The sequence below is a fragment of the Bos indicus x Bos taurus genome, chromosome 10 (assembly GCF_003369695.1).
Source record: "Bos indicus x Bos taurus breed Angus x Brahman F1 hybrid chromosome 10, Bos_hybrid_MaternalHap_v2.0, whole genome shotgun sequence".
Taxonomy (NCBI): Eukaryota; Metazoa; Chordata; class Mammalia; order Artiodactyla; family Bovidae; genus Bos; species Bos indicus x Bos taurus.
Window position 1 is genome coordinate 98576241 of NC_040085.1, and position 116382 is coordinate 98692622.

At 43.9% G+C, this 116382-nt stretch overlaps 1 protein-coding gene across 2 annotated transcripts; it reads right to left on the reverse strand.

Moving 5' to 3' along the window:
- Positions 1–15298: 15298 nt before the first annotated feature.
- Positions 15299–77717, reverse strand: SFXN1 (sideroflexin 1). Of its 2 annotated transcripts, XM_027552657.1 has the most exons (12): positions 77445–77717; positions 60923–61095; positions 36757–36927; positions 35747–35845; positions 34211–34286; positions 33560–33645; positions 32210–32337; positions 29040–29089; positions 22479–22500; positions 21512–21561; positions 21058–21105; positions 15299–17697 (listed from the first exon to the last, which is right to left on the reverse strand). In XM_027552657.1, exons 2-12 carry the CDS (start codon positions 61084–61086, stop codon positions 17635–17637), a joined length of 957 nt encoding a protein of 318 aa, XP_027408458.1. In that variant the 5' UTR covers positions 61087–61095; positions 77445–77717; the 3' UTR covers positions 15299–17634. The 2 variants fall into 2 exon arrangements, with proteins under 2 accessions (XP_027408458.1, XP_027408457.1); XM_027552656.1 differs by lacking the exon at positions 22479–22500 and having other exon boundaries at positions 77445–77701.
- Between the last annotated feature and the right edge of the window lie 38665 nt (positions 77718–116382).

Below are 116382 nucleotides of genomic sequence, written 5' to 3' on the forward strand. Positions count from 1 at the left end.
CTAAGATCATGATATCCAGTCCCACACTTCAAGGCAGACAAAAGGGGAAAAAGTGGAAACAGTGACAGATTTTATTTTCTTGGGCTCCAAAATCATGTGGATGGTGAATGCAGCTATGAAATTAAAAGACTCTTGCTCTTTGGTAGGAAAGCTATGACCAGCCTAGACAGTGTATTAAAAAGCACCACTTTTTAATCACTTTGCTGGAAAAGGTCCATATAGTCAAGGCTATGGTTCTTCCAGTAGTCATGTATGGATATGAGAGTTGGACCATAAAGAAGACTGAGCACCAAAGAACTGATGCTTTTGAATTGTGGTGTTGGAGAAGACACTTGAAAATACCTTTAACAGCAAGGAAAGGAAATCCTAAAGAAAATCAACCCTGAATTGGAAGGACTGATGCTGAAGTTGAAACTCCAATACTTTGAGCCCCCTGATTTGAAGAGCTGACTCATTGGAAAAGACCCTGATGCTGGGAAAGGTTGAAGGAGAGAGAAGGGGGCGACAGAGGGTGAGATGGTTGGATGACATCATCAACTCAAGGGACATGAGTTTGAACAAACTCAGGAAGATGGTGAAGGAGGGGGAAGCCTGCTGTGCTGTAGTCCCTGGGGTTACAGAGTAGAAGACAACTGAGTGACTGAACAACAGCAATAATATAGCATCCTAACCAATCACCTAATGCCACCACTTCAGTAGGAATTTTCTCTCTCTTGAGGCTATGAAAATTGGCTGCTGCTGCTGCTAAGTTGCTTCAGTCATGTCCGACTCTGTGCGACCCCATAGACGGCAGCCCACCAGGCTCCCCTGTCCCTGGGATTCTCCAGGCAAGAACACTGGAGTGGGTTGCCATTTCCTTCTCCAATGCATGAAAGTGAGAAGTGAAAGTGAAGTCGCTCAGCGGTGTCCGACTCTTCAAGACCCCATGGGCTGCAGCCCACCAGGCTCCGCCGTCCATGGGGTTCTCCAGGCGAGAGTGCTGGAGTGGGGTGCCATTGTTACTGCCTGCAAAAGGGTCAGGTCTCCTTTCAGCCAGCCCACTAACAGTGTCTCCCACTCTAAGAAACCTTATTCTCCTCTCATTCATTCTCATGCCTGGAAATTCTTTTCCAATGGGAACATGGACCACGACAAGAAGTTATTCCTCTCTCTCTTTGTTCGTGCGTTATTTTGGGGGTGTGGAGTGGGAGGGAGGTATCTGTTTCTGTCTTTCTCTGTATTGCCAACAGAGGATGAGTTGATTGGATGGCATTACCGAAGCGATGGACATGAGTTTGAGTAGGTTCCGGGAGTTGGTGATGGACAGGGAAGCCTGGCGTGCTGCAATCCATGGGGTTGCAAAGAGTCAGACATGACTGAGCGACCGAACAGAACCGATATTGCTTTCATTGCAGAAAAAAGAATGAGAGCCAATCCCTTCCTCAAGCACTTTACTTAGACTTTCTTGAACTGTCTAAACCTCAATTTCCTCATCTGTGAAATGGGAGTAATATAAACACATCAAAAGACTTTGAGAAGATTAAGGATATGGTCTGTCCTTAAGTAGTGCCTTTCAGTCTCTCCAGCTGGTCCTAAAAGTGAAACTCAAGTACATTTTTCAGTGTTTTGTTTGTGTTTATGGAATAGTTTTACTTCTTTTTTTTTTTTTTTTAAAACAAAACAGATGTGCATTCAAAATGTTTTAAAATTCCACTTTGAAGAAATACCCCTCCTCCACCCCTACCCTTGCTGGGTAGGGTGGGGAAGAAGGAAAGGAAAAAGAAACCAGGAAATCAGTTGCTTTTCCTTCTGCCGGCAGTCACTCTCTCCCCTTCTGGGTCAGGGCCCCTCGCAGGGAAAAAAAGAGAGAGAAAGAAAAAAAGGCTTTCTACCCACGATTCAAATTAACCCCTTTTATGACCATATTTTCTTTCCTTCTGAATTGATATCTCCCCCTGCCACATGCTTTAGCCTTTGAAAAAACTGCCAGAAACGATTAGAACAGAGAACAAAAGGACTGCAGCCTCTGAAAGGTAGAGACTGCACACGTTTAAATTCAATCACCTCTTTTATTATGCAAATACCCTCCCCCTTGGATTCCGTCTTCCCTGTGTGATTAAATGGAGACTCTCTTAGGATAAATTGAGCACAGATGCAGAAATAAAGGACCCACATTTCTCAAGTCCCATTCCCTCAGAAGCCAAATAACTCTCCTCTCCACAGTCCCTCTTGTTTTCTTTGGAAAGTGGTCCATATTCCCCAGGGGAAAATAAATTTTTGAATCACTGTTCCCAGCCACGCGCTAAAACCAAAAAAACCCCCCAATTTTCTGGCTTCCTAGAGACTCTATCATCCAGGTTCAGATCTGGGTGGTGTTTCCTACCTGATAGAGAAAAGAATGGTTCACGTTTTTTTCTGAGCACTTTCTGTGTGCCCGGCACAGTGCCAAGCTCGCTCTCTGACCATTATCTCCTTTCATCCTCTCAACAGCTGTATGAGGTAGGCACTTGCTTGGATTATCTAATTCTGCAGATAGACTCTCCCAGGTGAAGTCACTCAGCTTGTTAGCCCCCAAACCAGGATTGAAACCCACAGGCAGGTTCACAGAGTTGACACCATGTGCCGTGCACAGAATCGCATGGGCTTTGGGGTGAGGTGCAAGACTGGGTTTTGTGCCCTGGACTCTAAGCTTCTGGGAAGCAGAGTCGAACATGAGGAGTGGCTTCATGTGCTCATAAGAAAAAGAATGAATGCATGGATGGATGGATTCCAATCTAAGAGCAATGCAGGATGGCAAGGCAAAAAGGACATGGGTTTTGGGGTTGGGCATCTGGGATCCAGTCTCAGCCATACTGGGGGCTTGTTGTGTGGCCTCATGCAAATTATCTTGCCTCTCTGGGTCTCTCCTTAAATTCATTCAGTAAGTGGAGCCAGAAACAGCTCCCTCTCAAGATCGTTCAGTTCAGTTCAGTTCAGTCGCTCAGTCGTGTCCAACTCTTTGTGACCCCATGGACTGAAGCATGCCAGGCCTCCCTGTCCATCACCAACTCATGTCCATTGAGCCAGTGATGCCATCCAACCATCTCATCCTCTGTTGTCCCCTTCTCCTTCCGCCTTCAATCTTTCCCAGCATCAGGGTTTTTCTCAGTGAGTCAGTTCTTCCTATCAGGTGGCCAAAGTACTAGAATTTCAGTTTCAGCATCAGTCCTTCCAATGAATACTCAGGACTCTTTTCCTTTAGGATGGATTGGTTGCAGTCCAAGGGACTCTCAAGAGTCTTCTCCAACACCACAGTTCATAAACATCAATTCTTCAGTGCTCAGCTTTCTTTATAGTCCAACTCTCAAGATTGTGGGGAGCATTAAGTAAACTAAACCATGGTAAGCTCTTTAAACTTAATATCATTTGTGTGTGTGTGTGTGCTGAGTCACTTCAGTTGTATCCAACTCTTTATGACCCCATGGACTGTAGCCCACCAGGCTCCTCTGTCCATGGGATTCTTCAGGCAAGGATACTCGGGTAGGTAGCCATTCCCTTCAAGTGATCTTCCCAACCCAGGGATGGAACATGGTCTCCCACATTGCAGGCAGATTCTTTACCATCTGAGCCACAGTTTTGTAGAGGGAGACAGCTCAGTGTCCAAACCAAGATGACTGAGAACAGAAGAGAGTGCTGTTATCAATGATGCCCAGTCAACTGGAATGCAGGACCATTCTCCATCTCAGCGTTCAGTTTATCAGCTGGCTTTCCTGAGAGCAGAAGAGAAACCCTTCAGGAGGAGGACCTGTGGGAAGTGATTTAAGGTCATTAACTCAGCCCTTTAGGCTTCTGACTTTGAGTACTTTGCTCTGTCCTCCCCACTCACCAGATATCTGGACTCCTTCAAAGAGTAGAGCCCTTTTCATCCCATTCCAGCAGTAGTTGGGATGACTGATGCCGGGATTTTAAATTTAATGTATTTGGATCTCTTTCCGGCTGTGTGATCCGGGACAAGATGCATTACCTCTCCAGGCCTGTTTTGTTCCCTACAAAACAGTGTGATGAATTCCCAAGGGCTTGAGCTGTATGAGGATGGGGTGCTTAGCATGGCTGCTGGCACACAGAACCCCTCCATAAGTGGCCATTTCCCTTCTTACCTTTTCCCGAACCAGGGAGACTGTTTGAGTATTTACTGAAATCCAAGCGTCATGTGCATACGTGCTAAGTCGCTTCAGTCGTGTGTGACTCATTGTGACCCTATGGCCCATAGCCCTCCAGGCTTCTCTGTTGCTGGACTTCTCAGGCGAGAACACTGAAGTCAGTTGCTATGCCCTCCTCCAGTGGATCTTCCTGACTCAGGGACTAAGCCTGCACCTCCTGCATTGGTAGGCGGGTTCTTTACCATGAGCGCCACCTGGGAAGCCATCAAGCATCACAGAGAAGAATAAAAATTAGATCAAGTTGGTCATGTGCATGCGTGCTGAGGTGGTCAAAGCACTCTGTTACATTTAAGTGGGTAGTGAACAGAAAAATACCTCTTTACGCATTCTTGTTGTTTCTGGTGATAATGGAAAGTGGAGCCCTGAGGTAAGCAATGCTCCTGAGCCTCCAGGGTGGGCCTGAAGCTGAGCACCACCCTTCTCCAGCTTCTGCATCCCTCTTCTCTGCCCTTGTCTCTTTACCCAGCTGTGCCCAGACGTTCAGTGGGGCTGGCAACCACCACACCTCTCAAGGCAACGCTTACATCTTGGGGCTCAGAGTCCGCCCCCACCTCCCTCCCGTTGTGCGGGGTGATGGCACTGATGTGATTCCACACTTCCTCAGTGGCCTGAGCCCCCAGGTGCCTGCACAGGAGCCTGCTCAAACCACAGCCCGCTGGCTTGCTCCCGCCACTCCCCGCTGTCCCCCATCCTGTTCCCTGGTATCACCTCGTTAAAAGCATAGGATCTCAAGTCCTACTCTCTGAGGACCAGGCGCTGCGGATGGAATGCTAATGGCTGCAGGTGGAACATTTGTGTCCCCAACCCCTGAAACTCACATTTGAAACCAATCCCCAACATGATGCTGTTAGGGAGGTGGGGCTTGTGTGGGGTGATTAGGCCATGTGAGCAGAACCCTTAGCGTTGGGATAAGGTCCCTTACCAAAGAGAGAGCCAGCCCTCCCTTTCAACCTGGGAGGTTGTGAGGTTATAGTGAGGAGATGGCCCTCAGTGAGGAAGCGGGTCCCCACTAGATACGGAATCGCCAGGGCCATGATTTCCACTCTCAGCCTCCAGAAGTCTGAGAACTGAATTTCCATCGTTTATAAGGCACCCGGTTGGTCTGCAATATTTCTGTTAGAGCAGCCCCAGCGGACTGAGACAGGACCTACCACTTAGGTGCTGGTGTGTCTGCCCGAGGCTGTGTTGCTGCCTCCTCCCAGAGCATCGCCGCACGAGCTCCTTGTACAAACCCCATCAGGCAGCTCCTATTACTGCCTCATTGTACAAACAAGAAAGCCAGAGCTCAAAGAGGCACACAGCAACTGAGACATCGTCCAGGGCAGAGTCCCTGGGACTCTGGATGCCCCAGGGCGTCTGCCCTGACTGATTCTGTTCTGGGTCTGTTTCACTGATTTGATGTGAAGAGCCTCATTCAGCAGGGATTTCAAAGACCCCCTCTGCAGGGGTGGGGCTGAAGGTGAGGGGAGAACAGCTAGACTCTAGAGATCTATGGGTCATGAGAGATTGATGAAAGTGGGGGTCTGAGCCAGAGAAGAGCTCAGTCACGCCCCGTGGAAAGGCCATCAGTGTTTTCATTATTACTAGAGGCATAAAGAGGGGCTTCTCTGGTGGCTCAGGTGGTAAAGAATCTGCCTGCAGTGCAGGAGACCCAGGTTTAGTCCCTGGGTGGGGAACATCCCCTGGAGAAGGGTATGGCTACCCACTCCAGTGTTCTTGCCTGGAGAATCCCATGGACAGAGGAGCCTGGTGGGCTACGGAGTCGGACACGACTGAAAACTAACACTTTCACTTCACTACTTTTAGAGTCATAAAGGAGTGAGTTCTCTCAGCCATCCTCTGTCTGCTTGACTGCTGGTGGGCCTCCTAGAACAAGAGGGGCGGGTAAAGTGTCCTGTCTACGGTGGGGCAGCCACCATGCTTTGAACCACCCATGTCATTCTTTCTTTCCTTCCTTCTCTTTCTCTCTCTCTTTCGTTCTAGTCTTCTTCATTTTTTTTATATTCACTAGTTGTATTTTTTAGATTCCATATATAAGTGAGATCTTACAGTATTTGCCTTTCTCTGTCTTATTCACTTAGCATAATACCCTCCAAATCCATCCACGTTGTTGCAAATGGCAAAATTTCATTCTGTTTTATGGCTGAGGAGAAGGCAATGGCACCCCACTCCAGTACTCTTGCCTGGAAAATCCTATGGACGGAGGAGCCTGGTGGGCTGCAGTCCATGGGGTCGTGAAGAGTCGGACACGACTGCGCGACTTCACTTTGACTTCTCACTTTCATGCATTGGAGAAGGAAATGGCAGCCCACTCCAGTGTTCTTGCCTGGAGAATCCCAGGGACGGAGGAGCCTGGTGGGCTGCCGTCTGTGGGGTTGCACACAGTCGGACACGACTGAAGCGACTTAGCAGCAGCAGTATGTACACCACATCTTTATCCATTCATCTGTTGATGGACAGTTGCTTCCATATCTTGGCAACTGTAAATAATGCTGCTATGAACATTGGGAAGCATGTATCTATTCAAATTAGAGTTCTTTTTTTTTTCCCCCTGATATATGCCTAGGAGTGAAAGTGCTGGATCATATGATAACTCTATTTTTAGTTTTTTGAGAAACCTCCATGCTGTTTTTCACACTGGCTGTACCAATTTACATTGCCACCAACAGTGTAGGTTGGAGGTGCATTTCTGATGCAAGGGGTCAGCCAACCTGGCTCTTTCTCTAAACTGTAGCATCTCCAGAACTGAGGTCTCTGGTCTTTGTGGCTGCAGATCTTGGGGAGACCTAGGCAGTCCCCCGGCTCTGTGCACATGGGGCTCTCTCCTTTCCACCATCTGGTTCACATCTCCAAGATGGAACTTCTGGTGGGACTTCACCAAGGACAAGCCTTTCACTGCAGCTTTTGCTAAGGAATTTAGGACCAGATTACCAGGAAGCATCATTTCCCAACTGGACAGATTCCAAGATGGAAAGTGTGTTTTTAAAACTCGGGAGGTAATGAGAGCCTGGAAGTGTTCAGGAGAGAGGACGGAGCAGTGCAAACGATGGCAAGCTGCTCTGCACCGTGTCTGTGGGAGGGGTGCAGACACTGTCTCCAAGTCCATGCCTCGCTCCTGCTCCCATTGACCTTGACCCCCAGGGGAGTCACATGACCTTTCTGCTCCTCAGTTTCCTCATCTATGAAAGGAGGATGATCGGTTCGTATCGCATAGGTTTGATGTGGGGACTGAACAGCAGTGTACCCAGAGCATCGGCGCCTAAGGGCTGTGTAGACAGTAGCAGAGCAAAGGGACCAACAGGCATCAGGCCCATGAAAGGTCAAAGGGGGAGGAAGCAGGGATAGGAACAAAATAAAGTTTTTTAAAAGTTACCTTTAGATTTTTAGTTCTTAAATAGACAATTATATTCTGTGTTGGGGAAGGTGTGGGCCTTTACTGCTAGAGTGAAATACCCTTTTGGAGGATAATCCATATGATCTTTGTGGGATTTGGGGCAAGGGGGTCAGCCGTTCTAGGTCTCAATTTATTGTGTGAAAAATGAGGCTAATAATAGAATTTATCTTATAGAGTTGATAAGAGGCTAAAATGGGATAATGAATAAACTGTGCTTATCATGCACATCAAAATAAATGCTAAATACAGCTGGCTTTGATCATCACCACCAAAAATTTAAATGCTCCTAGGACCTAACTCATCTCACTTATAGGAACCTCTATCAGAGAAACAACGGCATAACAATATAAATCTTTGCACAAGCGTATTCAGGACAGAAGTTTTTATTTTTTCAGTAGTAGCAAAAATGTGGAAATAACAGAAATGTCTATCAACAGAGAAATGATTAATAAATTATAGGAATTACTGCTTCAGACTTCTATGAGGCTCTTAGCAAGAATGAGGAAGAGCTATAAATATTACCTAAAAAATAAGAAAATTTTAAGGGGAAAAACGAAGTTGTAGGGGAATATGTGTATTTCATTTGTACAAAGTCAAACAAAATATACTTATGTGCTAAGTCGCTTCATTTGTGTTTCAGTCTTTGCAACCTTATGGCCCACAGCCCATCAAACTCCTCTGTCCATAGGGTTCTCCAGGCAAGAACACTGGAGTGGGTTGTTATGCCCACCTCCAGGGGATCTTTCCAACCCAGGGATAGAATGTGCATCTCTTAAGTCTCCTGCATTGGCAGGCAGATTCCACACTAGTGCCAACTGGGGAGCCTGAACACAATTACAGTCAATGGCATACTATGTAAAGTCCAGATGAAAGTGAAGGTCAATCAGTGGTGTCCAGCTCTTTGCGACCCCATGGAATTCTAGTCCCATGGAATACAGTCCATGGAATTCTCTAGGCCAGAATACTGGAATGGGTAGCCTTTCCCTTCTCCAGGGGATCTGCTGCAATATTCCAGCAGATTCTTCACCCGCTGAGCCATACAAGGGAAGCCCAAGAATACTGGAGTGGGAGCCTATCCCTTCTTCAGCGGATCTTCCCCACCCAGGAACCTAACTGCAGTCCCCTGCATTGCAGGCTGATTCTTCACCAACTAACGTCAGGGAAGCCCCGGATGAGTACAGATCAATACAAGGCAGTTACCCCAATCCCCGAAGAAGGCAGGGCTGGGGCTGGGATTAAAAAGAAGGAAGCGATCACTGTACACACTTCTGTGACATCTTAGTTTGTCCTTATGAACATGTACTATTTTGGTAGTGAAAAGAAAGAGCTTCTGAGGTCAGAGAGGTTGAGGCAGAAAAGACGGCTGAAGGAGGAGGCGTGCCGGGGGAACCTGCCGGAGCGGGGATGCGGGTGGGAAAGGCTGGAGGAGGCAGCTGCGTGCCCGGAATAGAGCTCCCTGCGGGGCTCCAGGAGCCTCATCACTCCACTCACGCTGCAAGCTCTGCAGACCCACGTTCTCCAGAACTCCCGCGCTGCTGCGCTCCTGCGGACGTCTGCTGTGGGCGTCCAGCGACGGTCCGGGTCCCCTTGTACCCCGGGGTCAGAAGGCGGGCTCGTCCCCTCGCCGCGAAGGCCGGCGGGCTGAGCGGCGGGTCTGGGGCCGGGAGCGCCCTGCCTCCCTTCGCCCTGCCGGTCCCTGGTCCCTGGCAAGGGCCTGAAAGGCTGCCGTTTCACCGGTGACGTGGTGGCCACTAGAGTCACAGTTCACTGACAGGGTGCTGTGAGAGTGAACGAGGTGGTGATAGGGGAAAACGACTGCTCAGCGACTGTGAGCCCCCCTGTCTGTCACAGCGGCTCCTGGGGGGTCGAGTGCATTTAAATGATGGCACGCCCTCACGCCTAGCTCCCTGCTGAACCCCAAGTCACTGCTGGGCATCAACCTCGTCCCCGTCCCCTCGCCCCCCATCCCCCCAACTCCCGTACCTCCAAAGCCATGGAAACACTTCCGTGTACTCCTCAATCCTGAGAACAACCGTTCTCAGTCCCGGCCGCACTCAGAACCCAAGGCCTGGGAAGCCTAAAATGCCGATTCCCAGGCCACCTCTGAATGTTGGGATGTGATCGGCTTGGATGGGCCTAAGCAGTGGGACTTGTGAGAGGCTCTTCAGATGATGCTGCAGTGAAGGAAAGGGGAGAGACCCTGTCCTCCCCCCAGACTGGGGTGTGCTCTCAATGTGTAGTTTCAAGGATGGGAGCTCCGCATGTGCTGTCCCTTGGCACCCTCTCCCCGCAAACCCGCCCCCAACCCCCACCCCGCCCAGCTTTCAACTCTCAGACTTGAAAGCTACTGCCCACAGCTGGTCCAGGCAGCTTTCTGTCCAGACTTACCCTCTTCCTCCCTCCATTTTTATTGTCAGGCTCTACTTAGCCTGGGGTTTCTTTGTTTTGTTTTCCCCGTTGTCCAGATTTTGTCTTACAGAGGAGCTCCGGGAAGCTGAAGCAAAATTCCGTTTCAGCTTCTTTTTCAGTAACAGCACCCTCTTCCTCCTCCTCAGGTCATCATCACTGGATTTACAGATGTGAGTCACCCTGCTGGTGAGAAGGCTGTTGGAAGAAAACTTTTTCTTTCTTTCTCATTTCAGCCATCTGCACCCACGCCGCCCAGCCAGAAAGCTGCACAGCCCTTCTCTTGCTGCACCTGAAGTGGTTCCACGGCGGGGAAAGGGTTCCCAGCAGTGCCCCCTCCTACCTTCTGGACCGAAATCATTATTCAGAGTTTGGCATCCTTTGGAATTTCAATAGAATCGACATCTTCATCTCTATTTTTAGCTTTTTCTTATCAAAAGCACTGTTCTCTCCTGCTACCATCTTTCTTGGAGACTGCACATGATTAAAATACATTTTCATTATAAACGGGAATAAGACGAAAGAACTTGTTCTTGATTGCAATCACACAGGATGAAATGATTTCCTGGTCCCTAGAAACTAGCTGGGACGACTCCCCTGGCCTAGTCATGCTCGCCGAGCTGTCACTGTGACACTGTAAATTAGGGCTTGCTGGTCTGCCTTTTCTATTTGCTTTACTGCAGAGAGATGAAAGGGCAGGGGAAGGAAAGTCATGACTTCAGGCTCTCCATTTATCCATTTTAAGCTTCACAGCAAGACCGTGATGTAGGTTTTATTGTCTCCATTTTACAGATGAGAGCACTGAGGCTCAGAGAGGGGATCTGGCTGATGCCACACAGACAAGCAGTAAGTGGCCGAGTGAGGGTGTGGCTGCTGCTCCTCCCCTGGACAAACACTTGCAGAGGGACTGACTGCTCTCAGGATGAAGCCGGCACTCCGTCACTGGGTACTGAAGGGCCCTCATAATCCTGAGATACTGGCGGCATTTTCCCCAAATTCCCCTCCCTTGCACACACCACTCAGCCACACTTTCCCGGGCTTCCAGGTCTTTTCATGGTAAGGTGAAGCCTTTCCTGTAGGAGAAGCCGGCGTCTTCTCCCCGCCCCTTTTCTCCGCCCAGTGAAAAATCTGTACTCCTCTTCCCAGTATCAGCTGAGATACCATTCCTTAAAGCCCTCCCGCGTCCCAGCTCCCCTCTCCAAGCTGGCTTCAGGGCTCCTCGTCCAGGGCCAGGTGCGATGGCCCGAGGGCAGGGACAGACTCCAGCCCCCAGTGGTTCTGGGCTCAGCTCTGACTCCTCCCGTTGGGAATCAGGCGCTGGGCACAATAAACCCCAGGGGATGACTCCATTCCTGCTTGTCTCCTCATTTTCCCAGCTTCCGAGGCAGCACGTCCTTCTCGAAGCTTCCTGCATCATCCTCCCGACCTAGCCTCCGAAATCCAGAGATGCACGTTCCCAGGCCGCAGTTTGTGGCCTTGCGTCCTCTGCCGGCCGTTCTGGGGATCGGCGGGTTCCAACCGCGCGATCTTGCAGGCTATGCTGCCCCCTGGCGGCGTCTCTAGGCGCTGCGGCTCTCTCTGGTCTGGAGCGCTGAAACCACAGGTCCAGGTTAGTCTCAGAAGGCAGATTCTGTTTCCTTTATTTCTAGCCGGGAGCTGGAATCCAGGGGAGGGTCGATGACTGGCTCGGTAATCCCAGGGCTTGGGAGCTGAGAGGCACCCTCTTCCGAGTCTGAGCTGAGGCCACTGACGGCCCGAATTTTCTGATTTTATCAATAGAACCAATGTAGGAGCATTCCAGAAAATCGGAGAAACAGAAAATTGCAAAGAAAATAAAGTTTCCCTGTAAATCCATAGACACCAACTTTTAACCATTGTGGTATATATCTTTCTGTACGTATCAATGCATTTTTTATTACAAAACTGGGTCTATAATCTATAGTTATCGTTCTTGTTTTTTAAAGTATTGAACATGTTGAGTTCAGAAGCAGAAGAAAAAACGGAAAACTAGAAAGGCATAAAGGAGAAAAATTTTACATTACTTAAAATCGCACTATCCAGAGAGAGCATTTCTTTCCAAATTACTTTATATTTTTGATAATCAATTATTATTTCTCTTGCAAAAATCCAATTCAGAAATTAAAAGAATTTTTCCCCAGGGAAAATTTACTCTTATACTTTGGATTACCTGATAATGACATACACTTTTTTTTTCTTCCTGGCAGTTTCTGAAAACATTCTCCAACCTCCCCTTTCCTTCACCTTCCTCGACCATTGCATTCATAAGGCTCCCAGGAGTAGCCAGGCCTCCTGTGAATCTGAGTGTATTCACCTGGGGGATTAATTTTTAGAAGTGAAATTGCTTTAAGGAGGGTGTGTGTTTTTATAAGCTTTGATAAATACTGCCAAGCTATCTTAGAGGAAAATTTGGACACCCACCAGCGGTCCTGAGGATCACCAACAGCGCTGTCAGACTCCCGGCCCTGGGGATCATATAAATTCAGCTACAATGTGCTGAGTGTGCTCTGTGCCAGACACCAGGCTAAGTGCTGTCCATTGATTTTATTTTTGATCTCCTGTCTGTGCTGCAAGGCGTGTGGGATCTTAGTCCCCTGGCTAGGGATCAAACCCACACCCCTGCATTGGAAGCACAGTCTTAACCAGAGAGGTCCCAGGGTTGTCGGTTAGTTAATTCTCATTGAATCCTCCCAATCCGTCAATGAGGGAAGCAGTATTAACTTCACTTTACAGATTAGGAAACAGGGTCAGAGCACTTTACGCTTCCTCGGTTCCTAGAATGGAGCTGAGCCCAACTCTAGCATCCATCCCAACATCCGCCTGATGGTGCTCAAGTTTGAGAGGGCTGTGTCATGGCACTCAGAGGGCTCATTGGCAGTCCCCTTAGTGTCTGACTCAGCACAACAGAAAGGGCCCGAGAACATGCAGGTCTGGCGACGCTGACGCTGCTGGCCCGGGCACCATCCTTTGAGAATCACTGCTCGCGTTACTCTAATACGGAATCCCATCTGGAAATGACCTGTGGGCCTGCCTTTCACCTTGGCTCGGAGCTTATTTGAATTTGTATACTCTACAAACCTTGTTTGTGGGGGTTTATGTGGGAACGTGAGTACATCTTTTACAGTCCTGTGAATTTACCATGTTTGGTTTGTGGTAAGTGATTTCACCTCTTCAAGACAGTTTCCCCATCTTTTTAATGGAGACGATGCTCACAGGAACCTCTTGGGGGTATTACAAGGAGTAATGTATGCAGGAAAAAAAACATGCTGAAGATTGTGATTTACTATACCAAAGCTAGTTCTCATTATGCCTGTTGATGGAAAAGCTGGGAAGCACAGTGGCAGACATTCGGGTTTGACAGGCCTGGACTGAGGTGGCAGTTTGGCTCCCACGTGACGTTAGACGAATCAGGCCTCTTCTCTGAGCCTCGTTCCTTCTCTTGAAGACTGGGCATATCACGGGCTCCCCAAGGGTTCAACAAGCCCTCTGTGGATTGTCTTGAGTGCTCCTTCTGCGCCAGAAGCTCCAGGGGCAGCGGGGTCCTCAGTGACAGCTGGGTTGGCTCAGGAACAATGGCTACAACCTGGATGGTCCCAGCCATCTTGCCTCTCGATTCCCAGTGGTAACGTCCACTTCCAGCTCTGTTCCTAGAAACCTTCAGATTCCTTGTTCTTTCCACATCCTGGGGATGACCTCTCAGTGACACCAGGTGGATTCTTCTCCACAACTGGAAATTGGACATGTGAGGACCCTTCTTCAGATTCCTGGAAAGAACCCGAATTCTAGGATGAGCCGGATAATCACAGGTTGGCTGGGGTCACGCGTTTCAGGGGACGGCGCTGTGGCCGTGGACAAAGCAGAAAGTGCAAGCGTGTTGATCGTGTCCCTAAGACTGTCAGCGTTGAGGCTGCAAGCTTCCTTGGAGTCTGGTGAGGGGTGGATACACACATTCAGAGTATCTGAAGTCGACCTGAAACTGACCGAGGGAAACTTGGGTCTTTGGGAGCAGCGGGGATGTGGCACGGCAGACCTTCTCCAGCTGTGACGTGTGCAGGAATCTTGGGGCTTCTGTTTCTGCAGACGCTGAGGCCCAAGAACTTGCGTTTCTAACAAACCTGGATGTTGCTGGGACCACACTTTGAATATCTAGAGTTTAAGCGATCCTTGTATCATTGCTACCAAACATAACCTTTTCTTTGGCTTTCAGTGAAATTCTGAATGCATGAGAATACACGAATTCTGAAAAACTAATTTTATTAGAGCATTCTGATTGTAGCTTTGGATGTCAGACCTTGGCTGCCACTATTGTTTTCAAGCGACTGGGACCAGTCTTGAGCTTGTACTATCGAAACCCCGGCTTTCTCATCTGTGTGCAGAAACTTTCCCTACCTCTGTCTCATTTAGGCAAAGCTGTGTTAGGGACTTTAAAAGCATGGATTCAAGTGTCTCCCTGTGACCATTTTAATCTGCTATTTTTAGTGAGGTTGTGGGTTGTCTCTGGGGAAGTTGCTGGGATTCTGAAATCTTACCAGTATATTGATACACTGGCATTTTGAATGCACATCCAGTGTTTTTAAACAAATATATGATGAACAATCCATTGAGCGTGCCGGGCAATAAGTGAAGCTCTGTACTGGAGTTATCCTGTTTACAACAGCTTTATGAGGCAGATCCAATTATTCTGTCCAAACGATCCAAATCAATAAAACTGAAGGTCACAAAGAATGTCAGCAGCCCGAATACATGTATTTTAACAGTAGGTACAATCAAGATTGTACTGGCTGTATCTGACTCCTAAACTATATCTCGAATATATCTCCATGATTTAAGTGACGAACAGAGTTCCAGCAGTAAAACAGGTGCAGAGATGTGACCAAGGAGGGTAAAACGCTCAGTTCTTTATCACGTCTGTTAAAAGGCACTCCCCAGATCCTGGGTTAGATGTATATTTTCTCTGTGAACTATGGCAAACGCGAGTTCCATGTTAGGATCTGACGAACAATACAAAAGCCAAGTGACCTCAGCATCACGTGCAAGGGTGTTAGTCACCAAGGCCAAAGGCAGAATCTCATCCCCCTGTGTCATAATGCATGTTCCTGGAATTTACACTGTGGGGCTCATGGCGGGTGCTGGGTGCCTCTGTGGGGTTCAAGAAAGTGGAAAACTGGTAGCCAAAACTAGAAATGTATTACCTGATTAATAAGGAGTTACTGGCAGTACCCAGTATGAAGTCTGAATGAAAGGTACCGTTGACTATAACATAAAAACTGCTTCGTCCTTTACATACAAATAAAAGAGAGGGTTTATTTTCATTCTGAGTTTATTTAACATTTCATCTGGTTGAAATGAAATAATACACGGACTCCAACACTGGCTAGACACTGTGCTAATACTGAAATAAAAGCTGCCAGTCAGCTCATACTTATAATTCGTTATGTTACCCAAAATATTAATAACTATTTACCTTTACAAGCTTATTGCACTTCATGTGAACTTTTCTCCAGAAAAGGTATTCCTAAGAGATCAGCAAAGACTGCCAACCTTGGTTCATTTTGTTCCTTTTGATAAACCATGATTCAACTCTACAGTTAGTATTTCTCTATAAAAGCATCAAAAATCAGCAGATAACACTTTAAAAGACACATCTCCAGGCTCATGGTCCCTTCTGTCATGAGGCTCTGGCCGTCTCATCCTGGTGTGCATTAAACGTTTGGTTAGTTTGCCAATCTTCCAACCAGTCATTCAATTTCCAGTGAAGGTTAAGACTAACGTGGAGCTGCCAGTTATCCAAGGCTAAGAATTGTGAGGTTAGTGGGGGCGGGGGGTGGGGGGTGGAGGCTTCAGGGCCTTGAATGTGAAAGTGTTAGTCACTCAGTCGTGTCTGATTCTGTGCAACTCCATGCACTGCAGCCCGCCAGGCTCCTCTGTCCATGGGATTCTCCAGGCAAGAGTACTGGAGTGGGTTGCCATTGCCTTCTCCAGGGGATCTTCCTGACCCAGGGATCAAGCCCAAGCCTCCTGCATTGCAGGCAGACTCTTTGCCATCTAAGCCGCTGGGGAAGCCCTTCGAGCTGCCTCAGTTTCTTGTTAAAAGTGCCCTGTAAGCACCTCGTGGAGCTTGGGCTCAAATTTCTAGCTTTTACCAATTTTTAAAGCGAAGCAAAAATGGCAACAAAAGATGTCCAAGGTCAGAATGTCACGGGGCAGCTGTTTTGCTTCAAATGGCTTAAGACAGAAAACCTCCGTGAGAGGGTTCTGGCAGCACACAGGAGGGCCCAGAGTAGCCCAGCCTCAGGCCCACTCAACGTTTCAGAGAAAAGAGAAGCACAGACACGAGGCGCACCGTTCTGCTTTTATAAGGAAATTCAGTCTGCTCACATCGCCAGCAAAAACCTGCCCAAACTAGTTTCTACGTGTGTTTCCACTTACAGGTCTCTATTACACATCGTACTGAGTGGTCTACACTTACTGAAATAACCACCTCCCATATGCCTCTGAACCTCTATAAATTACAGCATAATCTCAGTTACATTGAATATGTTACTTGTGAAACCAAGACAGGTGATGTAAACAGTGGTCCCTGGGCTGGTTATTTTCCAACAGGGTGGAATGTAATATACAAACATTCAAGTAAAATCCATTGAGTCAATGATTCACATACACATCATTTCTGTAGCTTTCTGAAAGCCAAAGAAATCTTATAGGACAAGAAAAGAGATGTAGGTAGATGAGACCATTCTCTTAATTCTAAAAAAAAAGCCAGATTCAACCCAGTCATATAGTGCTGGTTTTGAATATACTCCCCAAATTTGACATTTGTGCATTTCAGTTACTTAATTAGTTGATTTAAATGACTGAATATAAAGTCAACAAGTGCAAGGTAAGATTAACATCTTCATAAGAATACAAAACAGAGTAAATTTAAAATTCAATCAAAGAAAGCCACCAGCAATAGGAAAGCTTACAGATATTGACAGCAGCCTCCATGCATCACACTTGTCTATTACTTTGACTTTCAGGAGGTTTATGAAGGAGCTTTTATCCTACAAATCCAAAACATTCATCTTCTACTTCAGTTGCCTCCTGCCCAACGTGGGCAGAAAAGCAAACTGTCCTTAATATTTACGAGTCTTTTTTTTTTTTTTTTGTTACAGTTTAGCCTCAGGGCTTTTGTGTTTTCTCAACTCACTACTCAGCTCTCCTTGATTTGAAACAAGGGTGGGATAAAATTTCAGTATGATTTCCTTTTCACTGACTGACAATCAATATACTGAACATCTAACTCTATGCCTAGCAGTACTCTGGAAAACTCTGGGTGTGAGTCAGGACATTGTCTTTGAAAAAACAGTGACTATAAAAGCTACAGGAAGGGTGTCTGTAAATCATAGCATGATTCAAATGTAAGGGGCGGGGGCTGGCAGGTGAGGCACCTGGACCACCCCCAGGGGCTGTGGCGTAAGTAGCAGCTGGACTCTAAAGGCTTCTATGGGTCTTTAAAAGGTTTCTTCACTGAGAGAACCCAGCCGCCCAGGTTATTCCTCTCCAACTTGGGTACACCAGGCTCGCGGCAGGCAGGCTCCTCTGAAGATGCTTCTTAACCTGCTTTATAACCCCTTGTTAAAGTACACACGCCGTAATTCAGGGTAGGTCTCTCGGATCCTGGCTTGCAGCTCGGCCTCCAAGCTTGTCACAGACATGGAACTGGGAGAAGGGAGAAAATGACAGGGTCATCCCACAGATGGTGGAAATTCGAACCTGAGGAGAGGAAAGCAAGGACCCCCGTTCACCCCGACTGGTGTAAGAGCCCTGTCTGAAAAATGCTTCGTGTCCCAGGAAACTATCACTAAATAAGAAAGAAAGGGACCATCAGATCCCTTTTGATCTCTCATCTTACTGAAAGCTTTAAAAACCACTTATCGCTGGCAAGGAGGTATGGTAATCACACTCTCAGACCCTGAAGTATCGGAAAGTAATCTGTGGTCAGGACACTTCCTAAGAGAAATAACATAAATGTTCACAATTCATGAGAAAAAGACACATGCATTCAGTGGAATTTTTAGCACTAAAAATTCACTTGCATTAATGTGCTTCTGTCCACTGTATAATGATATATATTCTGAACTTTTAGAAAATATGAAAATATATGAGAAAAAACATCTCTTGTAGTCACACTACTGAGAAGGACCACTGTAAGTCTTTGCTTTGTGCATGTAAAAAATGTACCTGAATGTTTTAAGTTGCTCAGTCGTGTCCGACTCTTTGCCTACCGACTACTGTAGCCTACCAGGCTCCTCTGTCCATGGGATTTTCCAGGCAATAGTACTGGAGTGGATTGCCATTTCCTTCTCCAGGGGATCTTCCTGACCCAGGAATCGAACCCGGGTCTCCCACATTGTAGACAGACGCTTGACCGTCTGAGCCACCAGGGAAGTCCATGTATTAAAGCTTATTTTTTCATTATGAATGCATACTTAATATATAAGAGGATGAAGAAAAACTGGCCAGCAAAACTGCTGACTTTCTGTTATGGAAAGCTCATTTGCCCCTTTCCTATTTGCCCATTTCTGTTCCCCTCTAATCTTAATAGTAATGAGATCACCAGGCAATTTAACCTAACTCCTGACTTATGCTGTCCTGAATAACCTGTTCTTTTCCTAGATAGAAAGAAGAATGAAGAATTAAGCAGTTAAAAAAAAATGACGAGCTCTCTATCCCCAACACCCACCCCCTACTCTGCCCCCTGCCAAGCAATCTGCAGGCAGATCATTCGGGCAAGACAACATCTGAAGACACAGTAGGTGGTTCGTTGAGATTCTTTCCCCTCCCCTTTTTTTTCCTTTAAAAACTGTCATGATTGACAGAGAAGGAGAAATATCGTATGACATCCCTTATATGTGGAATCTAAAAAGAAACGATACAAATGAATTTGCTTAAAAAACAGGAGCAGACTCACAGACTTAGAGAAAAAACCTACGGTTGCTGGGGGGAAGGATGGGGAGAAGGGATAGTTAAGAGAGTTTGGGATGGACACGTACACTCCGCTATATTTAAAATGGATAACCAACAAGGTCTTACTGTATAGCATAGGGAACTCTGCTCAACGTTATATGGCAGCCTGGATGGGAGGGGAGTTTGGGAGAGAATGGATACATGTATGTGTATGGCTGAGTCCCTTTGCTCTTCACCTGAAACTCTCAACTTTGCTAACTGGCTACACTCCAATACAAAAATTAAAAGTTGTTTTTTTTTTTTTTTTTTTAAATAAAAGGTATTACATGAAACAAACAAAAAAAAGTGTCACAACTGAGCAAAATCTTTGGAGTTGGTCTCTGGACATGAGTTCACCTTCTCCCTGATTAAAGCATCTTTCCTTTCTACTGACACCTGTGTCTTGAATTACTGGCTTCTGAGCTGCAAGCTGCTGAACTTGGGTTTGGTAACACTAGGAATTAGTTTCTTAAGAATTATTCTTTACTTGAGTGGGCTTCCCTGGTGGCTCAGTCAGTAAAGAATCCATCTGCAATGGAGATCCCTGGGTCAGGAAGATCCCCTGGAGAAGGAAATGGCAACACGCTCCAGTGTTGCCCGGCGAATTCCATGGACAGAGGAGCCTGGCAGACTACAGTCCATGCGGTAGCAAGATTTAAACAGGACTTAGTGAGTAAACCACCACCACCATGGTTGAGATGTGGTAAACTAAGAGGTAAAAAGATAGGATATAGATTTATAGACATAATGCAAAAAAAAGAAAAATTATGAATATAGAAAAAAACAGTGGCTGTTTTTTTTCTTCTATATAGGGAGACCTTGGGTAATTTTAAAATAATGTTGCTAATGGCAATGATAATGGCTATGACTTAGTGCTTAATTTTTGGGTCAGACATTATGCATTTTTAACCCTTATAAAACCTTGGAAAGTTAAGTATTATCTTAATTTTACAGATAAGGAAACCAGAGGTGCAGCTGAGATTTGAAGTTAGATCCTTCTTGACCCAAACGCCATGCTCCTAAGTCACAGAGTGTAAGGCCAAGTGCTGAACACTGATATTCCAGTACCGCAGACTAAGGAAACAAACCTTCCTTACCCGAAGCCCTGAGATTCTGGGGTTCGCCCAATTAAACAGTGCTCCTCTTCAGCAAATTCATCTGTATTGGGCTTCCCAACAGGTTCTGAAGCTCCTGCCCTCTCCAAGCGGGGCTTAACTATGGGCGTCAAGGTGATAAAGGTTCCCTCTCCTTGAAATTTAAGTCCCCAGCTAACAACAGTGGGGGTCAGAGACAAGCAAAAGACCAGATAAAAGACGGATGTCTCATCAGATGGGGAACCTGATGAAGTCAGTTCTAGAAGAGACTGCCGCGTCCCAAAGCCACTGGAAAGCCTCGGGTGTTAAAGGCCATCTGTGCGGGGCCTGTCGGCCCATGAAGGACAAGACAAAGGCAGGACTGGAAGCAGAATCCCAGCAACGAAGCACAGCGCTGCCCCTCTGCACCTGGGCATTAGACAGAAAAAGGCTGAAGCCTCAGATCTATGCCTATTTAATGCCGGTTAATCCTGTTCTTACATCAAAGGCAGGATTCAAGGGCAACTTGTGATGAAAGATATATGCACAATAAGGCTTTTAAGGAAAAAAGGAAAAAAAACTCAAGTAGGAAGAAGGAAAGCCAATATACCAACCAAAGTTAAGTACATACAGTTGCTCTCCCTGGGGCTGGAACTTAAATTCTAATATTTCTGCCTTATAGATGCCTTTGCCAATGGACTGGACATCAGTGGATCATATTTAAACTTTTACAAGAGCAAACTGGCACCAGAGTTAACCTGGGTCTTACACAAGAATAAAGCATTTTCAAATGTAATCATAGCAAGTAGCAAAGAGCTGGGCAAAGAGAGTTTTGATATTAAATAGATGTGCATTTAATTTCTGCCTCTCTCTTCCTTTTAGAGACTCTGCTTCCTTATCTTTTTGAGACTCAACTTTCCTCCTAGTGAAATGAACCTGTGTCTGCAACTTGTTTTTAGGTTAAAATGCATGATCATTCTGAAGAGTAACAAATACATACCTTTTCTGCGGAAACAGAGCACAGCACAGAGGCGTAGCAAACACCAAGCTTAAAGAAAAATGAAAAAGACACATCAGAGCACTTTTAAAAATGGTCTACTTTTCAGACTTTTTCTATTCTACTTTGATAACAATCCCCTTTCTTTCTTTTTGGTATTATACTGCCAACTCAAAAATATGTCTTGTTTGTGTAATTGTACTACTAAGGGCTGCCAAAATAATTTTAAAAAGGGAAAAAATCAAACAGATAAAAGGAGTTTTAAAAAGAATCACACAAGTAGCTCCAAATGTTGCAGGTTTCTCTAAAGGCAGTTTCTTTCTAGCTAATGACTGGGACCAGATGTTCTGAGATGGTCTCATTTTTCAAAATGCATGTCCCATATTAGCCCTCACTTTCATATGCTGTATATTAATCTTAAAAAAGGAAAGAATGACATTGAAGTAATTCTACTCACCAAAAGCCAACTATTCCAACTTGAACAGGTGCACTCATCCATGGGAACCTCTGGGTAAAGAAATAAACTATTTTGAATACTTTTTATACAGGCTCTCAGAGACAGTTTTCTCTGCTGGTTAATTGGAAGGAGCATGGCCACGTTACAAGATGCAGCTGGGATGCGATTAGTGAGGTGTGGGGGTACCACTGCAACGGCTCGTTAGTCCTGACTTCCTGCAGCCCTCGGAGATCTGGCCACAATGCACATGCAAGGGTCAGGCGGCTTCTCATATTCCTCCCTTGCACTTAGAATCAGAGAGATGCCTGCTCGTAAATGGGAACTAGAGAAAGTGTTATCGCTTGACTATCATTTGTCTCCTGGCTGGGGAGGAGTGTGGTTCCAAAGCCAGAAAACTAACAAACCTGTATTCAAATCTCTGTCCTTCCAGTTCACCCCCACTGTGGGCAAAGGGAGGCAGAGTCCACCCAGCCCAAGCTCTGGTTCCTTTTCTGCAGAATGTAGATCCCAACAGGTTCCTAAAAACATGTGCATGAAGATACGCCAGATAACATTTATCAAGCACCTAGCGCTGTGCCTGGAATGTTCAGAAACCCAAAGGCATCGCTGCCCTGCTCCTGCCCCCAACCCTGCACCTCTCCTGCCTTGGTTTTAGTTGCTGTCAGTATGGTTAGAATAATTGCTAGCATAACAAATTCTTGACTGCCACTTTTTCGTTAATGGAAATGAATGAGTTGGTTGGTCTTTTGGAGGGTATGTGCTATTAGATTTTTAGCTTTCAAAAGGGAATTTTTATAAGCACATAATATGCAATATAAAGAGCAACGAGATATATAGATTATGTAAGTAAGGCCACTGAAAGAGCTGCCACCAAGTTGCCAACTAGTTGTAATGAAATCAGCCAGAGTCAACACAAGTGGTTAATTAAAAGATCAGGATCCCAAGGGGGCTTGTGTGAGAGGCGTACCCTGGTCTCTGAGAAGGCTCCTCTGGCGAAAAGGTACATCCCGGGGGTTAAGGGAGAGAAAGGGAGAGATGTCAGCAAGCAGAGACAGGCCCACAGAGCTCGCGTAGATGGGCCCCGCCCCTCAAGGGATGGCAGGAGAAGGAAATACTGCATCAGGGGCAGCTGGCTCCGAATGATGCTGCATGATTTTCATAAGGAGATGGTAAATCGTCTTCCTTCTTTCCCAGTCATGTATCATCAGTCTGGGAGCACAGACTTGACGATGGGAAGGCAAGCTAAGAACTGAATAACATCTTGCTGGAAGATTGACCCACAAGAGCCCATGAGAGCAGCCTCTTCTTCTCAAGTGGACTCTTGAATAGGCGTGTGTAATCTCAACAATGGGTGTGCACAAACCAAAGGCTGATGGAGGCTCGTGCAGAGGGTTTTGTTGGAAGGGTTCTCAGTAACCGCAAGGATTCCGGCCAATTCTGATCTCTCTCATGAAGCTCAACCTGTATGTCATCCCCGTTCCCAACTCCTTTCCAGCACCCCCTCCCGCCTCATTCACCCCTACTTCAAACAGAACTTGGTCTGAGATTTTAAAAGTGAGCTGAGGATGTTTGGGTTTTCCCCTAAATAATCACAGAACTTGAGGGAGAGACATAGCATAGAATTGTGGAAACAGGATATTTTAAATGAATTACAGACGGTAATCATGTTTAAAAAGATACATATCTAATGAAGTAAAAGCTCAAAAAGTTAGTATGAGTAAATTCTTTCTGTTTCCAATGATCTTTACTCTTTACTTCATACTGTATATGAAATACAAATTGTACATACTCACCATGCAGAAGTTTTGACACAAGTATTCAGCTGTGAGGCCATTGTCACAATCAAGGTCATTAAATATTAGTAGTTATCATCCTTGTTTTGTTTCTTATGCCCTTGGCCATCCCACCATCTTTCCTAAACCCTACTATACCCATTCCCTGGCCACCTCTGATCTACTTTCTGTCATTGTATACTAGTTTATGATTTCTAGGATTTTATATACAGTATCTATTCTTTCGTATAATTATTTTGAGATTTACTCATGCTGTTGCATATATGCGTGGTTCGGGGCTTTTTATTGCTGGGTTAGGTACTCCATTGTGTGAATGGAATTTGATAATCCATTTTCCTGTTTATGAACATTTGGACTGTTTCCAGTTTGGGGCTATTGCAAATAAAGCTGCTTTAAATACCTGCCTTTTATGGACATACATTTTCATTTCTTCTAGGTAAATACTTAGGAGTGTAATGGCTGGATTGCAGGGTAAGGATATGTTTAACTTAAACTGCCAAACTATTCTCCAAAGACTCTTCAGAGTCCCTTGGATTCCAAGGAGATCAAACCAGTCAATCTTATCAGAAATCAACCTTGAATATTCATTGGACTGATGCTGAAGCTGAAGTTCCAATAATTTGGCCACCTGATGAGAAGAGCCGACTCACTGGAAAAGACTCTGATGCTAGGAAAGATTGAGAGCAGGAGGAGAAGAGGGAGGCAGAGGATGAGATGCTTGGATGGCACCACTGACTCAATGGACATGAGTTTAAGCAAGCTCCAGGAGAGAGTGAAGGATAGGGAAGCTTGGTGTGCTGCAATCCCTGGAGCTGTGAAGGGCTGGACGTAACTTAGAGAATGAACAACAAGAACCACAAAGTCTTTGTCTCATTTTCCATTCCTACCGGTAGGGACTGAGAGTTTCAGGTCCGCTAGCTACATCCTTACTATGGCCCAACGCTTATTATGTCAGTCTTGTCAATTGTAGCCATTCCAATAGGTGTTTAAAGGTAGCTAATGTGGTTTTTAAACTGAATTTCCCCAATGACTAAAGATACTGAGCATCTTTATATGTGATATTATTTGATTTCTATGTATACTTGGTGAAATATCTGTTCAAACCTTTCGCCCTTTAAAAAAAACACTGAGTTGTTTTCCTGAATAAGTGTATCTTTTGGATACAAGTCTTTTATCAGACACATACTTTGCATAAATTTTCTCCAGTCTGTTCCCTGTCTTTTCATTCTCTTTATAGTGTTCAAAACACAGAATTTTAACATTTTGAGGAAGCCCAATTTGTCCATTTTTTTCTTTTATGGACTGTGCTTTTGGTGTTAAGTCTAAGAAATCTTTGCTTAACTCCAGATCTCAAAGATGTTCTATTTTCTCCTAGAAGCGTGACAATTGTAGACTTTTACACTTAGATTCTATGAACCACTGGGGGTTGATATGTGTATGTGTGTATGCCACCAATTCCCTACACATGGCCCACATCCCAGGCAACCTGACCATACACAGGCCTCCCACCTCTGTGCCCTTTCTGTGCTTCTGCAGTGCCTGTGCCCCAGGCCAGCCATCTTCAGGGGTCTCCGCTCACCTGCGGCAGCTGGGGGAGAACTCCCCTATGCTCCCACCATGCCCCACACTCTTACTCACCATGCACTGGACCATGTCCTGTGCCCTCCCCGCCACCACCCCATGTGGTTCTGAGAGCACGGCCCAAGCCCTATTTCTAAGATAATGGCACCCAGCACACTGCTTGGCGTGCAGTAGGCGTTCACCAAAGGGCTGCTGCATCCAACGAGTGAACAAATAAATGCTGTCGTCACACTCCATCAGCAGACAATCCTTAAAGTCTACTGAGTAGACAGAGCCGTCCACCTTTCTTAAAGAAAATATAAATGAACAAGAACTTCAGGAATGAGGAGCTCTTATCTGACCCAATTCATGTCAACTTTGTTCTCAATGAAAAGTGCCAGCCAGGTAAAGAGGCCACAGGAGCGATTCTTCAAGAACACTGTTGGGTGAAGCACCAGCTTTTAAGCAGTGAACTTCCGGTTTACTGCAAAGATTTCAGTGAGTCACCTGCCCACAGCTGATGCTTTTTGCTAGCACTCCGTTTGGAAAAAGACAGGGCGTGGGGGGAAGGATGAGTCATGCCAAATGCTCCCCAAGCTCACGGGTTAAAAAAGCCAAGAACATTCAATTCCTTTCATGTTTGCAGAGGAGTTTGGTCACATCCAAGGTGAAAGCCCCGAGAAGCACATCCTTGCAGGGAGGCACATCTGGCTGCTGGAGCTGTGGGAACAGAGGGCCGACCGACCCAGGCAGACGTGGCCGCCCACACAGACCTGATGCACAGCTGAAGAAATGATCTCTGGGCCTTTGTAAACAGGGCTCAGAAAAGCCTCCCTTTCAAAATAGTGTGTGAACGTGCTTTGCAGATGGAAATGTATGGATACAAATATAAACTGCCTCCACCTCCGCTTTCACAATGGCCATACTATCGGTGAAGTCCTACAGTCCTTGCCACGTGGGCAAAAATGCAATATTCTGATGTAACAACAACCCTGAATGTAGGGGTGGGATGTACGTCTGAGGAGCTCAACATTTAACCATAGCTTTTTCAAAACATCATCCTCCAAGGAGGTCTGAATCAGTTTAGCAGCAGCCAGACCCTTGACAGCTAGTGAGGCCCTTGGACGGATCCATGAGCTGCTCTGACCGCCTCCCCGCCCTGCCACCTGGCTTCTGATGCCAGCAGCCTCCTCCGGCCCTGTGTGAGGCCCTTCAGGGGGGAAGTGGGGCAGGCAGAGGGGAAGCAAGGTGGCACACCTCCAAATTATTGTTGAAGGGTGCAGTTCCAAGCAAAGCCGAAAACCACAAACCAGGGAGGAAGGACAAGGGACGAAAACACAATAGTTATTCATTTTTCGTGTGAAAAACCCTAGGGCCATGTGGGAGTAGTGGCTAACTGGTTAACCAGCAACAATTTGCTGGTTGCTTCATGGAAGAAAACACCAGGCTGTATCTGAAGCAGTTTCTGTCCGTCCCAGCAGGAAAATGATGCAATATGCCCAACTCTGTCTCCTGGCCAGTGTCTGTTGCTGAGATATTAGAGTAACGGCAGCAACTTTCCCAATGACACCGAGACCCCAGGAGTTCAAGGCCATGACAGTTAGCAGAAGAAAAGGCCAAGTTCACATCACTGCTTTCTCTGGTGACCTAACTTCAGCATGAACATAGGTCTGCATGCAGACTCTCTCAGAGAATTTCTGGAATCCCAGGCCCACATTAGCACCCAGGTGTGCTCAATACCCACAGCCAGGAGTGAGACGCCCAGGGAGTAATGTCCCAGCAGCAGTGGCAGATGGCCAGATTCGGAGCCTCGCTGCGGAGTTGGGCTGCTGACACCCCTCTGCTAACTGGGTGCTGGGTGGTGTTGGGGAGGCCGAGAGAAAGGACTGGGAAAGCTTTGATGGTGGGGATACTGCCACTGAAGGTGGTCTCCCCACTGCATTCACAGGTGCTGATTCACGACAATCATATACTATTGGTGGAATGACTCACACTTAGTATTCCTTTCCTGCAGAAGTTTACTTTTATGTCAGACAACAGGATGAGGTGACTGTCTCCAAGCCTTGTATCCACTCGGAAATCTGATCTTGCTTTAAAAGTCTGATTTTGCTTCAAGTCGGCAGGAGGGGGAGGTTGGATTTATTATTATTATTTTTTTATTCTCTGTTGCCCCTGAAGTTGGCATGCCAATACCTTAAGAAATTAACAATCAGGAAAATCCAAAGGTTGCCTGGGTCAACGTATGCCCTTGCAGAAGGACTATAATCCTAATGTCTTATCAGATCAAGAGCTAGCAGTGAAGAACACAGTGAATCAATTCCATATCTGTAAAGTCAAGGAGCCACTGGATGTTCCACTTCCTCCCAGCATCCTGGAGGATAAGGCTGATGGCCCCTCTCTAAGTTCATTTGACAGGTTCTCTCCTTCAGAGCCTAAACCACTTCCCATAAGGAAAGCAGGGATAGATAGAGAAAGGAACATCAATTTTTTTTTTTATTTAGATTATCCGAAAATAAATGAGACATCAAAGTTGGTGAGTTTTAGATGTTTACATAATTTAGTAGTTTCCAGATCTAGTCAGCGTTCTAGTACATACACCAATTCCTTGGCAGCTTTAAAGAGTTCATCTGTTTACATAATATGGTAGCTTCAAGATCTAGTCCCTGTTCCAGCACACACACTAATCCCTGAGCAGCTTTAAAGAATTCATCGTTTCTAAATTCTGCAGAGGAAAGAGACTTCAGCAAAGCCTTTTCATGAATCCTCAAGTAAGAGTTTATCAAAGTAGGTAAGATGTCAAATGAGGTCACCTTTACATTTTGGTCTTCACTAATAGCTTTACTGGTTAAATCAATGAAACTGTTTTATATTTTTGTTTAATCTTACACTTAAGACTGTAGAAATCCACCAGGAGATGGATAGAGACTCAGCAGGCATGTGAGAATGCTGCCTCCTGGGGGTGGTCCAGGGCTCTGTGGACCGCCCGGGATGCTCGGAGGAGAAGAGCTCGATCACTACAGAGACACTGCAACACGCCATCCCACTATTCACATCGACGTGCGAGACTGCTAGAGGAAGAAGCTCCGAGAATATAATTTGCTCACGTACCCGAAGCTCCCAGGAGAGAACGAGCGGGCTGCGGAGGAGAGGGCCCTCTTTTTGACTCTCACACGTGACTGGTACATCCAACATGCCAGTCAAATGAGGCACTCAATACTATTGACTTTTCAAAGCATACTTTCTTGGCTTATCGTCTGAGAATGTAATTGTATTGAAAGTATTTGGTGTTGGCCTTAATTTTCCCCTCTGGAGCCCATAGGGTGAATAGACGTTAATGAACATTGACCTGTCGGACATTTAGAATTTTCCTAATCACAGAAATCATTCAGAAAGCGTCAGGCCTATGAACCATGTCCTTCTTTCAAAGTCTGGTAGTGTTCCCTCACTGTGACGGTTCACCCTGAGACAGCTGCAGTGTTTACAACACGCCTGCTCCCCCAGCCAGGAGCTGGAGCCCTTCCTCCCGAAGAAGCAACGGTGTCAGATTCCAAGCACAGCAGGAACCAGAGGAGCTACCCCATCCATCTCTTCCCTACCTGTTACAGGAAACTGGAAAGCTAAGGTGAAGCATAAATACAACTGCTTTTGAATCCTGGAAACCACAAGAATGCAGACAATGCAAGGAGGTTTCTCAGTTACAGTTTCATCCTGGAATATCTTCAGACCCTGAGGGGAGGTGGCTGATAGATTAATGGATTATTAGAGATGATTACCACAGAAAAATCCATCTAGGCACTAATTCAGTATTCTGTGAAGCTGCTACTCCCAATTATTCTTTCCTTTCAGACAGTATGTACACAGACTTACAAACAAATCATTCCAAATTCATACCCTCCCTTCATTATTACTTAGCTAGGGATCTGACTGATAACTAAGATAAGCCTGTACTTGGGTTATGGCCGCTCAAGAGGAGTGGGCAGCATTCAACAAATGAAAGATTTATGAGAGCTTTTTCAAATATTTCTCATTAGAAATAAAATATTTCATCAAGTGTCCAATTGCCACTGGCCTTCAAATTCTTTACTCCCTATCCACGTGGGAAATAGTCTGTATAGCTTGAAGTCTGAAGACAAATTGTAAGGATCGAGACAAGGATAAACAGAACTGGGACTTACCTTGAGAAAGGCTTTCTTTTCCAGAGTATTCATGATAAATGGAGGGATGGCTGGAAGTAAAGATAGACCCGCTTAAATCTTGGATAATGTCTATTTTCAGCTCACTTTTTTTTTCTCAACAATTTCACGAAAGGCTTATATTACTTGCAGACTAGTTTCACACTGGCAGAGTAAAAGCCATTGCAATATTCTTTAAAATATCTTAGCATTAAAAAAACTCCCACTGTTTCTATTTGTTAAAGTTTTGAAAAATAACACAATGCTCTATGCCCGCTAGAAAATTTTATGATTTTGATGAGAACTTTAACATTAAATATGCAACAATGCAAGCATCAGGAACTTTTCCCTTCTGTACCAATGATACAAATGCAGGCTTCCCCGGGTGTCCATCCCTGTGGAGTACAGTATAAAAATTCCTGCCTTGAGTCACACAGACCACTTGTTAGCTGGGTGATCCAGAAAATGTTACCTCCCTGCTCTGAGCCTTGGTTTTCTGTTTTCCTCATCTATATAATGGGATAACTGTACCAAACTAGCCCGGACGATAAGCTGCAATGATGCACGTAACCATCAGAGAGCACAGTTCATTTACTCATGATTCAGACTCAACTATCCATCAGACTAAACTGTCACAGCTATTCCAATATGTCAATTACCTTTAGAGATGTTGCTGGGATAGGAAGACTGTCTCTTCTCCCGGGACTAAATACTGTTTCAGATAACCAAGCCACTGGAAACAAAGCTGTTGGGATGCCTAAACTCCAAAGAGGAGCTTTGTATTTCAAAACGGGAGAGAGCAAAACCAAAAGCCTACCCAGGGTAGAAGCTGCAGTGGCCAGCTTGGTCTCATAAAATCTGGAGACCTGGGCTGAGCAGGCATACCAGGGCAGCCTCCCCAGCTCCCCACAGGTCAGTGACAACGTGCTGGTTCCTGACTCAGGGGACTCTCGGCCTGCATTTCATGACTGTGGTTTCCTCAGTTCACCCACCCCTACAGTGCATGCACACTGCTGTCGCACGAGGATGTCTTTGTTAAATCACTTAACGGTGGTTAATCAGTTCAGTTCAGTTCAGTTCAGTCTTTCAGTCGTGTCCAACTCTACGACCCCAATGGACTGCAGCACGCCAGGCTTCCCTGTACTTCATTCTATCCCGGAGCTTGCTCAAACTCATGTCCATTGAGTCAGTGATGCCATCCAACCATCTCATCCTCCATTGTCCCCTTCTCCTCCTGCCCTCAATCTTTCCCAGAATCAGAGTCTTTTCCAATGAGTCAGCTCTTCACATCAGATGACCAAAGTATTGGAGTTTCAGCTTCAGCATCAGTTCTTCCAATGAATATTCGGGACTGATTTCCTTTAGGATGGACTGGTTGGATCTCCTTGCCGTCCAAGGGACTCTCAAGAGTCTTTTCCACATCACAGTTCAAAAGCATCAATTCTTTAGTGCTCAGCTTTCTTTATGGTCCAACTCTCACATCGATAAATGACTACTGGAAAAACCATAGCTTTGACTAGATGGACCTCTGTCCGCAAAGTAACGTCTCTGCTTTTTAATCAGATAACCAATTAGCTGGAGTGCCAGTAGTTGGAAAGGAAGAAAGTTTTCTTTGTTTAACTTGTTTGTTCACTCCTACTTGTGAGGAATGCTGATGAGCGTTCTCAGTGACAAAAGGAATTCAAACAAAAACACATCACTGGGAAAACCTAACAGCACTCAAGTAAGTGTGCTTCCTTTGAGAGCTTAGTAAATAGCCAAGGGCTGTTTGCACTCAATTTAGACAAGGAAATCGAAGATACTCATTTCTGTTTTCTTTTTTCTTTAAAGAGTACCGTACTCTCGGGCCCTCTGGTTTCTGAGAACCTTCTTAAGAGTCCTGGTCTGAGTGTAGCTGAAGAAGCTTTAGGAGTAGATGAGAGATTCTCAGAGGAGCTAAGTTACAACAGAGATTCTCTGCATTTCATCATGCTGAGTCCAAGTCTAACGGACAAAACTGAGTCCATACTGGCAGCCATTTTATTCACAGTTGTTGGAATTAACCCAACTTGGTTTGTGTTCCAATGGTTTCCAATTGATACAAATAAATCCTCAGTATAAGTTATTCTTATTCACGAACTGTTAGAAGTTTCTTGTCAAGATTGACTAAGACCAAATTCTTTCTCTTCCAATCCTCATCACCCGTACTGTGAACTGCCCTGGTCCAACCACCATCCTGACCAGTCTCCAATCACCAGTCTTGGTTCCTCTTCAGCTGACTCTCAACATGGCACCCAGAGTCATGCAGTTAAAGCCCGAATTGGGTTATTATTACTACTGCCCTGCTCAAAACCCTGCATGGCCTCCCACCCCTTGGACTACAGCCAGGGCTCCAAATGCCTGCAGAGCCATCCGCACTCTGCCCACGTCAGCCCGGCTCCCCTGTCCACTGTTCCTGCCCCCTTCTCTCTCCCCACGCAGCCCTGTGATGCTTCCAAGCCACCAGGCATTCCTCAGCCATCTCTCGCTGTTCCATCTGCCCCAGAAGATGCATGCCTGGAACCACCCTCCCCCTTATCTGCCTCATCTACTCCTGTCACCAAGCAGGACCTCTGGGGTCTTCCTGGGACAGACCCCGTCCCCCACATCCTCTGCTGCAGCTCCCCTCTGAAGCACCCAGATAACAGTATCTCAGGACGATCATGAGCACACAGCCCCAGACTGTCCGGTGCCCAAGGACTTGTGCTGTTAAGCTCCTTGTTACCTTACCATCAACCAATCAGAGAACTGTGCATGAGCCAATCATCCCACGGCACCCCCTCCCCATCGTGTGGCCTTTAAGAATGCTTTGTTTTTAAATGCTTTGGGGTTTTTTGGGGGGGCATGAGCCACGTTGCCCTTGCACAGCCCTGCAATAGATCTTCCTCTTCTCCAAACTCTGTCGTTTGGCCTCACTGCACACACGGACTTGTGTTTGATAAAACTTCTACTCCAAGATCCCCACACTCTGTATCCCCTGAGCCCTTATAACCATCCCACAGATTACATATCTGACTTATTTGGTCAATTTTCTGCCTCCACCACCAGAGGCCGCCTCAGGGAGGGATCCTTCATGGTTGGTGCTCACTGGCACACCAACGCTTGTTCAAGCGAGACCTGCCAAGTACATGAACAGGTGCCAAGGTTCTCCTCACCCATGCCAGGGGCTGCCATCAGGATCCTGGAGACAACCACTTGCGTGATGGCTTGTTTGGCAGCGTTTGCCGACTCGCCCAGGCGGTTCCCGTTCTCATCTGTGACAGGAATGCCAACTTTGAGTTCCCTGGAGAGCAAGACACATGCAAAGTTCATACACAGACGGTTCATGGAACAGCTGGAAACAGTACTTACGCTGTGAAAGATCAAGTCCCTACTTAATCCAAAAATGCACTCCAGGGTCATTTTTGGCCCTAATAAGCCTTATTTTTAAATGCCATGAACAAGCTTAATCCTTGTGGGATAGACACAAAAAGGAAACAACACTAGCAAACTTTGTAAAAAAATAAGAAAAAGGTAGCATTTTGAATAACAATAGAACTCAAAGGATGAACAGGTAACTTAAAGAAATTCAGGCAAGGCTTAACTGGGGCTCCTGCTGCAGCAGTGGAGAGCGAAAACAAGTAACAGCTTCCTTTTCTAGCTTGCTGGCTGGCTGGGGGCTTGCTTGCTCCCTCGGTTGGGGGCCAGCTTGTTCCTTATAGTGGTGAGGGCAGGGGTGTGTCCAGGCGTCCAGCAGGACGGCGGCTGAGGCATTTTGCCCAGTCCTTAGGTTGCGCGCAGGGGCCTGCCCCAGCCCCCTGCTTTTGCTCCAGGCTCTTCAAAAGTGGGAGCTGCCTTTTTTGGTCTCTTTATGTCTTTTCTCCAGAATATGCCCTAACAATGAAGCCTTGCCTGAATTTCTAAAAAAAGGAAAATAGAGAGATACAATTCACAGCATCATTAAGTAAGCTAACAATACTGATAAAGCAGCCACAAGAACAGGCACTACTGAATATTTAACTACGGTCACTAATGCTATATTTATCGCTCCTCTGTTACCCTGTTTTTCGTTATCCATTCCAAAATGCTTTTTTTTTTTTCATTCTTCCTTCTCCTTTAATTTTTGCCAGTACTAAAAAATACTTCCAAAGATATAGATTAATCTTATCTTAAACCCTAAAAGAAAATCTGGGTGGGGGAAGAACCTATTTTATAGAATAAGCTTTCCAGGCACAGACATAAGTCTGAGATCTATTTTTTTAAACTCTGTATCATACAGAAGTAGAAAGACTAGTCCAAATCCCATATGCTCATCAGTCCACTTTAATAATCAGCAACTCAGAGCTGACCCTGTTTCATCAATGGACCTATCCTCACCCTGTTACCAGATTATATGAAAGCAAATCTCACATAATTTCATCTGCAAATATTAAAACAAAAGTTGTTAAAGTTTCAACAAAGCAATTTATTAGAAGAGATCCTACTGTCAAGCAAAAGTCCTCTCTAGGAGGGCATGTTAACCTTACCTTTGTCTCATCAACGGAATATTAATGCAATTAGCCGCAGCTACCGCAGCGAAGGGAACAAAACGTCCTATGAGCGGAGAGACATGCTGCAGAAAAGATAATTTCGAAAGATCTTATTTTTTCTACAGTACTGAATGCAAATACTTATTTCTTCTCAAAAACCACTACCAACACAGAGTCCTACTTGTATAGAAACGCAGGCCAAAAGTGTGCTCAAAACTTGTTTCCTAGAGGTTATTTTTATATTGCCAGCCTGGGCATCCTAGGACCAGGTGGACATCCATATTTTGATGGCTGCATGTGGATGATGGAGCAGGGGTTTTGAAGTCCCAAAGTCTTGGGTTTAGATGCTGACTCCTCCACTCTTCAGAGGTGTGCCCCAAGGCACCCTGCCCAGCGCCCAGCCTTGGTGGGCCGTGTGGGTGGTAGGGAAGCATTTAGCACTTAATACGCAGTGTCAGGTACAAACTAGTGTCTTGGCAAATGTTATTAGTGATGATATAATCTTTTTAAAAAAACAAAATACAGTTGAAGATGATGACTACAGTATTCATCAGACTTGAACTATTTAGAGAAATAACAGAGAGACTTCGAGCCAGGTAGGTGAGAACAAATTAAGACGCTTTACTACGGAGACAATAATCTGAATACCTTGGTTAATGCGTTGAGTCCTAGAGCTGTTGCTACAGCACCTGTTGTTGCAGAAACGTAAGCTGTTCCCAGTTCACTGAAAAGAAGGAAAATAGTACAAAAACAATGAGTGTATGTCAGAAAACTCAAGTCTGACATTTTGGGAAGAAATGAAGAAGATTAAGAATAGAGATTCCATAAAATATAACACAAATGAACTCATTGAAGAGACAGGAACACGCTCAGGAGAAGAGCCTCGTGGCTGCCAGGCCGGAAGAGGGGAGGGAGCAACACAGTGGGGGGCTGGGTTTAGCGGATGCAAGCCGTTGTATATAGAATGGATAAACAGCAATGTCCTCCTGAACAGCACAGGGAACTCCAGTCGACACCCTGTGACAGACTACAGTGGAAGCGAATGTGAAAAAGAGTGTGCATTTTAACTGAATCACTTTGTTGCATAGTAGAAACTAAAACACTGTAAATCAACCATACTTCAATAAAATAAATTTAAAAAAAGATTCATCAATGATATATTCAGCTCTGCCAGCAGAGCTACTCATACAAAAAGGAAGCAGACCCATATAAAAATGGCATTCTTCACATATAACCTAAATACCACGCCAAACAAGTAGACATGGAGAATATGTATGTCTCGGGGAGGGGAAGAAAGGAAGCTGTGACTGGGCAGGAAGCTACAGATGTGGGGAAATTCATATTAACTTAAATGTTTGTAGCATATGGACTTATATAAAAAATACTTCTCAAAATATCGCTATATATACTGAAAGTAAAAATGCAGTGCAGCCATTCTTAAAATGACATCTTACTGTATAAAAATACTAAAAATCTTATCCTCAAAATACAAGTAAGCCCAAGCAGTTCTCTATTATTTTTAAATAAATTTTTATTCAAGAATTGGATGAAATGAAGGTGTGATCAGCACTGCTGGGTTGCAGATTTCAGTATTCTTTGTTCCCTAGGATGATAATAGAAGAATACAGATGATCAAACTCAATTTAAGAGTTAAAACAAAACCAAAAATTCTTTGAAGTGTTATATCAGTTAGGCTCAAAGTTTTGGTTAACTAATCACTTTAGCTTGCCTGAACATTTTTTCACAGGAGGCAAAATTTTAAATCCATTCACTTTCTTTCAGGCTCCAGAGACGTCCTATTTTAAAGACAAATCAGATATAAAATCCCCTGCATTTCTGCAGAGACCCCCACTGCTGATGCTGCTATCTGTGTAACCCACAAGGCCTGCCCCGAGCTGCCTGCTGTGTGATCCGTGGGGGTGAAGGGGATGTGCTCCCGGTGCGGGAGCCCTGCCTTCCTACCAGCGTCACTAACAGCACAGATGATGTCTGAGAAGGCAGGCTGTGGAAACTGGTGTTTAGGCAGAAAGGGAGGAAAAGACACACTACTGAGATACAGGCTCCCTAAGATTCCGAACCATATAAACGATCTGTACAAATATACTTTTTCACCAGGAGGGCATCACCACTGGATCAAATGAACACCAGAGGAATGCAGAGGCTGGTTAACGCTTCCAGTCTTACTTGACAGTGAGGGGAGCATCTCCACTTCTGTTGGTGTAGTTGACCACGGCATTGAAGGACTGGTTGATCCACTGCCAGAAAAGCACTGCTGGAGTGGTCCTGAAATAGAGAGATCCGTCACACACCCACCGCCGCCTGGGATCTAGCCTTCTGACGACGTGAGCGCCGGGAACCAGACGGGAGACGGACTGGAGCAGGGAGAGCGCTGGGCCCAGGACTGGATGCTCTGCGTCAGAGGCTGAGGACCAGTGGAGCTGGGCAGGGTTTTATCCTCTCTGATTCTCAGTTTGCTCATTCATGAACTATGGATAGCAACAAGCTTAAGAGGGCTAGGGCAGTGGTCCTTAACCTTTATGGTACCAGGGACGGTTTCATGGAAGGCAATTTTTCTACGGACTGCAGTGGGGGATGGTTTTGGGATGATTCAGGCTCATTACATTTATTGCACACGTTGTTTCTATTATTATTACATTAATTCCACCTCAGATCATCAGGCATTAGATCCTGGAGGATGGGATCGCTGGGTTAAGGTGAAGATGGAGTTAAATCTTGTCTTAAACTTGTAAGGGAGCCCAGCAAAGAGCAGGCACTCAATTGCTGTGATTAACGTCAGGTCCCTTCTCTTACAGAAAGAAGCTATCTGCAGGCTAAGTATTTCTCATCCCCCCTCATTCCACATATAAGCCTAGGTGTTTACACCTACATACATACTTATACCTATATTATACGAATCGATTACAAAGAGACTCTGCTTAGAGGCTTTCTAAACGTTCTTTCTCATTTTCTTTTGAGTCTAAGATTTAGGGAGAAATTCAACCTCTTTTTGGGCAACAAGGAGAGTTCTATTCAACAGAAGGAAAAGGTAAAACAACCTCCCAGGATTGTAACTTTTATACAAAATGAAACTCCACATGAAATGACATTTATTTCAATACAACCATTCAAGTACAAAAATGTGCTTTAAGCTCCTGGAATATAAAACAAAGTGTTGTGACACTGCCGGAACTCACCTATAAAATGTCATCATGCAGCCGGTGATGGTCATGTTCATTGGGACTTGAGCTGACATTCTTCCGATTAAAATCATCTTTTCACCAGTGTCAGGATGAAACGCTGAATCATAGATGTACTTTGCTCTCCATAATTCATTTTCTGTGAGACCTGAAGGAATGATTCCTTGCCTAGGAAAACAGCAAAAGCAACACAGCAATTGTTCATTCCAAGTCTCTCACCAGTGCTACCTAGAACATCTCTGTCTGGGTAGAGTGAAAAATCGAACTGTCATAAAGTCAGGGAAATTCCAATAATACAATGGACAGTATACACTTAAAATGAGCATTTTAAACCCACAAATCTCAACTTATCTATAATTTGGAAAAACAAAAATTTGTGTATAATAGGGAACTATTCAACTTTGAAATATTCTTTGTTTTAAATGACATTTTAAAATGTACTTTGAACTCTGTAAACTCTAAGATATTTTTACCTCATTAGACAAAGGCTGTGGCAATCAAGAACATGAAGTCATTCTTAAACCTGTATTTTGAAAACCTAGACTAGAAAGGTTCATTATATTTCCTTATCAAAGAAATACATATTCCTTGCAAGAAATTTAGAAAACACAGAAATTCATTAGCATAACTAAAACCATTCGAGCTTTCCCTGATTCACAGCCACTGGTAATGCTTACTGAATACCCTTTCAGGTTTTTCTAGATGGATGTATATGATGCATTTATCACCTTTTTAATCAATGCTATTTTGTAAACCTTTCTCTGTATCTTCATATATTCTATATCATCTATACTGGGTTGAATACTTTTCCCCCCAAAATTCACACTCACATGGAACTTCAGAATATGACCTTATTTGTAAACAGGGCTGTTAATTATGTAGTTAAGATGATGTCATGCTGGATTGCGGGGAAGGGGGTGCAAGTTCAATGACTGATGTCTTTGTAAGACCAAGCGCAGCCACATAAAGAAGGGTATGTGATGAGGGAGACAGAGATTTGAGAGGCATGGCTACAAGCCTAGGGCTTCCAGACGCTGGAAGAGATAAAGAAGGATCTGCCCTAGGGCTGTCAGAGGGAGCCCCGCAAACACCTTGATTTCAGACCATACATTTCCATTATTTTAAGTCACTCAGTTTGTGGTCATGTGTTAAGGCAGCCATAGAAATCCTAATCCCTGCTGTAGGACACTGCAACTGCATTTAACATTTTCCACTGGTAAAGGATGAGGAAGTAAACATCCTTATAAATAAAACTTTCCCCACATCCAAGATTACTTAGAAATGAGTATATTCTCTGAGATAAAAACTATGTAAAACATTAAAACTAAATATTTTATCCTTTTTCTCGACTTGAGTATGTCCCTTTTCTTAACCTCTGCAGCGGTCCCATCGTCATTATCTAAGTAGCCTGTTGTACTCTTTATACAATGTGGATAATTTTGTTCAGTTAGGTTATCTGCTGTCATGAAAATTTTTATTATTATGCATTCAGGTCACGGGGTTGCAAAGAGCTGGACATGACCCAGCACAGCACAGGAAGAAAATAAGGCTCTGCCCAGAAAGGTGTGACCCGTTGTAGGGTTATAGGTATGTTTACAGACACTTCTTGCATTTTCTTAATAGTCTTTTTGTTTGTTTTGTCACTTAAAGTTTTTAATAGATTTGGAATTTACCTTAAGATACAAATACGAGAAATTGCTTAACTTCTGTTTCCAGTTGGCTGGTCTTCCATTCCAATATGAAGATTTCAATGTTATCTTTATCACCAGTCGAGCTTTTACGAACGTTAGGCTTGCTTTCCGGCCGTTCCACAGTAATCCCCTCATCTTGTGGTGTCGAAGCCACTATTGCAATCGATGGTTTATTTTTTTAATTACTTTTTTAATGGAATATAGTTGATTTATGACGTGTTAGCTGCCACTGTATGACAGTCCACTTCATGTCTCGTGCAGCAGTGATCCTTCACCCCATTCCTCTTCCGCTTTTTCAAACCTGCCTTAGCTATTATTTTGTTAATTTTATAGGTGATCACAATTGTATTTTGACCAGAACTGTATTAATCTGGAGAGAACTGAAACCTCTGTAACATATCCAGGCCTACCACATATTCTTCCAGTTATTCAAAGGACTTCTTTTAAAGACGACGCCCAGCGTCTTGCGCTTGCCTCACACTGATCAATTCTCTTTTTGGCCATTCTTGTAGGCATAAAGTGGTATTTGTCGTTTTTGTTTTTTACTTTAGACTTTCTAGTATATACTCTCTTTTTTCTTCCAGTTTTGTTGAGATATAGTTCACATACAGCACTATGTAAGTTTAAGATGTTCAAAATAATGACTTGACTTACATACATCGTGAAATGATCAGCGTAATAGTTGTTTAGCGAACATTCATATATACAGATACAAAATTAAAGAAATAGAAAAAGATTCTTGTGATCAGAACTCAGAATGTACTCTTTAAACAATTTTTATATATAATGTATAGAAGTGTTAATTTTATTTATCATGTTGTATATCATATCTCAAGTACTTATCTTGTAACTGGAAGTTTGTAACTTTTGACTGCTTTTATCCACTTCCTCTCCTTTACCCACTGCCTCTGGTAACCACAAATCTGAGCTCTTTTCCATGAGTTTGTTTTTGCAGGATAGCTGACCTACAACTCTGTGTGAGCTTCTGGTACACACCATAGTAATTCAGTACTTCTATACATTTCAAAATTATAAGTCTAGCTGCCATTTGCCACCTTACAAAGATATTCAAATTATAATTCTTGACATATCCCCACAATGTACATTTCATACCTGTGACTCATTTCTTTTGAAATTAGAAAAGACCCTGATGCTGTGAAAGACTGAGGACAGGAGGAGGAGAAGGCAACAGAGGATGAGACGGTTGGATGGCCTCCCCAGCTCAATGGACATGAGTTTGATCAAGCTCTGGGAGATGGTGAAGGACAGGGAAGACCAGCATGCTGCAGCCCTTGGGGTCACAAAGAGTTGGACGTGACTAAGTGACTGAACAACGATGACAATTCAGTAAGTGGGAGTTTGTACCAGTTGGGAGTTAATCCCCTTCACTTATCCCTCTCCTCTCCACAACCTCCTCTCTAACAACCACCTGTCTGTTCTCTGTACCTGTGAGTTTGTGTTCGTTTTGTTTGTTCATTTGTTTCATTTTTTAGATTCCAAAAAATTGTTGTTTTGAAGCGTCGTCTTCTCTTATTCTACACAAGTAAAATCATACAGTATTTGTCTTTCTCTGTCTGACTTGTTTCATTTAGCATAACACACCCAAGTCCAGCTGTGTTCTCAGAAATGACAAGATTTCATTCTTTTTTTTTTTATGGCTGAGTAATATAGTTTTTACATATCTATATTTATCACAACTTCTTAACCATTCATCTATTGATTGGTACTTAGATTGCTTCCATATCTTGGCTATTGTAAACAATGCTGCAATAAACATAGGTGTACATATATCTTTTTTTGAAAACCCAGGAGTAGAACTGATATATGTATGTATTGGGTTGGTGCAAAAGTAATTATGGTTTTGCGCTGATGAATTTTGCCATTTGATACTGGAATACATACTTAAATAAATGTGGTTATGTTATACATCATTTTAATGTGCATTCCTTGCTTTATCGTTTTTTGCTAATGACTTATTTAGTTCAGTTCAGTAGCTCAGTCGTGTCTGACTCTTTGTGATCCCATGGACTGCAGCACGCCAGGCTTTCCTGTCCATCACCAACTCCTGGAGCTTACTCACACTCATGTCCATCGAGTCAGTGATGCCATACAACCAACTCATCCTCCTGACTTCAACCTTTCCCAGCAACAGGGTCTTTTCAAATGAGTCAGTTCTTCACATCAGGTAGCCAAAGTATTGAAGCTTCAGCTTCAACATCAGTCCTTCCAATGAATATTCAGGACTGATTTCCTTTAGGATTGACTAGTTGGATCTCCTTGTAGTCCAAGTGACTCTCAAGAGTCTTCTCCAACACCACAGTTCAAAAGCATCAATTCTTCACCACTCAGCTTTCTTTATGGTCCAACTCTCACATCCATACATGACTATTAGAAAAATCATAGCTTTGACTAGGCAGACTTTTGTTGGCAAAGTAATGTCTCTGCTTTTTAACATGCTGTCTAGGTTGGTCATAACTTTTCTTCCAAGGAGCAAGTGTCTTTTAATTTCATGGCTGCAGTCACCATCTGCAGTGATTTTGGAGCCCAAGAAAATAAAGTCTCTCACAATTTCCATTGTTTCCCCATCCATTTGCCACGAAGTGATGGGACCGGATGCCATGATCTTAGTTTTCTGTATGTTGAGTTTTAAGCCAACTTTTTCACTGTCCTCTTTCACTTTCATCAAGAAGCTCTTTAGTTCTTCTTTGGTTTCTGCCATAAGGGTGGTGTCATCTGCACATCTGAGGTTATTGATATTTCTCCCAGCAATCTTGATTCCAGCTTGTGCTTCATCCAGCCTGGCATTTTGCATGGCGTACTCTGCATATACGTTAAATAAGCAGGGTGACAATATACAGCTTTGACGTCCTCCTGTCCGGATCTGGAAGCAGTCTGTTGTTCCATGTTCAGTTCTAACTGTTGCTTCTTGATCTGCATACAGATTTCTCAGGAGGCAGGTCAGGTGGTGTGGTATTTCCATCTCTTTAAGAATTTTCCACAGTTTGTTGTGAAATGTCTTATTACTTGCTGCTGCTGCTGCTGCTACGTCACATCAGTTGTGTCCAACTCTGTGCAACCCCATAGATGGCAGCCCACCAGGCTCCCCCATCCGTGGGATTCTCCAGGCAAGAATACTGGAGTGGGTTGCCATTGCCTTCTCCAATGCATGAAAGTGAAAAGTGAAAGTGAAGTCGCTCAGTCATGTCCGACTCTTAGCGACCCCATGGACTGCAGCCTACCAGGCTCCTCCATCCATGGGATTTTCCAGGCAAGAGTACTGGAGTGGGGCGCCATTGCCTTCTCCATATTACTTGCTATATATTTCATATTTTTTTAAGACTATGGAAATGACGTTAAACAAAAGGCAAATCTGAGTGATTTTCAAGTTCAAAATGGGTTGTAAAGCAGCAGAGGCAATTCGCAACATCAAGAACTCATTTGGCCCAGGAACTGCTAATGAACATGCAGTGCAGCGGTGCTTCAAGAAATTTTGCCAAGGAGACGAGATCTTTGAAGATGAGGAGCCCATCGGCCGGCCATCAGAAGTTGACAAGGACCACTGAGGGCAACCATCGAAACTGATCCTCTTAAAACTACATGAGAAGTTGCTGAAGAACTCCACATCGACCTTTCTGTGGTCGTTTGGCATTTGAAACAAACTGGAAAGGTGAAAAAGCTCGGTAAGTGGGTGTCTCACAAGCTGACCATAGATCAAAAAATTGTTGCTTTGAAACGTCGTCTTCTCTTATTCTACACAATAACAGTGAACCATTTCTCAACCGGATTGTGATGTGTGACAAGTGGATTTTATATGACATCCAGCAATGACCTGCTCAGTGGCTGGACTGAGAAGAGGCTCCGAAGCACTTCCCAAAGCCCAACTTGCACCCAAAATAAGGGTCATGGTCACTGTTTGGTGGTCTGCTCCTGGTCTGATCCACCAGAGCTTTCTGAATCCCAGTGAAACCACCACATCTGAGAAGCGTGCTCAGCAGATTGATGAGATGCATGAAAACTGTGGCACCTGCAGCCCACACTGGTCGACAGAACGGCCCCCGGTCTTCTCGTGACAACGCCGGACCACACTTTGCACACCGAACACATCAAAAGGTGAACGAGTTGGGCTACGAAGTTTTGCCTCCTCCACCACATTCACTTGACCTCTCACCAACCGGCTACCACTCCTTCAAGCATCTTGATCCCTTTTTGCAGGGAAAATGCTTCCACAACCAGCAGGGGGCTTGGAAAACGCTTTCCCAGAGTTCATCGGATCCCCAAGCACGGATTTTTATGCTACAGGAATAAACAAACTTATTTCTCGTTGGCAAAAATGTGTTGATTGTGATGGTTCCTATTTTGATTAATAAAGATGTGTTTGAGCCTAGTTATGATTTAAAAGTCACGATCTGAAACCGCAATTATGTTTGCACCACCTAATGGTTTTAATTTTTAAAGGAATCTCCATTCTATACATTCCCACCAACAGGACATGAGGGTTCCCTTTTCTCTACATCCTCACGGAAAGTTGTTATTTGTTGTCTTTTTGATTCTGACAGGTGTGAGATGATACTTCACTGTGGTTTTAATTTGCATCTCCCTGACAACTAATTATGCTCAGCACCTTTCTGTGTGCTTGCTTGATATTCTATATTTTCTTTGGTTGAGTGTCAGCAGGCTACTCAAATCTTTGGGCCATTTTAAAAAATTGGGTTTAAAAGAATTCTTTATCTCTTCTTTGTTTATTTATTTATTTTTTTAATTTTATTTTATTTTTAAACTTTACATAATTGTATTAGTTTTGCCAAATATCAAAATGAATCCGCCACAGGTATACATTCTTGATGTAAGTCCCTTATGAGCTGTAAGTTTTGCAAATGTTTTCTTCCAGTTTGTGAACTGCGTTGTTGCAGTGTCTTCTGCAGTGTTGAGACGTAACTTTTCCCTTATTCTTTATGCTTACAGCCTAAGGAATCTTTGCCTATCCCAAAGTCATACAGCTTTTATCTTGCTTCCTTCTAGAAGCTTTATAGTTTAGCTTGTATATTTAGGTTTATCATTCAAGTTATGTTTATGGTTTTAAGGATTAATACTTTTTTTAATATGAAAATCCATTTTTCCAGACCCACTCATCTAACAGAATATTCTTTCTCTACTGAATTATCCTGAGAATCCTATTTTGGGATCCTCTATTCTGTTCCAGTGATGTATATACCTATCTTTATGCCAATGCTATACTGTTTTGATTACTTGAGCTTGATAGTAAATCTTGAAATCAGGCATTTAATATTTTTGTTGCTACTGAAAATACTATTTGTAAAATTTCAATTTCCAGTTATTAACTGTTACTAAATAGAAACTCACGGAGAAGGCAATGGCACCCCACTCCAGTACTCTTGCCTGGAGAATCCCATGGATGGAGAAGCCTGGTAGGCTGCAGTCCATGGGGTCGCTAAGAGTCGGACACGACTGAGCGACTTCACTTTCACTTTTCACTTTGATGCACTGGAGAAGGAAATGGCAACCCACTCCAGTGTTCTTGCCTGGAGAATTCCAGGGATGGGGGAGCCTGGTGGGCTGCCGTCTATGGGGTCGCACAGAGTTGGACACAACTGATGTGACTTAGCAGCAGCAGCAGCAGCAGCAAATAGAAACTCAACTAATTTCTCTATATTGATCTTATATCTTGTGATTGGGCTAAACACACTCTTTGCATTTTTGGTTGATTTTTCCTACACAGATGATCATGCTTTCTGTGAATGAAGACAGTTTTAGTTCCTTTCCTGTCTATACATCTTTTATGTTGCTATTTTTTCTTACTGGACTACTAGCCACTCAGCACAATGCTAAATGAAAGTAGTGACTGTTGAACTCTTGGCTTTGTTCTTGATCTCAGGGGAAAAGTTTTCATTCTTTCATCATTAAATTTGGTGTCTGTTGTAGGGTTTTCTTAGATGTACTTTATTCCTTCTATTCCTAGTTTGCTGAGAATTTTATCATGAATTGATGTTGGATTCTTCTGTCTGCTTTTTCTGCATCTGTTGAGATGACCATATGTTTTTCTGTCATAGTCTACTAATACAGTAATTTCCAAATGTTAAAATGAAATTGCATTGTTGTAATAAACCACATTTGGGTTCTGCTTATTTTGGGTATTATCCATTTTTTATGTGGCTAGCTTTAAGCTGTTAATTTTATTGAGGATTTTTATGTCTATGTTAATGAGGGATATTGGTCTGTAATTTTCTTGCAATCCCTTTGGCTTTGCTGTCAGTAGTGTCATAAAATGGATGAGGAAGACTTTCCCCCTCTTCTCTTTTCTGGGAAAGTTTGTGATGGAATTGGTGTTGTTTCTTCCAATGAAGAAATGATTTCTTTCACCTGTGATGCTAACTGGTCTGAGAGATTTTAGTGGGAAAGTTTTATATTTATTTATTTATTCCATCTTTCTCTTTATTTTTTATTCATCTCATTTCTTCCTTATTCCTTTTTTCTCTTTCCTTGCCTTCTTTTGCATTGAGTCAATTTTGGTAATTTGTATATTCATAGAGCGATAGAATGAGAAGGCAATGGCACCCCACTCCAGTATTCTTGGAATATTCCTGGAAATGTCCTGGAAAATCCCATGGACAGAGGAGCCTGGTGGGCTGCAATCCATGGGGTCGCTGAGTTGGACATGACTGAGCGACTTCACTTTCACTTTTCACTTTCATGCATTGGAGAAGGAAATGGCAACCCACTCCAGTATTCTTGCCTGGAGAATCCCAGGGACGGCGGAGCCTGGTGGGCTGCCGTCTATGGGGTCACACAGAGTCAGACATGACTGAAGTGACTTAACAGCAGCAGCAGCAGAGATATTTTACTAAGATTTCTGAAATTTTTAGCAAAGAGCTAAATAGTAGGCTTTATTTTTATATTTCTATTTCCCATAGGAAACTTTCTTATCCTCTTGCTATATAGTTTGAATTTTATGTATTTATTTTGTATTGATTAGATGTGCTACAGGCTTATCTTTCTCTAGGTTTATCAAAGAACTCGTTTTTACATTTATTTTTCTATTAATTTCTGACTTTAAACAAATACGAACTTCCCTCTGTTTTCCTTGAAAAGCAGTCTGTGGAGTGGTTAACAACATGTACTCTGGAGTCAGACTGTCTGGTTCCTATGCTGGCTCTGTCCCTTAACAGCGGCAGGACTCGGAGCCAGCTAAACTTTCCTGCCTTGGTTCTTTCATCTGAAAAATGGGCACACGAATAGCATTTACTTTTGCTGTGACGCTTAAATGAACGCATGTAAAGTGCTGCAGGCAGTATCAGCCCACGGCATGTGCCATGTGGTATTGCTATTTTCTGTTTATTATTTTGTGCTGCTCTTTAATTTCTTTAAGCTGAAGTCTCAGTTCATTTGTCATCAGCCTTTAATGTTTAATCAGAGGGACATGTAAAACTATAAACTTCCCTTCACAGTACAATTTTGGCACAATCCCCTAAGTTTTGATATTAATTTTCTCATTATTTTTACTTTGTGATTTTATTCTTGGTTTTTCTTTTCATACAGTTAAAGGAAAGGATTGAACAACTCTGATGTGATTAGATGACTGTGTTTAATCAAGTTCTGTCTGTATTTCTAACGGTCTTTTCTTTGTGTATTTGATGCAACATTAACCACTGTTTCATGAATACTGACCACGTTCATTTTCTCAATATCAATTTTCTTCTGATCTATTTGCCCTGAATTGAATTTTGTCTGATTTTCATACAACTTCCTTTTTATTTGCAGTTACTTTTGTCCTGCTTTGTAATGTTAGCCATTTTTATTACCTTCGGTTGGGTTTACATTAAAGTGGCATTGTTGGAATCTCACGAAGACTACAGATTATTGGTATTCATACTTCCTGAAGCTACACTATACATGATTCTTCTTTGATGCTAACTAACCCTTTGAGATATCCTCCTCCGAAAGGTCACAGATAGTTTGTCTTTTGGTAGAAGAAGGAGAACTCTGGGGTATTTCTTAGTCATTAATTCAACAATTAGTTTTACAAATGAATATATATGTCTTATCATAATAAACTGTGGAAAATTCTGAAAGAGATGGGAATACCAGACCACCTGACCTGCCTCTTGAGAAATTTTTATGCAGGTCAGGAAGCAACAGTTAGACCTGGACATGGAACAACAGACTGGTTCCAAATAGGAAAAAGAGTATGTCAAGGCTGTATATTGTCACCCTGCTTACTTAACTTCCATGCAGAGTACATCATGAGAAACGCTGGACTGGAGGAAGCACAAGCTGGACTCAAGACTGCCGGGAGAAATACCAATAACCTCAGCTATGCAGATGACACCACCCTTATGGCAGAAAGTGAAGAGAAACTAAAAAGCCTCTTGATGAAACTGAAAGTGGAGAGTGAAAAAGTTGGCTTAAAGCTCAACATTCAGAAAACGAAGATCATGGCATCCGGTCCCATCACTTCATGGGAAATAGATGGGGAAACAGTGGAAACAGTGTCAGACTTTATTTTTCTGGGCTCCAAAATCACTACAGATGGTGACTGCAGCCATGAGATTAAAAGACGCTTACTCCTTGGAAGGAAAGTTATGACCAACCTAGACAGCATGTTCAAAAGCAGAGACATTACTTTGCCAACAAAGGTCTGGCTTGTCAAGGCTATGGTTTTTCCAGTGGTCATGTATGGATGTGAGCATTGGACTGTGAAGAAGGCTGAGCGCCGAAGAATTGATGCTTTTGAAGTGTGGTGTTGGAGAAGACTCTTGAGAGTCCCTTGGACTGCAAGGACATCCAACCAGTCCATTCTGAAGGAGATCAGCCCTGGGATTTCTTTGGAAAGAATGATGCTAAAGCTGAAACTGCAGTACTTTGGCCACCTCATGCGAAGAGTTGACTCATTGGAAAAGACTCTGATGCTGGGAGGGATTGGGGGCAAGAGGAGAAGGGGACGACAGAGGATGAGATGGTTGGATGGCATCACCAACTCAATGGACATGAGTTTGCGTAAACTCTGGGAGTTAGTGATGGACAGGGAGGCCTGGCGTGCTGCGATTCATGGGATCACAAAGAGTGGGACACGACTGAGCGACTGAACTGAACTGAGCATGTGTTAGGATTCCCTTTGTTCTCAAGGCCAAATAGTACTCTATTGTGTGAATATACTATGTTTTATTTTTTCATTCATCCTTCCATGGACACTTGCATTGCTTCTAGCTTTGGCTGCTGTGGGTAACGCTGCTATAAACACCAGGATGCAAATATCTGTTTAAGACCCTGCTGCCTCTTCCTTTGGGTATGTGCCCAGAAGCAGAATGGCTAGATATATGGCAATTCCATTTTGAATTGTTTGCAGAATCACTACATACTACAGATTTCTTATTTTTGAACTCAATTTTGCTTCATTTCTTGACCTCATAAGAAGGACTGATGAAGAGCTATTTTTTAAATTTTTTTAAGACTCTTTTTTTTTTTGATGTGAACCATTTTTTAAAGCGTTTATCAAATTTGTTACAATATTGATTCAGTTTTATCTTCTGGCTTTTTGGCTGTGAGTTCCCAGACCAGGGATCGAACAGGCACCTCTTGCATTGGAAGATGAATTCTTAATCACTGAAGGGCCAGGGAAGTCCCCAGGAGTTCATTTTTGATGTATATTTTTCTGTTGCCTCTCTAAACAGACTCTCTGGTATAACGTTCCTCAGTTACATGCTTTCTCCAGGAAACCCAGCACATTTTTGCTGTCCTCACGTACTCAGTGCACAGATGAAGAGGTTGACTTCTCTGTCATTTGTTCTTTTTTAAAATAACTTTTTTCCTGTTTTGGCTGCTTATAACATTTTTTAAAGTTTCTTTGTAGAAAAAGAAAAGGAAAAAAATTTCCATTTTGTGGGGGTCTCTGCCTGCAACAGAGTGAGTTTAATTTCTAGATATTTCACCAGAGGAAAATTCTTTATTTACTTAATATTGCTTTGTCCGCATTTTTCTAATTTCTCCTTGAGAAGCATCAGTGAATTACGTCTTCACGCGCCACCCTCTATTCTCCTGAAATACAATCCTTTGCACACTCTCACTTTTTCACCTGGGTCAGAAGTTGACAAATCATGTCCTATTTTTAAATGGCTGGGAAGCTAACAATGGTTTTTCCATTTTTAAAGGGTGGTGAACACGCAAAACAACACAAAAGAATAAGACTGTAGGGCTTGAAAAGTGAAAATATTTACATCTGGCCCTTCGCATAGGAAGTCTGCCGACCCTGGATTCTCACCCTTGGAGAGCGGCTCAGGTTCACCCCCAGCGTCTCTGTGTCTGCTGCTCCTCGGTACCACTGACATCCTGAGTTCTCCACCACTGGCTCCAGTGAAGGTTTTACTTTTGCTCTTACAGGTTTAGGGGCTTTGCAATCTCCTTTATGGCTTCGTTTCAACTCCCCTAGCTGTCTTTACCTCTCTACCTCTCTTCTTTTCTTGGCTTTTGTTCCAGAATCACAGAACATTTTATTTGTCAGAATTCCCAGAATAACATTTCTGCTCTCTTCCACTGCCTGTTTTCTCAGGACTTGCTCACAGGGCTCCAAGATGTTCTCTGCCCAGGGAGCCCTCCTTCTGCACGGCTGCGCATGCCAGGACCTGGCCAGCTCAGTGCTCGGCAACAGTTTGTAGACTGCCCTTGGCTTCCCTGACTACCCACGTGACAGCCAGGTATGTACCCTGCATGCATTATTTACGGCACGTTTAGGCTTCTAGCTCACACTAATCCAATTCTCAGCTTCTAACTTTCCCTGAGAGCAGGAGTCAGAAAATTACTGTCTGTGGCCTATATGGCTAGCTAGCTAAGAGTGGTTTTTCTATTGTTTTTTTTAAAGGACTGTAAAACAACCAACCAACCAAAAAGCAAACAGCCAAGAAATTAGCAAGAACAGACAGAACATGCAGAATAAGACAGAAACCCTTTGTGTCCACGAAGCTTCAAAGATTAATATTTCTTATATGGTCATTTCGGAGAAGGCAATGGCGCCCCACTCCAGTACCCTTGCCTGGAAAATCCCATGGATGGAGGAGCCTCATAGGCTGCCTTCCATGGGGTCGCTAAGAGTCGGACACGACTGAGCGACTTCACTTTATTTTTTCACTTTCATGCATTGGAGAAGGAAATGGCAACCCACTTCAGTGTTGTTGCCTGGAGAATCCCAGGGACGGGGGAGCCTGGTGGGCTGGCGTCTATGGGGTCACACAGAGTCAGACATGATTGAAGCGACTTAGCAGCAGCAGCAGCAGCAGCAGCACGGTCATTTATCAAGAAAGCTGCATATCCATCAACAGACGAGTGGATAAAGAAGATGTGGTGTATATACATACATACATATATATATATATATATATATATATAGATATATATATATATATAGTTGACTCATTGGAAAAGACCTTGATGCTGGGAGGGATGGGAACAGGAGGAGAAGGGGACGACAGAGGATGAGATGGCTGGATGGCATCACTGACTCGATGGACATGAGTTTGAGTAAACTCCGGGAGTTGGTGATGGACAGGGAGGCCTGGCGTACTGTGATTCATGGGGTTGCAAAGAGTTGGACACGACTGAGCGACTGAACTGAGCTAAACTGATTGATATACATATAGAGAGAGAGAGAGAGAGAGAGAGAGAGAGAGAATGCTACTCATCATAAAAAAGAATGAAATTTTGCGATTTGCAGCAACGTGGATGGAATTGGAGGGCATTATGCCACAGCCTTGTCTAACTCAATGAAACTAAGCCATGCCCGTGGGGCAACCCAAGACGGGCGGGTCATGGTGGAGAGATGTGACAGAATGTGGTCCACTGGAGAAGGGAATGGCAAACCACTTCAGCATTCTTGCCTTGAGAACCCCATGAACAGTATGAAAAGGCAAAATGAAAAGATACTGAAAGAGGAACTCCCCAGGTCAGTAGGTGCCCAATATGCTACTGGAGATCAGTGGAGAAATAACTCCAGAAAGAATGAAGGGATGGAGCCAAAGCAAAAACAATACCCAGCTGTGGATGTGACTGGTGATAGAAGCAAGGTCCGATGCTGTAAAGAGCAATATTGCAAATGAACCTGGAATGTCAGGTCCATGAATCAAGGCAAATTGTGAGAGAGTCATTTCCTAGGCAGGTTGATAAGGAGTCTAGGGGTCCCCAAAGAGAGAGGGGTCTGGAATTCTCAAGGAGGAAAAAAGGACAAACTTTTTTTCTTTCTCCACATTCCTTAGGATTATATACCAATGATGTATCCTGCCTAAGGACAGTCTTTGGATTCAACCTTCTGTTATCTTAAAATGTTAATTATGGGAGTAGACCTGGTCTTTACAAGGATGTATCTTGCCTGAGGACAGTGTTATCTTAAAATGTAAATTATGGGAGTAGGTCTGATGAGGTCTTTACAACCTCCAGACATTCTTTGGATTCACTGGAGAGTATATAACTTCATTGTTAACACTAGCAAGCGGGTACTCTTTCTGCCCCCTTCTGATGCCTATGTCAGAAGCTTTCTCTCTCTCCTTTATACTTTAATAAACCTTTATTACACAAAAGCTCTGAGCGATCAAGCCTCGTCTCTGGCCCCGGATTGAATTCTTCTCCGCCGGGGGCCAAGAATCCCGGTGTATTCGCGTTGATTCAACAACAACCTTTCATCTTGGGGGCTCGTCCGGGATCCTTCAGGACAAGGTAAGGATGCTTGGAGCTTTAGTTCTTTGTTCTCTTAGCGAACACGTTTTCTGCTGTGCTTTACTAACTCAACCGTGTGCTTGTGTGAATGAATGGCATGCCCTGCGTGAAACAAGTAAGGAGCTCTGCTCTGCGGTTCCACGGTGATCTCATACGGCTTATGGCAGAAACCTGTCGGGGCGTTATACCGACCTGCCAATGCCAAGAGGCACTCAATGTCTCCTTCGGGAACCGACCAGAAATGGGCAAAGCGTGTGGACTGAACTCTCCTTTCTCGGTCAAACTTTTCAGTCTCGTTGACCATTTCATAACTCCTTGGGAATTAGAAGTACTAACCTAATCTATCGGATCATAGACTTTCAAGGGACTTGTGATCTATACTGTTATTGTGTACTGTGGCTTAGGTCCCAAACTTGGATTGGTAGTCAAGAAAGTGTCTAGCCTCGCTAGGAATCGAAAGTTCGTAAGCTAGATGGAGCTCTAGCTCCCAGAACATCTCTGAGGTTAAAGGTTACTCAGATTGGGACTGCGATGGGTTTTTTTTTCTTTGGTAACGCCGGCTCTTAGTGGATCAGAGGAAGCTGTTATACTGGTGTGGTGATGCTTGGAAAGAACATCTCAGTTTTATGTTCGCGTTGGTCTTATTGTGGTCAGGAAATACTCAGGGTCGTGCACAGGCACTCAGGTGACGAATGTTTCCCCTAGCGGTCTTAGCTTGGGTGGCGTTCCAGAACGTTACTCTGATTCACCCCGGGTGACATCAGAGGCAAGCAAGGTTAAGGGTGAAGAGCTGGACGTCAAGTAGGGATGCTATCAAGTCTACCCCTGGTACATCCCCACCCCATCCCGGTGGTAGAACCGGGAGGGACGAGTACGGCCCCTGCGTCGGTAAGGGACAGACTAAGTCCGACCAGGAAGGAAAAGTTTTGGTGTAACGTCTGTCTACACCCCCATCTAGAGCAGGGAGGGACGCCTCCGGTAGAAAAATGGCCTTGGTCGCTTTTTTTCTCTCTTAGAGATGGGAGCTAACAATTCCAGCCTCACTCCTTTGAACTGTATCCTGAAAAACTGGGATAGATTTGATCCCCAGGGCTTAAAGAAGACACACCTGGTCTTCCTATGTGATACTGCATGGCCACGGTATCCACTGGAGGACGGCGAACGGTGGCCAGTTGGAGGGTCTCTTAAGTATAATACTGTTCTACAGTATTATAGACCGGTTCTGTAAGGAACAAGGGAAATGGGTAGAAGTAGCATATGTGTTGCCCTTTTTCTCTCAGCTAAATATGCCAGACTTATGTCCTAAGGGTATAGATTTGGGCGTGAAACCTTCAGCTCCCTCCTGTCCTCTTACTTTGCCCCCGTACCGGCGACTCCAAACTGGGATTCAAACTGCCCACGTGGAGGTCCAAACAACTCCTGTCTCAGTACGACCTCAGACTACTCTGGTTTCAGTAGAAACTCAGACCATCGAAGTAAGAGATGAGATGGAGGACAGGAGACAAAGAGAAGAAGAAAAACAGGTTTCTCCAATCTATCCCTGGGATCATATGCGCAGAGCAGCCAGAGAGACTGAAGAACAGCCACACAAGCTGTTGCCTCTTTATGAAACACCCACCGGGAGAAATAATCAGTCTGTGAGAGTTAATAAGCCTTTTTCTTATCAAGAAATACAAAGAATCAAGGAGAATCTGGGAGACTATTTAGAGGATCCAGAAAAATATATTAGAGCCTTTAAAGGTGTTACTCTGCTTTATGACCTCACTTGGAAGGATGTGATGTATATCTTGGGACAAACGCTGACTCCTGAGTCAAAGACTCGAGTTTTGGGGAAAGCGGTTGCTTATGGAGATGAATGGCTTGGTAATGAATCAGTAGGGAAGAGGGAGAACGAGATAGCGGCCCTCCCCACTGGGAATCAGGCGGTCCCAACTATAGAACCAGACTGGGACTACAACACAGCTAAAGGAAGATGGGCTCAGAGTCATTTTGTTAGATGTATTCTTGAGGGACTTAGGCAGGCGCGTTCTAAGCCTTTAAACTATGGCAAATTGGCAGACATAGAACAGGAGGAGAAAGAAGCTCCTGGTAAATTCCTAGATAGACTGAGAGAAGGCCTTCGCAGATTCACTGAGATTGATCCCGAAAGTAAAGAGGGAAAAGTGATCTTAAAGGATAGATTTCTCACTCAGTCGGCTCCAGATATCCGCTGTAAGCTATTAAAACAGGCATATGGACCATGATTTGGTTACTTTAGATAATTTAGATACTCTTTACTCTTTAGATAGTCTTTAGATACTCTGTTACAACTGGCTCCGACAGTCTATTATGGTAGGGAGTATGAGGAAAAGAAAGAAAGGCAAAAAAAGACAAAGGAAAAGGCGGAAGCCTTCGCCATGGCTACGAAAAACGTTCTTAAACAGCCTGAGAAAAATGCCCAGAGGGGCCCAGGTGAAAAGGGATGGGCTTGCTATTACTGTGGAAAGGAGGGGCACCTCAAGCAGGATTGCCCTCAGGCATCTAAGCCGCCCCCGGCTCCATGTCCAGTCTGCAAAGGACCACACTGGAAGAGAGACTGCCCCCAGAGGCGTAGGTCTCCTGGGTCAGACTCTCAAGACAATCAGGACTGAAGGTGCCCGGGGGTCCCCACACAAGCTCCCATCCTAATTACACCTGAGGAACCCCGGGTATTAATAGTTGTGGGGGGCCAATCCGTCGATTTCCTTTTAGATACTGGGGCAACTTATTCTGTGCTTACTGAAGCCCCTGGCCCACTTTCTTCCCGATCCGCTTCCGTAATGGGACTGTCTGGACGAGCCAAAAGGTATTATTTCAGTTACTCTTTATCTTGCAACTGGGATTCTGTGCTGTTTTCACACGAGTTTCTGATCGTGCCAGAATCTCCCTCACCCCTTTTGGGAAGGGATATACTGAGCAAGGTCCATGCCTCTGTTTTCATGAATATGGAGCCCTCCCTTTCTCTCCCTTTAGTTGAACAAAATGTAAATCCTAGAGTATGGGCTGATGGAAAATCTGTGGGTCGAGCACAAAATGCTATTCCTGTAGTTGTTAAGCTCAAAGACCCACACACATTTCCACATAAGAAGCAGTATCCACTGAAACCTGAAGTTAAGGAAGGGTTAAAACCCATCATCGAAAATTTAAAGGAGCAGGGACTATTAATTCCCTGTAACAGTCCTTGCAACACTCCTATTTTGGGTATAAAGAAATCGAATGGTAAATGGAGACTAGTTCAAGATTTACAAATAATAAATGAGGCTGTAGTTCCTTTACACCCCGTGGTGCCTAATCCTTATACTCTATTGTCTGAAATTCCTGAACGGGCCAAATATTTCTCAGTAATTGATTTAAAAGATGCTTTCTATTCAGTGCCTTTGGCAGAAGAAAGTCAATTCCTATTTGCCTTTGAAGACCCTACACAGCCAGCTTCTCAGTTAACCTGGACAGTTTTGCCCCAGGGATTTCGTGACAGTCCTCACTTATTCGGACAAAGTTTGTCACGGGATCTACAAAACTTTAATAGTTCTGAAGCAGTGGTGTTACAATATGTAGATGATATTTTGCTCTGTGCTGAGACAGAGGAAGCTTGTTCGCGAGCCTCAGAAGATTTCTTAAACTGTCTGGCAGACTGTGGTTACAAGGCATCAAGAGAAAAGGCTCAGCTTTGTCAGCAATCAGTTAGATATCTGGGCCTAATCATATCAGAAGGGACTAGGGCCATAGGCCCTGAGAGAATTAAACCTATACTAAATCACCCCCTACCTATGACTTTAAGACAATTGAGAGGATTTTTTGGGAATCACAGGTTACTGTCGCATTTGGATTCCAGGTTATGGGGAACTTGCTCGGCCTTTATATAAACTTATAGCTGAAACTCAACAGGCCCAAACCGACAAACTTGTTTGGTCTCCAGAAACTCAAAAGGCTTTTAAGGTTCTTCAGACTGCTCTCCTGCAAGCTCCAGCTCTGATCTTGCCCACAGGGTCAGAATTTAATTTGTTTGTCACTGAAAGAAAAGGTGTGGCATTGGGAGTTTTGACACAACCCCGAGGGCCTCACCAGCAACCTATTGCTTATCTAAGCAGAGAATTAGATGTAGTTTCACGTGGGTGGCCCCACTGCCTAAGAGTAATTGGGGCAGCGGCTTTATTAGCACCTGAAGCTTTAAAAATAATTAATGGACGAAACCTTACTGTACTGACTTCTCATGATGTGAGTGGAATCTTACATTCTAAGGTTAATATTTGGATGACAGACAGTAGGCTTCTTAAGTATCAGTCATTGTTGTTAGAAGGACCAGTAACTAAACTTAAAGTTTGTGGAAATTTAAATCCTGCCACTTTCCTTCCTGAGAAGGAAAATGAAACACCTGGTCACGATTGTTTTCAATTCCTAACTTTAAACTATGCAGCTCGGAAGGATCTAAAGGATACCCCATTAGCCAATCCTGACATGGAAATATTTACAGATGGCAGTTCTTTTGTTCAGGATGGAAACCGTAAAGCAGGTTACGCCGTGGTGACTGCTGAACAGGTTTTGGAAGCAAAATCTCTCCCCGAGGGAACCAATGCTCAGTTAGCGGAGCTTGTGGCTCTGACCCAAGCTCTAGAGTTAAGCAAAGGGCAGCAGATGGGCCTGATAATCTATATGAGTCTACTTCTGCTGACTCCAAATATCCTGAGTCTGCCGTTGGATCCTCAAGACAATGTCTTCCTGTCCTGGGCTCACTCCTATGCTGCATTCCACAATCGGTCTAACTGCTGGGTCTTCGGAGTGCTCCCCTCTTCGTCAGTGGAAGGCTTCCCATGGTGGACATCCCCACTTCAAGGAAAAGACTTTCTCCAAGTCTGTGAATACCTTCGGCAACAATCACATGCGATGCCTCTTCTTCATCTGATGACATCTACCAACCCTAAAATGGACTGGTGCAACTTTGTACTTTAACTATGGACATAATGTGACTTTTAATTTTAATTCTGATTGTTTTGTTTTTGCTGTTTGCTCCCTGCATCTGTAATTGTATAACAGGATTTGTTTCTAGTCTCATGAAAGCTTTTAAGTTACAAATGGTTGCTCAAACTCCTGCTACTGCTGTAGCTTCCTCCAACTACTATTTGGGGCCCCTGGATCAGATATCCTCAATATGAGGATTAGGAGAATATGTTGCCTCACCAATTTAGGGACAACGCCCCTTGTCAGCTCTGAAGCAGTTATGGAACGAGAACGACGCCCCTTTTCCCTAGGCAACATAATTCTCCTAAAAGAAAAGGGGGGAATGAGAGAGTCATTTCCTAGGCAGGTTGATAAGGAGTCTAGGGGTCCCCAAAGAGAGAGGGGTCTGGAATTCTCAAGGAGGAAGAAAGGACAAACTTTTTTTCTTTCTCCACATTCCTTAGGATTATATACCAATGATGTATCCTGCCTAAGGACAGTCTTTGGATTCAACCTTCTGTTATCTTAAAATGTTAATTATGGGAGTAGACCTGGTCTTTACAAGGATGTATCTTGCCTGAGGACAGTGTTATCTTAAAATGTAAATTATGGGAGTAGGTCTGATGAGGTCTTTACAACCTCCAGACATTCTTTGGATTCACTGGAGAGTATATAACTTCATTGTTAACACTAGCAAGCGGGTACTCTTTCTGCCCCCTTCTGATGCCTATGTCAGAAGCTTTCTCTCTCTCCTTTATACTTTAATAAAACTTTATTACACAAAAGCTCTGAGTGATCAAGCCTCGTCTCTGGCCCCGGATTGAATTCTTCTCCTCCGGGGGCCAAGAATCCCGGTGTATTCACGTGATTCAACAACAACCTTTCAATTGGAAGTGGTCAAACAGGAGATGGCAAGAGTGAACATCAACATTCTAGGAATCAGCAAACTGAAATGGACTGGAATGGGTGAATTTAACTCAGATGACCATTATATCTACTACTGCGGGCAGGAATCCCTCAGAAGAAATGGAGTAGCCATCATGGTCAACAAAAGAGTCCAAAATACAGTACTTGGATGCAACCTCAAAAATGACAGAATGATCTCTGTTTCCAAGGCAAACCATTCAATATCATAGTAATCCAAGTCTATGCCCCAACCAGTAACGCTGAAGAAGCTGAAGTTGAACGGTTCTATGAAGACTTACAAGACCTTTTAGAACGAACACCCAAAAAAGATGTCCTTATCATTATAGGGGACTGGAATGCAAAAGTAGGAAGTCAAGAAACACCTGGAGTAACAGGCAAATTTGGCCTTGGAATACGGAATGAAGCAGGGCAAAGGCTAATAGAGTTTTGCCAAGAAAATGCACTGGTCTTAGCAAACACCCTCTTCCAACAACACAAGAGAAGACTCTACACATGGACATCACCAGATGGTCAACACCGAAATCAGACTGATTATATTCTTTGCAGCCAAAGATGGAGAAGCTCTATACAGTGAACAAAAAGAAGACCAGGAGCTGACTGTGGATCAGACCATGAATTCCTTATGGCCAAATTCAGACTTAAATTGAAGAAAGTAGGGAAAACCACTAGACCATTCAGGTATGACCTAAATCAAATCCCTTAGGATTATACAGTGGAAGTGAGAAATAGATTTAAGGGCCTAGATCTGATAGAGTGCCTGATGAACTATGGAATGAGGTTCGTGACACTATAGGAGACAGGGATCAAGACCATCCCCATGGAAAAGAAATGCAAAAAAAGCAAAATGTCTGGGGAGGCCTTACAAATAGCTGTGAAAAGAAGAGAAGCAAAATGCAAAGGGGAAAAGGAAAGATATAAGCATCTGAATGCAGAGTTCCAAAGAATAGTAAGAAGAGATAAGAAAACCTTCCTCAGCTATCAGTGCAAAGAAATAGAGGAAAACAAGAGAATGGGAAAGACTAGAGATCTCTTTAAGAAAATTAGAGATACCAAGGGAACATTTCATGCAAAGATGGGCTCAATAAAGGACAGAAATGGTATGGACCTAACAGAAGCAGAAGATATTAAGAAGAGGTGGCAAGAATACACAGAACTGTACAAAAAAGATCTTCACGACCCAGATAATCACGATGGTGTGATCACTGACCTAGAGCCAGACATCCTGGAATGGGAAGCCAAGTGGGCCTTAGAAAGCATCACTATGAACAAAGCTAGTGGAGGTGATGGAATCCCAGTTGAGCTATTCCTAATCCTGAAAGATGATGCTGTGAAAATGCTGCACTCAATATGCCAGCAAATTTGGAAAACTCAGCAGTGGCCACAGGACTGGAAAAGGTCAGTTTTCATTCCAATCCCAAAGAAAGGCAATGCCAAAGAATGCTCAAACTACCGCACAATTGCACTCATCTCACACGCTAATAAAGTAATGCTCAAAATTCTCCAAGCCAGGCTACAGCAATATGTTAACCGTGAACTTCCTGATGTTCAAGCTGGTTTTTAAAAAGGCAGAGGAACCAGAGATCAAATTGCCAACATCCACTGGATCATGGAAAAAGCAAGAGAGTTCCAGAAAAACATCTATTTCTGCTTTATTGCCTATGCCAAAGCCTTTGACTGTGTGGATCACAATAAACTGTGGAAAATTCTGAAAGAGATGGGAATACCAGACCACCTGATCTGCCTCTTGAGAAATCTGTATGCAGGTCAGGAAGCAACAGTTAGAACTGGACATGGAACAACAAACTGGTTCCAAATAGGAGAAGGAGTACGTCAAGGCTGTATACTGTCACCCTGTTTATTTAACTTATATGCAGAGTACATCATGAGAAATGCTGGACTGGAAGAAACACAAGCTGGAATCAAGATTGCCGGGAGAAATATCAATAACCTCAGATATGCAGATGACACCACCCTTATGGCAGAAAGTGAAGAGGAACTAAAAAGCCTCTTGATGAAAGTGAAAGTGAAGAGTGAAAAAGTTGGCTTAAAACTCAACATTCAGAAAACAAAAATCATGGCATCCGGTCCCATCACTTCATGGGAAATAGATGGGGAAACAGTGGAAACAGTGTCAGACTTTATTTCTCTGGGCTCCAAAATCACGCAGATGGTGATTGCAGCCATGAAATTAAAAGACGCTTACTCCTTGGAAGGAAAGTTATGACCAACCTAGATAGCATATTCAAAAGCAGAGACATTACTTTGCCAACAAAGGTTCGTCTAGTCAAGGCTATGGTTTTTCCAGTGGTCATGTATGGATGTGAGAGTTGGACTGTGAAAAAGGCTGAGCGCCAAAGAATTGATGCTTTTGAACTGTGGTGTTGGAGAAGACTCTTGAGAGTCCCTTGGACTGTAGGGAGATCCAACCAGTCCATCCTAAAGGAGATCAGCCCTAGGATTTCTTTGGAAGGAATGATGGTAAAGCTGAAACTCCAGTACTTTGGCCACCTCATGCGAAGAGTTGACTCATTGGAAAAGACTCTGATGCTGGGAGGGATTGGGGGCAGGAAGAGAAGGGGACGACAGAGGATGAGATGGCTGGATGGCATCACTGACTCGATGGACGTTGAGTCTGGGTGAACTCCGGGAGTTGGTGATGGACAGGGAGGCCTGGCGTGCTGCGATTCATGGGGTCGCAAAGAGTCGGACACGACTGAGCGACTGAACTGAACTGAACTGAATGCTAACTAAGTGAAATGTGGCAGACAGAGAAAAATGAATATTGTATATTATTGCTTATATATGGAATCTAAAAAATACAACAAACCAGTGAATACAACAAAAAAAGAATCAGGCACACAGATACAGAGAACAAACTAGTGGTTTTAAGTTGGGGGAGGGGGCAGTATATGGGTGGCAGACTGGGAGGTATAAACCACTGGGTATAAGACAGGCTCAAGGACGTATTTCAGAAGATAGCATACAGTTATTTTGTTAACAACTGTAAATTGAGTATAGCCTTTAAAAATTGCATTAAAAAATTCAAAAATAAATGAAAGTTGTGACTATTGCCCTAGAGCTCATGCCTCTTCTCTACCTCATGCCTGGCTCTTTGAACTGACCAAATCCATCCCAAACCTACAAACCATGCCACCAGCATCCTTCCCATCTGAGCTGCTATATGTGGGGTTTATTCGTTGAGGCTCTATCTAAGAAGAAGCGAGCAACGTACCCTAATTCCTGACAACTTGGTTCTGTAAGAGGCGGTCTCCACCTGGAGACAGAAGGATGTGGATGCAGGAGTAGCTGTATCACAGAGTGGGAGGCAGGGCACCTCACAGATCGGCACTTATGAGTTGGAGGATGGTTGTCTTATATTCAGGTTATTATGAACCTTGGATATTTCTGTTAAGGGTCAGCAATGGGGCACAAAACCTGTCTTCTTATTTCTCACTTTTTTTTTCTTTTGATGAAAAGGATTCAATTGCAAAAACATGTTGAAAACTCACTAAGAGAAGGTTTAAGACAAGAGGCCATCAGGACGATCTATTAACACATTAAGTCAAAAGGCATACCGCTAGAGTTACCTGTCGGAGAAGGCAACGGCACCCACTGCAGTCCTCCTGCCTGGAAAATCCCATGGACGGAGGAGCCTGGTGGGCTGCAGTCCATGGGGTCGCTAGACTCGGACACGACTGAGTGACTTCACTTTCACTTTTCACTTTCATGCATTGGAGGAGGAAATGGCACCCCACTCCAGTGTTCTTGCCTAGAGAATCCCAGGGACAGGAAGCCTGGTGGGCTGCCGTCTATTGGGTCGCACAGAGTCAGACACGACTAAAGCGACGTAGCAACAGCAGCAGCAGCAGCAGTATTACCTGTAATCATGGACTACTTTCCTTGCCGCCTCCAGCTGTTCGTTGGTTAACAGAATGTTCCTGGGATCAGTTACAGTGAAGAAATGTTTGGCTCGTCCAATGAAAGTGCTTTGATCCCATCGAGGTTCCTTGATGTTAATGTTTGGTGGAAGTTCTCCAGACATCTTCCTGGACTGGAGAGGATCAGAAAGACAAGCTGATTTAAGATTTATAATGTTACCATACAATTGGAAACTTTGTAATCACACTAAAGAGTTACAGACACTTCAGTTTGCGAAAATAACTTTGTAATAAATGGCAGAGAACAATTTAAGTCCAAAGCTAAATTTGTTTGCAAATCTCAGTTGATCCTAAACAAATTTCAATAATTTCCCACACAATTGTTTTTAAAAGGACATAGTATTTCATCATCCCTTACTTTTAAAAAGCTATCCTTTAGGAAAAAATTAAAATATGAAAAGTTAGAAATAACATCAACAGTAATCAACTGAAGCTTGAAATTCTTTTTCTGGGTGAAAGAAACATCAAACTACTACTGCATTCTGGTTTACTAAATCTGTTATTCCTACAAGTAGAAGTGACTAATGCAAAAAAAGGGTCAATGCTAAAAATTCTACAATTAAAAAAAGATTCAGATTCATTCAGCCTTATTCAGCATAAAAACCACCAATCAAAAATGAAAAAGTATGCTCTTCAATCTAACAGGGTCATAATGGGAAAAACACATTTTGCCAACCCCATGAATAGTCATAACATGGGAGCATATAATTTTTCTCATAAAGTACGTATTTTCTGGCTAAGAACCCTTACTTTTTTCTAAAGTAACTAATTTCTTTCTCTGAGTAATATATGTTTATTGTTAGAACTGCTCTGTATTGTTGTAATATATGCTTATTGTACTATTTTGAATAATATAAGTTTATGTTAGAAAATAAAGAATACAGAAACAAAATTTACTATAATTTAGCCATTCTGAAATAACTATTGTTGCTCTCTTTGTATATTTCTTTGCAGATATTTTCTATACATATTATCATCTAATTAAAACAAATAACAAAGTTGATTTCATACTTGGTATTTTAATACCCTGACTATTTCTTGCACTTATTTCATAAGCACCCCCTATGGCACTAAATATTCATTTGGGGTATTTAGCAACACCTTCAAAGTTTATGTTATTTTAAAGTAACGCTGTATCACTGTCTACTAATTTTTTCCCTCGTCGCTAGTGACTTCCTTAAACTATATCTCTCTGTACAATATTAGAAGGTCCAAGGATTTGGTCACTATTATGGCTTCAAACCACTGCTTTCTCACACTGGTTTCCTCCTCTTCCATTTCTAATATTGGTTCTTCTAGTAGCTTTCTTTTCCAGGTCATTTTTTCATTAAGTTAATTTTCAGTGCTTCACTAGATGGCAGGTGTTTTAAGATGTCAGTCCTGCCATTTAAACTTTATTAGAATCTCAAATTAACATGTATCGTGGCTCACGGGATCAAAATCAAGCATGTTAGGCCCGCAGATGTGAGGAATGTAGTGTATGTGAAATAGCGGGTCAGTGAGAGTGAGAAAGTAAAAAATTAGCCCTATTATTCTTAAAACAGGCTGAGATGACAAACAGATAAAGTCAGCTGTGAAGTTAACTGGAAACCATATTTCTCCCAGGGGCTTCCCTGGTGGCTCAGACAGTAAAGAATCTGCCTGCAATGTGGGAGACTCAGGTTTGATCCCTGGGTTGGGAAGGTCCCCTGGAGAAGGGAATGTCAACCCACTCTAGTATTCTTGCCTGGAATTTCATGAACAGAGGAGCCTGGTGGGCTACAGTCCATGGGGTTGCAAAGAGTCAGACATGACTAAGCGACTAACACTTCCTTTCATATTTCTCTGAAACTCATAATACAGCTAAAAGGTGTCATAACGACCCCATTTTTTGGGTGACCCCGCTTTCTTATCTCACTTGTGGATAAGAAACCTTGTTCTCCATAATCACAGACTGTCAGAAACTTTGTTGTTTGAAATAAAACTTGGAAGAATGAAATATCCCACTTTTGACACAGAAAAGGAGCCTGGATTTCCAGCCCAGGAGGACAGTTTCAGATTAAGGAGTTTCTGGAAACAATATTCCAAATCTTTCTTAACTTTGCTGTTTCCACAGAAACAAGGTCAAGGGGCTACTTCATGGTTCAGAGCTTCATAGCCAGCCCTGCTCTGCTGCTGCTGCTAAGTCACTTTAGTCATGTCCGACTCTGTGTGACCCCATAGACGGCAGCCACCAGGCTCCCTCGTCCCGGGGATTCTCCAGGCAAGAGTACTGGAGTAGGGTGCCATGGCCTTCTCCAAGCCCTGCTCTGAGTCAATCATAATATTTCTTCATTAAGCTTCCCTAAATTCCACCATTCTCCAAGATGCTCTCAAAGACCTATCTCTTCCTTTGTTGTTGAGACAGCCCCAGTTCCTCCACTGTTATTTCTCTCACTGAAATACACATGACTTTATTTAACTAAGGTTTGTCCCTGCTAGTTTTGAGCCAGTTCTGCTACGATAAAAGAAGTGTCTAAATTTCAAACTAGGGCACCTTTAAGTCATGCATGTTAAGTCCGGATATACGAGGAAACACTTCAAAGAGCTGGGTCACTGTATGAAGAAATGTCCAAATTTCAATAAGACTACGTAAGATATATTATCTATAAAACATATAAAAAGTAAAGCAGAAACTCCAATTCATGCCCAGGAAAATAGGAATCAGACTTGTGTGCAGGGACTTAGGGCTCTGCTGAGGGACTTTAGTGACCTCTAGGGGACTGGAGTGCTGTACTCAATATGCCGGCAAGTTTGGAAAACTCAGCAGTGGCCACAGGACTGGAAAAGGTCAGTTTTCACTCCAATCCCAAAGAAAGGCAATGCCAAAGAATTTTCAAACTACTGCACAATTGCACTCATCTCACACACTAGCAAAGTAATACTCAAAATTCTCCAAGCTGAGCTTCAGTAGTATGTGAACTGTGAACTTCTAGATGTTCAAGCTGGATTTAGAAAAGGCAAAGGAACCAGAGATCAAACTGCCAACATCCATTAGATCATCAAAAAAGCAAGAGAGTTCCAGAAAAACATCTACTTCTGCTTTGTTGACTACGCCAAAGCCTTTGACTGTGTGGATAACAACAAACTGTGGAAAATTCTGAAAGAGATGGAAATACGAGACCACCTGATCTGCCTCCTGGAAAATCTGTATGCAGGTCAAAAAGCAACAGTTAGAACTGGACATGGAACAACAGACTGGTTCCAAATAGGGAAAGGAGTACGTCAAGGCTGTATATTGTCACCCTGCTTATTTAACTTATATGCAGAGAACGTCATGCAAAATGCCGGGCTGGATGAAGCACAAGCTGGAATCAAGATTGCTGAAGAAATATCAATAACCTCAGATATGCAGATGACACCATCCTTATGGCAGAAAGCAAAGAAGAACTAAAGAGCTTCTTGATGAAAGTGAAAGAGGAGAGTGAAAAAGTTGGCTTAAAATTCAACATTCAGAAAACTAAGATCACGGCATCTGGTCCCATCATTTCATGGCAAATAGTTGGGGAAACAATGGAAACACTGCCAGGCTTTATTTTCTTGGGCTCCCAAATCACTGCAGATGGTGATTACAGCCATGAAATTAAAAGACACTTGATCCTTGGAAGAAAAGCTATGATCAACTGAGATATCAGATTAAAAAGCAGAGACATTACGTTGCTGACAAAGATCTGTCTAGTCAAAGCTATGGTTTTTCCAGTAGTTGTGTATATGTGAGAGTTGGACTATAAAGAAAGATGAGCACTGAAGAATTGATGCTTTTACACTGTGGTGTTGGAGAAGACTCTTGAAAGTCCCTTGGACTGCAAGAGGATCCAATCAGTCCATACTAAAGGAAATCAGTCCTAAATATTCATTGGAAGGACTGATGCTGAAGCTGAAACTCCAACACTTTGGCCACCTGATGCAAAGAACTGACTCATTGGAAAAAACCCTGATGCTGGGAAAGACTTAGGGCAGGAGGAGAAGGGGACCACAGAGGATGAGATGGTTGGATGGCATCACCGACTCAATGGACATGGGTTTGGGTAAACTCTGGGAGTTGGTGATGGACAGGGAGGCCTGGCGTGCTGCAGTCCATGGGGTCGCAAAGAGTTGGACACGACTGAGCGACTGAACGAAACTGAGGGGAGTGGAGGGGATTCATACTCAACCACAGTAGGTCTGCTTTCATCTGCCTTCTACAGCTGTGTTTTACGGCAACGATCTTTTAAAAAGAGGGTTCTACTGCTGGGGGGAAGAAAAGCAAAAAAGCAAAAAGTTGAAAATCACTGTAGGAGACAATAAAATGAAGATCTCTGAGATAACTCATAAAGGTACAGAAGGTCTCACGTGTTTTTCACTCCGGCTCCCTGAGGGCGCCTGAGCCTGTCTGATCGGTGTGTCTTAAACTGTGTGGTCAAAGCCCTGCTTGGTTTGTTCCCATTTCCAATCCCCTGTCTTGAGCCAATGCTTTCGTAAACTAGATTAAAAATAAATTTTGAAAAAGGCTGGACACAAAAAAGTCCCAATTTTTTATTATTGATCAGCAGATATTAACATAATAGAACTCTAACATGGTTTTATGGAAGTTTCTCAGCACTTCCAATTTCTGTGCTTTTTCCAGTATGGATCTATAACACACAGTTCACACTGGCTTTGCCTCAGGATCATCATTTGAATTTCCACTTATGCATATAGGTCACAGTTTGTTTCTACAGTTATACTTTCTATGCTGTAATAATTAAACCAGATAATCTGGTCAAACTCACTCCCATTTCTGAATGGTATAGTTCCTATACTCTACACTGCAGTAGGTCACAGATTAAATACAGAAGAAATTCTTGCCAAGACCAGACTTACAGGTTTCTTCTTTCTTTAAAGTCTAGAAAATTCTGCTACCTTTAGTGTTCACTGACTGGGCATCCACCCTGTGACAGATTCTTGGGGTAAATTAGTGAACAAAGACAAAAATTCCTGCCTTGGTGGAGCTGACGTGGGATGGTGGGAACAGAAGGGGAGCCAGACAATAAAAACACAAAAGGTAAACCAAGTGTCAAATATACAAGAAGGTAATAGGTGGTTTGGGGAAAAATCAGAATAGGAACCATCATGGGGAGTGTGTTTTGAACTAGGGCGGTCAGGGCAGGCCTCACTGAGAAAATAACAGTGGAGCAAGATGGGAGTGAAGAGATGAAATGAAGCATGCGGGCACTGGGGGAACGGCATTCCAGGGAGAAGGAACAGACACGGCAAAGACCTGAGGCGGATGTCTTCAAAGAACAGCAAGAAGGTGTGCAGCTGGGCTGGAGAGAGGAAGACGGGGACAGGAGATGAGCAGTCTGAGAGGCATGGGGAGGGGGTTAAGTTGGAATAGGATTATTTGGTGCCTGTGCCCACTGTGAGGCCTCTGCATTTTACCCTGAGGGAAACGGGAGTCACTGGTGGGTTCCAGACAGAGGACTAAATGATCTGACTTATAATTTAAAAGGACCTCTCTAGCTGCTGTGTGGAGAATGCAGTGGGGTGATAAGAGCAGACGTAGGAAGAGTCACTGGGAGGCTCCTGCAGACATCCAGAGGAGGGCTGATGGTGGAGCAGGTGGCAGCAGGGAGCTGTCAAGAAGCGCTGATGTTCTGGATATGCTGTTGATGGAGCCAACGGGATTTCCTGCTAACTTGGACAGGGGGTGGGACAGAATAAAAAGGCATGACTCCTAAGGTAATCTGGATGGAAGAGGAGCAGATGTTAGGGAGAAAACAGCAAGTTCAGCTTTGGACGAATGAAGTTTGCAATGCCTAGGGGCCTTCTAAGTGGAGATGTCCAGGAGGCAGTTGAAAGGGAGAGTCTGGAGTTCAGAGGAGAGCTTTTGTCTACTCATCTGGGAGCTATAAGCACAGAGACTACGGAAACTCATGCAATGGGAGATCAACAGGGACGTGAATGTAAAAAGAGAAGGAACCCAAGGCCTCAGATGTTAAGAGGTTGGGAAAGACTAAGTCACAGCAAAAGAGGCTGCGACAGGGTGACAGTGGGTAGGAGCTCAGCAGGGCGCTGTCCTGGAGGACAGGGGAAGTGAGTCTACCAGTCGTCCCGCTGCCCAAAAGGAAGATCCCCCTGGTTGTCTCCACCTTGGGCAGTGAGGAGGTGGAGACAAGTCCCAAAGGGTCATCAGGGGAGTGAGAATACTGCAAGCTGGTTAGCTTGACAAATTCTAAAAAGGATGAGCAATGGTGGTGGCAAGCAGGGAGTGGCAACACAGCACGTTAGCGGCCCCGCCCTGGGGCACTATTATTCCTGCAAAGCCCCCAGTAAGACTCCTGTACTCTACTGTACTGGACTCCTGTTGGTGGCTCCTAACCAACAGAACACACTGACATCACCTGAAGAGCTTCTGAAAAAGACAAACACTGTCAGCCTTCTGGAGACTCGGCCCAGGAGGTCTAGCACAGGGCCCAGCAGGTGCTCCTGCAGGCGCTCTGGGCCTGGGCCTCCGGCTCTCCAGGCACCAGGCTGCGCCTCTGTGTGAGGCTGGGAGCTGTCTTCTCACAGCCCTGAGTGGGCTGCTGTGCTCCCCCATGGGTATCTGACACTGATGTCTTCTCATAAAATTGTGTACCAAGTCATCCTTCTTCCCTGTAAAGTCTAATTCTCACTGTCACTATTTCCCCTCTACACTTAATATATATAACAGCAACAACAACAAAAAGTTAATTTAGCTTTCAGAGAATTCTCATTCTTAACGACAAGTTAAAAGTTAAAGTTAAGTTGCTCAGTCGTGTCCGACTCTTTGCGACCCCGTGGACTGTAGCACACCAGGCTCCTCCATCCATGGGATTCTCCAGGCAAGAATACTGCAGTGTGTTGCCATTTCCTTCTCTAGGGGATCTTCCTGACCCAGGGGTTGAACCAGGTCTCCCATAATGCAACCAACCTCTAATTTGTTAAATATGGGGCAAACTTAAGGTCACGTTATTGAAAACATGATCTGGTTTTATAACACGGTACTTCATAAAAGATGTTCTAATTGGGTAAGAGCTAGAGAAGATCTTAAAAATGATGCCCTCAATGTGCCCATCACACAGGAAACAGAGGCACAGAGGGGGAAATAACCGCCCAGGGTGTGCCCCTGGTGCTGGCGGCAGAAGGAAGTGGGCAGAGGCCCAAAGCTGGACGGGACTCTCGGGTGCTGGTCAGCCAGATCATTCTCTTCTCTATTACTCCTTCAGCTATCCCCCGCCCTCAAATCACAGCAGTTAATGTCTTCACAGAACGGCTGTCTTTAAGGCCCTTCTTTTTCCCCTTAAATAAAAGCAGGTCTACTCATACCATGAAGCTCCAAGCTACGCTAACACTATGGTGCCCACAGTATACAGGAGAAGACGGCTGTGGAGGCCTCACAAAGTCTCTTTTTTAAGTTGAAGTATAGTTGATTTACAACGTTGCATTAGTTTCTGATGTACAGCAAAGTGACTCAGACAGGTATCAATATATGTATGTATCTGTATATATATTCTTTTCCAGATTCTTTCCCATATAGATTCTTGTAAGATATTGAATACAGTTCCCTGTGCTGTATAGTAAGCTCTTGTTGTTTATTTTATATATAGTAGTGTATACAAAGTCTCTTCTTTAACAGGCAAAGGAAAAAGAGACGGATAGGGAAAGGAACTCCAACAGTTTTGGAGTTTCTATTGCATACAAGGAACAGGGCTGTGCACTTGCCTGAGAGTTCAAGCCCCTACTGTGTGCCAGTGGAAGAATATTCTATGTCAGTTTCCACAACACTGTGCTTTAGGCATATTATGCACAACTCACAGAGGAGGAGAGTAAGATTCTCAGAAGTCGCTCGTAGCTATCCAGCAAGGGAGGAAGAAGGCTGGCTTATCATCAGATGCCAGGCCTAGCCTGCCAAAAGCCCAACACTGAAACCTCATGCCACCCACTCTGTATAGACTGTGGCAGGCAGAACCATGGCCCCCCAGAGATGCCCGCCCCCAACCTCCAGACTCTGACTGTGTGACCTTATGTGGCGAAGGGACTTCGCCGGCATAATTAAGTCAAAGCTCTTAAGACTAGGAAACTCCCTTGGACGATTCAGGTGGGCCTGATCACAACAAGGGTCCTTGTGAGAGAAAGAGGAAGGTAGGAGAGTAGAGTCAGAGAAGCAGATGTGACAAGGAACAAGCAGAGCTTGGTGTGAGGCAGGGTCAGGAGCCCAGTGAGGGGCACGGCCTCTGGAAGTTACCAAGAGCAGGGACAGAGAGTCTCCCTTGGAGCCTCCAGAGGCAACACAGAACCAGTCTAGGCTTCCGACCTCCAGAAAGATAAGCTAATATATGGTTGTTTTAGGGTAAGATTTAGTTGTGTTAAGGTACTACATTTGTAGCAATATGCTAAGTAGCATTAGGCTATAACACTGCACTCTTTTTACTACTTAAAAGGACGTGATTTTGTAAATACGTTCATTTAGAAAAAAACTTACGGTCACTAAAGGGGAAAGGTGGGGGTCAGGGGAGGGATAAATTAGGGATCTGTGAGTAATATCTACACATTATATAAAATACATCCAGTGGCTCAGCAGTACAGAATCTGCCTGCAATGCAGGAGATGCAGGACACTCGGGTTCGATCCCCGGGTTGGGAAGATCTCCTGGAGGAGGGCATGACAACCCACTCCAGTATTCTTGCCTGGAGAATCCCATGGGCAGAGGAGCCTGGCGGGCTACAGTCCATAGTGTCAGAAAGAGGTGGACATGACTGAAGCATCTGAGCACACACACACACGCATATGCCACAGGCACACGACAAGGACCTATTGTATATATATGTATATGTGTGTGTATATATATACACATATTTGAATAGTTTTGCTGTAGACCTGAAACTAACACAACATTTTACATCAACTAAACTTCAGTAACAACAAATAAATAAAACTATTTAAAAAGGATTTTAATACAACTGTGTACTGGTGTAAGACATACCAACTAAACTTGAGAGCTTGTCCCTGCCCCCACCAATTTCAAAACCATAAAGGTGAATCAGAAATGCCATATGAACATTCTTACAAAGAAAGCTGATCTCAAGCCAGATAAAATTTTAATTATTAACTATGACTCCCACAGTCTAATTGGACAAGCATTTTCTTGCACCAACCTTCAAGCGCAGGAACAGTTTATACTTTTTTCCCACTCTAAATAAAATCAGATCAGATCAGATCAGTCGCTCAGTCGTGTCCGACTCTTTGCGACCCCATGAATTGCAGCATGCTAGGCCTCTCTGTCCATCACCAACTCCCAGAGTTCACTGAGACTCACGTCCATCGAGTCAGTGATGCCATCCAGCCATCTCATCCTCTGTCATCCCCTTCTCCTCCTGCCCCCAATCCCTCCAAGCATCAGAGTCTTTTCCAATGAGTCAACTCTTCTCATGAGGTGGCCAAAGTACTGGAGTTTTAGCTTTAGCATCATTCCTTCCAAAGAAATCCCAGGGCTGATCTCCTTCAGAATGGACTGGTTGGATCTCCTTGCAGTCCAAGGGACTCTCAAGAGTCTTCTCCAACACCACAGTTCAAAAGCATCAATTCTTCGGCACTCAGCCTTCTTCACACTCCAACTCTCACATCCATACATGACCACTGGAAAAACCATAGCCTTGACTAGACGGACCTTTGTTGGCAAAGTAATGTCTCTGCTTTTGAATATACTATCTAGGTTGGTCATAACTTTCCTTCCAAGGAGTAAGCGTCTTTCAATTTCATGGCTGCAGTCACCATCTGCAGTGATTTTGGAGCCCAGAAAAATAAAGTCTGACACTGTTTCCACTGTTTCTCCATCTATTTCCCATGAAGTGATGGGACCGGATGCCATGATCTTCGTTTTTTCAATGTTGAGCTTTAAGCCAACTTTTTCACTCTCCACTTTCAGTTTCATCAAGAGGCTTTTTAGTTCCTCTTCACTTTCTGCCACAAGGGTGGTATCATCTGCATATCTGAGGTTATTGATATTTCTCCCGGCAATCTTGATTCCAGCTTGTGTTTCTTCCAGTCCAATGTTTCTCATGATCTACTCTGTATATAAGTTAAATAAGCAGGGTGAGAATATACAGCCTTGATGAACTCCTTTTCCTATTTGGAACCAGTCTGTGTTCCATGTCCAGTCCTAATTGTTGCTTCCTGACCTGCATACAGATTTCTCAAGAGGCAGATCAGGTGGTCTGGTATTCCCATCTCTTTCAAAATTTTCCACAGTTCATTGTGATCCACACAGTCAAAGGCTTTGGCATAGTCAATAAAGCAGAAATAGATGTTTTTCTGGAACTCACTTGCTTTTTCCATGATCCAGTGGATGTTGGCAATTCGATCTCTGGTTCCTCTGCCTTTCCTAAAACCAGCTTGAACATCAGGAAGTTCACGGTTCACATATTGCTGAAGCCTGGCCTGGAGAATTTTAAGCATGACTTTACCAGCGTGTGAGATGAGTGCAATTGTGCAGTAGTTTGAGCATTCTTTGGCATTGCCTTTCTTTGGGATTGGAATGAAAACTGACCTTTTCCAGTCCTGTGGCCACTGCTGAGTTTTCCAAATTTGCTGGCATATTGAGTGCAGCACTTTCACAGCATCATCTTTCAGGATTTGGAATAGCTCAACTAAATAAAATAACCAGTTTCTGTAAATAAGAGTCCAGTTTGAAAACAAAACAAATGAAATTTATTTCTTATTTTATACTAAAACTGTGGGACAGTGGACAAGGCGCCACTGCCCTGGCTCACTTGTCTCCCCAGCTGTAGAACCAGGAGAAGCTCTGAGCCTCTGCCCGAAGTGCAGGGGGCCAAGGCGGGGGCTCCTGCCCCAGGAGCTGCCTTGGGGGGCAAAGCACCCCATGACCTTGACTGCCATGCAGGGGTCCCTGGGCACAGCAGCTTTCCACCTGCCTCGTTGCTGAAGCTTGGCAGGCCTGGACACCTGGTCCTGCAGCATCGTGGGCGCCCACTGACTGCCAGGGTCTGCGCTTAGGGGTCATCCGGCCCGCACACCTGGTGCCAGCTTGTGGGCTGGGCCATGGGGCTGCCTGCCCAGGGCACCATCGTGGATAGGAAGTGAAGCCCCCAGTGGTAGTGGTAGGTTTATGGTTGATGGTGTACTTTAAGCATAAAGTCTGGTTTATGCATGAAAAGCATAGCCATACCCCTGCCTGCAGTCCCTGAACCTTCCTCCCTCTCTCCCCCGTCCAGGCTGACTTTGGTCAAAGATCAGACACTTTTCCAGAGCGTTTTGAGCACAGCTGATGATGTGGTTCTCACAGCGCTTCATGACAATGGACGGTGACAACACTAGAGCAAGTGCTTCTCGGGCAGGAATTTGCTCAGAGGAGACGGGGAGGCATTTCGCTGGACAGCCTTGTGATGACACTGGGCACCACGAGGATGAGGGGAAGTGTGTGTGCATGCCGAGTCACTTCAGTCATGGCGGACTCTGTGCCACCCACGGACTGCAGTCCACCAGGTCCCTCTGTCCCTGGGATTCTCCGGGCAAGAAAATGGAGTGGGTTGCCATGCCCTCCTTCAGGGGATCTTCCCCACCCAAGGATCAGACCCAGGTCTCTTACACCTCCTGCATTGACAGGTGGGTTCTTTACCACTGGTGCCGCCTAGGAAGCCCGGTGATGAAGCCACAGTGGTGGTGGTTTAGTTGCTCAGTTGTGTCTGATTCTTGCGACCCCCTGGACTGTAGCCTGTCAGGCTCCTCTGTCCCTAGGATTCTCCAGGCAAGAACACTGGAGTGGGTTGCCGTGCCCTCCTCCAGGAGATCTTCCCAACTCAGGGATCGAACCAGGGTCTCCTGCATTGCAGGCAGATTCTTTATGGACTAAGCTATGAGGGAAGCCCAGAACAAAATTAATTTGTACATTCAGTATGGACTCCCTGGAGAAAGAAATGGCAACCCACTTCAGCATACTTGCCTGGAAAACCTCATGGTCGGAGGAGCCTGATAGGTTAGTCCATGGGGTCGCAAAGAGTTGGACACGACTGAGCAACTTAACTGTCACTGTCCCTGTTTGTCAGCATGGGCTGGAGTCCTCTCCTGCACCCCACGCTGGCTTGGCCTTGGATTTGGAAAGACCCAATACACACTGAATAGACTGAAAAGCAAACACACTCTAATGACTATAGCCTAAATTTCCCCAAACGTACATACAGACACCCTTCCCATATAGAGCTTGTTTCGGATGGACATTACCCACCTCCAATGAAGTCTTCAACTAACTTATCAACCTTACCGATGACTTCGATATGAATGACTCGTAGGAGATGCTGGTTTGATCCCTGGGTTGGGAAGATCCCCTGGCGGAGGAAATGGCAACCCATTCCAGTATTCTTTCCTGGGAAATCTCATGGACAGAGGAGTCTGGTGGGCCACAGTCCATGGGGTCGCAAAGAGTCAGACATAACTTAGTGAGTAAACCACCATCATCCTATGACTAGCTAAGTTTGGGAAACACTATGTGGTAAAGAATATAAAACTTACGAGTAAACATTAATAACCGAATGCTCTTCCAATCAAGGGAAGGTTTTTATCCTCTTTCTGGGGAAGTATAAATATTTAGATGACTCCATGGCCATCCACACTAGTTGCTGGCTGGGTCCTGTGAGGAAGAGCCCTTACTCTGCATTCTGGTTCCCTGAGTATCCATCCTGACAACCAACCCGCAGAATGAGAACCGGACTTGAACCACTGCAGTCGGGGTTAGAGTCTTGATTCTGTCACTTCTGTTCTAAGCATGTCACTGGGTGACTCACTCTGCCTCTCTGAGCCTCAACTTTCTCATCTTGAAGATGGAGATGAGGGTTGGCTGACATAGAGTTGAAAGGATTATAAAATGGAGGTGTACAGGAGGGCTTTATTGAGCCTTAGTAAATGTGAAGGGGCAGACAAATGTCAGATCGTCACTGACACGCGGTTCTCCATGCACGGACTCTCCTGTCCTCACGTGCTGAAGTCTTGTCCATAAACACGGTGGCCGCTGGTGTGGTGGGACCCGAGGGGCACAACAGTGCTTGGCTGCCTGAACTGCCTGAGTATGACCAGAAACACCTGAGAAAAACACTTTTCTCCTAAGATAAGCTTTATTTCAAAATTCGAGTTATATGCCAAGAAAACGCTTAACTACTGTGAAAAAAAAAAAAAAGAAGAATTTACTTCACAGAAAACAAATTATCAGGAAATGTGCTCTCCCAAGGACTTGGGAAAAGACCTTTAACCTTGGACAAAGATTAACAATGATAATTATTAAACTGGAAGCTGTTAGTTAAGATAACTGCATTTGAAAAAGCTGGGAAGGAATCTGGTTGCCCTTGGTTTACTTGGTTAGGGCCAGAAAGTGCGACATACCCTATCCCAGTCCCCGGGGCGGGATGTGGCTGAGAGCCCACTGTGTGCCAGATACCGGGCTTTCCACATGTTACTAGACAGCTAAATTCTCACTTCAGCTCTCTAAGAAATTTCCCCCTATTTTGTAAAGCTACTCAGCGAAACCAAGTGTCATGCCCAAGATGGCATTTCTACCTGATTTTATATCCTGCTTGGCTTCCCTGGTGGCTCAGATGGTAAAGAATCTGCCAGCAATGCAGGAGACCCAGGCTGGATCCCTGGGCTGGGAAGACCCCCTGGAGGAAGAAGACATGGCAGCCCGCTCCAGTGTTCCTGCCTGGAGAATTCCATGGACAGAGGAGCCTGGTGGGCTACAGTCCACGGGGCTGCAGTCGGACACGACTGAGGAACTAACACTTTCTTTCACTCCGGACCCTTGTGAGGCCAAAAGTGATGTGAATGGCAACAGCAATAACATTTATTCAAGGAGCACATTTCCTAATTTGGCTTTGAGATGGTCATTAGCACACAGCATTCCTTTGTTACGGGTGTGGCCACTCAGGATATCAGTTTATAGAACACTAAGTTGAATCCTGTGCTGAGAAGCAGATTCTTTCGAATCCCAGCATGACCTTCTGTTGCATACCTTCCTCTGTTTCAGGGACATGTCTGCATGAAGACAGAGGGCCTGTGTAGAATCAAGAAGCCATGGGGGAATGACTGCCATCTGTCTGTCTCCCTGCCAGCATTCCTGCCCCCCACCTCCCAGTTCACAGGGAAGATCCCATTCTTAGCTGAACTTTCAAACACACAGGTGACAATATAATCATTGTTTATATTTCGATGGTCCTCAAGATCACCTTTGAGTTTCTTAATCAATTTCTTATGATGAGTGAAGTTCTTATCCATTAAAAAAAAAAAATCCTACTGGTTTATACTAGAGACAGTGGTGTCAGCCTGTGAAAATAATAAAATACTCCCAAACTCTAGCACTTTGGACATACCAAGTTGCATATTTTACCACCTACTTTAAAAAATCAAGTCACAGATTATATATATTGTCTATTTCACAAAGTAATAGTTAACCAAAAACTTGATAACTTTAAACTTTGTATAATTAAAAACTGAGTGTAGGTTTGATTTCTATTCTGACAATAAGTTCTCAAGTCGAGGCCATCTTCAGCCTTTAAAAAATGACTGCCTGCTTACCTTTAACCTCAAACAAAAGGTTCTTCCATTCACTATCATACTCCAATCGAATGCACCTAAGCACTGCTTGCTTAATAGGTTAGAGGCTATTCTTCATTCCAAGGCATCAGAGAACTGAGGAGCTGTATGACGCATCTGTTCCAAAGGTCACGGATGCTCCAGCTGCCCTCTGGGCTTCCTTCTATACCCATCCACATGGGATTTTGTAAAACTTCTACAGACTATTAAAAGCGTTCTAAATATTTTCCTGATTCTGAATTATAGCTACAGCTTTTTCTCTGACAACCACAACTCAGGTATCAACACTTTCCTGAAAGTCCAAGGGACTTTAAATGCTTGCACACTCAGCTGAACCCTTGAATACAGACTTAGAACAATTATATGAGAGCTGGAGAGAAACTGATATACCCACCTCTCCAAACACCATCATTTTTTACAAACCAGACACCCACAGTCCTCAGGGGAGAAAGGAGCTGCTTGAGGTCCCAGAACCTCCTGGTGGAGCCTCATTGTCCCAGATTCCCTCTCATCTTATATGCCTCTTATATGGCAAGTCAATCTTACATGGCAAGTCCAAGTTCAGCACCACAAGAGTGGCAAAGCTTCCTTATTCACTTGCATATCCATCTCACACCTATTACAAGGCCTGAAACATAGAAGCAGCTCAACAAACTGGGGATGGGCACGGGAAGAGAAAAGCTAGAGGCATGCAAGGAAAAAATCTAGACAATGAGGCAGAAGAGAGATTACAAGTTTGAGATAAGTACAAACAAAATGCCATGGGGGTTCAGAAGGCAGTGGCTCATGGACTGATTCAGTGTCCAAGCTCTGAAGTCACCCATGCTAAGCTTTTTTTTCCCATGCTAAGCTTTTTCATTCAGGCACTCAACAGATATTCAGTGAGGGTCTACCTGGTGCAGAGAACAGACAGATGAGCAAGAAAAACAGAGGTCCTGACCACAAGCAGAGAATCAAACAAGAAAGCCAATAGTTCGTTTCAACTGGTGACAAATTCTCTTATGGAAAAACCAAATGTCAAACAAGACAGCCAAGTTTGGAAAGCGTCTTTGAGGAAGTAACGTTTAAGCTGAGACTACAGAGGACCCACTGTGTGACCTTAGGCAGGATGCACAACCTCTCTGAGATCCAGTTTCCTTTCTCATCTGGATTAGGAAGGCAAGGCCAAGTACCTCATGGGGCTGCAGGAATGTAATGTAAAAATGCATGGACCTGGATCACCTGCACACACTTAGTAGACACTGTGGCTACTGTCATTCTCAGAAGGTTAGAGACCCGTGACAAGTGCGAAAGCTCAGGAGGTCAGCACTGAGATGGAAGCTCTGAGCAGGACCACCGCTGTTTCCGTCACCTGCCGGTCTCTTCCCTAATAGATGGCTCGTTCCAGGGTTGGAGCCCCGCTCTGCGCCAGGAGCCAGGAGCTGGGGGCGCGGGGGTCGGTGTCACCGGCCACCTGCACTCGCCCGCACCCGTCCCCGCGGCAGCCATCTTGGTGCCCTCCCCGCGGCGGGTTTCGGCACGCGGCCCCGAGGACGGCGTGGCAGGGCGCGTGCAGGCGTGGATGCATGAACCCCCTTCCGTGCCGGGGGACCCGCTCCACCGCAGGGCTCCGGGCGGAGCTCGCGGGAGGTCAGGTTGCCGGAGGTGGGGAGCTCAGGCAGCGGGACGGCAGGTGGGGTTTCCAAGGTGCAGGGACCCCCTGGCCCGGGGAGTCCCGGGCAGGCCGAGGGGGTTTTTGATTTCCCAGCCGGGATGTTGGGGGGTCGCCCAGTAGCCGCCCGCGGGCGCGAGCCCCAGCTCCAGCCCGCGCCCGTCCGCCCGGCTCCCTGCGCGTTTCCCACCCACTGCACCCAGGCCCGCAACTCACCGCTACTCACTGGCTACAGCCGGCGCAGCTCTCAGACAGAATCTGCTCGGCGCCGCCTCCGCCGCCACCGGAAACGCTTCTCCCGCCACGGCGGCCCCGCGCGTCGCCGTCGCCGCCTCCCGGAGCGCGCCCTCGGAGCGCGTCCCCGTGCGCAGCCACGAGGCCAGGAGGCCCGGACGCACCCTCGCTGTCACTGCGCTCTGGGCGCAGCCTCCGCCTGATCCGGGAGCGGAACCGCTGTGCCCGCGCGTTTGCTTCTGAGTCCATCAGAAACTCCCAAGTTCATCCTCGCGGCGGTGCGAGGCTCTGCTCAGGCCGGTGCCTCCGCTTCCATTTTGGTTTCCAAGAGACCGCCTCCTTTACTTGATCATTTCCCGGTTACCAGCATCTTCTTGCTCATCTTCTCACTCACTCATCTTCTCATTCAGTTGGTAAAGAATCCGCCTGCAATGCACGAGACCCCGGTTGGATTCTTGGATCCGGAAGATCCTCTGGAGAAGGGATACGCTACCCACTCCAGTGTTCTTGGGCTTCCCTTGTGGCTCAGCGGGTAAAGAATCTGCCCGCAATGCGGGAGACCTGGGTTCAGTCCCTGGGTTGGTAAGATCCCCTGGAGAAGGGAAATGCTACCCACTCCGCCCCCTTTAGTTGATCATTTCCCAGTTACCAGCATCGTCTCAGTCACATTCATTTAAGCCACTGTTTCCCAAAGTGTGGAATCTGACACGGAGGCGACAAAGCGATTTGCCCTGATGCCAGGGCCATGACCTGATTTATGTCTTCACAAAACTCACCCCGCTGCTGTGGAGGAGGTGACATGGAGGCAGAGAGGCGGTAGGCAGGCGACTTTGGCTAATCAGGGGAGAGATGATCGTGGCTTGGACCAAGTTGGTTATTGGTGAGAATTACTGGATTCTGGGTATATTTTGGAGGCAGATGAAATCTAATAAATGGTGAATTTACATTATTTAGAGGATAGGAAGATTCCATTTTTAAAGTCGTAAATTCTCCCCCAAATCAGCCTAAAAATTGAATGCACTTCCAAACAAAATTCTGACTACTCTAGTGCATATAAGGGTGTGGCGTATAACTTGACAAGGTGACGGTAAAAATGAATATGGAAAAATAAAAAGCCAGAAATAGCCAAAGCAAGTTTGAAGAAAAAGAGCAAGGTGGAGTAGCTTGTCCTGTGAACACAGAGGTTGTGAGTTTGCGCAGGCGTCAACAAATAGTGGGCCAAATAGAGGTACCAGACATCAGCCCTGCGCATAGAGAAACCTGCTGCTAGCTGCATCCCAGGTGAAGGCGAGCCAGTGTCTGGGCTTCCCTGTGGCTCAGTTGGTAAAGAATCCGCCTGCAATGCAGCAGGGCCCGGTTCAGTTTCTGGGTGGGCAAGATCCTCTGGAGAAGGGATAGGCTACCCACTCCAGTCTTCTGGCCTGGAGAATTCATTCCATGGACGTATAGTCCATGGGGTCGCAAAGAGTCGGACAGGACTGAGCGATTTTCACTTTCAGGTGAAGGGGAAGGTTAAATATCCATTAAATGATGCTGAGGCAATTGAATCCCTACCTTAAACCATCTATGAAAGTGAGCTCCACACAGTTCAAAGACCCAAATACGAAAAACAAAACTCCCAGAGTTTTAGAAGACGATATAGGAGGGTGCCTTTATGACCCGGAAATAAAGGGGGCATGCTTAAATAAACACGAAATAGATGGACTATTGGCTTCTCAGGTGGTATAGTGGTAAAGAATCCACCTGCAATGCGGGAGATGTGGATTTGATCCCTGGATCTGGAAGATCCCCTGGAGGAGGAAATGGCAAACCAATCCAGCATGCTTGCCTGGATAATCCCATGGACAGAGAAGCCTGGCAGGCTACATACAGTTCATAGGTTCTCAAAGGGTCAGACACGACTGAGTGACTGAGCATACATGCATGAATGGAATATAAAGGGAAGATTAAAAAGTTAAACCTCATTAAACAATTCATGTAGTCCATAATAAAAGGGAAAGAGTTTGTTTACAGCCTGGCAGGAAGTTGTTTTCAATACATGGATCTGACAAAGAATACATATGGAAACAATATTTTAAAAGATTTACAAATTAAGAGGAAGAAAGAGAAGCTATCCAATAGAAACACATACAGAAAACTATGAAACATGCCATTCATGGCGAAGGAAAAACAAACGACCCTAATACCCAAGGAAAGATATTCAACCTGGCTAGCGATTTGGTAACTCATAATTCCTAGGAACGTTTAACCAGTTTCTTTTCTTTACTACATATTGTGCTGAGTGTTAGGCTTAAAAAGATTAAAAAAAAATTCCTCCCTAAAATAACTTAGTGTCAAGGAGATAAATATGTAAACAAGTAGTTACAATAAATGATTATAACTCAGTATAAACACTGTCACAGTGTAATATGGGCTGTGAAAGTAAGTGCTATGAGCACATGGCAGGGATGCTTACCTCTGGGGCAGAATGGGGATGAGAGAGAGGGCTGGTAGATACAAAGTTTATCTGTTATCTTTTGCCACATTGATGCTGCGACAGAACCACAAAAACCTCAAGAGTATACACTCATAAACATTTATTTTTGTTCCTGCATCTGTAGGTTGGCTGGCACTTCTGCCAATCAAAGCTGGGCTCTGCAAAACTTACTCAATTGGTGGCTCTGCGGGTCTTGGCAGGACTTTCTCACTAGTACAAGAGGACTGACTGGGCTCTGTTCCAAGTCTCTTTCTTCCAGCAATTCAAGATTGCTTTCACTTCTACTTTATCCTGTTGGTCAAAGTAAGTCACACAACCAGCGAAGATTCTTTATCTCTTAATGGGAGAAGATGTATAGTGACTATAAATAGCTATGATATATAGACAAGTGAAAACTGGGGGACATTATTTTTCAAAAATTCTTTCTTGGGTGTATTTCACCTTCTCAGCATCCCAATTTCTTTTGGGGAGCTCCCAACACTCACTTCATTTGATCCAGGTCAGATCATCAGTCATGGAATTTATCTTCTCTTGCCTACCACTGTCATGGGTATGTAACACAAGCTTGGGCAACCAGAATCTTGCCCTGAGTTTATATGTAGACACTGGGGAAAAGAGCAGTCACCTCCCTCCTCTGGCCCTCCTGGAGTTGCTAAGCTGGAAGAATACGGATTGGGGGCTGCCAGGGCTGCTGTTTTTGCCCGTTGGCAGAATTGAAACTAAGCTGAAAGATTCAAGAGAGACAGTTCAGATGATATCATTGCAGGCCCTGGGCTCACTCAGTAGTGAAGCTTAACCTACTTCCTGGGCTTCTAGTTATAGGAGTCCATATATCAACCCACAAGCACATTTTTTTTTTTTTTAAGTCATAAGTTCTTTTGAGTTAAAGTTCTGTCTCTGCTGACTGGTAGGTGCACAGAAGTGGTGACTTTGAGCTGAATAAAACCAAATTTGAAAAATCAAAGAAAAGAAGGCAGATGACAGAAGAAGAAATAAGCTAAGGTTTAAAGAATAAAAAATAGGTGTCCACATGTGTTCCTACCATTGTTTTACATAAACATTTTTCAGAAACAGCGTCCAGAGAAGTTAAACTAGTATTTTTCAGCTTTGATGACAAGGATGTTGACAAGGGCTTGGGGATTCTTGCTGGGCTTGCATTGACAAAGGTTGCAAAACCCTGACATTTTAATATGGACTTTGAACTGTTCAGGGCATGGCAAAAACAAAACAATGCTTAAGTCAGCAAAGATAGGGGGACATTTCTGAGCATAGTGTAAATTCCATGAGCTGAGCAAAGATCTTGCAGAATATATCACAAGATGAAAGTTTCCTCATTGTAGAACAGGGAATTCAGTGAGACTTAATATTTAAATGAAAACCTTAAGTTCCAGACTCTCTTCAGTTCAGTTGTTCAGTCATGTCCGACTCTGCGACCCCATGAATCGCAGCACGCCAGGCCTCTCTGTCCATCACCAACTCCCGGAGTTAACTCAGACTCACGTCCATCAAGTCAGTGATGCCATCCAGCCATCTCAGCCTCTGTCGTCCCCTTCTCCTCCTGCCCTCAATCCCTCCCAGCATCAGAGTCTTTTCCAATGAGTCAACTCTTCGCATGAGGTGGCCAAAGTGCTGGAGTTTCAGCTTTAGCATCATTCCTTCCAAAGAAATCCCAGGGCTGATCTCCTTCAGAATGGACTGGTTGGATCTCCTTGCAGTCCAAGGGACTCTCAAGAGTCTTCTCCAACACCACAATTCAAAAGCATCAGTTCTTCGGCACTCAGCCTTCTTCACAGTCCAACTCTCACATCCATATATGACCACGGGAAAAACCATAGACGGACATTTGTTGGCAAAAGTAATGTCTCTGCTTTTGAATATGCTATCTAGGTTGGTCATAACTTTCCTTCCAAGGAGTAAGCGTCTTTCAATTTCATGGCTGCAGTCACCATCTGCAGTGATTTTGGAGCCCAGAAAAATAAAGTCTGATACTGTTTCCACTGTTTTCCCATCTATTTCCCATGAAGTGGTGGGACCGGATGCCATGATCTTTGTTTTCTGAATGCTGAGCTTTAAGCCAACTTTTTCACTCTCCTCTTTCACTTTCATCAAGAGGCTTTTGAGTTCCTCTTCACTTTCTGTCACAAGGGTGGTGTCATCTGCATATCTGAGGTTATTGATATTTCTCCTGGCAATCTTGATTCCAGCTTGTGTTTCTTCCAGTCCAGCGTTTCTCATGATGTACTCTGCATATAAGTTAAATAAGCAGGGTGACAGTATACAGCCTTGACGAACTCCTTTTCCTATTTGGAACCAGTCTGTTGTTCCATGTCCAGTTCTAACTGTTGCTTCCTGACCTGCATACAGATTTCTTAAGAGGCAGATCAGGTGGTTTGGTATTCCCATCTCTTTCAGAATTTTCCACAGTTTATTGTGATCCACACAGTCAAAGGCTTTGGCATAGGCAATAAAGCAGAAATAGATGTTTTTCTGGAACTCTTTTGCTTTTTCCATGATCCAGCAGATGTTGGCAATTTGATCTCTGGTTCCTCTGCCTTTTCTAAAACCAGCTTGAACATCAGGAAGTTCACAGTTCACGTATTGCTGAAGCCTGGCTTGGAGAATTTTGAGCATTACTTTACTAGCATGTGAGATGATTGCAATTGTGTGGTAGTTTGAGCATTGTTTGACATTGCCTTTCTTTGGGATTGGAATGAAAACTGAGCTTTTCCAGTCCTGTAGTCCTGCATTGTAGGCAGATGCTTTACTGTCTGAGCCACCAGGGCCAGACTCTCTTAGCAAAGTTATTTATGATGATAAGAGGAAATACATAACCATGAGTTTGTAGAGGTATGCAAAAGTTCGTGTAAGTACTCCCTGCTGTTCCCCAGCACTCTCCCTGAGAGAGTTTTAGTATGTTTTCTTCCAGAATTTTCTTTTATTTTCTGGCCTAATCAAACTCTTCATCCTGAGCCTAACAGAAGGAGGGACATAGGGGTATAACAGTCATGGACTATCCACTGTGAGCTGGGCTTATAGTAGTCACTTTCACAAACATCTTCTTTAGTCCTTAGCGAAACTCTGAGAGGTTAACTACTTGTGTTAGTCAGGGTTCACTGAGATAATAGAACCAATAGGGTATGTTTCTATCTCTACAGTTAGCTAGCTACCCATCCATCCATCCTCTATCTATCTATCTGTCTAGAGAGTTTTGGTAAGGAATTTTCTCAATGATTGTGGGGGCTTGCAGGCCTGAAATTTAAAGGACAGACCAGCAGGCTGAAAACTCCCATTGATGCTTCAGTCTTGAGTAGCTGAACGTCTCTGGGAAAATCATTCCTTGCTCTTAAGGCCATCAACTGCTTAGGTGAGGCCCACCCACATTATGGAGGACAGTCTTCTTTATGCAAACTCAACTGATTGCAGATGTTAACCATATCTACAAAATACCTTCACAACAGCACCCAGATTAGTGCTTAATTGAATAACTGGGTTTCTAAACAAGCCTGGCTGATGCATAAAACTAACCATCACATTATCCTTCCCCTGACTTTATATCTCTCCTCACTGTTGCTTCTAACGATCCATCCCCTGATCTTTTGAAATGTGGATAAGATCAATTCATCCTCTGCTTTAAAATCCTCAATGGCTACCAGCTACACTTACAATTAAATTCGAACATTCCATCATGAGCTACGGACTTGCATGATCTGTCCTGTCCCATTGCTGCAATTTCATATTAATATCACCAAATTTCCTGACTTCTGAACAGGCCAACTTATTCCCACCTCAGGCCCTTTGCATATGCTGTTCCAGCTGCCTGGAATGCTTTCAGGTCAAATATCACGTCCTCAGAGAGGCCTTCCTTGACCCTCCCACTCCCACTGGAGTTCAACACTCTTTTATTTCTGTTACTGCACTGTTGCTATCCAAAACCACTGTGTTTACTTATCTGTTGACCTGTTTCTTCTCTATCTCTTGCACTAGAACGTTCCATCACAAGGGCAGGGATTCTGTCTACCCGCCACTGTATTCTCAGGTCCTTGAATGATGCTTGCTGCAATTACCCCCCCACTCAAATCACAGCACAGCAGCACTATGGTGAGGGCCCTGCAGCCACCACCCCTGGATGTCGGACACTACAGCTTGCACAAGAGTCACTTCTGCTCCTGGAATTGCTCATTGCAGCCACTGCCGGAAACGATTCTCCATAGTACTGGGCGTGTCAATCTGATCGGCTGAGCTGAGGTCACCTGCCAGTGCGACATCAAGACTTCTCTGTAGAGGTATGGTCTCTGCCTCACACTCAAGCAAAGAGGATGCATTGAATCACCCAGAAAGTCCCCTCAGGCTGTTTCTCAGTCAACATACTCCTTGATTTCTCCAGGGGTAACACCTTGGGACTTCCCAGAGGGCTGAGTGATAAAGAATCCGCCTGCAATACAGGTGATGTGGGTTCAATCCCTGGATTGATCCCCTGGAAGAGGAAATGGCAACCCAGTACAGTATGGCTGCCAGGATGATCCCATGGACAGAGGCGCCTTGTAGTTTACGGTACATGGGGTCGCAGAGAGTCGGACACGACTGAGCGGCTACACGAGCACGCACAAACACTATCTTGACTTTAATCAACTCTCTTCGATGATGTCTAGTGCTAACTTTTAATTAGTTTTATCTGTTCTGGAACTTTATCTAAATGACGTCATACAATATGTGCTTTTTTGAGTGTGTGTCTGGTTTCTTTCACTTAGCCTGTTTTTGAGATGTATCTGTGTGGTTGGATGTAGTTGTACTCTGTCTTCTCTAGTTGTGTAGAATTCTGCTTCATAGGAATAGACCACATATTTTGTGTCCATTTCCAAATGATGAACATTTACAGTGTTTCCAGTTTTTGGTTATTATGACTAAAGCAGCTGCAGTACTCAAGTATAATCTTTTCGTGGATAAAAGAGCAGGGGGGATTGTTCTGTTTTGCATTTAGTTTGCAATGTTTGGGGCATGTGTTTTCACCTAATTTCTGCCTCTAGAGCAATTTTTCCAAGATCTGAAATCATATCACTCCCCACCGGAAAACTGATTCTTGCCTCCAGATAAAGTTTTGATATGGCATTCAAGACTTGTTGATACTGACCTTAACTTCCAATTAACTTTATCTCTGACCTTTTACCCTGATACAAGAATATTGATCAACTCACTGTTTCCAGAAAGTTCAATTCAGTTCAGTCTCTCAGTCGTGTCTGACTCTTTGCGACCCCATGGGCTGCAGCACACCAGGCTTCCCTGTTCATCACAAACTCCTGGAAGTTGCTCAAACTTATGTCCATCGAGCTGGTTATGCCATCTAACCATCTCATTCTCTGTCATCCCCTGCTCCTCCTGCCTTCAATCTTTCCCAGCATCAGGGTCTTTTCCAATGAGTCAGTTCCTCGAATCAGGTGGCCAAAGTATTGGAGTTTCAGCTTCAGCTTCAGTCCTTCCAATGAATAGTCAGGACTGATTTCCTTTAGGATGGACTGGTTGGATCTCCTTTGCTGTCCAGGGGACTTTCAGGTCTTCTCCAACACCAAAAGCATCAATTCTTCGGCATTCAGCTTTATACCATTCTTTATGGTGCAACTCTCACATCCATCCATGACTTCTGGAAAAAACATAGCTTTGACTCTATGGACCTTTGTCGGTAAAATAATGTCTCTGCTTTTTAATATGTTGTCTAGGTTGGTCATAGCTTTTCTTCCAAGGAGCAAGCATCTTTTGATTTCAAGGCTGCAGTCACCATCTGCAGTGATTTTGGAGCCCCCCAAAATAAAGCCTGTCACTGTTTCCATTGTTTCCCCAGCTATTTGCCATGAAGTGATGGGACCGGATGCCGCAATCTTAGTTTTTTGAATGCTGAGTTTTAAGCCGGCTTTTTCACTCTCCTCTTTCACTTTCATCAAGAGGCTGTTTAGTTCCTCTTCACTTTTTGCCATAAGGGTGGTGTCATCTGCGTATCTGAGGTTATTGATATTTCTCCCGGCAGTCTTGATTGAGCTTGCGCTTCATCCTCTCTGGCATTTCTCATGATATACTCTGTAAGAGGTTGTTTCCTTCCTGTTTGTCTTTGTTCAGATTTTGGTCTGGAATGCCTTTCCCAGAGAGTCTTGATTCCTGGACAAAATGATACACATCCCTCAAAGCCCAGTTGAAAGACACCTCCTCCAGGAAGCTGTCCTTCAGTTTGCCAGGCACTTTATTGTACTTCCATTGGGTGTATACTTTGGTATTAATTTTGTTAGAGCACTTACTTCTTCACAGTTCTCTGATTGTGGTCTGTCCCTTCTTCTTGTCTGCGAGCTCTGAAAGGCAGAGAAGGAGGTTCTGAGCAGTGAAGTGGTGTACCTAATGATACCTCACAGCTTCTGTGTCTCCAGGTCTGCCTGATTCCAGGTTAAATGCTCTTAACACCATAAGACTTGGTGGAACGCATGCTAATCACCATGTGCAAGGTTAATGGAGACCAGAAGCTGGAGCTCCAAGGGCCTGGGGGTCCTGATCTCGGTGAGACCAGCAGAGAGCCTGGAACTGGGCCAAGTGGTCGGGACAAAGCCACCAGGTTGCCCTGGGAACCTGAGGGGCCACATCTTCTGATTTGTTTCAAGAGACACCAGAAATCCACAAAAGAGCCAGAATTTCTTAATTTTTGAATGTTAGTAAGGTATTGTTTTAAATACAAAGACAAGATCTGTGGGCTGAATTCAGGCCTTTTTACACTCATTTGCTTCTTGTACATCCACTTTTGTCATGCAAAATCTGCATCCTGGTCATTTTTACTTTGGAAAGTTAAAAATAGGAATGATAAATTACTGCTTGTAGCCCAGACAGAGATTCACCTGGAAACCAAGTCAAATGTCCTAGGTTTCTGAGGTCCCATTTGTTTGTTAGTTTTCTTGCTGTGTTTGTTGATATCATCCGATGAAGCCCCATCGAGGGTACTATAGCCACTGACGTGTTAGATACTGTCCGCCTGCCAGAAAGACAGTCAGGGCCCACGCAGGGCCAGGTGGTCTCAGCAGCAGACACACAGCCCAGAGGGAGGACATAAGTGTCAGGGAAGGGTTCCGGGTAGAGGCAACAGATTTAAGGGACAAGCAAGAGAATACAGCGTAAAGAGGCAGGCAGGAAAGGACATTCTTTGCAGGGGGAACATAGAGGCCCCACCAGATGGTGATGTAGTGCAAAGGAAGAAAAGGGGAATGAGTTTTTTTTTTTTTTTTAATTTGTTGCAGTGCAAAGGTAAAAAAAGAGAAATGAGGGTTTTTTTAATCCATGGGGTCACAGAGTCAGACACGACTGAGTGACTTTGGCTTTCTCAAGGATAAAGAAGATAAAGAGAGCAGTGGGCAGGCCTGAGCGTTCCTAGTGATGTTTTGTTTTTGTTTTTTTACTTTAATTGCCTGTCGCTCTTAATGTCTGTAACCAAGTCTGCTTTTCTGCCACCTAACTTCGCAGGAGCTATACTTCATATCTATTTTCCTGACTCTTCACTAAATGGCTTCCCAGCTGGTGCTAGTGGTAAAGAACCTGCCTGCCAATGCAGGAGACATAGAGATGCAGGTCTGAGCTTGGGTCAGGAAGATCCCTTGGAGGAGGGCATGGCGGTCCACTCCAGTATTCTTGCCTGGATAAGAATCTCATGGACAGAGGAGCCTGGAAGGTTACGGTTCATAGGGTTGCAAAGAGTCGGACATGACTGAAGCGATTTAGCACGCACACTATGCTGACTAATCCTGTGTCTAGCTTTTGCCCTTACGACACCTTCCCCTTGTAGTTACATCAGAAACAAGGGCACGGTGCCACCGATCGCCAGACTCAATTACTGGGTTACTGATGCCAGCCTATGACTGTCTTTGACAAGATCCTAACACCTTTGCTCCTCATCACAGACTCCTGACTGCAAGCCCTTACCTTGCATAAGTCCCTAGACTCCTCATGGAGGGGGAGGTGGGCACAGTTCTTGAGATGTGAGCCTGCTGTGATTCCATCTCAGCCGGCTGAGAATTCAAGCCACCTGTGCCTTCCAAACTCTGTCTCCATACTTTTTATTTGGCTTCAGTGGACGGAGAAAGCCAAGATTTTGGCCAGCAACGGTGGGTGTGGGTGGGGGAGCTGTGGTCCAGGTGGGTGATGATGGGCATGGAGTGGGCTTGGCCTGGAAGGTGTAGAGGTAGGTGGAGAAGTACCCAGACAGGACGGGGTCTGTGGCTAAGGGCGTGTAGGAATACTTCTCAGGAGGGGTGAGGTCAAAACTAGAAGCACTACCCCCATGGATCCATTCCTTGGAGAGGTTAGGGAGAGGGTGGGGCCAGAGTCGGGGCCCAGGAAGGGAAAGCCACGGGGCCAGCACAGCAGAATGGACAAATCGGCAGCCCAGGGTGTCTCTGGAGGCAGAGTGCAGGCAGCGGTGGGGCTTCATGCTATCTGCCTCGGTGCCACCAAGGACCTTTGAAAATAGTGACTTGCCCTGGCCAGAGCTTGGAGTCACCCAGGAAGCTTTAAAAACTTGCCAATTTTATCCAGTTTTCTGGGCCACAATCCAGGCAAATTACATCAGGATCCTAAAAGGCAGGACCTGGAATCTGGATTTTTAATGCTTCAGTGTGTAGCCGGGGATGGAGGTCACGGCAGTCAAGGGGGGTCCAAACACTGCAGAACCCACAGGATCCTCCTTCAGTTGATTCATAGGGGCCCCTCCTGTTCTTGAGGTGTCAGGGGTTGACTGCAGGGATCTTTGTGGGTTAATTGCAGAGCTGATCTGCCATCTGCCCGAAATGGGGGCTGGACTGTGAGCAGAGGGCAGACAGGCCTTCGGCTTTTGTTCCTCAAATCTGCAGACAATAATCCTAAAAGCATTCTTGTTTGGGGGGGTATGAAAGCTCAATGTGTCTCACACACAAAGCATCTGAAAAACACATCATGAATTGGCTCTTTGTTTAAAAATACAGCAATGCTGAATATCACTTGGAAGCCAATTATGTCTTAAATAGGTCCTGGAGGCTAAACACAATGTTGATTACTCCGGGAAAGCTGACTCACTCCATTATGGGTTTTAAGAAACTGGTTCATTAGTCAAATTAATCTTAACATATTAGGGCAGAAATAAGGAAGAAATACTACTTCACGTTTCTTTTTGCTCTGGGTGAGGACTCACCTTGCCCTTTCTGTAATTCATCTGAGAAGACTATGATACCCTGTTTGCTGCTTTGGTCCAATCCATTCACCCATCCAACGTACATCAACTGAGCATCTATTCCATGCCTGCCCTACACAGGTACCAGCGAGTGAGACTCCCTCCTTTGTGGGAACTTACACTCCAGTGGTGGGGGGAGGGGGACAGGAAATAACCCGATATATGCAGGACTTCAGGGAGTGAAAAGTGGGATGAAGAAAACTGGCTAAGAGGATAGAGCAAGGTAAGGATGGGAAGGGGGCTGATCTTAGAGGAAATGTTCAGAGAAGGCTTCTCTGCGGAGGTGACTTGGGAACAGAGACCCAAATCAAGGAGGGAAGGAGCCAGGCCTGGAACAGGGAAGAGCATTCCAGGCAAAAGGAAAGGCCAGGAGGAAACAGCCTCAAGGACTGTCCTAAGAGCAGAGGCTGCAAAAACACCTTTGAGTTGCTACGTAAATTTCTGATAAGAATGATGATCAGACTGAGACTCAGGGCTCCAGCTGGCACACACAATGCCTTGGTAGAAGCCACAGAAGATCAGTCTGACTGGCAGACAAATTATCAAAGCACTTCTACCTGTGATTAAAGTAGCTCCAGGTTGGCCCAGTTGTAAGCAGAACCCCTGATGGGTTCTAGCTCCCCTTCATTCACTCACTTGGCCAGGGGCATCTTTGTGCAGTGCACAAACTGTACAACTGTATGTAGCAGACCTCACTGAATTTCAATGAAAACAGACTCACTCAAGTCACAGGAAATTGATGAGATGGATTAGACTTTATTTTTCTGGATTTTTAAAAAAATTATTTTATTCACGTGTAGTTGATTTACAGTATTGGGTTGATTTCAGCTGTACAGCAGAGTGATTTGGTTATACATATATATACACTCTTTTTCGTATTTTTTCCACCGTGGTTTATCACAGGATATTAAATACGGTTCTCTGTGCTGCACAGCAGAATCTTGTTGTTGTTTATCCATGTATATATAGTAGTTTTTATGTGATAGTTTTTATGGGTTTGAAAATGCTCTCCAAGAAGCCCGAAACAGTTGCCATGGGATAATATTTTGAGAGATTAGCTGGTTAGCTGATTAATTGATCACCTCCCCCCATTCCCTTTGGCCTCCTCCCTCCCCTTCAAATGACCAAGCTGTTCTGGGCCAAATTCCTCAGCCGACAGTAGCTACAGGGCAGACAAAATGTTCCTAGGCTCTGGCCTTCAACATCTGAGTTTTTAGCAGGATGGAGAGCAGTTGAGTGGAGATGACATGTTGGAAAGAAATATTCCCCTTTTATTTAGTCACGGAATCCCAATTCTCCTTGTCTGTTTTCCTCCCCTCCACAGATGACAGCTCTAAGACACTACTCCGTGTCCTTGTAGAACACGTAACATTGTTGTGGGTATGTGGTTTTTAAATTACAGTAATGCTATTCTGCTGTAGATCTCATTTAGTCTCTTACTTTCCCCTCCCCAGTAAATTTTCTGAATCCGTTCACAAGGTTCTGTGCATATCCTTTTTTAAAAAATTATTTTATTGAAGCATAATTGATTTACAAGGTTGTGTTAATTTCTGCTGCATAGCAAAGTGATTCAGCTATACATGTTGTTGTTGCTCAGTCGCTAAGCCATGCACGACTCTTGGCAACCCCACGGCTGCAGCATGCCAGCCTTCCCTGTCCTTCACTATCTCCTGAAGTTCGCCCAAATTCATGTCCATTGAGTCAGTGATGCCATCCAACCATCTCATCCTCTGTCGCCTCCTTTCCCTCTTGCCCTCAATCTTTCCCAGCATCAGGGGCTTTTCCTGAATGAGAACTGAATGAGTCAGTTCTTCACATCAAGTGGCCAAAGTTATATATACATATACATACACACACACACACACCTTCTTACATATATATATATATTCTTTATATATGTTAGATATATATGTATAGATACACATTTTTTCACATTTTTTCCATTATGGTTTCTCACAGGATATTGAATATAGTTCACTGTGCTTACAGCAGGACTTTGACATTTATCCATTCTGCATATAATAGTTTGCATCTGCTAACCCCAAACTCCCAATCCAATCCTCCCCACCCGCTTGGCAACCACAAATCTGTTCTTTATGCCTTTACGTCAGGGAGTTTATTTTTGTTTCACGGATAATTTGTGTCATATTTTAGATTTCATGCATAAATGATATTATGTGGCATTTGCCTTTCTCTTTCTGATTTCCTTCACTTAGTCTGATAACTTCCAGGTCTCACCATGTGTGCCTATCTCTTTGTTCCTTCTATCTGTGGACACAGTTCCATGGAGCAGAGCCACCGTATTTTACATACACTCTCCGAGATGGCCACCAGGATGCCTTCTGCTTCTCAATGCCATCAAGAGTTCTGTGACAAATGCTTTCTCATATGTCCAGTTACAGTCCTGTTTAATAAAGACTCTGGAACTATACAGAGGGATGAGATTTCTGCACACACAAGCACACTTAATTTAGATATGTACTGCCAGAGAACCCTCCAGAAGGGCAGCAATATCTAAACATTCACCAGCAGCGTACAGAAAAGGCTCCTGTTTCTCACATCTCACAAAAAAATTAGCATCATTATTCTCTCTGATCTTCGCCAGTCTGAAGGAATAAAGCTCTATTTTACTGTTGTGCTTTGTAGTTCTTTGATTATCAGTGACTTTGAGGAGCTTCTCATTTACTTGGCATTTGCTTGATCATATTCATTGCCTGTTTTTTGTTTTGTTCTTTTAAAATCAGGTTTCCCATCTTTGCTTCTTTGCAGTATTCCATGCCTGTTGTAAACACTGTGGATATCTTCTCCCAACCTTCATTCTTCTGTTAACTTGGTCTACGGTGTGTTTTGTTGAACAGAAATCTTTAAATTTTACATAATTGAAGCCATTTGCTTTTTACCTTATATTTTGAGCTCTTGAGTCCAGGTTTTAGCAGGTCTCCCCAGATGCTAGGTTGTAAAGATGCACTCCACTATTTAATTCACTAGTTTTGTAGTTTTATGTTTCACATTTAAGTCTTTAATCAATCTAGAATCGACTTTTGTATACAGTGTGAGGTTAGGGGTTCAATTTCATTTTTCTCTAAAGAGTGAGCCAGATTTTGCTACACTGTCTACTAAACTGTAGATAAGGGGATTTAAGGAGTGTAAAGTTTACTCCTTTCCCAGGCTGGGAATGATTCCATTAGATCAAAGGAAGAGAAGAGAAGAAGGAAAATGTTGAAAATCCAGGATATTAATGTGTTCCAAGGAGAGGGAACCTGCCTTTTGCTTCCCTGGCAGACTTTAATGAGTCTAGGAAGAGGGAATCTTAGCTTCATAGATATTCTCAGGCTCTCATGTATGGAAACAGAACTGATAGATCAAAAGATTCCTGGCAGATAGAAATGAGGGGTATATATACATACACATAAAGATTGACATGTACATAAGGGTATGTGTATGTGAAAATAGCAACCTCTTTAAACTAACAAAAGGTGATGGGCCCTTCTAATGTGCTTTGGAACTTAGACTAAACCCCAAGAAACTGGGAAGGTAGGTGAACTTTCAATCAACTAAGATAAACTTTCAACCACCTCTGTGGAATGGGAGCTTGAGATAGAGATATATTGGCTGAGTTAAGCGCAAATATACATCTTCATTATTTAACTTTTTTTCTACCATATCAATCAATATTTTATCAGAACTAAATTTGTTGATCAGTTGCAATTATAGTTTGACTAAGAATATAGGAGTATTAGTAAAAATCAATGAATCTTGTATCAGTTGTCTATGTGAAACTTATAAAAGAATACTGTATACTTTATTATCATTTGTAAATTTTGTTCTACACATCCTTTGCATCAGTGTATTTCTAATAAAATTTTCATATGTATATATATTTCTCAGAGTACTGGTTGTTAAATATTTAACCTACACTTCTGGCTCAAGCCTCAGTTTTATTTAACTAAATACTCTCCCCACATGTTACCCAGGAATAAATTTTAATTACTCTAAGCTGTACTTGTTATTTCAGTTTCTTTCTTTGTTAAGGGTTGATTTCATATAGCCATGTAACCCTGTCCTGGCCAATGAAATATGAGAAGAAATATGCTGGGAGGCATATTTCATATGCCTTCATTTCCAAAGTTCAAGGAAAAGTTTCCTTGAACTAAAAAGAGATGTTCTTTCACAAAGTCCTTTTTTTCTATGTCTGAATCTGTAATGGCTATGTGATGTCTGGAATTGTGGCAGCCATATTGTTGCCATGAGGAAAACTAGCTGAAGAAAAAGCCACATTCTAAAGATGTCAGAGTGGAAAAACAGAAAGAACATTTATCTTTGGTGCAATATTGAATAGCTGAATTATACAATCCTGGAACCATTCTTCTAGGGAACTTACACTTTGTTATCAGTTCAGTCACTCAGTCATGTCCAACTCTTTGCGACCCCATGAACTGCAGCACGCCAGGCCTCCCTGTCCATCACCAACTCCCAGAGTCCACCCAAACCCATGTCCATTGTGTCGGTGATGCCATCCAACCATCTCATCCTCTGTCGTCCCCTTCTCCTCCTGCTTTCAATCTTTCCCAGAATCAAGGTCTTTTCAAATGAGTCAGCTCTCCACATCAAGTGGCCAAAGTATTGGAGTTTCAACTTCAACATCAGTCCCTCCAATGAACACCCAGGGCTGATCTCCTTTAGAATGGACTGGTTGGCTCTCCTTACAGTCCAAGGGACTCTCAAGAGTCTTCTCCAACACCACAGTTCAAAAGCATCAATTCTTCGGTGCTCAGCTTTCTTTATGGTCCAACTCTCACATCCATACCTGACTACTGGAAAAACGATAGCCTTGACTAGACGGACCTTTGTTGACAAAGTAATGTCTCTGCTTTTTAATATGCTGCCTCTATTGGTCATAACTTTCCTTCCAAGGAGCAAGTGTCTTTTAATTTCATGGCTGCAATCACTATCTGCAGTGACTTTGGAGCCCAGAAAAATAAAGTCAGCCACTGTTTCCACTGTTTCCCCATCTATTTGCCATGAAATGATGGTACTGGATGGCATGAGCTTAGTTTTCTGAATGTTGAGTTTTAAGCCAACTTTTTCACTCTCCTCTTTCACTTTCATCAAGAGGCTTTTTAGTTCCTCTTCACTTTCTGCCATAAGGGTGGTGTCATCTGCATATCTGAGGTTATTGATATTTCTCCTGGCAATCTTGATTCCAGCTTGTGCTTCTTCCAGTCCAGCGTTTCTCATGATGTACTCTGCATAGAAGTTAAATAAGCAGGGTGACAATATACAGCCTTGATGAACTCCTTTTCCTATTTGGAACCAGTCTGTTGTTCCATGTCCAGTTCTAACTGTTGCTTCCTGGCCTGCATACAGATTTCTCAGGAGGCAGGTCAGGTGGTCTGATATTCCCATCTCTTTCAGAATTTTCCACAATTTATTGTGATCCACACAGTCAAAGGCTATTTTATACTTTTTTAAAATATATATACTTTGTTAAGTATAAGCTAATTAAGTTAGAATTTATCCATTGCTTGCAACAAAATATTCTCACTGATATCCTGATCATGTAAATTGTTTGTGTGCTGCTGCTGCTGCTGCTGCTAAGTCCCTTCAGTCGTGTCCGACCCTGTGTGACCCCATAGATGGCAGCCCACCAGGCTCCCCCATCCCTGGGATTCTCCAGGCAAGAACACTGGAGTGGGTTGCCATTTCCTTCTCCGGTTTGTGTGCTAGTTATTAAGTACTTATCTCTCTGCACCAAACCCAATTTTTATATACCCTGCTTTGTTATTCTAGGACTCTGCGAACAGGGCCTTTGCTAGGGCCTGGGGAAAATGAGAGACTGAACGAGGAAAAAGGAACATGTCCCTTCGTGGTTGCTTCCTATTGGCATCACCTCAGCCTGTTTCTTCATCTCGAAGGCCAAGCTTTTTCCACATGCCCAGATTCAGACTCATTGCACCTCTTCAGAGGTACTAGCGCAGACAGATAGGGTGCCCTTCCTTGGAGTTCTGGATCCAAGAGCCCTCTCCTCCAAGCTCTGAGACACCGATCAGATCACCACCACAGACTGGCCTGCCTGACCTCTCCTCCAGACCCCTAAGATGCATTAAACCCAGAGGCTGATTCCTGCAGTGGCTACATTCTGAAGGCTTAGTGTTCCTTTTTGTCATTCCAGGGTTCTAAACCCATTCAAGCAATTCCTTAGATTAAATCTTCTCTGTTAAAATAGCTTGTGTAGTTTTTGTATTCCTGATGGAGCCCCTGGCTGATAGAATGCATTCAGTGGGCATTTGATGATTGCCTTTCAATATCCATTATCTTCTTTCTGCTGAGAGCACTCTGATTTGGAGCAGTTAGCTCTACCCAGTTGCGTAGCAGCCATCTGTTTTAGGTGGACTGGGCCAGGCTTCAGCTCCAGGGTGACTGGCTCATCAGCATACCACACCCCCTTAGCTACAGGTCTTGGCTCAGGTATAGGCAGGGGTCCCCATCTGAAACACAGCAGAGTGCATCGAGGATGTTGTGATGTGAGAAGGAGGCATAAAGAGAGTGGCTGGAGCTGCTGGAGAGAGTGGACTGTGTGGAGACAGATTATGAGGCTGATATGGCAGAACACGGAGCACAGAGAGGAAGAGAAATCTGAGGTGTGGTATGACTGCCAGCCCTCTGGGATCCAGCCTTCCCTAAGGCCAGTGCAAACTCTGTGCTGTTCAGCTGTTCAGCTAATAAACCCTCCTTTGCTTAAATAAGCTGGGTCAGATAGTCTGTTAGTTGCAATCAAAAGAGTCCTCACTGATGGAATGGAAAAAACAAACCAGCACGTTGAGCACACACCCATTTGCCCAGCTCTGAACTTGGAACCCTCATATAACCCGCATTGGATAACTTTCCCTGTAATACTGTTTCTACATCACACACGTGGAAACTGTCTCCTAGAAGCAAAGGATCACACTTAATGTCACACAGAAAGTCATTGCCAGCCAACTTTTTTTTTTTTTCCAGAAAAAGGTTAACATAGCATTTTGTGTCAAGGATAACTATTAATCAGATTTATCTGGCAGCAGAACCTTCTCTACCCTCGGAGAGCTGAAGGGTTGTGTATTTGAAAGGAACAAGTGTTTATAGCAAAGCAATTTTAACGTAGATTCACACAGATTCTGCATAGATGACAGTCATTGTGCTAGGAATTTTTGATGGACTTTATCGAGGTATAATTGATACAAAATAAAATGTACAGTTCACTGGAAATTGTATGGCTCATGGAGTTTCAATGAATGTATAAACAGTTGTGCAGTTACCACAACAATCAAAATATAGCATATTTCCATTGTCCTAATATGGAAGAAACACAAGCTGGAATCAAGATTGCTGGGAGAAATATCAATAACCTCAGATATGCAGATGACACCACCCTTACGGCAGCAAGTGAAGAGGAACTCAAAAGCCTCTTGATGAAAGTGAAAGTGGAGAGTGAAAAAATTGGCTTAAAGCTCAACATTCAGAAAACGAAGATCATGGCATCCGGTCCCATCACTTCATGGGAAATAGATGGGGAAACAGTGGAAACAGTGTCAGACTTTATTTTTCTGGGCTCCAAAATCACTGCAGATGGTGACTGCAGCCATGAAATTAAAAGACGCTTACTCCTTGGAAGGAAAGTTATGACCAACCTAGACAGTATATTCAAAAGCAGAGACATTACTTTGCCAACAAAGGTCTGGCTAGTCAAGGCTGTGGTTTTTCCAGTGGTCATGTATGGATGTGAGAGTTGGACTGTGAAGAAGGCTGAGCGCCGAAGAATTGATGCTTTTGAACTGTGGTGTTGGAGAAGATTCTTGAGAGTCCCTTGGACTGCAAGGAGATCCAACCAGTCCATTCTGAAGGAGATCAGCCCCGGGATTTCTTTGGAAAGAATGATGCTAAAGCTGAAACTCCAGCACTTTGGCCACCTCATGTGAAGAGTTGACTCACTGGAAAAGACTCTGATGCTGGGAGGGATTGGGGGCAGGAGGAGAAGGGGACGACAGAGGCTGAGATGGCTGGATGGCATCACTGACTCGATGGATGTGAGTCTGAGTGAACTCCGGGAGTTGGTGATGGACAGGGAGGCCTGGCGTGCTGTGAATTATGGGGTCGCAAAGAGTCGGACACGACTGAGCAACTGATCTGATCTGATCTGATTGTCCTAAAAAATTTCTTTTGTGCTCACTGGCACTCAGACCCTCACCCTGGGAACCACTCCTCTGCTTTCTGTAACTAGATATTAGTTCAATATTCTGTAAGTAGATATTAGTTCATCCTCTTCTAGGACATCAATAAACAGAAACGTCTACGTGTAGTCCTGTATGTCTGGCTCCTTTGGCTCAGCATGACTGTGGCTCCATCCACAGTGTTGCATGTATCAGTACTTCACCCTCCCTCCTTTTATTTTCTGCTGAGTAGTGTTTCTTTGTATAAATATACTGCCATTTTTAATCCAGTGAATAGGATTAAAACGCTGAGACCTGCTTCTTGGGAGGCAGGAAACACTGTATCTGCAGCCGTACTGGAGTAGGGGTTTTTGCCCTTGGGAGCAGCACTGTTGTGTCTGGGGTGTCCCGAGGGTGGTGTGGTCTTACTGGTGTTTTGGGTGTGGTCCTGCTCAGATGGTTTCTTCAGGGAGAGGTGGTCTTCTGCGCCTTTGACTCAATCCCATGGTCCTTCAGACCAGCTCATCTTAGCTTCGTGCTTGTCAGTTTTTTGGTGCAGTCCTGACCTTGATACCATGAGATGGGAGAGGAAGACACAAAAGCTCGGGACTGGGTGGCAGAGTCAGTTTCTTCCCCTCAGTGCACGCCTTGCCCTCTCCTTACTTTACCACTGTTCCATGCAGCATCCGTACCAGCACAGGAAGAGGCCCTTACTGGAATGGGCTTGTAGGTCAGTCGTTGATGTTCTTGGCTGCTACATAGTATGGAAAGATCATTTGAAGAAAATTGCCTAGGATTTGCTTGTATTGGGCAGGTATGGAGAGATGATCATACTTGTTCTCTGATTTAAATCAAATACTGAAAATGGGTGTCTTCAAAACGGCCTTGACTAAAAAAATCTTTGTGAGCAGCTTTTCTGTGCTGTAGCTAAGTCCCACCGTGCAGCAGTATTATTTTGCTTTTTTGAGAGATGCTAAAGTTAATTTGCTTCTAGCTGGAAAGAAATTCTGGCTCTTGCAAGGCAATTTCTAGCAGGTCTGAAAGCATCTAGACTCTCTTAACCGAAACACTGCCAGGTGTGTATTTGACTTTTAAAATATTGTTTACACGCTGTGAAGGCCAAGTGGTGGGTGACTCAGTTGGGAGGAATGCCACACTAAAGTGTGCCAGAGCTTGGGAAATGCCTTTGGATCTAAGCTCCATTCCCCTGCTGAATGGTGCATATGTGCTGTTACAGTCTAGTGAACTTACACCAGTACTGTGCCTCTCTGAAGATTCTCAGTTGCAGTTGCAGAGGCCCCTTCTCCTACTTTAAACAGAAGGGCATTTGTTAAGAGATATTGGATAGTTTGCAAACTTCCAGGATGTTTGAAGAATCAGACTTGGGAATGCATGATCAGGAAAAAATGCCGTTTGGAGAAACAGTCAGATGAAGGATTGTCCTAGAAAAACACTGTGGTGATGGGGACTGAAAACCTTCACCACAGGGCTCACGGCTTTATTCTCTTATGTGCTGGGGGCCCAGCTTCCCTTCCTCACTGCCACATCTGCGTCTAGGGATGTGGCAGGCAGGCTGCAGCGAGGTCACATACTTGCCTCTAGCCAGCAAAGGATTCTGGGAAATGTGGTTTTTAGCTCTTCGTCTGCTACAGCCCAGACAGGCAAGCTGGGAGGGACTTTGGACGGGTGCTGGCAGTGCCTGCTGTAAGTATTAATACTAACCTGAACTTCACAGAGACCATGCCATTAGAGGATGTCAGCCAGAGTCTATGTACCCTTACTCAAAATACATTGTCAAAGTATGATCTTTGAGCGTCTATTTCCTAATTTGTAAGATATGGCTAAAAATCCATCCTTAAAGGGCACGGTGCCCTGCTTGGGTCTCCCTTTAAGAAGAGTTTCGTTCCACTGCAGGAGAGCCTTTAGGATCTGACTTCACATTCAAGCAGAGTCTCTACTCTCTTCTGGTAGATGACAAAGCCCTGTGGAAACACTAGGGCCTGTCTACTTCGGCCCGGTGCAGGACTCCCATGATGAGAAGTCTCTACTCTGAGGCTCCCCACAGGGTTGAGTTGGCTAAAACTTTGTCAGATTTGCATCACAGTTCTTCCTCGGTCCAATTCTGCTTTCTTCCCTTTTTATCTTCCACGGGCATTCCCTCTTTCGTATTCCTAATCTCTTCTCAGTGTCTGCTTCCCAGAGGACCCAATTGACACGCAGGACTCTTCTGAAGAGAGCAGTAATTCATGATAGCATTGGATGGAGTGCCTGATACACAAATTCAATAATGAAATAGCCTCTTACTTGGACTACCTGATTCCTTTCCTGCTTAATAGAATGCAGGGAAATCTCTTAAACACTTGAATCTGATCACTTAATGTCACTGCTTGGAAGCCTTCTGTGGATTCTTATCACACATACAATGCAATCCAGCCTCCTCCCTTGGCTCCCTTGTCCTTAAACTCAGCCCAGGCATCTCTCCAGCTTCCCCTTCCATCACTTTTATCAGCTCCAGATGCGCAGACCATGCCACGTTTTTTCCCTCTTTAGGGCATGTGCACTGGCTGTTTTACCCTTTCTGGGAAGCTCGCCTTTTCTGCTCTTTACCTAACAGGAACCTGCATTTGGAGCTCAGCTCAAATGTTACTTCCTCAAAGAGGTCTTCACTGACCACCCCTGGTAAGAGAGTCTATAAGTCAGGATAAGGTGTGTCATGCTGCACTAACAAATGAGCCCAGATCTCAGTGACGTCTAACAAGGGCATCCCTGCAAAGGGAAGGCTGAAACCCTGATCCACCACAGCTTCTCTCTGGGACAGACTGTTCACAGTCTCTGCCTTGGACACTGCTGGACCCAGGGGAGAGAGAAGAGAGAACTGATTTTAAGGCTTCTGCTTGACAAAAACACGCACGGCTTCCAGCCACATTCTATTGGCCAAAACAAGTCACACGGGACACTCCTGAGTGCAACAGGGTGGAGACTCATAATGCTTCCTTAGGGAGGGCACCCTTAAGTCCCAGGGCGAGCCTAAAGTCAATGAGCTGGGGAAGGGTAATGCTCTCCCAGGAGGCAAATATTTGGAACAGCAACATATTCTACCAAAAAGTTTACCCTTAATTTGCATTCTTTTTTATTTCCTCTTTTTTGCTTTCTTTCATAGAAATTATTACAGTTGTAAACTGCAAATAAGTCCTCATTTATCCAAAAACTGTGTGCATGTCCAGGCAGATGTTTCTGGGTATGTGTGTCTGTATGTGTGTGTCATAGAGGCCTGGCCCATGATAGATTTTTTGATAAATCATTATTGAATGAATGACCACATAAACGTGGGAGAATATAGAGCCCATGCTTTGCAATCACATACAATTAGGCATGTGTGCATCCCAGCCTGCCTTTTATTAATACATGATATTGCTGCGCTGCACTTTCTTCATATTTAAAATGAGGCTGATGAAACTTTCACCAGACTTGGCCCATAGATGGCACTAAAAAACAGGAGTTTCTTTCCCACTTTGTTACTTTACTGGCTCTCATTCTTGAAATGTGTTTCCTTTTAGCACAAATGAGCATGAACATGACATTCATTGTATTGGAACAGATAAAAAAACATTTTTATACTGGTGTTGATTCAGAAACCTCATTCATTTGGCATGGGCTGTGTATTGCGACAATTTAACCTAAGAGGACCTTAGTGATTTCTGTCTCTTCCACTGTGTCTCATATTCTCTAATTAACCTGCTAAATCTGGATTTAAAAAAATGACATCTGTTGATATCTTGACTGTTTTGTTTCACTTGATGAATATTTTACACAATTTTTTTTTATGGTGATAATGAGTCCTACTCCCAAACTAATGAATGTGATTTTGGAGAATTAGCCCCAACTCTTGTTTTTGATGCAATAATTACTTCTGATGTATAGACTCTCAGCCATCTTCCAGCCAACATTCAGAGATTATGATCTTTGGGGTTAAACAGGACTGGCAAGACTCTTGCGCTAACATCTTCTTCATTAGGTAACTTCGGACAACTCACTTCCCTTCTCTGAGCCCCTCACTTATCTTGAGCAAAATAGAGATGGAACTTCCCTGGTGGCTCAGTGGTAAAGAATCTGCCTGCTAATGAAGGAGACGCAGATTTAACCCCTGGGTCAGGAAGATCCCCTGGAGAAGGAAAGGACAACTCACTCCAGTAGTCTTGTCTGGGAAATCCCATGTACAGAGGAGTCTGGCAGGCTACAGACCATGGTGTGGCAAAAGAGCTGGACACAACTGAGCGACTAAACAATGCCAAAGTAGAGATCATGTCTGAACAGTTTCCTCCTCCAGGCAGGGTAGGTGTTGACTATAATGTCATGTCCAAGAATTAGGACCAGAGCAAGTTGGTAATTTTTCAGGCCCATAGACTGTGGAGCATGTCCCCTGTTGGGGGTGAAGAGAAGAACGAAACCAGTACAAAACCAAGAATGCATTGTCAAAGGAATCTTCAGTTTGAAGACCCTGGACATGCAAGGTGACTGAGGGATGGAGTGTCGGGCACTGGTGAAAACAGAATGGATGAAGGATTCAGAGAATCAATTCCTAGGCAGGTTGATAAAAAGACCAGGGTCCCCGAGGAGGAGACAGGGCTCTGGCATTCTCAAGGAGAGGAAAGGACAGACATCTTGCTTTTCTCTACATTCCTTAGTCTTAGTCACATAAAACTTTTTTTCTTTAAGCCGGGAACTGATGATTATAATACAAACAACTCAGTTTAAACTCTGTACTAAGGATTATATAGCAACAATGTATCCTGCTTGAGGACAGTTTCTCCTTCCTGAAAACCTGACTAATCCTGATACCTTAGAATGTATATTATGGGAGTGGGTTTGGTGAGTTCAGTTCAGTCGCTCTGTCGTGTCCAACTCTTTGTGGCCCCACGGACTGCAGCATGCCAGGCTTCTCTGTCCATCACCAACTCCCAGAGCTGACTCAAACTCATGTCCTTAGAGTTTGATGCCATCTAACCATCTTATCCTCTGTCATACCCTTCTCCTCCTGCCTTCAATCTTTCCCAGCATGAGGGTCTTTTCCAATGAGTCAATTCTTCACATTAGGTGGCCAAAGTACTGGAGTTTCAGCTTCAGCATCAGTCCTTCCAATGAATATTTAGGGCTGATTTCCTTTAGGATGGACTGGTTGGATCTCCTTGCAGTCCAAGGGACTCTCAAGAGTCTTCTCCAACACCACAGTTCTAAAGCATCAATTCTTCGGTGCTCAGCTTTCTTTATAGTCCAACTCTCACATCCATACATGGCTACTGGAAAAACCTTAGCTTTGACTAGATGGACCTTTGTTAGGAAAGTAATGTCTGCTTTTTAATTTGCTGTCTAGGTTGATCATAGGTTTTCTTCCAAGGAGCAAGCATCTTTTAATTTCATGGCTGCAATCACCATCTGCAGTGATTTGGGAGCCCAAGAAAATAAAGTCTCTCACCATTTCCACTGTTTCCCCATCTATTTGCCATGAAGTGATGGGACCAGATGCCATGATCTTTGCTTTCTAAATATTGAGTTTTAAGGCAACTTTTTGACTGTCTTCTTTCACTTTCATGAACAGGCACTTTAGTTCTTCTTCACTTTCTGCCATAAGGGTGGTGTCATCTGTGTATTTAAGGTTACTGATATTTTTCCTGGCAATCTTGATTCCAGCTTGTGCTTCATCCAGCCTGGAATTTCTCATGATGTACTCTGCATATAAGTTAAATAAGCAGGGTGACAATATACACCCTTGATATACTCTTTTCCCAATTTGAACCAGTCTGTTGTTCCATGTCCAGTTCTAACTGTTGCTTCTTGACCTGGATACAGATTTCTCAGGAGGCAGGTCAGGTGGTCTGGTATTGCCATCTCTTTTAGAATTTTCCACAGTTTGTTGTTATCCACACAGTCAAAGGCTTTGGCGTAGTTAATAATGAATGATGATAAAATTTGCTCAGTCGTGTATGATTCTTTGTGACCCCATGGACTGTATAGTCCAGCAAATTCTCCAGGCCAGAATACTGGAGTGGGTAGCCTTTCCCTTCTCCAGGGGATCTTCCCAACCCTAGGATCGAACCCAGGTCTCCTGCATTTCAGGCGGATTCTTTACCAGCTGAGCCACAAGGGAAGCACAAGAATACTGGAGTGGGTAGTCTATCCCTTCTCTGGTGGATCTTCACACCCAGGAATTGAACTGGGGTCTCCTGCATTGCAAGCAGATTCTTTACCAACTGAGCTCTGAGGGAAGCTGAATGAATGAAGCAGAAATAGATGTTTTTCTGGAACTTTCTTGCTTTTTTGATGATCCAGTGGATGTTGGCAATTTGATCTCTGGTTCCTGTGCCTTTTCTAAATCCAGCTTGAACATCTGGAAGTTCATGGTTCACGTACTGTTGAAGCCTGACTTGGAGAATTTTGAGCATTACTTTACGCATGTGAGATGAGTGCAATTGTGCGGTAGTTTGAGCATTCTTTGGCATTGCCTATCTTTGGGATTGGAATGAAAACTGACCCTTTCCAGTCCTGTGGCCACTGCTGAGTTTTCCAAATTTGCTGGCATATTGAGTGCAGCACTTTCACAGCATCATCTTTGAGGATTTGAAATAGCTCAACTGGAATCCCATCACCTTCACTAGCTTTGTTTGTAGTGATGCTTCCTAAGGCCCACTTGACTTCACATTCCAAGATGTCTGGCTCTAGGTGAGTGATCACACCATCGTGGTTATCTGGGTCATGATGATCTTTTTCGTACAGTTCTGTGTATTCCTGCCACCTCTTCTTAATATCTTCTGCTTCTGTTAGGTCAGTACCATTTCTGTCCTTTATTGAGCCCATCTTTGCATGACATGTTCCCTTGGTATCTCTAATTTTCTTGGAGATCTCTAGTCTTTCCCATTCTATTGTTTTCCTCTATTTCTTTGCACTGATCACTGAGGAAGGCTTATCTCTCCTTGCTATTCTTTGGAACTCTGCATTCAGATGGGTGTATCTTTCCTTTTCTCCTTTCCCTTTTGCATCTTTTCTTTTCTCAGCTATTTGTAAGGCCTCCTCAGACAACCATTTTGCCTTTTTGCATTTCTTTTTCTTGGAGATGATCTTGATCCCTGTTTCCCGTATCATGTCATGAACCTTTGTCCATAGTTCTTCAGGCACTCTGTCTATCAGATCTAATCCTTTGAATCTATTTCTCACTTCCACTGTATAATTGTAAGGGATTTAATTTAGGTCATACCTGAATGGTCTAACGGTTTTCCCTACTTTCTTCGATTTAAGTCTGAATTTGGCAATAAGGAGTTCATGATCTGGGCCACAGTCAGCTCCCCGTCCTTTTTTTGCTGACTCTATAGAGCTTCTCCATCTTTGGCTGCAAAGAGTATAATCAATCTGATTTTGGTGTTGACCATCTGGTGATGTGTATGTGTAGAGTCTTCTCTTGTGTTGTTGGAAGAGGGTGTTTGCTATGACCAGTGTGTTCTCTTGGCAAAACTCTATTAGCCTTTGCCCTGCTTCATTCTGTACTCCAAGGCCAAGTTTGCCTGTTATTCCCGGTATCTCCTGACTTCCTACTTTTGCATTCCAGTCCCCTGTAATGAAAAGGGCATCTTTTTTGGGTATTAGTTCTAGAAGATCTTGTAGGTCTTCATAGAACTGTTCAGCTTCTTCAGTGTTACTGGTTGGTGCATTACTTGGATTACCATGATATTGAATGGTTTGCCTTGGAAACGAACAGAGATCATTCTGTCGTTTTTGAGATTACATCCAAGTACTGCATTTTGGACTCTTTTGTTGACCATGATGGCTACTCCATTTCTTCTAAGGGATTCTTGCCCACAGTAGTAGATATAATGGTCATCTGATTTAAATTCACCCATTCCAGTCCATTTTAGTTTGCTGATTCCTAGAATGTCAACATTCACTCTTGTCATCTCCTGTTTGACCACTTTCAACTTGCCTTGATTCATGGACCTAACATTCCAGGTTCCTATGCAGTATTGCTCTTTACAGCATCAGACTTTACTTCCATCACCAGTCACATCCACAACTAGGTGTTGTTTTTGCTTTGGCTCTGTCACTTCATTCTTTCTGGAGTTATTTCTCCACTGATTTCCAGAAGCTTATTGGGCACCTACCAACCTGGGGAGTTCATCTTTCAGTGTCCTATCTTTTTGCCTTTTCCTACTGTCCGTGGGGTTTTCAAGGCAAGAGTACTGAAGTGGTTTGCCATTCCCTTCTCCAGTGGACCACATTCTGTCAGACTTCTCCACCATGACCCGTCCGTCTTGGGTGGCCCTATATGGCTTGGCTCATAGTTTCATTGAGCTTGGTAAAATTTTTCTATTGTTAAGTTCTAATCCTGTTACCTTAAAATGTAAAGTATGGGAGTGGGTCTGGTAAAATTTTTATAAGCTTGAGACATCCTTTTGATTTATTGTAATAACTCTCTTGTTAACACTAGTGGGAAGGAGGGGGCATTCTCTCCCACACTTCTGATGTCTATGTCAGAAGCTTTGTCTGTCCCTTTTCACTGTAATAAAACTTCTGCCACACAACAGCCCTGGGTGATCAAGCCTGATCCCTGGTCCCAAAGCTAAATCTTCTTCAGAGATCATGAATCCAACATCATTCACTGTAAGCTATCATGATGTTCATAAAATGGCAGATATTCTTTGTCCCATAGAATAATTAGCAATGTTACCTCATAGGCAAATAGCTGTGGCTGTTTTTTGTAGAATGTCAGCATTTCAGTTAACATCCATCGGCCAAAGGAAACCTATCCCTGATACCTTTGGCCAAAAGAGAATGATAGGATAAAAAGACTGGAAAAGAGGGCTGGTCCATTGGGAGGTCTAGGGAAGCACCGGGGTTCACCAGCAGGAACCCACAGAGCACCCTCTGGCGCTGACGTCTGATGACTCAGTTCTGACCTCCTGTTCTCTTTATTGTGGTGAAATGTTCCCTGATGGCTCAGTGGTAAAGAATCTGTTTGCAGTGCAGGAGATGCAGGAGACTTGGGTTTGATCCCTGGGTCGGGAAGATCCTCTGGTGAAGGAAATGGCAACCCACTTCAGTATTCTTGCCTGAAAAATCCCACGGACAGAGGAGTCTGGCGGGCTATAGTCCATAGGATCACAAAGAGTCAGACACGGCTGAGTGAGAGTACATAATATAAAATATACCATTTCAAGGATCTTTAATTGTATATTTTGGTGGCATTAAGCACATTTGCCGTGTTGAGCCATCATCACCACCATTCATCTCCAGAACTTCTGCCTCCTCCTCACCCAAAACTCTGTCCCCATGAAACAATGGCTTCCCAATCATATGGTAACTCTGTTGTTAACTTTTTGAGGAACTGCCATAATATATTCCATGCTGGCTGTACCACCGTTTTTATTCCCATCAGCAATGCAATGCACAAATGATCCCATTTCTCTATATCCTTGCTAACCACTGATATTTTTGATAATAGTAGTATCTTATTGTGATTTTTATTTGTATGTCCCTAAATATTAGTGACGAACATGTCTTCCTTTGCTTATTGGCCACTTGGAAATCTTCTTCAGAGTAATGTCTAATTAAGTCTTTTCTCTATCTTAAAGTTTGAGTTGTAGGAGTTCCTTATGGATTCTGGATATTAATTCCTTATAAATATGGTTTGTGAATAGTTTCTTCTATGACGTGGGTTACCTTTATAATTGGTCAACAGTCCTTCAATGCACACAAGTTTTTACTTTTGAGGTAGTCAAATTTATCTACTTTTTTTTTGTTGCCTGTGTTTTTGGCATCTGTTGCCAATCCAATGTCATGAAGGTTTCACTCTATATTTCATTCTAAGAGTTTTATAGTTTGAGCTCTACTTTTTAGTTTTTTTGATCCAGCTGGAGTTAATTTTTCTATATGGTACTAGGTGAGGGTCCAACTTTATCCTTCTGCATGTAGATATCCAGATAGCTGAACAAAATTCATTGAAAAGACAGCTCTGATCACTTTTTGTTCCTCTGTGTCTCTAACTCGAATTTCAGATGCCTGGGAAGAGTCTGAATGTGGTAGTGTATGTCGTATGCTTGTCCTATGAGGTCAGGGGAGTTGAGTGCAGGGTAGGAAAGTGCTGCAGCTGCTGCTGCTAAGTCACTTCAATTGTGTCCGACTCTGCGGGACTCCATAGACGGCAGCCCACCAGGCTCCTCCATCCCTGGGATTCTCCAGGCAAGAACACTGGAGTGGGTTGCCATTTCCTTCTCCAATGCACGAAAGTGAGAAGTGAAAGCGAAGTCACTCAGTCATGTCCGACTTCCAGCGACCCCATGGACCACAGCCTGCCAGGCTCCTCTGTCCATGGGATTTTCCAGGCAAGAGTACTGGAGTTGTAGATGAACAAAAAATAAAGGTGTCACTATACCCAGAGACAGAGTCCTAATGATGAGCATTCATTGTTCAAAGGAAAGGAATCCATCAGATTTGTCCAATTATTTACCTTCATAACAAAGAGACAGGGAGAAGAGATAGGTTTGAGTCGAGTCTTCCCTTTCTGCTAAAGAAAAATGGCAATTTATGAACCTTCCAGGAATAACAGATACCAATTTGAATAGGGTGTCTGATGATGCCCAATCACTATGAAAATCCTTGACAGATTAAAAGAACATTCAACAGGAAAGACTCTGAGTCCAGGTATCTCCAGAGAGATCTTTATCGACAACTGAGGCCCCTTGCCATTTTCTAAACAGAGAACTGAGCTTTGTTCTTTTTAAATATTTTCTGCCTACAACTTTATCTAAAACTTCCACTCACCCTCAAAACGCTGTACTGTTTAAGATTTAATCTCCCAGTGAAACCATACCAGCTTTTCTGTTTGTTGTTGCTGTTCCTTTGCTTGTAATTAGGAGGGTTTCCTTTGCAAAGCTGAAAATAACAGTGCTTTCACTAGAATCGAATTGAATGAGGTGATGCCTACAGAAATCTAAGAGCCAATATAACATATAAGGACGTATTACATTTTAAAGAAAGGGACAAGTAACATATAATACTTGCTACCATATCCAGTAGCGTCAGGTGGGAACATGGGAAGAGCAATGAAAGGTTCTGCTCATCCCATTTCACAAGGTGTCTGTGAAGATGAGAGACACATAACCTATGACTTAACAACTCAGGAAGACATATGCTGGGACGATGATTGGGAAGCTGGTTGCACTAACCAAATGAGAGATATTGAGACCTGGAATAGAACAGTAGTTTTGGAAAGAAAGAAAAGGGAGTCTCCATGAATCTCAGAAGAATAAAAAGGGGGCGTATAATTTTAAAGGTAGGAAGAAGCGAGTAAAGACCTCAGGTAATGTGTCGAGTCCCACTGTTGTACCTGGGGGAGTCGAGATGTCTTTCACCAAGAGAAGAATCACAAGAGGAACAGCACAGAGGAAGATGGGGACACAGTTATGATGGCCTGGTGGGGATTCTGAGTAAGCAGTTGGTGACGCAGTAGTTCCAGAGAAGTAGGGGCTAGAAACTGAAGTCACACAGCTCATGGGTGGTGTGGAGAGGAAACCTTTTCACAAGGATCCCAGGATTCTGTCTGCAAGAGTGTTGACCATGCTCCTCCATGTTCCCTATGTCTTCCAAATTGGAGCCACTGAGCTATGTGGGGGCTTCTGCCTCTAGTTTCTCTATTCCATGAACACAAGTCCTGCTAGTTATTCTTGAGATCCACCCCGAAGCCTCTAAATCAAAGCATATTGATTGACCTTAAAATTGCTCCGGTTTCCAAAGCAGGGGTGGGCCCTCTTCTTTATATTTCTTCCAATCTTCCAACTTCCTCTTTCATCATTCCCCACCCCCTCTCCCATTGCCATCACATCACATATACTGTGTTCTCTTTCTCAAACATACCTTTCCCTCACTTCATCTGGATTTTTTCCTTTCTTTCTTTTAAGAGCAGATTAAGTGTTGCCTCCTCTGGGGAGTCTCCCCTGGTCCCTCTATGTACCTTCCCGAAGCTGGAAAAGCTGCTTTGACTCTTTGGTGTGTGTGTGCTTCCTCAGTTGTGTCCAACTCTTTGCAATTCCATGGACTGCAGCCCACCAGGCTCGTTTGTCCATGGAATTTTCCAGACAAGAATACTGGAGTGGGTTGCCATTTCATACTCGTGAATTCTTTTGTGAATTGAAGGATGCTCTCTGGAGTCCTCTAATCATGCATTGTCCCATAGGCCCAACAGACAAATTAGCTTCTTTTGAGTCTTCACAGAGCGTTGATTTACAAAAGCCTGCTTCGGCATTTTCTCTGCAAAGCCTCTCCCTTGGGCCTTGTATTTTCTGTAAATGGCCTAAAGAAGACTCTTTAAGGTGACTTAAATAGATTCTGTATTTACATAGTATAAACAACTTTTCTGAATAAGCCCATCTTTTATCTTAGCTTAGATTATGGTTTGTCAGTAAGAACATCCTTTCTTTCAACAAAGCTGAAACTCAGGGCAATTTGTTATAAAAAGCTGGGCATGATTTAGTGCAGGAATATTAATGCTACGAGGACAGGGGTGTTTTCTTTGTATGGTGCTGTGGCCTCAGCATCTAGTAAGGCACCTGGCCAATAACAGGTACTCAATAAATATTTACAGAACGCATGATGCCATTTGTTACCATTCCATTTCTTCTCAGAGAACTGACTCTGTCCACAACCCCAGAAGGCCAGACTGGGCCAAACTGACTCCAAGTATCTCTCAAAACTGAGGGAATTAGATGGGGGAAGAGGGAGAACACTGGAGTCATAACACAGGTGGGCCAGGGCTAGATCTGGTGCCTGTGGCAGCCCAGAGCCATGGGCCAGGAGCAGTTTGGAGGTGCAAAGAAAACCAGAAGAAAATCAGTATTATTGTACTAATCTTTGTTTCCAATCCCAATTTCCTTTGTTGGCTTAGATTCCTTTGCCCTTTTTAGACTTAAAATTTTTAAAGCTGAGATTTCTATTTCCAGACAGGAGTAATAGAGACTGGATAGATCCTCCTATCTGAAGCAAGCAATAAATTGGGCAGAATGTATGAAACAATGGTTTTTAAGATATGGGATACCATACAATAAAGGATGGTGATCCTTCAGAGATGGGAACCAAATGAAGTGAGACTTATAGCTGTCCCAGCTTATTGACTCAAGAGAATTTCCAGGTCATGGTGAGGGGAAGGGTAGCACAGATGGAGTCTGGTGGACTCCTAGAATTGAAGAGACATCATTTAGAGTCCGGGGACATCAAGGCAGCTGGAGATCACAGAATAAAGTACTGCAAAGAGAGACCTGGAGAGACAGACAGACAGGGAACTCCAGAGGCCTTTAGCATCCCTTAGAGTATTTGGAGAAGGCAATGGCAACCCACTCCAGTACTCTTGCCTGGAAAATCCCATGGACGGAGGAGCCTGGTGGGCTGCAGTCCATGGGGTCGCTAACAGTTGGACACGACTGAGCAACTTCACTTTACTTTCACTTTCATGCATTGGGGAAGGAAATGGCAACCCACTCCAGTATTCTTGCCTGGAGAATCTCAGGGACAGGGGAGCCTGGTGGGCTGCCGTCTATGAGGTCGCACAGAGTCGGACACGACTGAAGTGACTTAGCAGTAGCAGAGTATTCACAGGAAACTCATCAGTGCAGTAAGTCCCCTACATATGAACCATTAAGTAGAAAACTTTCAAAAATGTAAATGTGTGTTTGCATGTCCAGTCATGTAAGGCGTGAATGAAAGTGCAGCTTGCCCTCCATCTCCTATTGCTGACAATCCTTCAGTCTTGCCATCTCCCACCTCCCCTCCCTCCTCCAGTCAGTAATTCTTCTTGCCTGTTCACTTGATGCCAGCCCTTGTATGCCAGCTGTTTTACCATGTTGTTGTTGCTCAGTCATGTCTGACTCTTTGCAACCTCAGGGACTGCAACATGCTGGGCCTCCCTGTCCCTCACCATCTCCCAAAGTTTGCCCAAGTTCATGTCCATTGAATCGGTGATGCCATCTAGCCATCTCATTCTCTGACACCCTTTTTTCCTTCTGCCCTCAATCTTTCCCAGCATCAGGGACTTTTCCAATGAGCCCTCTGTTCACATCAGATGACCAAAATACTGAAGCTTCAGCGTCAGCATTAATTCTTCCAATGAGTATTCAGGGTTGATTTCCCTGAAGATTGACTGGTTTGACCTTGCTGTCCAAGGGACTCTCAGGAGTCTTCTCCAGCACTACAGTTTGAAAGCATCAATTCTTTCGTGCTCTACTTTCTTTACAGTCCAGCTCTCACAACTGTACCTGACCACTGGGAAGGCCATAGCCTTGATGATACAGACCTTTGTCAGCAGAGTAATGTCACTGTTTTTCAACATACTTTCTAGGTTTCTCATCGCTTTCCTGCCAAGAAGCAATTGTCTTCTGATTTCATGTCTGCAGCCACCATCCACAGTGATTTTAGAGCTCAAGAAGAGGAAATCTGTCACTACTTCCACCTTTTCCCCTTCTATTTGCCATGAAATAATGGGGCTGGATGCCATGATCTTAGTTTTTTTGTTTTTTTTTTTTAATATTTAGTTTTAAGTTGGCTCTTTCACTCTCCTCCTTCACCCTCATGAAGAGGCTCTTTAGTTCCTCTTCACTTTCTGCCATCAGAGTGGTATCATCCACATATCTAAGGTTGTTGATGTTTCTCCTGCCTATCTTGATTTAAGCTTGTAACTCATCCAGCCCAGCATTTCTCATGATGTGCTCAGCCTATAGGTTAAACAGGGCTGCAGCGGACTGCTCAATTCTTTCTCAATTTTGAACCAATCAGCTGTTCCGTAAGGTTCTAATTGTTGCTTCTTGACCTGCATACAGGTTTCACAGAAACAGGTTAGATGTTCTGGTATTCCCATCTCTTTAAGAGCTTTCCATAGTTTGTTATGATCCACACAGTCAAAGGCTTTAGCACAGTCAATGGAAGAGAGGTAGATGTTTTTCTGGAATTCCCTTGCTTTCTTTATGATCCAGCGAATGTTGGCAACTTGATCTCTGGTTCCTCTTCTTTTCCTAAACCCAGCTTGGACATACTTTTCAAGGTTCTGTACTATAAGATTAAAAACGTTTTCTTGTGTATTATTTTTGTGGAAAGTATTACAAACCTATTCCAGTATGGTACTATATAACCAATAGTGTTAGTTGGGTACCTAGGCTAACTACTTTGGACTTATGAGCAAATTGGACTTACTAACAAGCTCTCAAAATGGAACTTGTTTGTATGTAGAGAATTTACTGTATATGATGTGAGGATATGGGAGTGTGGAGATTATATTATAGGGAACTCACACAAGACCAGGAACAAGGCTTGTTGCCACCAGCCAGATTGGAAAACCTCATAACTCACACGGCACTGGAGAGAGCACACAGGAGAATCTTGCCCCAGTCAAGGAAGACAATTAGTCCCAGACTAAACACTGCTCTCGTTCAACCTAAACAGACCACCACAAAAGCCATACCTGAAAAGATCACACTGTTTTTAAGAAATTTAAATGTGTTCTAAAAACAAAATTCAAGAATATTTGTAGGAATATAGAAAGATCCAGTACCCCAAAGATAAAATTCACAGTGTATGGAATCCAGTCAAAAGTTGCTAAGCATGAAAAGAACTGGAAAAGTGAAACTCATAATAAGAAGTAAAAGCAATCAGTTGAACTGATGCAGAGATTGGAATTAGTGAAGAGGAACAGTAAAACACTTATTATAAATATATGTCATACATTCAGAATGTTAAGTAGAGACATAGAAGATATAAAAAAGACACAAAAAGAACTTCAAGAGAAGAAAGCTACAAATGATGAGATGGAAAATTCATATATGGGATTAAGAACAGATTAGACAGTGAAAAATAAATATATTAGTGAACTCAAAATATAGCAACAGAAAATGTTCAAAATGAAAATGCAGAGAAAAGAGAGTAAATAAAATAGAATAAGCATCAGTGAGCCGTAGGCCAATCCCAAGCAGTCTAACACACATATGATTGAAGAACCTGAAACAAAGGGGAAACAGATAAAAATTTGAAAAATTAAGGGCCAAAATTTTCCAAATTTGACAAAAACTTTAAACCCACACACATTTAAATTGATCAAAATCAATAATAAAGAAAAAAAATCTTAAAAGTAGGCAGGGGAAAAAAGATATGTTCCATACGGAAGGACAAAGGTGAAGCTGACATCAGATTTCTCACTGAAAACAATGCAAATAAAACAACAGTGGACCAACCTTTTAAAACACAAAAAGGAAAAACCTGTCAATCCAGAATCCTCTCCCTAGCAGGCCATCTTTCAGAAATGAAGGCAAAAGAAAGCCGTTTCAGGGATATAGAAGTTGAAAGAATCAATCCCAGAAGATCTGTGTAGTAAGAAAAGTTAAAGTTCATCCTTCAATCAGAAAGATGACACCAGATGAAACTATGGATCTAGTTTCAGAAGAATGAAGAGCATCAGAAGAGACATATATATTCAGTTCAGTTCAGTTCAGTAGCTCAGTCATGTCGGACTCTTCACGAGGCCTCCCTGTCCATCACTAACTCCCGGAGTTCACCCAAACTCATGTGTGTTGAGTCGGTGATACCATCCAGCCATCTCATCCTCTGTCGTCCCCTTCTCCTCCTGCCCCCAATCCCTACCAGCGCCAGAGTCTTTTCCATTGAGTCAACTCTTCTCATGAGGTGGCCAAAGTACTGGAGTTTCAGCTTTAGCATCAGTCCTTCCAAAGAACACCCAGGACTGATCTCCTTTACGATGGACTGGTTGGATCTCCTTGCAGTCCAAGGGACTCTCAAAAGTCTTCTCCAACATCACAGTTCAAAAGCATCAATTCTTTGGCACTCAGCTTTCTTCACAGTCCAACTCTCACATCCATACATGACCACTGGAAAAACCATAGCCTTGACTAGACGGACCTTTGTTGGCAAAGTAATGTCTCTGCTTTTGAATATGCTATCTAGGTTGGTCATAACTTTCCTTCCATGGAGTAAGCGTCTTTTAATTTCATGGCTGCATTACTATGCCATAAATACATAATAGTTCTTTCCTATTTAATATCTTTATAAGATGACTGACTATTTAAAATTTATTTTATTGAAGTATAGTTGACTTACAATATTGTGTTAATTCTGCTGTACAGCAAAGGGATTCAGTTATATGTGTGGATGTACATTCTTTTTCACTATAGTTTATCACTGCTGCTGCTGCTAAGTTGCTTTAATGGTGTCTGAATCTGTGCGACCCCATAGACGGCAGCCCACCTGGCTCCCCCATCCCTGGGATTCTCCAGGCAAGAACACTGGAGTGGGTTGCCATTTCCTTCTCCAGTGTATGAAAGTGAAAAGTGAAAGTGAAGTTGCTCAGTTGTGTCCAACTCTTCGTGACCCCATGGACTGCAGCCCACCAGGCTCCTCCGTCCATGGGATTTTCCAGGCAAGAGTACTGGAGTGGCAGTTTATCCCAGGATACTAATATAGTTCCCAGTGCTATACAGTGAAGTGTTGCTGTTTATCCATTCTATATATAACAGTTCGTTTTTGCTAACCCTGAACTTCCAATCCCCACCTCCTAACCGTCCTGGCAACCACAAGTCTTTTCTCTCTTATCTGTGAGTCTGTTTCTGTTGCATAGATAAGGTCATTTGTGTCATACTTTACATTATGTTAAAATGATATCATATGATATTTGTCTTTCTCTATCTGACTTACTTAAATTAGTATGATAATCTCTAGGTCCATCCATGTTGCTGTAAATGGTATTATTTTATTCTTTTTCATGACTAAGTAGTGTCCTTTGGCTATTTATATATCACATCTTCTTTATCCATTCATCCGTCAGTGGACATTTAGGTTGGTTCCATGTCTTGGATATTGTTAACAGTGCTGCCGATAATTGACTATTTAAAGAAAAATTACAATGATGTATTCTGGGATTTATATCATTATAGAAGTAAAATATATGACAAAACAACACAAAGATTGAAAGGAAAGACATAGAAAAATACTATTGTGAATTTCTTAACTATACAAACAATGGTGCATTTCACTTGAAGACAGTCTATGAAAAAGATGTATAAGACATAACATGTCTTTCACAGATCTATAAAATATCATACATATGTCTGATAGAAGATATATATAGGCGTACTGCAGTGCTACCGTGGGTCTATTTCCAGACCACCACAATTAAGTGAATATCACAAATAAAATGTGTCACACAAATTTTTTGATTTCCTAGTACATACACAGTTGTGTTTTACACTATACTGTAGTCTACCAAGTGTGCAATAGCATTATATATTAAAAAGCACTGTACATACCTTAAGAAAATACTTGATTGCTAAAAAATGGTAACCATCACCTGAGCTTTCAGCAAGTTGTAGCAGGAACACCAAAGCTCACTGATCACCATAACAAATATAAATTAATGAAAAACTTTGAAATGTTATAAGAATTGCCAAAATGTGACAGAAACACACAAAGCGATCAAGCACTGTTGGAAAAAGGGCACTGACAGATTTGCTCAGAGTTGCCACAGATCCTCAATTTGTAAAACACACAATATCTGTGAAACACAGTAAAACCGTTATGTCTGTAACTACATCTTATACATCGTCTCATGTATATGATGTGAACCCTAAAGCATGAAAATAGCACGAAAATATCAAAACAAAGGATTATAGACAATAAGGCAATGAAGGAGATAAAAAGAAATCATAAAAACGACTCAGGGAAGCCTACAGAAGTCAGACAACAGAGAGCAAAGGCAACCAAGAAAGACCCAACAGTAACACACACACAGTATGTGAGATGGACTACCTCGCAAACTCCACCCAACGTGGTACTTGTGGATTTAAAATTTTTAATAGTGTTGATTTTTGAATCATATAATAAGCTATAGGAGAAGAAATTTCAACATGGGATCAGGAATTTTCAGAGAAGTTGTATTTATGATGTAAAACAAGCATTCTAGCTATTTAGTCAAGGTCAGCCAACCTTTATCTCTTCTCACTAACA

Bases quoted from the DNA above. Each gene is read 5' to 3' on its own strand.
- SFXN1 (XM_027552656.1), bottom strand. From the start codon at position 61,086: ATGTCTGGAGAACTTCCACCAAACATTAACATCAAGGAACCTCGATGG. The intron at 32,338-33,559 runs GTAAGGTTAACA...CTTGCTCTCCAG, and splicing joins ATTCCGTTGATGAGACAAAG to GGAACTCAAAGTTGGCATTC. The intron at 21,106-21,511 runs GTGAGTAGAATT...TTTTTCTTTAAG, and splicing joins GTTGGAATAGTTGGCTTTTG to CTTGGTGTTTGCTACGCCTC.